This window comes from Canis lupus, chromosome 32, assembly GCF_003254725.2.
Source record: "Canis lupus dingo isolate Sandy chromosome 32, ASM325472v2, whole genome shotgun sequence".
In the NCBI taxonomy this organism is placed as follows: Eukaryota; Metazoa; Chordata; class Mammalia; order Carnivora; family Canidae; genus Canis; species Canis lupus.
This window is the reverse complement of record NC_064274.1, coordinates 34,185,121-34,298,313: the sequence shown is the minus strand read 5'-3', so window position 1 is coordinate 34,298,313 and position 113,193 is coordinate 34,185,121. Positions and strand designations below refer to the sequence as shown.

The following is a 113,193-nucleotide window of genomic DNA, read 5'->3' as shown; positions in this document are numbered from 1 at the left end:
AAGAATCTTAAGTGGGTTCCATGCCTACTTAAATGCACAGTCCAATTTGGGGCTCCATCTCATAATGCTGAAATCATGACTTGAGCCCTCATGAGCTGGATTCTTAACTGACTGAGCCATCCAGGTGCCCGCACAGATACCTAGTCTTGAACCAGGAGATCTCAGTGCTAATTAGCATATCAAGAGATAAAAATTTATTAAAAATTATACCCAAATATTCATCAAGGTCAGTGATGGGCAAAGCATGTAAAAGAATGAAATCTGAGCAGGAAGAAAAAGAAACCTTTTACAAGACACAAATATTGGTCCTGGTAAACTTAAAAACTTCGACATAACAAAGAAAGCACATAGTGAAGAGAGCTGGAATAAGTGTTTATCAATTGGAGAGAAAATTAGTTCTGGCAAATATCTCATTTCAAATGCTAAAGTGAGTTTATCTTGACTAAAACCAAAATATCCAAAATAAAACAATATACAACAAAAAGAAATTAGAGCTAAATTTATCAACACTCTGGAGGGGACACAACTGGCTTTATAAGTCTGAAAACAGGAAAGAACTCATAATGGAAATGATAGATTAGGAAAAATTAAGGCATTATGTACAAACATTAAAGACAAATAATACAGTAGGAGATATATTTGCCAAAAATGACTCAAACTTTATGGAAATTTTGAAGAAAAAGGTTAAAACACAGATAGGCAAGAAAATACATAAAAATATCTCTTTTTAGTGAAGAAATGAAAATAAAATCAAACACTTTTTACTTAGCAGACCAGAAAATAAAGAAAAATAATCCCTAATAATGATACATAGTATTCCAAAAAAGGTACTAGTAATGTTGTAAACCATTGAAAGTTTTTGGAAAGCATTTTAATAATGCCTATCAAAAGCTGTAAAATATTCCACCCCATTGATTAGTTTAATTTCAGCTCAAGGATCCTATCCTAATAAAATAGTGTAAATATGCCAAAAATAGCAAACACAAAGATGGTTCCAAAATTATTTTTCTTAGCAAGACTGGTAGACTATCTCACAAAACTACAACTGATAAATATAATCCTTAGTAGTGTGGGAAAAATGTATGCTCTATAAGGCAAGTGAAAAAAAGAAACAAAAATAATATACACACACCACCATGATTACACTGATAAAAAAAAAGCATTAATACTTTAATGAAGATAAGAAAGAATTCCTTAAAACAAGGACATTTACATTTGTAGAATTACATACTATTTTGTTTTATTCTATCTTTATTAGTTTGAACTTTGTTAACTAACTTTGTTAGTTCTATGTCTCTCAGCCTTTCTCAACTTCCATTTCTTGTAAAATTGTGTTGTGGCAATAGCATAACCCCAGCAAGGCTGGGTGTACATGAAGGCCTTGATTAGAGTTATCAAATCTGAATCCCATAGCTGAAGATGCCAGTTGCAGCCTTAATGTCTGTATTTTGGGGCAAGACAAAACAGAAGGGTGCAGGAATCACATATGACACCAAATCCGAGGAAAATTATATACTACAGAAGATACTCAAAGGCAAAGGTAAAGGGCTTGCTTTCCTCAACCTTGATATTCATGACAGTTGGCATTAACAATAGCTTCATACAATCCTATGAAATTCCTGATGGCCCAGCTATAGACACTTCTTTCCATTCACTGTAACATCAAGACAAACATCAATGAAAACAGCATTATTATAGAGTGGTTCTGAGTTTACTTTGTTTTTTTTGAAAAGTCATTACTTGTGACACACTTTACAATTAATCATACTCCTTGATGTCTTTTAATTCTCTTTAAATAAAAGCCCTCACTTTTAGTTCCTGCAAGAACACAAACTAAAATAGCTTGAAAATCTTTGAGAGGCATCTAGAAGTAGAGAATAAATATTCCTTCTTAATATGAATTCTAAATTTTTTTATGTTAGTTTTTTGTACTTATAAATTCCCATAGAATCTTATGTTCAAATTCTGTCAATATCAATTTTCTCAGCTAGACTGACTGTGTACCATGAAGATTTGAGTCCACTGTTCTCCATTGTAAATGCAATACACTTGGTACTTGGTGGGCACTCAGGATATATTTTTAAATGAATTAATAAAAATAATAACTGTCCTGAACATTTTGATCATGTATTTCAAATATTTCTTATTTATGATTAATGCAATGCAGCTTTCTAGCATACAGAAAATGTATATTTCCCTTGAGAAAGTAATTTACATTATTATGTACTCCTTTATTACTTTCTTGTTAGTTTACAGGGTTAAATCAACATGGCTTAGTGCAGACTAAACATTTAATTTAATCAATGCAGACACATTAATGTAGGTAAATGAGGCTATGAAAAATTGAGTTTGGATTTAAATGCCTGAAGTAATTAAATTAACTGGATAATTAACAAAATTCCAATTCCACTTGCAATATGTGGACACGGCCTTTGAAAATATAATTGGGATTTTTTCTCTACTCTGATAGAATTTTGTTCCAAAAAGTAAGTAATGCATATAGATAGTCACAAAAATCAAAGACAGTTGAGATTGAAGAAGCTTGGAATTTGTCAAATGTATTTCATTAGTTTGTCAATATTTTCATTCTAAAAATAAGGTTGAAGTTTAAAAATATTAAATAATTTAACCTGATTTTTGTTAGTAGATATACATCTGAATATAGGCTCTATTTCCAGCACAGTGTTTCTGCTATTGAAACATGCAGACTCAAGATCTGAGTTCATTTGTAAAAATATAGATAATTTTGTACCTCATAGTCTAGTAAAAATAAAAGACTTCATAGTTTGGCAAGTTACCTTGCTTGAATAACATATAAAATGGAATCTGGATCAACAAAATTTGCAGCCACTAATCATAAGTACATATATACTCCATAATCCCCAAAACATAATGGTAATAAACTACAAAGAATAATGGTAGATTACAGAACATAGAAAATATATACACTGGTTCTCTACTGGTTTCCATCTAAATTCTGTTAAAAGTTTCTATTACTGGGATTCACCTCATTAGAACAAGCAAATGTGGTCCTTCTGCCCATAATCAGAGCATGTTCACATAGGCTAAGTATAATTGCAGAAAGAAACATATTTATAATATAAGCTGGTGAACTAATTGGTTTTTTTAGACTATTGTTTTTAATTTTAATCTCTACACAAATTTCTCACAATAAAATTTTTAGTAAAAGCTGATTATCTTTTCTGCCTTCCACTTTGCTTTTAACAGTTTTAGAAAACTTTACTGTTTTTCCATTTTGTTCCAATCTTCAGTTTATATCAGCATCTCTCAAGATTATATACAAGTATCTTTAAAGCCTTGAAAAAAATGAATAAATAAATCTATTTCACCACTAGATGTCACCAAAGATTTGTTTATAGTATCGTTGACTCTGCATGTAGTCATCAGATCTGTCTGGCTTCTGTCAGAAAAATGATTTGCTCTATTTCTCACCCACTACTGATATGTATACGATGTATATTATATTGTATTATATGTATTTATTTAATAATAATGTGTATGTAGAATATCTATAATATAATAATATATGTGAATATAATTTCCCTCCAGTTTTCATTAGAAAATGAGCATAGGTTGGCCCTTTCACCCATGATATACATAACTGATGTGGGAAATTATAACTCTAATTCACAATTCAAACTGTTCATATCACTATGAGCATTATTATGACCAAGATCAAGAATTTGGCAATTTTGCAAAGTTTAATTGCCTTAAATAATTTGAATATATAGGGATCCCTGGGTGGCGCAGCGGTTGGCGCCTGCCTTTGACCCAGGGCGCGATCCTGGAGACCCGGGATCGAATCCCACGTCGGGCTCCCGGTGCATGGAGCCTGCTTCTCCCTCTGCCTATGTCTCTGCCTCTCTCTCTGTGACTATCAAGGATTTAAAAAAATAATAATAATAATAATAATTTGAATATATATATACTCTTCATTCATTGAATTAATCTCTAAAAGAAATAATAATGAAATTATTTGCTTAAGATTTTATGATAAAATTCCTTTAAAGAGCAAACTTCAAAGCCATATATATAATTTTATTTGATAATCCAATATAATCACCTCTTTTCTTTGTTTTGAGTACAATGGAGTTTACTGGATTGGTTGACTTTTAAACCTAAAGACATCAAGAAAGAAAAATTAATAATAAAATAATTTAAATAATTAACAAGTTATCATAAATATAGACTTTTTTCTTTATAATGTGTTATCAGAAATCACTTTGAGTTTTAAATATTTTTCCTGGATGTGCTTTGTAGCATATCTTTTTCCAAAACATAATGTGATAAAATTGATCCTATTTTAACTGAGTAATTTTTTTTTACCTTTCTTTAACCATTCACTAATTATAATTTGCTTTCTAGGACCTGGATGATGTTTTTTTTTGCAGATTTCACAGCTTAAAGAGAATCTTGATATTTTGGAGAATACATTGAATATAACCAGTATGGAACATTTAAGTTCATATTCATCACCAACTCAGCCCTCCCAAGAAAAAGAAAAGAAATTTTATACTCCAATACTGCCATATGTAATGTCTAGTCAAAGTTATGATGTTCCTGGTATGTTGATCATTGGTTCTACTGATAATTTTGCTTTAGTGTGATAGTCAGGAAAGGGTGGGCTTGGTATATGTTTAATTCATTACCTATCTTGCAGCACATTTCCTGGCACATTTTATGTACTCTATGTATTTGTTGCAAGAATGAATAAATACAAAAATGATACATGACAGTAATTGTGAGAAGAGAGATGGTGTATTTTTCCATACTAATCACTGCTTCTGTAAATAATCTAAATGCCAAATGTAATATTAATCAAAGTAACATATTGGCAAAACATTTTAACATGGGCAATATTTTATTTCTGTCAGTTACATTTGCAAGTAGGCAGTGATTATTACCAACAATTCATGAATGGAGAAAATGAGCAGCTTGAGATAAGTTAATTGATATAAGTATGTCACAAACCTTTCTTTGAACTTTAGTATGGATAGTCCACATGGCTTGCAACCAAGTAGTTCTTGGTATTCAAGTCCATGTTGACCAGGGCAGGATTTGGAGGAAATTGTTATGCTTTAAAGGTTTATTTATATCTAAGGAAAAGATATTTATGAGATAGAACATTACCAACAGAAATACATTTGGATTGCCTTTTGTTGTTCTCATCCTTTATTGGAAATATCACCTCTTAAGCCTTCATTTATTAAACAATATTTATTTAATGAGTATCATGTAACAGGGGACCCAACACCAAAGATCTCTGTTCTCAGGTTGCACTCTTATTGAGAGAAATAAACATAAACAAGGAAGAAAAAATAAATAAGGATTTAAATAAATAAGACAGGATTTTAGATAATGAAGAAATTAGGAAAGACTGATTAGATAATAAGCAACTGGAGAGGTCATGATCCTGGAGTCCTGGGATCGAGTCCCACATCGGGCTCCCTGCATGGAGCCTGCTTCTCTTTCTGTGTCTCCGTCTCTGTCTCTCTCTCGAATAAATAAATAAAATCTTAAAAAAGAAAAGAAAAGAAAAGAAAACTATAGCAATCAAGGTGTTTGAGTAACTGGGTGTGCCCCATTAGTACCATAGACAGCACCAGAAAGTCCTAGGAGAATCTAAAACTTCTGTGTTTGACATTTTAAATTATAAGTGCTGTTAAGTCTGAAAAGCAAAGATCCCACCTAAACAGTTGAGAACTCTACAAACAGGTAAGGGCTAATGGTATAAACTTGAGATGTCAACATCTGTGTAATAACCAAAGGCATAGTACTCCGTGGGATCATAGAGCGCCCAAGACTCCAGTTTTGGGAAGGCTGGTAGATTTCATGGTATGTACACAAGGAAATTCATACCTATTTCTATCTTATAAAAAAAAGTATGATGTAAATTCACCTGAACCTGAGGGAAAAAAAGAACTGTGGAGGAATAATAAAAGAAAATGTAAAAATAGAAAAATATATAAAGAAAGAGTAGAGGGAAGAGTGAGCAGTGATGTGAATCCATTTAAGATTGGGGCTATGCATATAATGCTGGGCTTGTCAGGACCATTGTGTTCTCCAGCAATATCCCCCTGTTCTGCAGCAAGTGTAGAGTAGATAGATAGTTGGATCATTCCAGGTGAATAAGCAGATAAGGTTGGGTTTTCGCAGGAGAATTTGATGAAGATCCATGCCTGGAAATTGGTGCAATGGTTAGTCCAATGCATAATACTCAGAAGTGTGTGTTCTGAGAATTTGTCTGTCTTCACTACCTGCCTCTGAGGTAGAGATTTCCACTTTGTATGTGTGATGCTTACAGAGAGAGCCATGACTCTCACAAAGTCCAGAGCCAGAGTGGTCTTACATTTAAAAAGTTTGGGATCCCAATTTTAACACATAAGATTTATATGGGTTCAATGAAATGAATCACAGCAAGTTGCCCTTTCCTACTCTCCAGAAAACTCCTGGATCTTCCATTTCTTTCAGCCTAAAGGGCTCTTTTGATTCAGGCCATCTGATATTTTATCCTTAGTCAAAATTTCTCGTAGAGTTCTTGAGAGGTTAGCTGTTGCTTGGGTTATTGAGCTATTTGGAATCATTCTTTTTATGTTTGTCATTGTCACCACATCTGCTTTAATAGAGGTAGTTGAAACTACATTTCAGGATATTAATTGTACTAGAAATCTCAACCTGGGCACTTTCTACATCACACCTCCAAAAAACCCCTTGCTGTCAAGTTTATCATTAGACAGTGGAATCTTTGTGCCAAAGACAATGTCTTATTCAACCTGGTATCTACATCACATAGTTCTGTGCCTAGCACAGAGTGGGTGCTCAATAGATGTGTTTTTGAATGAACAAAGAAGTGAATGATTCTGCTGAGGAGTCTGAGACACATGCACAGAACACTGAGTCAAGAAGGGAGAAAGAAATGAAACACTAACCTGTGGGAACAGGTAGGCTTTTTATTGTGTTTACAACTGAAAATTCAAAGAGCAGATTGAACGTTCTGCTCCAGATCACTATAATCCAGATGATTACAGAGTTAGAGTGGTGATTTAGACCTAAAGTTTGTTTGCCTAGATATGCTACATGAAGTGTGTAACTATTCATTTTCTCACATTTCTTTGACTAGGGTCACTGACTGTTTTGTTCTTTTTGAAAAAAGGTGTTCCAGAACCAACACAAGACCCTAAAGGTGTAGTAGATTCTGAAATACTGGATAGTTATTTCATTCATAAAGAATCTTACAGGTAAGTTTCATAATATGATGTACAGCTAGGTACCCATTCTTATCATCTGGAAAAGATGCAACAAGTAAGAAGTAATTTATCTCCCTATCACCAATCTTATTTTTAGAATATCTGTCCTATAAATATAAGGTGTTAGATTTTAATTATATGTTCATATGCTTTTTATTTTGCTAAACCATTCAATATATTTTTATATATTTAACTCTAAAATAACTCTGGGGCAAGGGATGACTTAAAAGTACAATTTCTTCATTTTATCCTGCAGATCCACTATATACAGTTTATTCTATAAAATGAAAAGAAGAATCATATAAACTTAAATGACTCATATTAAAGTTTTAGAGGCATAAAACTAAGCCACACTAATGCTGTGAGTGAAACTCATCCAGTTATAAAAAGTTTTGATGACTCCTCTATTACCTGGATATCTGTGAATAGCATGTTAATCGTACTTTGTGAAAAGGCAAAGCCTTCCAAAATGGGGGAAATGGTGTTTAAAGAATTTAAGAAAATGACCATATGCTCCCTGCCTTTTTGACACGGCTCTTAGTTGTTATTCTTTTGGGCTTTCCACTTGGTTAAAATAACATATTTGCACTTGCTTGTATTTTTTAAAATACCATCTTCATTGAGATATAATTTGATACCATACATTATAACACACAACTATGTATACAGTGTATAAAATCATGGTAACACATGGTATATTAAATTCATGTTTGCCAATAAACATGGAAAAGCAGTATGTTTATGCTTTAGTTTGTAACACCTATACCTTAATGAAGACAAGGAAGAAAGGGAACTGCTACACAGACACAAAGAGTTACAACTAAAGTGAACTTTAGAGGATCAAGAACAAGTGAACTTAAAGAAACAGAGCCTCTCCCATTGTTCCCCTAGGCTTGCCCCTGAAAGGAATTAATTCCTTACGTCCACTGCCTCTGTTGAGAACCTAGCCTGTGCCAGACACTGACTATACATCAATGAACAGGACAGACATGGTTGCCACACTGGAGCAATGGGAAAGCCTAGCAGAGAATAGAGAACAACAGATATGTACTCAGTGCTAGGAGAAAGCTAGAAAGAAGACCTATTTGAGACAGAGTGGTCAACAGATAAAATTAAATATGTTTGTCTCATCATTCATAAGTTTAGCTCTATTCCCACTTCCAAATTCTCATCCCAGGTATGGAAGCAGTAAGGCAAAAGAGAACTAAAATGTTTTTTCATTCGTTAAGCAAACATTTTATCAGGGCTTCCTAGGTGTCTCAGGTCTGTGCTAAGTGCTAGGAAAACAGACTTAAAAAGTAACCAATACAGTGTATTTAGTGGAGAAAATAATATGTGAACAGTTATGACCAGTGGCCACAAGTACAAAAAAAAAAAGAAGAGATATTGGGGGCAAGAGGCATAACTGTGACTGAGGAGTCTTCAGCTAAGAGGTACCATACGAGGTGAGATTTAAAAAGCAAAACGTTCTTCAAGAAAAGGGTGAGGACAGAACTAAGGGAAGATGAGGAAAAAGAAGTTACTGGGAATGGGGAAGGGCAATAGAAAAGACAAAAAGAAAAAATGAAAGAAAGAAAAAAGCAAGGAAGTAAGCATATATTTATTAAAGAACATAGCACATATGAGAAACTGCAAGTTGTTTGATGTGGCTGGTGAGACAGTGTAGTGAGTGGCAATAAATAAGTTTGGGGATGTTGCCATGCACTAAATATTGAAAGGCCTTATATGCCAGTCTAAGTTTTATCTTATTGTGAATAGGAAGCCATGTGAGGAACTTTTTTTTTTTTAACTTTTATTTTATTTTTTTTTTTATTTTTTTTTAAATTTATTTATGATAGTCATACAGAGAGAGAGAGAGAGAGGCAGAGACACAGGCAGAGGGAGAAGCAGGCTCCATGCACCGGGAGCCTGACGTGGGATTCGATCCCGGGTCTCCAGGATCGCGCCCTGGGCCAAAGGCAGGCGCTAAACCGCTGCGCCACCCAGGGATCCCCTAACTTTTATTTTAAATAGGAAAGCATTTCTAGTGCTACTGGCATTAAGGTATTTAAAAGGCATCAAAATCTGGTGCATAGCAGCTCTGGCTTATAGAGGCTTTTATTCCTTGAGGACAGCAGAGCAACCCCAGAGGGTCTTGCAAGAACCCCTCGTGAGACAGCTACCCCAAGGGCAGGAGGGTGGAAGCAAGTCCGGCCGGCTGTCTGGAACTTCATGTCAGGGGCCGCCACTCACAACCCCTCCAAAGGAAGCTGTAGGCTTCCAGCTACAGGCCCTGAAGCAAATCTCACTATTCAACTCTGACACAAAATTTAAAGAAAATATGAAAACACTCAGCTTCAGGAGGGACCAGTGATAAGAAGTAATATGATCAAATTTGCGTGTTTTGACAGATCATTCATTATGTTGAAGGAAAATAGTTTGTAGAGAAGGAAATCTGGAAGCAGGAAGAAAATTACAGAAGTATGTCAGTAAGTCAGGTAAAGTAGCCAGATAAACTAAGGCAATGGCAAAGAAGTAGAGACCTGAAGGATGCTAGGGAGGTAGAACTATCAAAGATGTTTGTTACTGGATGGAGGTGGTAAGTAAGGAAGAGGCCTAAAATGATAACAGGGTTTATGGCTTGTGTGATTGTATTAAAGTTAGTGTCATTAATTAGGAGAGGACATGACAATGAAGAAGAGCTTAGAGAAATGGAGACGAGAAACAACCAATATTACTGAGTGTGTTCTATGTGCCAGAAACTTTTCTTCTGCCACAACTTAATCTGTATTTGTGGCTAAAACCCAAATGGGTATCTCCAGCCAGATATTCTTTCCCGAGTTCTAAATCTGTGTATTTGAGTATCTCCTAGATATTTTTATTTGGATGTTTTGATAGTGTCACAAAAATTAAGAATTGCAAAGTGAAACCTAGATAATGAAATTAGATCTAAGAACAAAAGTACATGAATGTTCTCATTATTTTGTTAGATCATGATTTTTTTCACTGAAACTATAGAAAGGAAGAACAAGGTAGGTGTGGTGTGGAAACAAATAAATTAGATGTGGCAAAATGATGAAGGAACATTTACTTATGGGCATTATTTTTTTTTTCCAATAAAAGCAAGATCATCCATAGAAATCAATGGAGGTAAGTTGACAAATTAGAAGACCAGAGGGGAAAACAGTGAAGGTTTGAGATCCCACCTCACACCAGTGAGAATGGTGAAAATTAACAAGGCAGGAAACCACAAATGTTGGAGAGGATGTGGAGAAAGGGGAACCCTCTTACACTGTTGGTGGGAATGTGAACTGGTGCAGCCACTCTGGAAAACTGTGTGGAGGTTCCTCAAAGAGTTAAAAATAGACCTGCCCTAGACCCAGCAATTGCACTGCTGGGGATTTACCCCAAAGATGCAGATGCAATGAAACGCCGGGACACCTGCACCCCGATGTTTATAGCAGCAATGGCCATGATAGCCAAACTGTGGAAGGAGCCTCGGTGTCCATCGAAAGATGAATGGATAAAGAAGATGTGGTTCATGTATACAATGGAATATTCCTCAGCCATTAGAAACGACAAATACCCACCATTTGCTTCAACGTGGATGGAACTAGAGGGTATTATGCTGAGTGAAATGAGTCAATCGGAGAAGGACAAACATTATATGGTTTCATTCATACAGGGAATATAAAAAATAGTGAAAGGGAGCAGCCTAGGTGGCTCAGAGGTTTGGTGCCGCCTTCAGTACAGGGCCTAATCCTGGAGTCCTGGGATCGAGTCCAACATCAGGCTCCCTGCATGGAGCCTGCTTCTCCCTCTGCCTGTGTCTCTGCCTCTCTCTCTCTCTCCATGTCTCTCATGGATAAATAAATTTTTAAAAATCTAAAAAAAAAAAAAAAAAAAATAGTGAAAGAGAATAAAGGAGAAAGGAGAGAAAATGAGTGGGAAATATCAGTGAGGGAGACAGAACATGAGAGACTCCTAACTCTGGGAAATGAACAAGGGGTGGTGGAAAGGGAGGTGGGCAGGGGGTGGGGGTGACTGGTGACGGGCACTGAGGGGGGCACTTGACAAGATGAGCACTGGGTGTTATACGTTGGCAAATCGAACTCCAACAAAAAATATACAAAAATAAATTTAAAAATAAAAGTAATAAAAAGAGTGCGAAAGCCAAAGTGGAGCAAATGAAAAGATGAGTATCATGGACAGTCTCACTAATATGAAGATAGTGATCTTTTTAGTAGCATCGATCCATAGGGCTGTTTGATTTTTGTAGGATAACTTACCAATCCAGGCACAGGAATGAAGAATATAGGTGGTTGGGTTGATCCAGGGCTGGACTTTTGCTAGATGGATCCCACAGGAAAGTAGAAACAAGAATTTTGTGAGTGTTGATTATAGATTTTTAAGTTAGGGTTTAAAGGCCCAAACTTATTATCAAAGAAAATGTTTCAGAGGGAACATTTTAGATTGAGATGAAAAAATAAAAGTCATGGAATGAAATACAAATAAAATGTAGTGGAAAAGGTAACTGGAATGACAGGAGACTAGCCAGAGGGTGGGATGTTAGTAGAGTATTTCAGAGGTGGAGCCTGGATGATAAAAAACAAAAAACAAAAAAAACTATTTGCTTGGAGATGGTGACTGAAGAGGAAGAGAAGAAAAGGTCAATGGCTTTGACAACACGAAGGAAATATGACACTAATTTGTCAGATGGTCCACCCAATATTTGGAAGTACTTTAAAGGCCACTAATACAACTTCCTTAAACAGAAACTGAAGGTGTAATCTTCAATTAATCCTGTCCAAGTAGCTGTCATCCTAAACATAAAATCATGACCCATAATAGAACCTCTTCTAGGAATTATTTAATTCCTGTTCTCTACAGTGAGTGTAAAATAAGTCAGTGATATACCCTCAGTTTTTTATTTAATGACTTTTTTGTGTAGTTTGTATTTTTTACTTTTTTTTTTTCTTTTCAGAAAATAGTTGACAGGATTTGGAGAGATGGAACTTTAGATTCCTTCTCAGTCAAATCACTTGAGCGAAACTCCTAGGAGGAGCAATGAGGGCTGTAACTAAAGTTCTCTTAGAGTTGACATTTAAATTACTTTTCATTGAAGAGGCACAAAACCAATCTCAATTTTCCCACCCCAGCTACTGATGCCAGCTCTGTTATCTTAAACTCCCAGGTTTGGCAGGATATCAGACAGCTAAATCTTATTTTTTCTAACTCTCATCTGAATGTAGCCCTGGACCTAATATGAAAGCAAACATAATTCCAAATGTCAATATCTAGACTTTGGAGTTTTAAAACTGTTAGAAGATTACACCATTATCAGCCTCTAGTGGGTAGAAACTCGAGGCTGCTGACCACCCCCCCTTTTCCTCACTGTGTCTCCAAAAATGAATCAAAGGAAAAAAGTTTTACTTCCCTTCATCTGCAAGGAGGAGCCTTCATCTGCAAGGAGGCTTACTGCCAGCTCCAAGGATATAATGGGCCCATAGAGCTAGAAGAATCTAATTAAACCTGAGTGAAAGGAGTGAGAAGACAGCTGCAGGGGCTCCACAAACAAACCTGGACTTCTCTTAAAGCTGTTAAGACTCACTTCCTCACTGACTGGCAGAGAGAAGTCACTGAATCTGGGAAGAGAGCTAACTACTGACTTAATAGTTGGATGTCATTATTGCTTCGTTATCACACTTGGCTTCTTCAGGCATACTGAAGTTTGGTTTGCCTATTCTATTCCCTCCACACTTTTGGCAAGCTTAGAAGCCAGGTGATCTGATTTGGGGACCCTGGGTTGGTGTTTAAAATAATGTTTTTTGTGACATGGAGATGAACAAAAACAGGGTATAGCTGCTAAAGCTAAACTCAACCCAAAAACTGTAGGAAGAGCAAGCGTTAATTGGATAGTACGTACGGCTAGATTTAAAATCTCTAAAGGTTATATAACATTCAGTTATATTTCCTGTTACTCTTGTTACTATAGTAATTTCTCTTTTCTTGCCACAGACTACATTACACTGTAATCTTTATATTCCCATTTAACCCATGACCACCAAAATAATCATAATCCCTACTTTCTCACTATTATTTTGGGGCATTCTGTTGGTCAGTATTCCTAGGCATTTCATTTACCATGTTAAGTTAAAAAAAAAAAAAGGTGTATAAATTGTTGCTTTTGCTTAATTCTTTCATTATCAGAACATACTCTTTCATATTTTAAAATGAAAAAAAATCTTTCTTTTACTTCAAACCAGTTAAGAAGAAGGTAGCCATATTACAAGTATTTCACAGATTTCCAAGCATAAGTAAACTTAAAAGTGATATGCTTTGGTCTTTCTCTACAATTTAGCTTGACAGAAGGGCCTATGTCAAATGATGTGCAATGTAAGAAGCTTGATACTAATAGTTTTGAAAGCTGTGCCCTGTGATCAGGTGGTCAGCACTCAGGCACAAAAGCCCATATCCTGGGGAAAGTTATTGAACAGCTAAAGCAATGCACGTCGTGTCTCACAATGATAAAATGAAGATCCAAAGGGAAGACCAAGGTCAGTTAGAAATACTTTTCCTCAGTATGGTGGTCATGCGTCCTTCACCACACATGCCTGTCAGACCAAACTACCTGCCGTTTCCTGCTGTGCCACCATTTCCCATAACTCAATGTCTTTGATCACATGTTACACCTTTCAAAAATTACCTCTATCTACTTCTCTGCCTTCATTCTTTATAATTCAACTACTACAACCTAGGTGGAACATTCTGTCACTATTTTATATGCTTCAATGGCACACTGTCTATACCTACATTACGATGTATATTCCATTGCTCACTGAATCTGCTTACTAGCTGGCCTTGTCTCCTTGAAATCAGGGACTATGCCTTCTTCATCCTTGTATACCCAATATCACATACAGTGCCTGGCACTTTAGAAACACAGAAAACAATGTTTGATTGTGTTTTAACAAAGGCAGTATTTATAGCAGTGAGCTCGAGAAGATAATAAGAATTCTGACAAAGGCATGTTATTTAGTGGTGTTATAAATGAAGAAATAACATTTGATTATATGTAAACTAAAATAAATTTTATAGATGACATCCAACTTAACATGAGAGATGTCAGTACGTTCAGAGCAGATAGCAAAAAAGAGTAGGCATCTTTTGATGTAAAATTAAGAAACGTTAGACAAATGGGATGTAGGAAATGAATATAAGCAAGGTAAGTCAAGTACTTAGAATAAAAAGAAAATTACAATTAGATGGATGTTTTTAGTAACATTTTAGAAGAGAAATAAGATCCAATAGATGGTCAAAAACTGGATAAATGGAAAACATTCCATTAAAATGTTTAAATTAATAAATGAAGCAAATATAAAACAAAACACTGAGTTTAAAGTTAACTATAAAAACAACAAGAGAACACAGATAACAGAAGGATAATTATTAAAGTGAATAATCAGATAATTCAGAGTAGAATGAAGCAAGAGGATTAAACTGGTTGTTAAAAGAAAGGAAGGGAACGATTGTTTTGTTGAAGAGCTTTACAGTAAAAGCCAAAGGGGAGGGTAATGAGGACCTAGGTGTGTGTGAGAAACTGAAAAAAACCCAGAAACAAATACACATACACAAAAACACAATGAGGACACAGTGATGTTCTGAAGGGTGATAGGTATTTGGCTTGACATTCAAAATCTGAGTTGAAATAGGCAAAGCCTTTCATTTTCATAGATCTTCAAGTGTTTTTCTATGGTGTTGACAACGATGCAAATGGATATTTAACTTATAATGAAATGGAGAGTCTCCTAGGAGAAGAGACACCGGAACAAGAGCAACTGGAGCTATTTGATGCTGACAATAACACAATGTTCTCCTATCTTGAACTAATGAGAGCGTTTGGACTGATTGGTAAGGCCCTTCAGAGACGGAAATACCAGTGAAGGTCAGGGAACAGACAGCTTTGAATAATGTTCTGTATCATAGCCAAAAACTAGCAAGACACACACAGTTTACAATTTTTAGTTTACAACTTGGAATCTAAAAGCAAAGACTATTAGAAAAATCTCAAAGATATAAAAAAACATGGCATCCCAAGCTACACACAATGATAGAGTAACAGATCATTCAGTTACTGAATGAATGAAGAATGCATGTTTTCTGAAGGTTAAGGAAAAGCATAAAAATCTTTCTCTGTACTTGCTTAAAGGATTTTAGGATGGTGCTTGTATGACCAAAACTTTAGAGCCTAAGGAGTAGGAAGTGATGCTGTAGAAGAAACTACAAGGCTACCATTAATTTAATAGAATAAAAAAGCAATATAGATGGCATTAAACCATAGAGACTCTAAAATAGCATTTGTAAAATTGTACTATTTCCCTCATCTGTTTCTTTTCTAGTTAGTTTTCAATGAATCTATCATGGAAGAAATTTGAAGACATTTACCATAAATATCTAGTACTTTCCTAACCAGTGATGTGAGGAACAGTAGACTGAGATAGAGATGGCTATGAAGAAGAGATGCTTGGTAAACTAAGAACATTCTGACATAGAAAATAAGGGAATATTTTTTAGCTCTTAAATCTTTTGAAGACACACTAGAGCTGACATCTGAAACTGACAGATTAACAGAACACGCTTGGCCATGAAACTGAAATTCCATGTAATCAACTACTAATTGAATCTATTTACTTTTGCAATTATTGAATTGCAGTCATTTCCCTCTTATTTGAAAAGATGTATGATAGCCATCAGAGAGATGTTTTGCACCTTCCCATCTCTACGTGCACAAACATGAGCTAACTCTTTCTACTCCCCCCCACCCAGGGATCATACCTATGTTGACAGCCACACTGCTAGATTATCTACAACATAATAGGGCCCATATGTTTATAGATACCTGAGTATTGCCAAAGTCTCACATTTCCCAAACCCCATCGACTTCTCTGCGTTCTATATTCAAGACCTTTAAAGCTCTTTGGTTGCTTTTGCTCCCTCCTGCCTTCTCTCTGGGGGGATAAATAAATAAAATTTTAAAGAAGATGGATTGCCATTCCAAAATACAAATTGTATGGTTGGAAAGCCATCCATCCAATTCAGATAAGCCTCTCTGGAATATCACGGAGATACAGCACGTGAATAAAAATACATAGCGAAGAGCAGAGGAGGTATTCTGAGGCAGCTTTCTATCTGAAACGTCTACCTCCTCCCCAGGTGGTCCTTGTCTTGCTACCCACACCTTTCTTTACTGCTTCCTGGGAGGTGAACCTGCTACAACCCTAAGCTGAGATAGGTTCTTGAATGCCTGCCACCTATCAGTTCTGGGCCTTTCTTTGATTCTCCCAGGCAGCCGGCTGCACCTGCAGCATCTTCTGTTAATATCAGAGATTATGAGCAATACTACTAAACAAGTGAGAGTCAAGAGAATCAGAGATAAAATTCATCCTGGCGCAGATCCTTTTAGAAGCAGCAATAACATAAGAGGCAGGCTTCCCCTGGAGAAAGTAGGGTTTCTTTCCATACCAACCAGTTGTACAAGAATTTTGACTTATTAAGAGGAAATTAAAGGGTATGCACGGCTTGACAGTTTACAGATCACTGAACTATGCCCCAGAATCAGTTCATGGGGTCCCACAGCCAAAGGGCCGGGCACTCAGCCAAGCCTTCCTCCCCACACCTGGAAGGAAGCACTATCTATATATTCATTGCTTTTGATGGACCTTACATTCTAATGAAATATTAATTAATAAATGAAGATTTTTTTAATGCAGCTGGACATTTTCTCAACTTAGCCTTCTTTAATTTGTAATTCTTAAGCTTCCAATTGTGTTTCCATAGTTGGTTAAAAAGAACAAAAGCATCATTACATACATAGGCACAAACCATGCATCTCACACCTGGAAATGGTAAGGCAACTCAGAAAACACTGAACGGTGGAAAACCCAGGAGAGGAAACTAAAAGCTTGGCAGAGAGAAGGGGTGGGGGGGGGTGGGGGTGAGAACAAAATAGGGACAGTACATACTTTGAAATCTGGAACCAGAGGCTGACATACTCAAAGTTAATTGTTTTCACAAACGGTAAAATCAACACATCCATTCCCTTGGATCTGTGGAATGCCTGAATAAACTTCCTTGCTTTCATCTTCCTGAGACGCCCCCCCCCCCCATGAGAAACTGTCATGTGTTAGCTGAATTCATTGTAAGACAAAATGTTATTCATAACTAGAATCTAAGTCTCAAAATGTTTTTCTTCTAGAATAAATTCGAAGATGGAAGTTCCAGAAAGAAGACGTTCAGAGCAGTAGCTTGATTTTATAACGATTTCACCCTATTTTCACAATGTTTTATCAAGAAATGTTATGGGGGTACATCTAACCTAGTTGTTAAGACTTGCTAGTTCTTTTGAACTCTGTTCAGTTTCAAAGACGTTTTTGTTTCTTGAAATAGACTTTAAGTCATATACTGTCCTTCTTAAAAAATAAAGAAGGAATTTTTGGTTTAATTTTTTAGAAACTAATTTCTAAAGAATTGTTTAGTATAATTTATTTTTTTTTATTTTATTTATTTATTTTATTCATGAGAGACACAGAGAGGGAGAAGAGAGGCAGAGACACAGGCAGAGGGAGAAGCAGGCTCCACGCAGGGAGCCCGATGTGGAACTCGATCCCAGGACTCCAGGATCATGCTCTGGGCTAAAGGCAGGCGCTAAACTGCCGAGCCACCCAGGGATCGCCGTAAAGATTTGTTTAGTATAATTTAAATGCTAACTATACACATGTACACACCCGTACAAAGAGAGTTAGTATTAACATTATATATTAGTATATTTTTACTTTGACATACACATCATTAGTATTTGCTTTTTTTCCTATTGGCCAAGGCTCAACTAATTTTGTTCAAACTGGCATTTTTAATAACTCTAGAACTGCCTACTTACTCATAAGTTCAACTTATATCCAGAGGCCATGATGAATCAGGATCAGAAACAGAATTGACCATTTTCATGATATCATAGCCTTGGGCTGTTCTAGACACCTGGTCTCTAACTGCCAGTTCTTTTGATTTGTGAACAAAATGCACTCACTCAGAAATATCATACCACATATCAACACTAACATGAAATTTAACATTACATGCAATTTACCTAAGATATTTATACTCAAAATTTCCGATTTTCTGCTAAAAGTAAGTAATACCCATGTACTTCAGCCAAAATTTCATAAGGGTAACTAAAGTAAAATTAGCATGGATTTAAAATTTTTTTCCTTTCAAAAATATTAGTTGTTTGACATTTCAGTGCAGTGGTATAGTAAGTAAAAGAGTAATGAATAGCAAAATTATCTATTTGCATCTAAGATCTCGATGGCAAATTCTTTTTGGTTACACTCTTTACCTTATTTCTGACCTAAATGGAAAATTGATCTTAATAGTAGGACTAAGTATCCATGGCTCAGTAGAAATAATCTTTTAAAAGTGTGGATATTATATTGAAATCAAGCTAATTCTGTGTAATAAGGAATGAACACTTACTGCACAAAATAGGTTACTGAAAGAATAAAAACTAACTGACGATAGAAATCACATAACAATAAAATATTTTTAATCAGATAAAATTCAGTGAGAACTTCAGATTTTATTAGTTAATAAATGAAATGCTTTGTAATACCTAAGATAGTTAATGTTGGTGTTAGCCTTCTTTGAGTAGATTTACACTATTATAATTGTTTTATTTTAATAACATCATTTTACATGTAATTCTTATTTTTCAGTCAACTTGGATTACATATTGCTCTGTTGAAAAAAATCTGGTTTTATTACATGAACTAAGCATATTGTCAATACTCTTGCAGACTATATGAATTCTTCCTATTTACTGAAAAGTAAAGAATGTCAATTCTATAATATTGTGTGCCTTTTAGTTTCCATATTTTGAAAAACAAGAACATCCATGCTGTTCTTTCCCTAACCCCAACTAAACAACCTAAACACCCAAGTAATAGCCTGAAACATTATGCAGAATTTGTAGAAAAGTGACAATATGAAGATTTTAAATGCATGGATTCCTAAGGCACTTATAACTTAAGTTTGTTAGAAAATGTTTTTGCCATCTTCCAAAAATTTCACTAACAGTTTTGCATGAAACATAGGTTTTTCAACACTGGCTGAAAAATCTTACTCTTTCAGTAATATGCAGAATAGGAAGCTCCTTACTGTATGCATATTTTGAAGAATTTTCACTAATAGAATTCATATAATCATTAAACTTTGTCATGTAAAATTTAAAATTTTGCTATTTCAATTTTTTTTACTATACTAGTTACAAATAAGCATTCTCTAATATGATTTAGTATTTAGAAACCAGTTGAATTACTTAAAAGCAAAAATGAAAATGAATTAATTACACATTCAATAATAAAACATCACTGAATTATTCATTGAAATGGTTTTGTCATCTTTGGTTCTCTCATTTTTAAACCTTCTCTTTTCACAGTGGAGTCACTCAATTTTAGTAGCATTTTGGGCTTTGGTGAAGATTTGGGCTGTGAAGAGAGAAGACAGGACAACTGACAGGATAGTGTACCACTAGTGCTTAGGACAACATCAGGGTGAGTAGAAGACTCAGTAAAAGTTTGCTGAATGCATTAATAAAACATATTTTTTTTTCAAACAACAACGTTGGGGTGCCTGGGTGGCTCAGTCAGCTAAGTGTCTGCCTTTGGCTCAGGTCATGACCCCAGGGTCCTGGGACTGAACCCCATGTTGGGCTCTTTGCTCAGCAGGGAGCCTGCTTCTCCCTCTCCTTCTGCTTGCCTCCCCCCCCCCCCCACTTGTGCTCATTCTCTCTCTCTGTCAAATAAAACACCAAAACAAAACAAAACACAACTTTCAAAAACTGAAAGCATAATACTGTGACAGAGGTTAGTCTATTCAGTATATCCAGGATTAACAACTACAGATTTGAGTGTTCATTTCATGCTGGCCATGATGCTAAATGTTTTAAACAGACACAGGTGCACACACACACACACACACACACACACACACACACACAATGTGTTTAAAACATTCAGTACAGTGGCCGGTATACAGAGTGAGTGTGTGTATGTATTCATGATAAGCCCATGAAGTAATTATCATTATACAAATCAGAAATACAAATGTTTAAAGACTAGTAACTGTTGGGAGTTAGTCTTCAATCTCAGGACCCTCAGACACCCAAACTTGGATTCAATCAATATACAGTTCTCTGAAGAAAAAAAAAAAAAAAAAAAAAAGATGAGGATGTTCCTGATTAAGCACTTAATGCCAGAGGAGTTTGTGTGCTTCAGGCAAGGTGCTTATCATTTATAAATAGTAATCATTCAAAAAATATTCTCACAATAAAATGAGCTTCTTTTGTTTTAATTTCTGAGCATGTTTTATGCTCCATAACATCTAGTTACAGTGTCTAATATGCCTAATTATAGTGAAAAGCTGGAAGCAGGACACCAAGGCAGGTTATCAGAATCTATCATACCATTCAAGCACAGATATTCTTATCGTCTTGACTGAAGTAGGAAATGTGTGTGTGTGTGTGTGTGTGTGGTGGGGGGACCAGGATGCTATATCTTGACTCTCTAGTGTTTCATCACACTAGAGATGGTTCCTAGCAGGGAAGGAGGCAGGTAGGGGCAGATATCAGATCACAGATACGTTTTTTGAAGGACCATCCTCTGAGGATCCAGTGTGGTAGATCCTAGCCCAGTTGGAGAGGGGTGCTGTATATCACAACCTAGGGGTGGGGTGGTAAATATGTGGTTGGGTGACGTTCAGAGGTGATTCCTGGAGGATAGCACCCCCAAGCCTAAGTTGATAAACATCAGAGAATATCTTACCAGAAAATGATCAATGTAGTATTGCGAGTCTAGGAGATTGTCCTCAAATTGTAATATGAAGTTTCTGCATTCTCAAGACAGAATCTCTAGCTTTCAACTTCGATCGTAAACCATTGCTTTCACCCAAACATTAGCTCTCTCCAATCCTGGACATCCAAATTCTGTCCTTATGTCTATGTGGAGGAATATTAGAAGTCATGGCTCTAAAGGAAAAATGGATCAATATCTTAATTCTCCTTTGCATTTGATATGATGATGACCAGCTATGAAAATACATGCAGAGGCTCTTTTTAAAAAACAAAAGAGTAAATACCTTCTTGAAAACTTTACTTTATTAGAGAATCTAGCCCAAATGTGGAAAATTTAAAATCACTCTATTTACCAAAACTGGCTAACAATAAGCTTACTAGGAAAAAAAAAAACAACAACAACAACAACAACAATGATCAGTAAATACCTACACTTAACATTCTTAATTCTGGGTAATTTTAAGATCCATGTTGATGTACTTTTAAGGTAAATCTCTCTGTTTAATAATAATAAAAAAAGTTCCCATGTAACATTTGTTTTTACACTCATATACACATATAAAAGTTGGGAGACATGTCTTAGAAACATGCTTATAATGGATATACATAATATTGTGAAATAAAATCTGAATAAAAATTTTATTCCAACAACATTTCTCTAGTTTTAAATCATGTTTATTGTTTAAGTTTTTATCACAGTGGAGATTAATTTATGCTTAATCATCCAGTGAGTGCCTACTGTCAATTCATCCAATTCCAAAAAAGTAAAATCAACTCATTCATACACTCTAAGCCTGTTACCATCCCACCATTCATTGCCTCAGTCTTTTTTCCCTTTTAACGGCAACATAATGATAAGATTGTAAAAAGGTATAACTAATAGGCTTATATGTATAATACCATTTCTTCAAGTATTCAGAGAGCAGTACATTTGTCTGCATCGTACATTAGAAAACTATTTGTGACATTATTTCTAAGTAGAGGAGAGTGGCTCCTGGTGGGAGTGTAATGAAGTTGTATGTCATAGTGTACGACAAGGATTTACAGCATTCTAGAATTTTCACGACTCTTCCCATGTTAGTGAATGTCATTAGGTGAATGTATATTTCTACTCTCAGTTGTCAGACATGGGATCTCCAACTACGAATAAATAAAGCATACACTCAACATGTGTAGTGCAAATGCTAAGTAAACAGAATGACACAGAATAAACTCATAGTTGCCAACTAGCCAGGACGTCCTGATTTTATGATGTCTGGGATGTGCATCCCTATTCTCAAGCAAATATGGTCATTGTTCTGTGTCAGCCACAATGACTGGAAAATGCTACTGAGGTGGGGGGGGAGGGTATGAAGAAGTGAAGAGAGAACTAGAAACTCATTTTCACAAGCAACTGATACAATTTCTCTGTCACTTCTGTAAAACAACGTGAAGTCTGATCTGTTAACAAGATCTCAAACCTCTCAGAGAAGGTACCAATATGGAGAACTGTAATGTTCCATTTAATTAAATGTTGGCACCTACATAATATGGATTGTGTGGCCCAGACAACAAAAAGGATGAAGAAGACTTTTTTTTTAAGTTAAAACTTTGGAAATATAACACCTGAACATTCAAAAATTACATTATAAAAAAGCCATCAGTTACAAGAACATTCAAATAACGGCTCTGTTTAAAGATGCCACATAAGCAATAATCTTCAGTACTTTGAACAAAAGTCAGAGCTTTATATGCATTTAACATAATGTTATTCATTAAAACAAAAGAGAAAAAAAGTATAAAATTCTTCTAGAGGCAAATTATTGATGGGGGAAAACAAAAGTAAAATATGACAACTGATTTATACATTTACTTAACTGCAAGTATTTTTCCCCCCACAAGTTTCCACAGTCTATAAGAAAAGGAAAACAAAAACAAAAACAAAAAGCAAAACAAAACTAACACAAACAAAAAAAAAAAACAAAAAAGGTACAAAAAAGGTGCCATTTATCTTTTCCATTGCATTCAGTTTAAGGGAAAAGTGTTCTTTCATGGTAAAGTGTTCTGAGTTCATGTATGTTAAATTTTAGAAAAGAAACACTTGGAGCCTGTCTTTCTACTTCATTCTTGGATGCTGGACCTTCAACAAATACACCAAGCAGCCAGCTAAATATTCTCTTAATCAGGGAACAACACACACATACACACATACACACCAACAAACAAATCTTTTTAAGAGAAAAGAAAGCATTCCTCATCTGGGATACACACATATCAGGATTCAAAACTAAGGTCTGATGTGGTCACTTAATTGATTTAAATAATTAAGGCTTCTAAAAGGTTCAGTGCCAAAACTCTCTATCAGTATTCGAATAAAATACATTTTTGCATTTTAGGTTTGTGCTTTTTACAGCCGTCTTAATTCCATAAAATTTTGTTAGTAAGATCAGATAACGGAGTGTTAGAATTGTTTACCAACATTTTACTTTTAGTAGTTGTTAGGCTAAATTATAGCGATAAAAATTCAATGACTGAACAGATTTGTTACTATCTTGTGGACTATTGGCTCATTTCACCTTCTTTTCATGTTTAATATGGCCATTTCTTTTGTACTTGCCATTGAGAATTCCATTATGGTAATGTCCATTAACTGTGCTATGCTTATTTCTAGACCACAGGCTTTTGATTTTTCTGTAGATAAATTTTGTCACCCAGGACAGGAAGAAGTAGAACAAGGCAGCACCAAGCAAAAGCACAAAGGCAATATCCAGTAAAAAATACTGACAGAAAGAGATTTGATGGACAGCGGCACGTAGGTGATGGGCTCCATTGTGACGAAGAATGTAATCGATCCAATAGACAGTCCGATTGACAGGGTGACCAGGTTGATCCTTGTGGATTTCTGAAAGCTTCTGGGCCCTCTGACGGTAGCTATGGAATGGAGGCAGAACACAGAAAGATCATGTAGATACAAGGTTCAGTATTGTAACTTTCTCAAGCTAAAAGTGAGGAAAATAATAAAAGCAACTATTCTTTATTAAGTACCTAGTATGTGCCAAGCACTGTGCTAAGTGCTTTAAACACAGTATCTTACATTAAGACAATAAAATAAATCTTAAACAAGTGAGGAAATTGGAAATCAGAAACACTTAAGTAACCTGATTATGATTACAAAGTTGAAATTCAGATTCAAGTTTTTTCTGACTCTAAACCCCAGTTTTGATTTCTTTTTGCTATAATATACCTCTTACTCACACATACTCCTTCTGTCCATATGCTTTTAAATACTATTAATCAATGAATCTCAACCAGGAAAAGTAGTACGTACATTCATTGGATTCTAAAAGAAAGAGATGAAGAAAAATGCAGAATTTTGTTCCAACACCTTTTTAAGCAATGAGCTTTAACTATGCTCTGATTTAAAATAACATTAAGTGAAGGTGTGGGGCTATTATAAAACAGAGGAAAAGGAGCTGAGAAACACCACTGTGAAGCCATTCATTGATGACATTATATATAGTACATATATATGCATGTATGTGTGTATATGTACACATATACAGTGTATAACACACACACATGCACACACACATGTGTGTATACACACACACACACACACACACAGAAAATGACCTCTTAATGATTAACCTGAAATCAGATTACTTATGTATACTTGAAAATTACACAACTGGGATTTAATTGCAATGTGACCTATGACTATAGGGTAGCTTCTGATTAGACCCTGTTTACATCTCAAAGAACACTGACAGAAGGATTATATGTGGATAATCCAGCCTCTCGCTTTTTTCTGTAGAACAAATCCAATCGCAGTAGCTCTGCATGTACTTTAGGGCTGCATTTTACAAACCTTTCTAAAAACAACTGTAAGATATATATCATTTTTCATAAAGACATCATGTTTGGAAAAATATTTGACTTTAAAAGAAGAGCTATAGAACACAGACAGAGGGATCTCCATACTAAGACACTTCGGGTCATAGAACATATTACTTCCAGTGCAGGAGTTGTGACCAAGACACTGGAGCCTTTTAAGAGGCCAGAACATGAAGGCTGCCTTTGAGCCCATATGAGGCAGTAAATGAACCTCAGTGCACTTGGATATACCCTTTTATATGAAATCTGCATCATTTTCTATGAAAGGATTTTCTTATTGTCGGTTGTTTATTAAGACTATGGCAATGTTTCTCAATCCACTGTTAAGCCGTATCTCCCAGGTATAAAAAGAAAAAGCTTATAGTCCTAAAAATACTACTGTCATTTGAAATGCAAGATTAATTAAATGTCATGTAAAAATGGAGAAAACTGCTGCATTGTTTTAAAACTATACAAGCCAGCTCTCTAAACCCTTTGAGACTCAGTAGTTAACTGGATTAACTAGAGAAATAAAAAATTAAAAAAAAAAAATCAAAGATTCTGATTAGTAATTCTGAGTAAATAAACCTCTGTTTCGGTGGTACTTGTCCTAGGTTAACCCAGCACCGGTCAATACAAAGAGCATCAGCTTTGGAATCAGACAGTCTTGGTTCAAATTTCTACTCTAGTAGCTGGGCACCTATGGGCAAATTATAAGCTGAGTTTCAAGTGCCTCATCTTTATAATGTTAATAATGAAAACAGTGATATACATATATTATGAGTATTAAAGGAGACAATACCCTCATTGACACATTTTAGGGACCCAATGATTGTTCCCACAGTAATTTCTCCCTCACTTTGGCAAGTCCTGGTAGCATATCATTCAAGGTCATACAAGGCTGGCCATATGACTGCTATTCTTATTTTTCAAATTATGGAAGACATGCAGAAGGCATTAGACATAGGAATCTAAAGGATATTTCTATAACTGGTTTATTGACAACTTTTTGGTAATAATCGGTTATTGACAATATGCTGTGGTATATATACTTCATCTGCTTTCATATTAATTGAAAACCTACCTGGGATTATTGATAACTTTCACCAATGCTTCATATAGCTCTCCTTCAGTAACTGTCTTCCATTCTAGCAATATCCCCATGCCTTTTGCCTGGACCCGAGTCATAGTATCATAGTGGTCTCCAAAGAGTGGGATTCCCACTACAGGTACACCATGATACATAGTTTCAAAAATACTATTCAAACCACCATGGCTCAGGAAGGCTTTAATATTTGAATGCCCTAAAAAAGGATTAAAAAAAGAAAACATACATTTTAGATATAGGATTTTTAAAGGCTTAATTTCAGTGGTTCCTGCTCTACATCAATTAAAATGCTTGTCATATAAATAATGAACTGATTTGTATATATTAATTAAAAGCCATTTTTAAATGGCTAAAATTTCTGGCTTCAAGGAGGGTATTACAACTTTGCCTCAAACACAAATACCAATGTGTGGGAGTGAATGCCACGCCTCGAGTCGGATGGGCTTCTGAAGCCAGCAGGATGAATGTGGGGGTTGCACACAGAGAAGTAGATCTCAATACTGGAGTGATGAATAGCCTGGGCATCTGGCTGGCCTACATCGCCTTGGTAGGACTGCTGCATGTGGTTTTACTCAGCATCCCCTTCTTCAGCATTCCTATTTTCTGGACCCTGACCAACATCATCCATACCTTGGCTATGTATGTCTTCTTACATGCAGTGAAAGGGACACCCTTTGAGACACCTGACCAAGAAAAGACTCGGCTGCTGACACACTGGGAACAGATGGACTATGGGCTCCAAAATACCTCTTCCTGCAAATTTCCTCAGCATCTCTTCTATCGTACTCTACCTCCTGGCCAGGTTCCACACCAAGTATGATGCTGCTCACTTTCTCATCAACACAGCCTCATTGCTCAGCATACTGCTGGCTAAGTTACCCCAATTCCATGGGGTTCATCTCTTTGGCATCAACAAATACTGAGGGGTGGGGCTGGGGAGAACACTGGACCAAAGGACTGTAGCGTCCTTTCCTTCTCCGTATTGTCTTCTGTATCTTGAAAGGCTGAGAACTATATAACCTTTCCCAAATTCCCAAGAAGGGAATAGATTAGAAAACTGGGCTCCCTGGGCCCAGCCCTGCTGAGAGCAGATTTCCTTGAATCTGGAAAGGTGGGAAAGATAAGGACCAAATCACTCTCCCTCACAGCATGAAGTCATGTTTGAGCAGCTTATTTGGTTATTGAGCAGTTGTTGGTGATTAAGTTTTTCCAGATCTTCCACCCACATCACCTTCCAGCTCTGTTTTGCTGTGTATTTTCCTTATAATAAAGATAATAATAAAAAAAAATACGTGAATACCAACTGACTAGTCACATCTATTTAAGTGGTCATTAATAAATAGGAACCAAAAGTAAGAAAGGCCAAAATACCAGGGTGCAACCACATTCTACTAAAAATAGACATCCACTTCATGATACCCAAGCATTTATCTATATTAATAAATAAAACACACTTTGTAAAAAAAAATATGTTATGATGTGAGGCTGGATTCCTTAAGTCCATGAAGAGTTTATTTGCTTATCCAAGGAGGAATACTGTACAGCACAAAGTATTTACAACATTCAAGTCATGTTAGCTTCTGTGCTTCATAATTTTAGGGTCCAATTTTACTGTTTAGGTATATAAAGAAGTAGGGACTGACACTTATAAAAATTAGTTGTAAGCGATGGAACATCATTAACATCTAGTTGTCATGGGGATAAAAGAAGATAATTTATCAAAATTAATGAGGTATTTCAAAACCCAGATCTCCTTGTGAGCAGCCTATATTTCATAAAAGGCACTAAAAGCCTTGTACAAGAAATGTAGGACAAAGAAAACAGTGCATTTAGGAATTGTGTGCTATGGCCAGAAAGGAACTACAGCTTGCAGCAACAAATCTTTTAAATATACACACACCAGGTACAAAATGGACTTTGGGGGGTACCTGGGTGGCTCAGTGGTTGAGCGCTTGCTTTTGGCTCAGGGCGTGATCCTGGCATCCTGGGATCTGAGCCCCGCACCTTCTCCCTCTGCCTAGGTCTTTGCCTCTCTCTTTGTGTCTCTCATGAATAAATAGATTAAATATTCAACAAGTAAAACGGACTCCAGGTATTGAACCTTGGTCTCAATTGGGCACTGGGACCCTTCCACTCCATGTCTCATAGGGTCAGTAGCTCAGTGTCACCTTTGCCTACAAATAACTTCTCAACTCAGCCCACTTAATGGATCTGCCCTCCTAGTGCATTTCAAATTTTCTTTTTAGCAACAAAACCTTTTCCCTAAACAAAACCTTGCAGTGAAAAATAAGGCAGTGTTGGTGGGTGGAGCACAGGGGGGAGAATGCAAGGAAGGGAGGGGAAAGACAGTGGTCTGGTTCCTACTTCTCATCCTGGAGGAATCTTCTGATCATTGTTAAAAGCCAACAGAGGACCCACAAAGTCATGCCTGGTGATAAAAATGACACTAATCTCGGCAAAGGCAGAGAACTGAGATTCTGAGGAGCCCAGAAAAGGTAGGAATTTGAAAAAGGCCATTGGGTGTGGACCACTGAGAAGCTACATCTCGCTGTACAACCCATGAGTACAGTTCAGATTTTCCCAAATTGTGGTATCATTGTGGGGCTGAAAGGGCTGATGGCCAAGATTATCTTATTTAAATTTTCTGCTTCTTTCTACCTTCTATGGAATCTGAAGTCATAATAGTAAAGACATAAGAAAAAAATACAAGTATTAAGAAAGGTAAATTGCCCTGTTTCTTCTTCGATTTTGTCACTTATAGAACACTATATATAAAATGAAGTAGAGCAAAAGGAATTATGTATCTAAAGAAAATTCCTCACTGTTTTTTAGTTGCAAAATTCAACTTGCTGGTTTTTAGGATGGGTCATTTTGTAGCTTCTAAAAAATACTTTTCAAAATCCTATTTTTAAGAATATTATTTAAAGTCAGCTACATACCTCACTGTTTTTCAGTTACAAAATTCAATTTGCTGGTTTTTAGGATTGGACATTGTAGCTTCCAAAAGATACTTTTCAAAAACCTATTTTAAAAGAATACTGCTTAAAGACGCCTACATAATTTGTTAGATTTTAGTATTATTGAACAAATGATGGTCAATATTGCCAAAAATCAGTAACATTTTTATAATTTCCTTAATATCTTAAAGGATACTATGGCATCACGTTTTTCTAGAAATTTAATGAAATTACAGTTTTACTATCTCTGCTTATTGAACAGTTAAATTATTTATTTCAAATATCTTCGAACTAGCCAGGAATGCACATAATTGCTACTTTAGTTTTTAAAAGGATCAGAATCCCAATAAATAAATCAAGTGTTTATTTAATAGTGTTTCATAAAGGGGATCCCTGGTTAGCTCAGCGGTTGGGAGCCTGCCTTCAGCCCAGGGCATGATTCTGGAGTCCAGGGATCGAGTCCCACATCAGGTTCCCTGCATGGAGCCTGCTTCTCCCTCTGCGAGTTTCTCTCTCTCTCCCTCTCTCTCTCTCTCTCTCTGTTTCTCATGAATAAATAAATAAAATCTTAAAAAAATAGGTCCATAAATGTCTGGTGATTTTAGGGGAAATCTAAACAGATGAACCAAATAAAGATAAGATAAATTGTTTCCTTGGCCTTCTGCTTCTCTTTGGTTTCAAACAAATGAGTAACCTTTAATTTCTCTGAGTTCTGAGATATAATTGTAATAAAACTCAAATCTACATTTTCACTGTTTTATTACCTTTAGCTGATTAATCTAATCAGATATAACTTTATTCACTGCTAGTTTATATAGCTTATTAAGTATATTTTCCAGAAAATTAAAATTAGTGACTTGTTTAAGAACTTTAATTTATAGACCCAAATGATTATACCTGACGAATTATTTTCTAATAAATAAAGATTTGACTTTTTGGTTTGAAATCTAAGTAAGATGAGACACTGGATGACATAGTGACTCTATGATAAACTACCTGCATATTATACAAGATGCTCAAGTACAAAAGTCACATTTACACAATGAAGATCTAAAAGCCCAGGTAAGTACCCACATGTCACTGACTTACCAAGCAGGTCATTTTGTGGTAACCATTCTATGAGCTTAGTGTTGTTTCCTAGATTCTTTGGTTTGGTTCCGGAAAACCTAAAATGTACGTCAGACAATGAATCTTTCAAAAACCAAACTTTACTCCTGATATGGATTCTGTGGTTAAATGATTCGATTTAAAATAAATGTTAAATGATCTTTTGTTGATATCTTTAAGAAGGAAATCATGCTCTAATAACAACAAAATTTTAAATTTCTCTTTCACATTTTCACTGATTGAGAGGGAAAAAACACTTGGCTTCTATTGAAATTTATTTTTCTTCAGCTCTTCTCACCCACTTACAGATATGGGGGGTGGGGTGGAAAGCATCCAAATAAACCTGTGCTAGAAGTCACTCTCCAGAAGAACCCAGAAAGAGAAACACGAGAGAAGCAGAGAGGGCAATCACTGGGCAATGGACAGCTCTAGTCTTTGACACCTGGAGCCCAAGGGAAGGAGTGAGAATTCAAAGAAAGCAGAGAGCATTCTTCTCTCGCTTGGCGCCAGAGACGGTTCTGTGGGGTGAAGGGTATCATTAAGTTGTTTCTTGCCTTGATCTTTGAAAGATAAACCATGAACATGCTTAATGACTGAGGGAATGGCAAGAGTCTGAGCTGAGCAGACATAAACGGTCCAAAGTAGAGAAGGGTGCTTTCTGGGTTAAGCCTAATAGAGGAAATGCAATAGAACTGGCATCCAAAGGAAAAAGTGCTAAACAGTTGGGATAAAATATGTATCCATTTCATAACTCAGCCAGGAAAAGTGAGAGCTAATCCTTACACAGTTGTTATAAAGGAAAGACCCATGCGACTCAGACCCTATTTGTAACGAACGGCTTGAGATTTTGGGGCCGATGTTGTTCACTGCTGCATCCCTGGTGTCCAATGGCAGTGTCAGTACTAAATAAATACATGGTAGATGGTGTTTAGGTCTGATTTTTACATAGTGAGTTGGGAAGTCCAGAGACAGACACTTGTGGGCAGTGCTTCCCACAGGAAGCTGGGGTAATCTATTGATCTATTTAACTAGCATTAACTAGCAAGTTATTATGTTATTTTAAGGCCTGGTCTCTTGGATACAAAAAATAAAAAGCATTATAAAGGACAAAAGGTTCCATGAAATATTTTACCTGTTTATTCATTCATCTATCACTCTTACCTCATTCCAACAATGATTTGAAGGGATATAGGAGGTATATAGAAATGCATGTAACTACAACAATTTTTAAAATGACAATAACCAACAGAAATGTAAAAGATTATAAAACTGAGGATAACATAAAAATGCATCCAAGACAAGGATAAATCATTTTGCAACACAGTTTCTTTGTATGCTATAGGCTTGATAATTTCTTTATTTGTCCATCTCAGAGTCTTATAAATTAGTCCCTATATTACAAAACACTAAAAATCAAAATGAAAAGTCAGGGGGATCCTGCAAATCTTTCCAGGGAACCAGTGTGTTGTGCTTTACTGGGACTGGCAGGCCAAGCAAGGGGATACTGAAAATTAAAGAAGTAATGGACATCATTACCTTACCTCCAAATCACTTTTTGGGGCAATCTCCCCAAAGCTCCAGCCAGTTTGTTAGCAATGTCTTCGGACAAATACTTGACACCAGCTCCAAAAGATACCAAGACAAAGCCGTGTTCATTAGCACCATTTACCCACCTTTGGAGATCCTATAAATCAAAATGCAGCAGTTAATTCTATAAAAGATCAGTTCATAATCAGTTTCATCAACAACCCAGTTTTTTAAAAATTTTAGACAATTTTCTTAAACAATTAGGTAGTAGAGGATATAAAATTTTTCTTTAAATAACTGTTTTTGTTTAAAATATTTCATCTGATGACATGAACTAAAATGAGGAGGGCAGATAGCTATTTTGGTAAGACCAACAAATAACAACAACAACAAAAAAATCAGTAGCTAATGGCCTAAGATCTCAGTTAATGATATTTAAAACATGGGTATAAATTTATATGAGGATGCAAGTGAAATATGTGGATTGGACATGAACTACCCACCCCCACTCCCACTCCCACCCAGGAGGTTTTGTTTGTCTGTGTTTTTTTTTTGTTTGTTTGTTTGGGTTTTTTTCAGGAGTGGGCTGACTTCATCTTGGTCTAAGCTTGGCGATTTTCATCCTGAAGTCATACTCTGTTATATGGTAAGAGTATAAGTCATACTCTGTTATATGAGAAGGAGTTAGCTAATATTCCAAAGGTCCATAGGTCTAATGAGTTTTACTATTTCTCTAAATATTTTTCCAACTCACAGAGAACACAAATCATACATGCTCTATAGTGAGGCATCCAGGGGTTCTAGAGATCTCTGAGTGGTTGCTCTCTCTCAAGGTGTCGGAAAATGTTAAATTCTCAAACCTGTCCTTAGACAGTCAACAGATGCCGGGCCATAGCAGATGTGATGTTAAGTAGGGACAATTTTAGCATTGCAGGACTCATCTTGGAGGAAGACACATTCAGAAATTTTTACTGGTATGGTTGCTTTATACTGAAAATGAAAGCAGTAAGTTTTAAGGGATACTCTCCTTGCTTTGTTTTATTCTATAGGCACAAATTTGTTTGTATGGTAAGTTATCCCTTTAGTAAGTCTTTGTCAAAGACGCTGAGCTTCAGTTTCCCATATGAAAGCTAATAGAGCCACAGCACTTTGAGGAACACATAATTCCACTGGAAGGAAAACAAATGTGCTGTCCATTGACAACACCTTTGCCATAATATAGGCATGAAAACAGGGGACAGACCCACTCTATATTCATGATGTGCAGAGTGGGCTGTCACAGTTACATCTCACAGACCCTGCATATCTCTGATTCAGGATGAATGAGTTACTACAGCGTCTTCCATGCTCTTTGCATTTCTGGCATACCCTGATTTACTGCTGGGGCAGGAGCAAGGGTAACTGCACAGTAAGAAGTATCATCACAATGGCATCACTGCCTAGCTTAATACCAAGTATTTATATGGAACATTAGGCGCCCTATGTCTTTCTTTTCTTTGCTTTCTTCCCTTTTCTTTTATTGCTTAATGAGATCTGTATTAACACTCTATTATACTCATTCTAAGCAGGGAAGGTGGTACCACTTCTTATGCCTAAGATGAGTTAGCGACTAGGGTAACTCGATGACTGAGATGGTAATGGAAGGAGAAGGAGGTATACCATCCTAGCTCCTGAGCAGGTAAAACAGGCTATAATTATTAATAAAGCTTTCAATTTATATTCTGCTACATTTACCAAGAATATCACATGTACTGAAAATATAACAGTGTTATCTGTGGATTCAAAGTAAGAAACAAGAGCAAACTGATTTAAAATCTCCATTTTAGATACAGTCCTAAGCCGGATGTACTTAATACAAATAGGAATGTTACACAGTAGAATGATTCAAATACTACATTTTATCTCTATGGTTCATCTTCAAGTAACTTATCACCTACTATCCAGTTCTCTAAAGATTAAAATTTCAGGGTCAATGCCATTTTAAAAAAGCTTATATTCAGATATACTAAGCCTTACAGTAAGAATGTTATTTAAATTTTGTTTCCCAAGGACTTAAAAGGTCTTTGAGTTTCAAATGATTCTATGCAATAAATACTTCAGTTGTTTGTTCTTTGTCCTGCATAATAGAAAATAAAATAAAGTCCATTAACCTATTTTTCTAGATTTTTTTCCAACCATACTCCTCAACCATTTATATTTAAGTATATAGCCTTTATTGATATAAGAGGGGGTAGAGAAAATTTTGCTCATTATAGTTCCCTTCAAGAAAAGCACTCAATATTTTTAGAAGATAATATTCCAATTGGCCTCAAGGTCATTTCCAAACTGCTATTTTCCTGAGCTGGAGGAAGCAGGGACATGAAAAGTCAGGGAAGAAACAGTGAGCCTGACACTGGGCTCCTGGACATAACCTCCTCCCCTATGATCTTTCATTTTCAGCCTAAATTCGCAAAACATTTGGGGTGACTGATGTTTTATGGGAACACAGAAGGGGATGGGTTTTGGATTTGGCTGAAAAGGGTGATACTCAGGCAGCAGGAAAAGCTGCAGGCACTGGAGGTTAAAGGGAGCCCAAATTCGCTGAACTCATGGTGAAGACTTTGGAACTGGAACTTTATGAAAAGTATTCCTGGCTCTCTAAAGGACTGAGAGGCCCCAGATGGCATCTTGTTTCTAGATACATATGCAGTGCTTTCTGGAATTTATAAAGTGCAAATTGATTTAACAATTCTTAAATAATAATAATAACCTTCAAACAAATGTGTTTGACGTTAAAAAAAAAATTTCTGGAAATTTAACACTTTAAAGATGAAGGTGTTTGGACTGTCCTTGCCCCCCTGACAGAAACCAGGTAAAAATTTAGAGTTAAAAAAGAAAACCCACCTCATTTATAATATCAACAAAAATCAGACATATCTAAGAATAGAGTAAGCCTAACAAAATATATAAGATGTATATGAAGAAAACTTTACTGAAGAACAAAATAGAAAAACTGAGTAAGTGAAAAGATGTAACATCTGCTAGGAAGGAAACATCAGTGTTCTGATGATGCAATTTTTTTTTTTATAAAATTAAGTTCAATGCATTGCCAGCCTACATCTAAGAGGACTATGTAACTAGAGCAGTCTGAAATTCATCTGGAAAAGAAAATGTACAAGGAAGGCCAAGAAGATATTGAACAAGAACAGGTAAAGAAAGTTTTCCTTCCACATACCAGAATGCACTCTAGAACCTCGAGCCATCTCTATGAAATGTTCAGTTTTAGGAGAAGCGAGAGCATGAAGGCAGCAGGCAGAGCCAGACTGTCGCGTACACAGGAACTGAACATTTCCATCAGCGGGGAAAAGAGTCATCCACCACTGACCTAGAAAAAATGTGGTTAGATCCCTCCACTAATATGAATTACATGAGGAATTAAAAAGTCAAAATGAATTAAAATAGATGAAGTACTTGAAAAAACTCCTCAAAAAATACTTTTGTTGTTTCTGGGTGTGGAAAGCCTTCCTGGTCCAGTCACAAATCCCAGAAGTCAGAAAGAAAACACTGAGAGATCTGGCATAGAACAATAAAACTTCTAGAGTGTAAAAGACACTTTAAAAAAGCAAAATAACAATAATAAAAGTAATAACTAGACGCAGAAATAGTTTCAATATACAGAATAAAAGCTTGATATCCAAAACAAAATAATGAGAAAAAAATTTCCACATCAGGAAATACCCATTTCACAGATGGAAAGCAAATGGCATTCACATGGAAAGACGCTTAGTTAGTTTCACATGCTAGCCAGAGAAACAGATTCAAATTCTTTCATCTCTTATTCTCTGTGGTCTCACACAGTCCTCTGTTAGATTATGTCAATATATAGTTTAATCCATTTTAACTTAATTTAAAAAAGAATCAAATGCAGTATTTACCTGTAAGTATTATTTCTATAATAATTTATAATTTTCCATCAATTTTCTTGTTTTACTGTAAGGATAAACTGTTTTTTCCCAAATGGCCTCTGGGCCTATTGACTTAGCAAACTTTTCCCACATTAAGATTATCTTGGGATCCCTGGGTGGCGCAGTGGTTTAGCGCCTGCCTTTGGCCCGGGGCGCGATCCTGGAGACCCGGGATCGAATCCCACGTCGGGCTCCCGGTGCGTGAAGCCTGCTTCTCCCTCTGCCTATGTCTCTGCCTCTCTCTCTCTCTCTCTCTCTCTCTCTCTCTCTCTCTGTGACTATCATAAATAAAAATAAAAAATTAAAAACAAAACAAAAAGATTATCTTGTAAATGCCCATAGTTTCTTCTAGTAATTTTAGAGTTTCATTTCTCGAATTTCTAAGGCCTCATTATCCAGAATCTCTTTTTTGGAGGAAAGAATGAGACTGAGATCCATCTTTATTTTTAATCCAAAGGATAGCCAGTTCCGTCAACACTATTGAATATTTCCTTTTGTCTTCATTTATGTAAAATGCTGCCATCTCAGTGGATTTCTGAATTCTATTCTGTTCCATTGATCCATATACCCAGTTATTCCTGTGCCAGGGCCAAAGATTTTTATTTTCTGTTATATATAACACATTTTAATATTTGCCATGTTAGATTTCCCTCATTAATTTTCATTCTGGGGATTTTTATTAGTTATTCCTGTATTTAGCATCTGTTTTAAGGATTCTTCACCTGCCATTTACTAGAAGTACCATTTCTTAAGTATGTTTCGGGTATTTGCGCATATATGGACAGAATAAACACTTTGCTTCACATACCATAACAATTAAAATTGCATTCAGTCCTTTATACTCAACTGGCCAGCACATGGGCTGCACACTGCTCCACTAGATGGCACAGCAAGCACAGAGCATGGATGTGTGGTTGCTGCAGAGTGTTCCCCATGCTTCGGACCATCATGACAGATCCAAAGCCAGAGCCTATCTCTATGGTATTTCCTGCTCCCTGTCTGGGGAAGAACTGTGTCATTTTTCAAATGCAAAGGAAAGAAAAATCATCACAATAATAAATCAAATATTAAGCAGGAAATCAGCACTTATATATATATATATAAGCTTTTGAAAAGAGAACCTCACAATAAAAATAATCACTTTATCTTTTTGCAGGGTTAAGGTGTCTTAGTCTTTAACAGGAGAAAGCAAAATAAGGAAATATGGATAACATATTTATCATGGGGTTAATGTATTTGCTCTCTTTTATTTTTTTATAATCATGACCTGGATACACAAGGATTTGTTTTCCAAGACTGCCAGATTTCTTTTCACCACATGCCTCGACTTGGTCATGGGGAGAATAAGGCACTCTCCCCTATTCCTTCCATGGGGAGCTGTTTAGGATAAGTCAGGGTGAACCAGCCAGGCTCTGTGAGCTAGACTTGGGCCAGAACGGGAGCCAAGAGATACACAGAGTTAGATGGGGGGGGGGGGGGGGGGGTTGGGGAGCAAGTGCTCCCAAAGTGTAACATTTTTTTATTGATTTTACATAAGATTTTGACATAATAGATGTCCAAAAATTAAGGATGTGAATAAATATTAAAAGAAGGAGTAGAAAGCAAGATACCAAGTCATTTAGAGAAGACAATTTTTTATATACTTAGCCCCCTATTCCAAAACAAACAGAAACTTCCTATTAGTTGTGGCCCATGTGAAACATATCCTAACTCCAGAAATGCAAAGGCAGATTTTTAAAAGATAATCACTCAGAACCAATGAAAAAACAAACAAAAACACAGAAGAATTGGCTAGTGTAGGCCCACCTCTGTCTTCTCTAGGCTTCATTCTGAGGGCACCTGACTCTGGAGAGACCCCTGGGGAGATCTTTCACTGCTCTCTGAGACCTGGGGACAGATCGGGCTGCTGTGGTTAGTTAGTATCACATCTATCCTGATGGCAGCCTGTGTCCCAAACCTACTCTCTTCTCTCCCCACAAAATAGGAGCCTTGAGCAGGGGCCAGCACAGTTGAGAAAGCAGTAACACTGCATCCTTTGTCAGCCTCTTCCATTCTGAGACGAAGAATGCCTGGACTGTGAGAGAATCCTACACAGAGATGACGATGGGAGAAGAGGGACCTTTTTTCTTGTTTCCAACACCAACATCAATAGGCCTCTTTTCCAATTTTTAAAGTGCCTGACATAAAGAATGTTCCACTTTGGTCAGGTGGGCTGCAGAGAATCAAAATATTCATTCTGCAAAACCCAGTAGGTAAGATAATGATGAACATTTTGATATAAAATGTTTATAAAACATCGTGGGACATCAAACTTCACCTTTGGCTACAGCTAAGATAGTTAACCAGGACTTATTAAACAGCAACAAAAAGTACCATTGAAAATATAAATATGAAAGTTCCCATTCAAGATGAAATGCACCAACCATTATGAGCACTGATCTGATTGGCAAAGGATTTGGTTCAAACCTCAGTTCCACAATTTGCTGTGTGATCTCACTCAAGTCTCCTATTCTCTCTCAAGCCCAGATTTCTCATCTCTAAAAGTGCTGATAATATTCAGAAGGACATTGTGAAGATTAAATGAGATCAAATATGTAAAAGTGCAATGTTAAGCAAAAATTACCCTGTTATTCTTCCCTGGACAGGATGTCTGATAAGCAATAGACTGAATAGAGACTGAAATGATAGCCATGTTGAGAAGGGAAAAAGTCATTCTGCACCAAGATATTTTCTATCAATTATATGCTGTTCACCATGTTTGAGATTCTTCCGAATAAAGTTTGTTCAAACAAATGAGAAGTAGTACAAAAAGCTGTTTTACATGTGGTATCAAATCCAGTTGTCAGTTTTTCAGAATATTCAAGGGATTTCCAAGATTATCCAAAAGGCTTAAGCCACAACTAACATAAAGAAGAAATACAGTGATGAAAGTCAATGTGATGGTTCACTTTTTAAAAACCCCAGATGATCTTTTATTAACACATCGAACATTCAGGAAAATGAAATTAAGTACCTTAGAAGGGTGTATTCATTTCCACTAGGATTCTGTAGTATCTTCTCTCTTTCTCATAAGGCTTTTAATTTTTGCTATTACAGTTACAATGAAAAGTAGACAGGGGATCCCTGGGTGGCGCAGCAGTTTAGCGCCTGCCTTTGGTCCAGGGTGCGATCCTGGAGACCTGGGATCGAATCCCACGTTGGGCTCCCGGTGCATGGAGCCTGCTTCTCCCTCTGCCTGTGTCTCTGTCTCTCTCTCTCTGTGTGTGACTATCATAAATAAATAAAAATTAAAAAAAAAAAAGTAGGCAAATATGAAACCTTGATTTGACTTTGGAGACAGTTAAGTTTCAAAGTTCTTAAGACCTTCCAGAAATTGCACAGTCAGGATGTCCCAAGGTTACAATCATGGCAAGGAGCAATGGTAAATAGCCAGTGGAAATGGAAATCTTACCAGAAAAAAAAAAAAAATCAGTCCAAAAAAAGATATTTAAATCTTTCTTTGTTACAAAAGGAAGCTAAAATCCAGAGATTTGGGGAGAGTGAGAGAGATCTGAGTATGCTTATTTTCAGTAAAGAGTGAGAATGGAGGGGACGGATGAAGATGCAGAAAGAGGAGGCATACGTTTTCTTTGCACATCTTAGTGTGTAGCATACAGATGTGAGATCCCAGAAAATGCTTTCCTTCACAATCTGCTGTCAGCTAAATGTTTTAAGTTTTGCCAGGGAATAAAAAGGCCACAATTATCAAAGAGTGTCCCAATAAATTTGGTGGGTTTCAAAAAGTCCACTTATTAATTCAGCAAATACTACTGACCACCTGCTATTTATCATACCTGACATTTTTTTTTTTTAGGCACGTGAGACATATCATTAGAATAAATGAACAAAAATTCCTGTCTTCAGGAAGTTTACATTCTTAACAGCACGGCCATAACCTAACTTTCTACCCTCACCTCCCATCACATTTGGATACCTTATCTGCCCTTCATTCCTCCAGATACAGTCTGCCCTGTGGTGCCTGAGATTTCCTCCTTACATGACAGTGATTTACCAAAGCCCTGACAAAGGATACTAATTATCTGTTGATCTCCTCTGTGAGAGGTGCTTTCCTTTCCCAGGACGTTTATCACCTCACTTGTGTGTGAATTTATACACAAGACTTTCTTCTTGGTGCTCACTATGTATTTTAAGAAATCAAGAGACCTAATAGTAATCTACATCCTTAAAAAGATAAACACATCATTGCTTTATTTTTTTTTCAGTTAATTAGATAAACAAGATTGTCTTTTCTCTGAAATTTGAGCCAACAAAGAGAACATTGAGCATTTTAGAGAAATGTCTCATTTTTATTTTTTTTTAATGTCTCATTTTTAAATTCAGATTTAGCTACTAGATTATGTGGGCTTGCCTAGAGAAAATAAAGGTAGATGTGCCAGCCAGTCTAGCTGTCTTCCTTCCTTCCTTCCAGGAAAACCCCAAAACTTTGTGATAATCACACTATTACACTACAAAGACACAATGAACAAGGCAAAGTCCATGTCTAGGATGAAGGCAGATGAGTGAAATGGCTGTAATAAAGTAAAATTCATACAAGGAGAGATCATCATGGGGTGTTTAGAGGAGATGAGGAGGATCTAAGGGAGGACCAGATGAGGATCTAAACCAGGGCTGGGCTGGTGAGAAGAATATGAAATGAATGCACTGAGGGTTTATTAGAACCAAAGACTTAGTGAGGGCTTGGGAGAAGTTGGGGTTTAGATTTTCAAGTTTCTGGCTTGGAATCACTGCAGAATTTACCAAGGGAAGAAACATCTAGGAAAGCAGGTTTGAGGGAGTAAGAAGAGCTTATAGCTGAACATAATGAATTTGAGATTTCTCTGTCCACTTCTGTTCCAAGTGGAACTATCTAGAAAGCAGTGGGAAATATGAAATTTGGGAGGGAAACAATGTGCTACAGACATAGCTTTGTACCTCAACTACATCAAGGGGAAACACATGAGTGTTATGGACAATAGGACTGGTGGTCTCCTTACTTTATCTTTCTCTCAAAAAGAATATGATGAAGAAATAAATTAGTGCAATTCTCAAGGAAGGGTGAGAAAAAGAGACTCTGGGTCTAGAATACCTAGCAGTATAAATTAGGAACACTTCTGTTCACAGCGCTTTTTAAAAATTGATCCTCTAGTTCAGTAAGTTGGAATGTAAGAGTTGATGGTACATGCTTGCACTTCTGGTCCAAGCAACCCCATAGAACATCAAACTCATCCTAGAATCAATCTAGTTACTTTGGGGAGGATCCCAAACCAAATCACAACCTCAAAATGACCACTATGTTCACTCCAACTTAATCTGATCATGGCAGTCCCATGCTAGGACTCTCCAGCCCACCTTCACACTGAGCAGAAATGGCATTCAGCCCTGCTCAGGCAGAAAAGAAAAGAACTTCCTGACTAGCAAAATCAGCACCTTACCCAAAAGGAGAGAATAAAAAACAAAACAAACAAAAAAGGAAGTTTGAGGAAGGGAGATCATATCAATTTTGATATTTCTTAGAACTTGATTAATTCCCATATAAACTATAACTCCCTGTTCAATCACATAATATAGCTGAGAGCTATAAAGTATGCCATTGTTGTAAGTCTGAACTAAGACGCCTTAGATTAAAGGCAAGAGAAAAGTTAAATAGCATATAGCAAAAAGAAACTGAGAGGAATTATCTAGAAGCTGAGTATTCATTATTTACTTACATAAGAGAAGAATGAAGTCAAGTCCTTTTACTCCTTTTACAATCTCATTTTATTATACATCCTAACTACTTTCCCTCCAAAATATCAACAAACCTGTATTTCTCACCACACTGAGAAATAAAAATAAAGCTATTTTTTTTTTAAGATTTTATTTATTTATTCATGAGAGATACAGAGAGAGAGGCAGAGGGAGAAGCAGGCTCCATGCAGGGAGCCCGACATGGGACTAGATCCCAGGACTCCAGGATCATGCCCTTGGCCAAAGGTGGCGCTAAATCGCTGAGCCACCCGGGCTACCCAAAAATAAAGCCACTATTTTTTTTACTTTTAAACTTCCCTCCATCAATTTCAGCATCTGTTTAACACATTTTTTAACTGCAGATTTTTAAAAAATAGGTAACAGGGAATTGGTAAATAGTCTATTTGGTAAAAGTGCTCTAGGGAGCTATGAATTATTAATCATTTGTGAGCAATCATTTTATTTTAGTACAAGGCATGGAAGTTACATTGTGTGGTAGATTGGATTTTCCCAGCAATAAAGCAATGGCTGCTGTCCCGCATGTGCTTTCAGAACCTTGCTACTCCCCATCAAGTCAGGCTGTTTATATCCACCTCTAGAATATGGGCAGGCTCGTGATTGCTCTCCTCAATATAGTAGAAGTAATGCTATGTGACATTAAAAGCTAGGTCATCAGAAAGGATACAGATTCCACCTGCTTCTCTCTCTCTCTTGGAACGTGCACCCTTGATGCCTGATCACCATGCCATGAGCTACGAGCAAATCCAGGCCACATGGAGAAGCCACAAAAAAGAGTTCTAACAGCCCCAACTGAGGTCTCAGCTGACAGTCAGTATCAACAGCCCAACATCTGACTGAATGAGCCTAATGATGATTCCAGTTTCTACTTCAAGTCTTCCGGATGAGACTGCAGACGTGAAGCACAGACAAGTCATTCACTGCCTCAATCCTTCACCAACAGATTCTATGGGCATTAAAAAGTAGTTGTTTAAAAGTCACTAAGAGGGGCATCTGGGTGGCTCAGTCAGGTAAGCTTCTGCCTTCATCTGGGTCATGATCTCGGAGACCTAGCATGGAGTCCCACATCTGGCTCTCTGCTCAGCAGGGAGTTTGCTTCTCCCTCTCCCTCTGCGCGAAAGCACTCTCACTCTCTCTCTCTCTCTCTCTCTCTCTGTCTCAGATAAATTAATAAAATCTTAAAAAAAAGAAAGTCACTAATATTGTTTTTGCAGCTCAAGTAACTGAAACATCCCAAAGGATCTTTATTTGGTTACTTTCTCAAGAGTCACAGATGGATGTTAAAAACAAGGCTAAGAGATTCATATGAAGTCCTAGAATTTTTTTCACAGAAAAGGCTGAGAAAATAGGAAGTAACTATGGTCACTGAAAGCCTAGTTTTGTGGCTTTAAACTCATCTAAATTGCTATTTCTAAGAAAGTAAGATAACGAATAAACCTCAGGCCCAAAGAACCTAATTTTGAGCAATGGACCTATGGTCCACATCAATACTTCAAAGGGGAAAAAGTAATATTTACTTGGTATTTTTCCAAAATAATTCTTACAGCCCTATTCCCTTTTGAAGCATACTGATATTACCAAGGACTGCATGCACTGCCCGTAGTTAATCTGCAGGCATATTCGTTTCTTCAATAACTCAATAACAGTTAAACTTTTATTCGTCAATTTCTATGTGCCAAGAGCTAGGTGTCAGGACTACAAAATAGATAGGTATGGTTTCCCATCCAGAAGTTCAGAGTCCAGTTCTGGCTTCACTATCAGCAGCACATGGATACTAGCTTTGTCCTATTTCTTCCCTCTATGCTGCGGATATGGAGACCCTGGAAATAAATGATTTAAAAAACACATTTACATTAAATTTCTATAAATTATAGCTCAGTTTTCTCTTGATTTCAGAGTTGAATTCCCAATGGAATGTGTGACAATCAGCAATTAAAAGTTGTATGTAACTGGTTCCAAAACCAATTAGAAACACATTAATAGTTCAATTAAGTAAAATTCCAAAAATTCTTTGGCAAAACTAAAGAATCCCTTTATAAGTCAAAGAAAATCTCTGTTTCTGATATCAATACTGGTATATTTGGTGTTCCCAGATTATAAACCTATAAAGAATAATAAATGCAGAAATTGGTTAGAACCAGTCAAGTTCATATTATTTCCAGGGTAAATCACTTAATTAGATCCTTCCACGTCAATAGAGTGCACCTCTATTCTGAGTGCACCTCTATCATCAGAGTGCACCTGAGTCAGTTTCTCTCGAATGTCTAAAAAAAGTCTATGAAGCTAGACAACAACCAAATATGCAATAAGATCACATCCTATATAGATATTTCTACTAACTCTAATGTCTTTCCATGCTGAGCACGAATACTGTACATGGACAGGAAGAAGGCAGGAGAGGTTTACTTCTGCTGTTGCTTGAGGTGAGTGATGGTACAGACTGGAAAACTAGGCACTGATCTACCCTTTGCCCTTAACCTCTCTCCTCTTTCAGATAATTTATTTCCACAACTATTCAGGAAGTACATGCCTCCTATGAAACAAAGCCAATGACCCAGAAGGGGTATTGGGCAATGGTGCATTGATCCTGGCATGAGCAGTTGTGTCATCTCAGGGAAAGCACTTCTACCTGGGGCAGGAACATGCAGAGCCATGGTAACAGTGCCTGCTGGATGGTGTAATCTTTCATGTATTAACCTATATAAAGACAATTTACAAAACAAATCTCACCCATTGCTTGGATGGAGAACAGGAAGATCAGAAAAAAATAAAAATCCTAGCTGGTTCCATCAAAGGCTATATAAATGAAGGAGAAACATCATGTTTGGGGTTGTCCTGCCTCTCATTCTGTCTCTGGATATTGCTCCTACAGGAGCACTCCCATCAAATTATTCACATTCTCAAGTCAACTCTGTGGAACTAAAATTTGGATTCATTTGCTCTTCTAATTCATCAATATCATGACTTCTTCCATTAATATGATTAACCAGTACACTCCTAAAGAAGTGTGTAGTAGGGATCCCTGGGTGGCGCAGCGGTCTGGCGCCTGCCTTTGGCCCAGGGCGCGATCCTGGAGATCCGGGATCGAATCCCATGTCAGGCTCCCGGTGCATGGAGCCTGCTTCTCTCTCTGCCTGTGTCTCCGCGCCTCTCTCTCTCTCTGTGTGTGTGTGACTATCATAAATAAATAAAAATTAAAAAAAAAAAAAAAGAAGTGTGTAGTAGAAGACTGTTATTGAATGAGCAGCCCAAAATTTGCTTTTCCGCCATTCTCTTTTTATCCTCATTCCTGGGCTCTCTCATAAAAGTTTACTGCCCAATCCAAACCAGCATGTTAAAAAAGTCTCATTCAGATACTCTCTACTTAGTGCTCAAGTTCTTAATTCCATTTTTTAAACTTTATCCGTGAAAAAAATCTTCAAATTTTCATGGACAATCCAATGCCGATCTGTTTCTCACTTTCTACACGGAACCACACTAGATCATTCTCATAACCTGTACCATCACTGCCGACCTGGTGACTGTGTTCGTTCTGGTCCCCCTTGCATCATGTTACTTCCATCTATCCATATTGAACAAAACCTTCAAGGTCAGATCAAATGCCACCTTCTACACCAATTCTAGATATTGTCCACTTTAAGAAATTATTGTCTCTCCTTTGATAGTACTTTATATCTCTCTTATGGTATTGTTCTACTTGAACTTGTGATAAAATTATTTGTATACATATATCATTTCCTTTTTAGCATTTTTAGCATTTAGCAGACTATAATTCCTTGAATATCAAAGCACCCAAAATATTGCATTGACCATAATTCATGTATACCCACACATTCATTGAATACATATCTATCTGGTAGCTTACATTAAATTTTCATTATTGCTTTACTAAATCAAACCAATGTAAACACCCATCAACTTACAAGTGGATTTATTCCAAATTCCAATGGATTTATTCCAATATTTGTATGTCTTCTTTTTCTGAAATCTATGTGTGTTTTCACAAAATGTTATTGTTATACATGGTAATCAGGATATTTGAAGTTGTATTTTAGGACTTCAGTATATTATGGATCATTTATTAATTTAAAAGACATTTGGAAGATATCTTAAGAACCTAGCTGTGATGCATTTAATAACACTGTTCCAATGGGAACTTTGAGACAGCAAATTCGTGTTCTCCATTCCCATTCCTGGGCACCAGTGACTGCAGACTTACTCTACCTGTTCAAAAAAAAACAAAAAAAAAACAAAAAAAAAACCACCCCTCTGTATAGGTTTAACAGTAAGCACTTAAAAAGTTTATGAAACTGAAATATCTTTGTAGCAGAGAAGGCATGCCCCTATCAGAGCATGTAAGACTGAGAGCAATAAAACCAAATGAAACAATAGGAATGAGAGCAAAACTGACAAATATATGGAAAACCAACTAGTATTTGTCTTAAGTCTTAAAACTCTCTTAAATTTCACAAGAAATTAAAATGTGAGAATTTTTTATTGTAAAAAAGAAATATGGCTAAAGAAAAAGGTTTAAGTAATTCTTTAAGAAGATTCTTCAAATATTCTCAACTGAGGAAAAAGAGAAAGAATCTTTTTTAACTCAAATTGTTGACATATTTTCTTGATATATGTGATTTACTTTACTCTAGGACTCCAAAGGAAAATTAGTATGACAATCATTCACTAGAATGAAAAACAAGAAAACTATTAAAAAAAAAAAAAAGCGCTCCTTCCCCTTAACAAGTTATAAGGAAAATGTTTGCCAGCAAAGATCTCAAGTATCTCCTCTAGCTCCGAAAATCTAAGATTGGGCAAACTGAGAACAAAAATGGAGAAGGAACAAGGAGTAAAGCAAAGATAAGATTTTTTAGGATCAATAGAGTAAGGAGTTTTTAAAGAGATGAGTTACAAGTAGACAAATTTATATTAAAGACAGGAAATGGTAGAGCAAAAAAGAACTTTTGGGCAAAGGGAAGGGCTTGTTCAATGGAAAAAAAGCAGTAAGATGTTGCAGAATAGAAAGACAACTTATCCATTTACAGAAGAAAAATTGCTTTCTGTGGAAAAGAAAGAAATGAGCACGATCAGATAAAGAGTAGATGCCAGAGAGCTCAAAGATTTAAAAAAGAGAATAAAAGAATTCCTGAATTTATGAGATCACCCGGAATTCCTCTCACTTGGCAGCTGATTCCAACAAATTGAGTAACACTTCAAATAAATTAGAAACCAACAACCAAGCATCAAAAACGTCACCAAGAAATAAATTCTTTAATGGAACTAGAAACCATAGTCACAATATTGGACTAAGTATTTCATAAAAATGTAAGAATGCATGTATATCATTTCCAAGTACAAATAGACAACTTTAATGTATTTGTATGTAGTAGTAGTATATATACTGCTTCAAAGCATATGAACCTGGGCAGCCCCGGTGGCTCAGTGATTTAGCGCCTGCCTTCGGCCCTGGGCCTGATCCTGGAGTCCCGGGATCAAGTCCCGCGTCGGTCTCCCCTCATGGAGCCTGCTTCTCCCTCTGCCTGTGTCTCTGCCCCTTTCTCTGTGTCTTTCATGAATGAATAAATAAAATCTTTAAAAAAAAAAAAAAAGCATATGAACCTTTAAAACGTAGCTCATACAGAGGAACATGAATGTGGGAAAATTATCCAACAAGTGCTACCTGTAATATGCAATATTCTCCAGGAAGAGGATACATAGGTATGATTGTAAGAAGAAGGGCTCCAGGGCTGGCCAAATGCCAGTTATTTTGAAATAATAAAACTCCAAAGGTAACCAATGTGACTACAGGGCTGGAATCCCTGCAAAGAATTTAACGCCTGGAGGAGGGAACTAACTCAGTGATCCTAACAAACATCAGGTCCTCGGGGCAAATGCAGAATCTCCCTGTGAGCTCACTTAGGAAAAATCTCTGCATACCAATCCAATGTAGTTAAAAAACAAAACAAAAGACAAATAAAAAACAAGCAAAAAACACTGTGATCCAAAACACAGTTTTTTTTTTCAAAACATAGCTTGTGTATAACAGTTCACCTACCATTTAAATCAATCTTTACTAAATTTAAACAATCACATGTAAATCTGTATTTCTTAGTGGGGAAACACCCAAGTGTACCAGGAATGCACACCATAAAGCCATAAAATAAATATATTATCCTATAAATTTTTTAACCCATAAGTAACTTTTAAATCCTTTTTTATAATAAAACAAATAAAGGTCTATCACTGTAGGAGAGACCTGCTAATTGCCCAGCAATATCCATTTCCTCCACTTACTTAATAACAATTGTCAACTTACAGCTAACTAGGCGTACTACAGCCCAAGTAAAGACATTTCTCAGCCTTTGAATACGCTGAGCATGAATATGTAACTAGCCAATGTTCTGGACAAATGACTTGTAAGCAGAGTGGGCCTTCCAATGGCTGCAATGCAGCAGTCTATCTTGACCATGAGGATGAGAGCGGCTTTCCAGGATGGTAGACCAGAGGGCTGGATCCCTGCTGACGAGACACAATTGCCATACTACCCTGGACTGCCCACCTTAGTGCTTCCTTTATGTGATGCAGAAATAACTGCCATTGTGGATAGCTACTTAGTTGTTTTCTGTTAGTCATATTAAAATGTAATCCTAAGTGATGAAATCATGAAGAATGCAAAATAGAAGACTTCAAATAAATGTCCATTACTTATGGTTGATTGGACCTTGCTTTCCCAGTGTCACACAGGTGACGACATGCATTATTGCATGGCCTGCAGGTTTGAGAAGTACTGTAATGCAAATTATTAATATAATACTAATGTCGGGGTCATCTGTGTTGCTCTGAAACTAGAATACTCTACTATATTACCAATCCAGTACTCAGGGGACCAGGCATTGTACCTGAAAATCCAGCATCATTCCAGCATAATAAAGTTTGAAGAAGAGCTAAAATTCATGTTGTCCTAACAATTTATATTTTTACATCTGAAGAAACTGAAGCAAGTCACTAACTGACAAGAGGTAATGCAAAAATTATTTTAAGTTCCTAAGAAGGATAATGTTATGCAATTCGAGGGTATTAAGCCAAGGATTTCGTTCATAAAGAGTGTTTTTGTTTTTGTTTTTTTTTACTTGCTCAGTGAAAAGATACTATGTTGTATTATACCCTCAAAGACCACATTTCACCCTCCTCTTTGCAGTTTATTGGACAGAAAACAAGGACATGCACAAAGAAATTTTAACCAATTTTGCAACTGCTAAATATTTTGTGTTTTCTACTTTATCATTTAATTATTTTATTTCCTTTAATTTTTTTTTTTGCTATAATGCATGGGTATTAATCCACCTGAAGCACTGCTAATGGAGTTTTTAAAATGTACAAAAACTGCTTCTTCCTCATAAATATATTCTAATTTAATTATGATTCATGAGAAAATTGGATGAAAAGTACATATAACTCAAATCCTGTTCCTGTGTCATAGGGCAAAATTTAAAAAAGTAATGCTTTTCCCCCAACCTGTTACAGACAGTCTCCTAACCCTAACCCTAAGTATCAGTCATTTAGCATTCTGGATTGAACTAAAAAAAATAATAATAATAAGTTAAAAATAGACTATCTGTGTAACTAAGGTGACAAACAAATAATACTACTCAGCAGGTTGATGACACAACCCTCCCTTTCCCCATCACAGGCAAGAAGTGTATACTCTCCATTTCTCATACACTGTGGAGTTTTAGTAAAACACACAAATGGGGGCAGCGTGGCTGGCTCAGCAGTTTAGCGCTGCCTTCCGTCCAGGGTGTGACCCTGGGGACCCAGAATCAAGTCCCGCGTCAGGCTCCCTGCGTGGAGTCTGCTTCTCCTTCTGCCTGTGTCTCTGCCTCTCTCTCTGTCTCTCATGAATAAATAAATAAAATCTTAAAACACACACACACACACACACACACACAAATGGTACCACATACTGACCTGCTCAGAATCGGTTCAATATGCTGAGTCTTACACAATGAAGATAAATAAAGGAAATCAAAATAAGGAATCTTTCATTATAAACTCCAGGTACTAAAGAGGCAAACGTCTTTAGAAGAAAGGCTAAATTCATTAAATTTAAAGTCTTCAGGGCAGAAAATCGCCCCAATTGGCAAATAAAAGACACTGAATTGACATACAGTAACTATAAACAAGAACACTGTATTATGCAGAGGCCGGTACATCTGCTTATGTTCACAACGTGTCTTCCACAGTTCTGTTTAATTAACAAGCCTGAATATAAAATGGAATGATGCCTGGGAAGCACTCATGCCTCTTCATGGTTAGTCCACACCAAAGATATCCACTGATTTAATTTTTAAGGATCCTTGAATGTTTACTCCCATTCAAGAAATTCTACAATGACTTTCCTAACAATTTCTGACCAATTTCTAGACTTGTTCATTTATTTGCTAATTAAATTTTCTTCTTTGTAAATATAGTTTGAATTCCTCCCACAAAGTTTCCTTATTTTCAATCTTGAAGATGGTCAGTATGCCTCTACCTCTGTGCATAGTATGTAGTGAGTTGATTTATACATGTTTAATTATAGTTAGAAACTGAACATGACTTTAATGAGTCAGTAGCCGGGTTAGGAATATTAATACATAAAGATCTCAATGAATAAGTAGCAATGTGATGATTCCCTGCAAAGCAGTACATTATAATGATAATATACGAGACAAGCACACCACTGTCAGCTATATAAAGACCATGCAGAGAAGTACAGTCACCACTACATATTAAGCACCCAGTATTGTGTCTTGCAGGTACTCAGCACTAAATAAACTTTACTTGAACAAAAGAAAGGAGATAAAAGCTTTTAAAAAATGAAGATAGGACATTTTAGGCAGGTAAAGAATTAAAAATGTATAGACCACAATTATAAGTTGCATGAACTCATTCATTCCATGCATATTTACAGAAGGCCTACAATATTACAACTCCAGGCATACATAAGAGATGAAATAAGGTGTCTGCCACAATTCAGTGTGATGTGCTAAAATCAATTTTGGAATTCAAAAAAAGGGTCTAGAAAGGCTTTCAAATGGAACAATGTTAAAAATGGGGAGCAGAAAAAAATTGAGGACCAGATCAGTTGTGAGTAAATTGTGAGAAATAACATTAGAAAGACACAAGCAAGCAGGTAGATCGGACTACAAGTCTCAGGTTTTGAATTTGATCATTTATGTAAGAGAACCAGAGAATATGTCGTGAGAGAAGTAACTTCACAGTGCTATAATACTTGAAGACTAACCCATAGTTTTTTTGGGCTAGATTAGAGTCAGGGAAAAAAAGACCATTGAGACTGACAGGTGAAGCCTGGAACAGGTTAGCAGGCTCTGTCATTGTTCACATGTGAAGTCATTATAATTTGCAAAAAATGGGAGTGGAAATAAAACAGAAAGGGACAGACATCATTTCCAGTGAAGAACCACCAGTATTTGCTGAAGCCAGAGAGAGAGAAACAATGAAGGAGTTTACAAAAAAATGTATTTCATTTTTGATGTACCATGGGTTCAAGAGTTTTCAGTACGATATTAAAGAAGAATGCCTAAGTTCGCCAAAGAGATTCCCTTTCTATAACTCTGCTATGTATGATGCCTGAAGTCGGGAGTTTCCATCTGAGAAACTAATGTAAAGATGATAAATGCATTCATGCATCCAACAGAGATCCACTGGGTACCTACTCTGCATATGCCAAATAATGAGCTCAGCACTATTAAGAAAAAAAATAATAAAGCTTGAGTGATTTATTTTTTGGTTTGTGAAACAGTAACTGACTCTAAAATATTACCCTGAAGAAGCTATTTAAAGTATTATTAACTCACTCAGGAAAATACAGTAACAGTTTTTCTAAGCCCCACAAGCAACTCATCAGCACCAAATGGAATGCCACAAAACACATGAACTACTTCTCCTTGATACCCTATGACTCAGCACTACATTTTTTCCCAAGGATTTCCCTGTCTAACTGCCCCACATAAAATTCAAGTATTTTACTTAGGTGCTTTATCATTGATCAATATCATGTAACTAATAAATTTTAAATTTACATTGACAGTCTTTCTTTCCATCCTCCTGAACACAAGAGCCACATTTGAGGTCAATGCCATCTTCTCACATCCAGACATTGTTTTTATAACTTAATATAAATAAAATAATCAGACAGAATGTGACCATGCATCTTAAATACTGGGCCCTGCCCTTCCACAGTTTTTACCCTGGATCTTAAGCCAAAATTATACAAACTAAAACACTATTAAAATAACAAGAACCAAAAAGGTTGTTTTGTTTTTCTTTCAAAACCCACAAGGGTGATTTCCCATCTTGGAGAAAGAGAATCCTTTAAAGGGACAGCTGTTTCTAGTTTTGTTCTGATATCGACTATGGGATATCAAAGTATGATATCGACTAGGGATCACATATCTCAGAGGCCTATAGATAATTATTCACAAAAGAAAAACATCATATTCTGCATTTTAAAAAATTCTCTAAATGCAAGAGGAGAATCTCTTTAAACAGGTAATTCCACCCGATTGATTTTTCTGTGACTTATCCTTTCATGGGCCTTTATAACAACCTAAGTTACTTTATTTTTTTTTAACCTAAGTTACTTTAAAATAAACACATTTTTCTCATAAACCAACCTAAAGTCAAATAGCAAACTTATATCCCATAGCTTACAAACTAAAATAGCTATGAAAGAGAAAGGTGAAATAAATAAAATGAAGTTTTATTTACTGAATTGTTGAGAGCTAGCTTATACAGCTGCCTTTGCTGGGTGATTTATTATACAGCTGCTCATTCAAGTGAAAATACAGCAGTGGAATTCGGGAAAGAAAATAGTCCTAGCCTAACAAGTTGGTAAAAAGAATAGCTAAAGCATCTCATGCTGTGAAGAACATATCAATAAAATTCTAACTAAAAAAATTGTGTTCATCCTGCTATAAATTAATAGCTGATTACTAAGCATCTAGAATATACTGGTCATGGCATTAAATAACGTGTTTTCCTCACTCTACTGTCCTATTTAGACAACAAAACAGAACTAGAAGGTAGGAAGTTTTCCCGTATTTAGATAAGAAAACTGCAGACTTAAAGCCCTAATATTTCAAAAATATAAGTGGCTGAAACAAACAAACAGACTCCACCAAGATTAATATAAGTTGAAAACCCTCAATATCTTCCTGGTAGTCATTGCTGCATCTGATGAAACAATTTTATTAAACATGTGAGGGCCATGTTAACAACTTGAGCAAAAGGAGACAATTACTCAGCGCGTAGAGAACACTAACTCCCATAGCTACTACATTACAAAGCATAATGAGCCCATTTCCTCTTCTTATTGATGTTTATTTATTTTTCCTTAATAGGAATTTCCATATACCTAAAACCTATGAACTGTCCTCTCACTATAACATTTCAGATTCACTTTTTAAATTATCAGTTATGTTACAATATCTTTCAGTACACAGATGAATGTCAAATATAATGATCACAAATTTTTGTTTTTCTGTAAAATTGCAAATGAAGATAAAAAGACTGACTCAGGCAATGGAGAAATGTAGACCCTATAATTCGTTCAAGTTTAACTGTATCTGTTTTATGTTCAAATGATCTAATACAATCCCAGGCATGTGACACTGGTTTAATATGCAAAAATACATTATTATAATCTGTCACATCAAGTAACTAAAATAGAGAAATCACATGATCATATAATAGATGCAGAAAAAACATCTGACAAAATCTAATCCACGTTCATGACAAAACCTCTTAGTAAACTAGGAATAGAAAGATATTTCCTCAACTTGATAAACAAATACCTTCCTTACTAAACTAGGAATAAAAAGGTATTTCTTCAACTTAATAATCTACACAAAACCTCCAGCTAATATCATACATAACTGTGAGAGACTAGAAGCCTTCCAATTTAAATCAGGTACAAGACAAGAATGTCCCCTCTCACTATTCTTTTTCAACACCATACCACAAGTCCTAACTAATGTAATAAGGAAAAAAAAAAAAAAAAAGAAAGAAAGAAAGAAGAAAAGAAAAGAAGAGAAGAGAAGAGAAGAGAAAAGAAAAGAAAAGAAAAGAAAAGAAAAGAAAAGAAAAGAAAAGAAAAAAGAGAAGAAAATTTTAAAATACACAGAAAATTTAGAAATACTGTCTTTGGTCATACACGACATAATAATCTCTGCTGGAAAAAAAAAAATAATCTCTGCTGAAAATCCAAAATAATCAACAATTTTAACTCCCAGAACTAATAAGTGATTATATCAAGGTTTTAGGATAGAAGGGTAATACATAAAAGTCCATCACTTTCCTGTTTATCACCAATGAATAAGTGGAATTGATAATAAAAACACAGTACCATTTAAATTGGTATCCCCAAAAATGAAGTGCTTAGGTATAAACCAAACAAAATATGAGCAAGATCTATACAAGGACAACTACACAACTCTGGACGAATGAAATGAAAGAAATACTAAATAAATAAATAGATATTCCATGATCATTGGCAAGAAGAATCAAGATTGTCATGATATCAGTTCTTCCCAACATTATAGATTTAATGCAATCCCAGCAAGTTATCTTGTGGATATCAACAAATGATTTCAAAGTTTATATGGAGAGTCAAAAGAATCAGAATAGCCAAAATAATATTGAAAAAGAACAGAGTTGAGGATGCTATCTCACTTTAAATAAAACTTACTATAGAACTATAGTAATCAAGATAGTGTGGTACTAACAAATGAACAGACAAATAGGTCAGTGGAACAGAAAAGAGAGCCCCAAAATTGACCCATATACAGTCAATTAACTCTTTGTGTTGCAAAGGCAACACAATGGAGCAAAGATGGTTTTTTGAATAAATGGACCAGCTGGACAGCCACATGCAAAAAAGTGAATCTAGACACAGATGTACACCATTCATTCACAAAAATTAACTCAAAATGCATCACAGACCTAATAAAACACAAAACTATTAAACTCCTAGAAGATAGTATAGGCGAAAACCTAGAAGACCTTGGGTATGGTGATGACTTTTTAAATACAATGCCACAAGCCATGAAAGAAAGAATGGATAAATCGAACTTAATTAAAATTAAAACTTCTATTCTGTGAAGGATAATTTCAAGAGAATGAAAAGACAAGCCATAGTGTAAGGAGAAAATATTTGCCAAAGACACATCTGATAAAGGACTGTTATCCAAAATATACAAACCCTTAAAACTCAATTAATAAGAAAACAAATATCCTGATTTAAAAATGGATCAAAGACCTGACCCAACACCTCACCATGGAAGATACATACATGACAGATAAGCTAATGAAAAAATGTTCCACATCATGTCATCAGGGAAACATTTATGAAAACAACAAGGAGGTATTACTATACACCTATCAGAATGGCCAAAATCCAAGTAACACCAAATATTGGCAAGGATGTGGAGCAACAGGAATTCTTATTCAATGCTGGTGGGAGAACAAAATGGTACAGACATTCTGAAAGACAAAAAATCTCATGGTTTCTTATAAAACTAAATATATCCTTACCATATAATCCACAATCATACTCCTTAGTATTTATCCAAGAGAATGAAAACTTCTGTCCACACAAAAACCTTTATATGGATGTTTACAGAGGTTTTATCAGAATTGCTAAACTTGGAGGTAACCAAGATGTCTTTCAGTAAGTAAGTGAATATATAAACTGTGCCACCTACAGACAATGAAATATTTTTCAGCACTAAAATGAAATAAGCTGCTGAGTTATGAAAAGACACAGAGGAACCTCAAATGCATAATACTAACTCAAAGGCATCAATCTAAAAAAGCTGCATACAATATGATTCCAACTATGTGGCATTCTGGAGAAGTCAAAACTATATACAAACAGATCAACAATTCCAAGAGGTTGGGTGAGGAGAGATGAGTAAACGCAGCACAGAGAATTTTTAGGGCAGTGAGACTACTCGACATGATACTATAATGATGAATACATATCATTATACAGTTGTCCAAACCCAGAGATGGGCAACATAAGTAATGAACTCTGCTGTAAATTATGGGCTTTGTGTAATTATAATGTATCTGTGTAGGTTTATCAATTGTAACAAACATACTACTTTGGTGGAGGATGTTGACTGTGGAAGAGGCTATGCACACATAAACCTACATAATAATTTTTTCCTCTACCCCTCTCTCTCATTTTTCTATCAACTTACTTCAATGGTTAATTGAAGTAAATAATTTTGTGAATCAGTAAATACTGTCAATATATTTGGGTCTTTGCTCACTGTAACCCCACTCATAAAAATGTCTATGAACTAACCTCTGCCTAGCAACCATCAAAATTTGTGGACACTAAACACTCTTTTCTTTTTAATTAACACGGTATTATGAAAAATCTATGGACCTAATATTTTAGGAATGACTAAAAATAACTTTCTCACCACTTGTATGAATTAGAACCTATGATTATGTCATTTGAGACAGTCACCAAGCCCAAAATTTAACATAACACAATTCTTTAAAAAAAAAAAAAAAAAAAAGATTTTATTTATTTATTCATGAGAGACAGAGAGAGAAGCAGAGACATGGGCAGAGGGAGAAGCAGGCTCCTCACAGGGAATCCAATGCAGGCCTTGATCCTAGAACCCCGGGATCACACCCTGAGTCAAAGACAGATGCTCAACCGCTGAGTCACCCAGGAGTCCCTAACATAACCCAATTCAAGTATTACTTTGTGGAAATAAAAACAAAGTGAGATTGAGCAAAGAGGGACAGATCTCTGAGATGGTTGGAGGGAAAGGAAGTAATAAATTAATAGTGACACTGTATTTTAAGATAACATTATTATCTATGAAGATAGAGATTCTAACAACAGTAGGCCTTGTGTGGTTCTTTGTCAGCAATTGATTATCGGTGGACAAAGATTCATTACAAATTATTAGTTCAAACTTCACCCTCAGCCTTTTGAGAGGCTATTAATTTTAGGTATTACATTTAGATTTTGCCTGGAATGTTTTTGAACATAGCAACGTGAAAAGTATAGCAGAATTTCTCCACATAAATTACTCTAAGATTGACAATAATAATTTGTCACAAAAACCAAGGTTTCACTTTTAAGGTGAGACTATCCTTTCATGATATTTTCTAGGATAAGTCTTTGAATCGAATAAAATCCAGTAACGCAGGAGCACCTGGCTGGCTCAATTGGTCGAGTATTAGACTCTTGGTCTCCAGGTTGTGAGCTTGAGCCCCATGTTGGGGTTAGAGATTATTTTTTAAAAAATCTAGTAATACATGACCCATACATTTGTTTTACTTTAACATGATTTTTAAAAATATTCTATTTATTTTGGATGGCAGCTAGTATCAACTGGAGGAAACAACTATAACTTTATTCTTATTTTAAAAAGATTTTACTATCTATATGAGAGAGAGCTCAAGAACATGCCAGGAGGAGGGCCCAGGGAGAAGCAGGCTCTCCGCCGAGCACAGAGCCAGATGCAGGGCTCAATCCCAGGACCCTGAGATTACAACCTATGTCAAAGGCAGACGCTTAACTGACTGAACCACCCAGATGCCCCTATAACTTTATTCTTGAATAATATTACACAAGTGGGAACTTGAGGAATATTTCTCTTCTAAGAAAAATTCTTAGGAACTTTTCTAATAACTCTACATGAAAATGATCAATCTATGAGATCATAATAGTGAAAGAGAAAATGCCACCCAGATGCCCCTATAACTTTATTCTTGAATAATATTACACAAGTGGGAACTTGAGGAATATTTCTCTTCTAAGAAAAATTCTTAGGAACTTTTCTAATAACTACATGAAAATGATCAATCTATGAGATCATAATAGTGAAAGAGAAAATGCACAAAAGGTCACACAAAAGTAAAGTCAACAATTTGTGTTTTATGTATCCAATAAAGCAACCATTATCTCCATTCCAGTCCAGTGCTTACCTATGTCTACTTTTCCTCTCACCAACCGTTTCTGGGAGACAACACTAGGCAACCAAGGGAAACTAAGTCTACGTGTGCCATGCACTTACAATTTACCTCGTATATTTTTACAATGAAATTATTTTTCTTATTTCATGGATAAAGAAGTTGAGGTTCTGAGAAATTAAGTAACTTGCCCAATAACCTATAACTAGACATGAGGCAATCACAATTAAAATGCAGGTTTGCCTTGTGTGGAAGTCTGAGCTCACTTCAGTGCCAGGAGGCCTCCTCAGATCAGTTCCAACAAAGATGGCTTCCAAAAGTAAAAGTGAAGGAACAATAAACAAGGAATAGGTTTATTGAAAAGAAATGGGAAAGATTATAGGGCACAGATTCTTCACTCCAAATTACCTACAGACCAGCAAGGCTGCCTTTCCTGGCACCTCTTTCTGAGCACGAAATCTCACTCTGAGACTCTTGGCCTCAACTGTGTGTCTAGGCATAATGGGAATATGAAAGTCCATGGGTTTTTTGTTTGTTTTGTTTTCTTAAAGATTTTATTTATTTATTAATGAGAGACAAACACACAGAGAAGCAGAGACATAGGCAGGAGAAGCAGGCTCCCTGCAGGAAGCCTGACATGGAACTCAATCCCAGAATCCTGGAATCACCACCTGAGCCAAAGGCAGACACTCAACCCCTGAGCCACACAGGTGCCCCAAAAGTCCTTGTTAAAGAAAAGAGCCAGGGACATCAGAATGCCCACAACATCAGTGTTCAGGATGGCCAGCTCTTCCAGTTCCTTGAATGGAGGGCATGTGTTAATAGACTACTTGGCCATGACATTTAGAACACCTAACCCTCGTAAATACCTGGTGACAGAACTGATGAATGGATGAAATGAGTGATGAGAGTCTGATAAAGAAGGTGGCAGAGAGATTGCTATCTTTCATTTCCACTGTAATTGGCACTAGAATCCCAGCAGGCTATAAAATTTAACAGATTGCATATAAGATCCTTCGGAGTTTTAGGGACTCAGATGTTTTATTCTGCAATCCCAGCACCTGCTCATAGTAGGCACTCAACAGATACTGCTCAATAAGTGAGTGACTGAATCAATCAATCAAAGATATAGGTATGAAGAGGACTGGGCATTTTACAGGGATGAAGAAATGTTCTCGGATGAGATCTCAATCAGATTTGAAAAGTTCGAGACCTAGAAATCTTCAGTGAGTGTTGGAGAAGCTAGAAAAACCCTCTGCTATTTAAGAGACCCCTAAGAATGACAGCTGAACCAGAATATGGATGTGCTGGTGACAGACAACCTATAAAATCTGGTGAAATTGCAAAATGAAAAAGAGAATTCATTACTCAAACAAGCAGCTTGTGGGAAGGAATACTTTCCAATAAGTAGAGAACATTTAGATGAACCAAAAATCAGAATGATCTAAAATGTTAGCTTCGGTGGTAGCAGAATGAGGTTCTTGCTCCCTGTCAAAAGACAGGAGTTTTATTTTTTTTTCAATATTTTATTTATTTATTCATGAGAGATACACAGAAGGAGGCAGAGATATAGGTAGAGGGAGAAGCAGGCTCCCTGTGGGGAGCCCGATGTGGGACTTGATCCCAGGACCCCAGGATCATGCCCTGAGCCGGAGGCAGATGCTCAACCACTGAGCCACCCAGGTGCCCCAAGAGATGAGTTTTAAAATCGGAGAATGCATGCTGCCTCATACATGGTGACCATCCATAAATTACGGAAATGACAACAAAAGAAAGGAAAAAAGTGGTGGGTGGGAGGGGGGCAGAGACAGGTGACTGTCAAAATTTAGTCTGGGGTTTTTTACTCTTCCTTTCAAGGAGCTTTAGTTCTGGGTGTCCTAAAGGGTTTTGCTGTAAGGCCGTGGTCATACCCAAGAAGCATTTCCACAGCACAGATCCAGAAAAACTACAGTGGACCCTCAGGGGAAAAGCTCTTAGTGGATCCTGTTCTATTTTCCCCAGGTTCTAATGCCAAACTTTTCAGGCACCTGTCATTTCACAGTACTTCTAAATGTCATTTAATGTGATTAGAAGCTTAAGATCTGTCTTTCACACCAGTTTTAAGTTCCTTAGGACAGAAGATTGTTTTGTTAAATCCTGTGTTTCCAGGAGCTAATGCAGTCTCTGGATTTAGGAAAGTGCTCAATGTATATTTGTTAAATAAATGAATAAATGACCTAAAAATTTCTAAGTCTTATTTTATGGTCAGATCATAATAATAAAAGAATTTTCGATGTTTTTTAAGTGAATAAAGCAAACACCACATATCATTCTAAATCGAATTGTTTGTATGCTATTGGAAAATTTGTTATAAGAAATCTGCTGGTTTTGAAACATACAATATTAATCTGACAGAAGGGATTTATGAGGTTACATACTTTGGCCTGTAATTCTAAAAGTTAGTTTAGCCCAAACTCTTCATTTTGCAAATGAATAAACTGGGCCATTCCGAATGAAGTATTTCTGGATCCCTTAACCTAAGTACATTTAGATGAACCAAAATAAAACATCTGGTGCCTGTTGTGCACGTCATCATTCTGGGTCCTTTGGTTTACATGATATTTAAGGTCTATTGCTGGTGAGAGTACTTATAAAAGTCACTATGCATTTCTGTCCTTGATTACACAAAGAATACCTAACACATGAACTCAATTCTACTTTGTGTCCCTGTAACAGAGAAACATCTTAGGGTCTATGACAGACACTAAGTGGTTCCAGAGGGCAAGGCTATATTATTCCTATGGTTATTCTGGAAGGGTCTTCTTTTTCTTTCAAGTTATTAAATTGTCACTTTTCACTGTTTTCAGCATGCCTATCTCAAAAATTTATTTGCTGTTTTAATCTTCAATGGGCTTAAGGATAAAATAACCAAGCTTTTTCACAGGTACATAATTAGAGTGAATTAACTCAGGGTGGAGAAGACCTAAAGGTTACCTACTGTGAGTCAAATATACCAACATTAGTTCCTGGACATTTTGGCATTTATTTTGGCTTCTCAAATGTCTTTTTGACTTGCTTTTTTAGCTCTTGGTTGTCATCCAATAGATGAGACTGCCAGAAAAAGCCTGTTTGTAATTGGAGTTAGCAGAAGAAACGGCACCCAAACTCAGATCTCTATTAAACATTCTCTTAAAAATGCAGCTCATCTTAGGTAATGATACAATCTTTTAAAATTCATAATGTAGAGTCCTCACATAATGCTTCAATAACCCTTTACTTTTATGTAATACTCTAATTTATAGATATTGACAAATATTAAACTGATCTTCAGTCAACATTTTTAATGTAGACAAAAATCTTCTTCTCCTTTTGCAAATAAGAAAACTGCATCTGATGAATTCTTGTGGATCAGCCTCATGATGAGAGGGGCTAAGCTAGCTATGACAAAGCGATGGAAGGGGCAGACATGGGACTCACTATCCAGTCTCTTGTAACCCAGGACACTTGTGCTGCTGCAGCAACACAGGTTTGATCAGGTGAGTAAGTGGAGTAGAGGTAGTCTACAAAGGTTACTAACAACAATACTTACTAAGTGTGTGCGTTTGTTGAATTTCAGATGATCATTACCTCAGTATTTCCCAAAATGCATATTTTTCAATGAGGAAACATTTTCAATAAAATCCGTGCCATTTAAACATTCAAAACGTATTTAAATTTTCTGCACACCTTAGCTTCTCAATGTAGTATTATTACTTGTCTGGCCTATTTAATTCCGAAACAGAAAAGGCAAAGTCCAGTCTATAAGAACGTTAAGCATGCATCATATGAGTACCACGTCAGGCCTGGTGACATTCCTGTTACCCCTGAACTCACAATGACTATGAGATTAAGAGTGGGAAAAGTTAAAATGCTGCATTTTGTCCTCCCTAGAAAAAGTCTGAACCCTTAAAAGTATCACCACCCATAAAGTGAGCAATAAGAACTGATATGAAGGATACCCAGAGTGTGCTCCTCATCCTCTGGACCCATTTGCCTCTGCCTTTTACTAACCAGACTAATTACACTACTGGTATTGACTCTTCTGACTTATGTCTTACTGTCACTAGACCTCAGATTTCAGTATAAAATATTCACTACTCCTAGAAAGGTAATACGTTAAATTGCTATCAGCCATTAACACAGCACTAAACAAATTTCTTAGACCTGATCTTTGCTACAGCTCATGGCATCTGATATTTAGAAACAAAGTGGTTTTAGTACAAGAAAAGGAGATGAGGATTTTGAAACATAAGGCAGTGGGAGCCACAGTAAGGTTCACTGGCTTGCTACAGAGGGGTTCCTGTCACCAGGGTTCAGAGTAGGGGTAAAACAAAGCAGAGGGGAAGAGAGGTGTAGAAAGTTTCTGTGTGTTGGAGGGTGGGGGGCAGTCAGACTACTGGGAGCCGCTGTGGAAAGGGAAGAGAATGAGGAAAGTGAAGAAAAGAAAGAGAAATCGAAAGGCCGCATGTAAACTTGACAGTTTTTACTAAGGCTGGTCATATTTTAGAGAGATCATGGATTTTGATGAAAGGATATTGCTAAATTATTCCTAGCAGGTTAAAACATTTTGTTCAAGATTGGCTGCTTTACATACTCGACACAAATGCTTATTAATGAAACCAGTAATGTGCAAAGATTATTTATTTATGGTTTTCAAACAAAAATGGTATTGTATCAACTCCACTGGGTACGCTTTGTCCAGTTTGATGTTCTAATTAGCAATTCTTAGCATGATTAAATGCTAAATACACAGCTGTGTGAGGCTTCAGCTGGTAGTAACCAGTAGTGCCTAATACTGACTTTTTAAAAGAGAAAAACAAAAGTACTCAAATACTAGACACAAAACTTTTGAGGCCCTATTCAGCAGGAAGAAGGAAAGTGATCAATATAAACAGCAATTATACATAATATGTTAATAAAGCTAATAGCTATGTAGTATTTGTCAACTCTGTTGAAAAACTCTTTGGACTAAAAGAAAATAGGCCTAGCCTGAGTCACTCACTGGTCGAGCTCACATTATAGCATATTACATATGGAGCTCCATTACATGATCTTAATTTAAAAAGAATTTTAACTTTATTACTAAACAAGTCTAGAGAGATAAACTAAACTATCTACATTCAAACATTATTACAGAAAACCCACATACTTTTTGAAAAAAATGAACTCCTCTGCATTCACTAGCAAAAAGTTGTGCATCGAGTACATAAATAACTTCACTATCTCATTTTCTTCCTGATACCACCTAATTCTTCTCAATAGCTAAAAATGATGGAGATTTTTCTATCTTCATAAGAGAAAAGTGACCCAAATTACATTGTCAATATAAGTTTTCACCCTTAAATGGTAAAGATCATATAAATAGATCTCATTTGAAGTTTTATTTATGAAGCAAATTACCTAAAGCTTAAGTGAAATTACTGCTTAAGTTAAAAAAAAAAATTGATAACAACAACAAATGCATTGTTCGGTAGGCACAGTAATAAAAAACAAACAGGGATCCCTGGGTAGCTCAGCAGTTCGGTGCCTGCCTTCGGCTCAGGGCGTGATCCTGGGGACCTGGGATCGAATCCCACATCAGGCTTCCTGCATGGAGCCTGCTTTTCCTCTGTCTGTGTCTCTGCCTCTCTCTCTGTGTGTCTCTCATGAATAAATAAATAAAATCTTAAAAAAAAAAATCTTAAAAACAAAACAGGTTAGTATTAAACGCCTCAGATGATTGTATTGTATTGTATTATGTATTTGTAACTAAGCCAAGTTTTTATGCCTCTAAGCTTTGGCAGCACAAGGGGCGAATTCCCTCCTTTTTTTACTTTTATATAATATTCAGCTAAGTATGAACTTTACCAAAATGAAACCCAATTTGCAAAGGCTTTAAGCATTTTTCCTACAATTTCGATTTTTGCCTTTCAGAAGAAACACATTTTACAAAATCTATTCACAGATTATCTATCATAAAAAGCTGAAAGAATTTGTTAAGTGAGAAGAAACGGAATTGTGTATGACTTCATGTGTCTTAAAATTCTCTTTAAGATTACAGTTCAAGAAAAAAATTGTTCAATAAAAGTGGTAATTCAACTATATTCCCTGAAAAAATGCATTTTCTGTATTGTGAAAAATAAAACTTATGGTTTGAATTTTTAATTATAAATTTTGTAAGTCAAAAATGACTTAATACTATTTCAAATTATTGCTTATGACTTACTAAAAAAAATAAAAGTTTCACTACATATGAATTGTAAAAATCCTTTTTTTTTTAAGATTTTATTAATTTATTCATGAGAGACCCAGAGATAGAGAGAGGCAGAGACAGGCAGAGGGAGAAGCAGGCTCCATGCAGAGAGCCCGAAGCGGGACTCAATCCCAGGACTCTAGGATCACGCCCTGGGCCAAAGGCAGGTGCTAAACCACTGAGCCACCCAGGGCTCCCCTAAAAACCCTTTTTTATAGCTATCTTCATCCATCCTCCCTGAGCTTCCATGTCTATGAACTATTACTTAAACCACACCTGCACAAAAAGGGCTGCTTGACTTTGGTTCTGTCAACATAACTGCACCAGAAATCAAAATGATTTAAGAATATAAGCTGTATTTATTTTTTTAAAAAAAGATTTTATTTATTTATTCATGAGAGACACAGAGAGAGAGGCAGAGACACAGGCAGAGGGAGAAGCAGGCTCCCCTCAGGGAGCCCAACATAGGACTTGATCCCAGGACCCTGGGATCATGACCTGAGCCAAAAGCAAATGCTCAACCACTGAGCCACCCAGGCACCCCTATGTATTTTAATGTATGGTGCTCAAAATGTTCTATATCACACCATCACTAAAGTGGTAGAAACTAAAAAACGAATCTAATCCCCACCCACTGACGTGATCACAATTTAATAATAAAGTCCTGGGGCCCAGAAATACAAAGTGATCTTCTCAAGAACCTCACTGGAGACCCTGAATATAAAATATATACTCTCTCGGTTCCTAGTGAGAACTCTTTCAATTTTACCAATGGACTGACACAGCAGGTAGAAGAGGATGTTAAAGGAGAGTCTAAATTTAGTGTTTTGTTACTATTTATCTACTCAGCAAACAACTAAAATCGTCCAGTGACATAGGACCACCTGTCTAGGTCCCTAGCTAATAAATGGAAAACCTAATTTAGCAGTACTGATAACTGGTAGACTCTCCCTTTTTGAAACACTAATTTCTTAGCTTCTAAAGTACTACTTTTTCCTGGATATTCTTCACTTCTTAGATCATGACTTCCCAGAGTTCTTGAAGACAAGTCTATAGGATAAAAACAATTTTATTTTATTTTATTTATTTATGATAGGCACACAGTGAGAGAGAGAGGCAGAGACATAGGCAGAGGGAGAAGCAGGCTCCATGCACCAGGAGCCCGATGTGGGATTCAATCCCGGGTCTCCAGGATCGCGCCCTGGGCCAAAGGCAGGCGCCAAACCACTGTGCCACCCAGGGATCCCCGATAAAAACAATTTTATCTTATTTTTGGAAAATAAATTGGGCAAATACATAGGCTTTTACAATTAGAAATTACATTAATTCAAAAGATATACATTAAGGCCTATACATGCAGAGTGTGGTGGCACTAGGTACGTTAATGGGTAGGATATAAAAGATGAGCCTGGGTGGCTCATTTGGTTAAGCATCCGACTCTTGATTTCCACTCAGGTAGGTCAAGATCTCAGAGTAGTGTATTTGAACCCCACAATGATCTCCGTGTCAGGGTCTGAGCTCAGCAGGGTGTCTGCCTGAGATTCTCTCTCTCTCCTATTCCTTCTTATACACACTCTCTTTCTCTAAAAAAAAAACAAAAAAAACAAAACAAAACAAAACAAAAACAAAAACAAAAAGAGCTGAGATTGCTGCTTTCAAAGAGTTTTGCTTCCTCCATTACTCCTTCTGAAAGGTTTTCAGTTTTTTAGAACCTAGTGTTCTTCTTAAAGATCTATGCAAACTAAATATTTTCAACTATTAAAAGAACTTTCTCTGGCTCTAATTAAGTACTCTAAGCATTCAAATGACATTTATTAAATAGTTGCTGTAGTCAAAGAAGTATAAAATAAGGTCAGCTTACTTTGATAAGTTTATTTTTACTATATCATATATTTAGGGGAAACAAGCAGAAGAAAATCAAGGGGGAACAAATAATATCCTCAATATGGCATAAAGTTTCCCCTCTTGCATCAGAAAACCATAATTGTCTTGAAAAGCTACCCTGTCAAAAAGCTACCATATGAAATAATCTAATTATATGTAAATGCCATTTTAATAGGGACTCTTCTTTGAAGTAAACCTTTTTAGGAAAAAAGACATGCTTCTCTGTGCCCCATTTTCTTTCTCTCTCATACCCCATAGCACTTTTATCTCTTATAGCACTTTCTGTAATGCATGCTCTGTTCACAGACTAATTATATTCATATTGATAGAATCAGAATTCTTGAATCCTCTACTAAAAGTGGTCTCTGTAATAGCAATAAATGCTGATTTACAAAAATATAACTTGACAGAGGTCCAAAAGAAAATGGTGGAGGTATATGTAACCCATTCTGGCCCATTCTGTGCCAGCTTGGCAGCACAATTGCTTCTGACTATACAAGAGTCGCTTGGGCTGTCATTGCTTTGTGTCCAAGGTTTAAAAAATACACCTTCTTTCACAAATACTCAGGGTTCTGGTCTGCAGAGCTCTGCATTTTTATTTTGGCGCCCAGTTCCTATGGCTGAATATAGGCATTGGAGGGAGAGCAGGCATTGCTAGCACCCTGAAGCCCTCTCCCCTGTGCTTTGTGAAATGATTTTCTATTGGCTCTATGCAGGGAGGAGTTTTCTGTACCACTGTGATTTCAGATGGAATTAGAGCACATTCTGGATTAAGAAGTGCCTGAAAAACTGTTCCATTACTTCAATGCCTATTGCTCTTTGGCTGTTCACCCTGATTTTCCTTGCTACAAAAATACCCACTACAAAGCAACTCTCTGCCTCAGGTCAACTCTGGGCATATCAGACAGGCACCAGTATTTTGCTTGAGTGCATGTTCAGGATTTGCAAATTTATGAGAGGTGCCTTCAAAGTAAAACGATAAAGTGGTTTTCAGAGCATAAAAATATTTCTTGAGTACGCAAGCTGACACAAAGACTGGACACTAAAAATATAAATCTCTTCTCATATTTTGTATTTATAGTACATCAACAATGGGTAGTGAACATTTATAGAATGCTATAAAGAGTATATGGCATTCTGCTTGGTACTAAATTTTGGATATAAGATTGTAGGTAAGATTTTGGCAATATAACTTCTTAGAATTTTAGAAAACATGAATTTACATAATATGACTTTAAAATCATAGCCTGCTCGGGGTGCCTGGGTGGCTCAGTCTGTTGAGCTTCCAACCCTTGATCTCAGCTCAGGTCTTGATCTCAGGGTCGAGAGTTCAAGCCTCGCATTAGGCTCTACAATGGGTGTGGAGTCTACTTTAAAAAAATAAATAAATAAAATCATTGCCTGTTTTGATCAAATACTGTATACTAACGTGAGATAGACTATTTTTAGAATGTTGTAAAAAATAGGGGATACAAATGAAAATAGGGAAAAGAGTTGAGGGTATTAGTTCTGAAAACCTTACCTATTATTAACATGGCTAACTACACACAGATGTTCTGTTTAGGACTGTATCTTAAAGTAATGGCAGATAATTGAACAGCATCATCTTAATTTCACAATGCAGAGATGTAAGATAATAAGCTCTCCAAATATACAACGGAATCCAGGGCTTTTCTAGTTATTGAAATATACACACATACACACAATTTATAATGAAAATAATTGTCTAGAAAAGAGAAAACCTATAAGGATCAGAAAAAAGTTGATTCTCATGCAAAATATGTTATATACTATAATTAAAATTTATAGATCACACAGCTAGTCTACAAAGTTTTGGTTGGTCCTCAGACCAGCAGCATCAGCATCACCTGGGAACTTGTCACAAATTAGTATGCCCATCCCAGACCTACGAACTTGCCCTACCACCCATGTTTTAGCAAGAATGTCACGGCATTGTGATCTAAACAATACTGAGGAGAGTAATTATAATTGGGACTAGATACAGAGATAAAGGAAGAAGTCAGGATAAAGATTGGATTGGTTGCTGAGTCTGCATTCTGGATCTTGGAAGAAAACCTTAAGCTTATTTTATTTTATTTTTTTAGGTTTCTAGGTTATCTAACCTAACAATGTAGTTTACAGGGTCTGAATGCAGAGGAGAATGTGAGGACAGTCTCCAGCTAGAAGGCAGGAAGTCATTTATTTGCCCTAAACTCCTTTAGGAATGGAAAGCACAGAAGTAGAAAAACAGACAGGGGTAGAGCCAGCAGAACGGGTGAAGAGTCTCAGCTCCTCCATATAAAGGCCTGAAAAAACACAGACTGTATCACTGAGCCTAAAGAGGTCAGCATTCCCAAGTACTAAGAAGTTTCTCCCTTAATTTTCTTACCCTTGAGAAATAATAACTGTCTGCTTCTGCTAATCTCTTACAACTCAGATGGGCTAATGCCCACATACCTCATTTGTCATTTTCTTTCTATTTACGTGGGGAAAAGGATGAGAAAGAGGATGAAGGAAAGAGAAATAAACAGCCCCAAGATAGGGATGCGTGGGTGGCTCAGTGGTTGAAGGTCTGCCTTTGGCTCAAATTGTGATCCTGGGGTCCTGGGATGGAGTCCCCCATAGGGCTCCCAGCAGGGAGCCTGCTTCTCCCTCAGCCTATGTCTCTGCCTCTGTGCCTCTCATGAATAAATAAATACATCTTAAAAAAAAAAAAAAAAAAAAAAAAAAACTCCAAGTAGAAGAACCAAATGCCAATCCCTAAAATAAGTAGAGGGAAGCCATAGTGACTTCTTCCACATACCTTCTTCACCCCTAAAACCATTCTATTTGCCATGTAGAAAAAAGCAAAATAGTGATTCAGTAATTAGAGCTCATATTAAATACCAAGAGTTACTAAAACAATTTAAAAAGCAATAGCTACCACCAGCAGCTATTGCCATGGCTCTCATATCAATCTCTCTGAGGTAAGCATTGCCATCCTCACTCTAATGAGGCCGACTCCCTCATCCAAGAGTCCTATTAAGGCCAAGATTAAAAGTCAACACCATTTGGCTGAAAAAGTCCATGTTTTTCCACTTTGCTACTTCTGCCACAAGCTCCTGGAAAGTTGGTATAAAAAAATTCCATAAACAAAACTATGAATTAGGTAGTTTGTCCCCAGTGACACTGAATCTTCAGAAGCTCCAGCTCACTCCATCCTCTCATCAAAATCTGCACTCAGGAGTAAGTCTGGCAAACTCAACTGACAGTAGAGATTTTAATTTCAAAAACAGAACTGTTTGGTTTAGAATGAGAGCTTTTGCAATGAATATTATACCAAAAAAAAAAAAAAAAACTGGTACCAACAGCAATTTAATTAAGATTGTATTTTGCAAAGATGATCAGTTAAATACATTTCCCTTGACATAGCCACTGTTTGAATTAATATCTAAATGAACAATTCTGTAGGGAATCCAAAAGCTTAAACAGTTACTAGCAGAGGAAGGAAGGTGTTTAAAAATCGTATCAGACTCTGTAACGTCAATTATATTTGGGTCTCCTATCATATCAGGGAATCTTTGTAAACCCATGATGCTTACAGAAGCAACTGATAAGCTATTTAAAACTACAGGGCTGCTCAGAAAATTATCACATCAGTGAGGTAAACAGTAAGTTATTGATGGTTCAAACAATGCCTGATACACTTCCTGGACAGATTCATTTAGCAAGGTAATCTGGTTTCTCACTACAAAATAAAAACAAAATATATGATCGACCTATAAAGCTTTTGCAAGAAATATCTGCAACAACATTTTACATTAATGAGTTCCCATAGTGAATCTATCATTTCTGCCCAGCTACCAGGTTGTAGTAAATATTTAAAGCTCAGGATTAGTAATTGGAATGAAATCTTTTCCAAGCATTAGAGTTGTCAATTTTCTGATCCCCACATAGCTACCAATAGCACAGTAGTATTATATAGATGAAGACAGTTTACAAAATTCCTTGTAAGTGATGGTATTCAGAATAAGGAACCTGCTATGAAGGATATATATCTTGATTAAAAGACATTTATCTAAAAGTGGACAAATTAATCAATATGGTACGAAGGCTATAATCCAATCTCTACCTGTATATTTCATAATATAATGTATATGTTACATAGTATTAAAATGGCCTTAATTTTCCACATCTGCTGTAATCCTGGAGCAAGTCTGTGAACCCCAGAGACTCTAATCCCATTTCTCAGCCTAGATACTTTAATCCCATTTCTCAGCCTAGATACTTTATTCACTATTGGGGAAGTCCGCTTTCTATCTCCATATGTAATAGTAAGTAATGGCTTTCAGGCAAATCAATGAAAACTGAATATGGAAAGCCATTATCTTGCTTCTCAGTTTTATGCTTCTCATAACCTGATCTGCTCACAAGTGGTTAATCTAAAGAATCTGTTGCCCAGTGTCTCATTTTCCCTAAAACCTTTCTCTAGGAGGAAGTTCTGGCAAATAACAAAATGACAGTATTTTCTGATCCCGCCCTTGGTCTCATGCTCTTTCTTACCTCTGTTTATCTCTTATCTGTATCTCTCCTGGGGATTGTTTTCGTAAATTAAAAACGTCTCTACCGCTGGTGAAATGAAGATGCCCTTTATACTCCAAGCCTGGCAATAAAGTACCTTTGAGGTATACCAAATGAGTACCTCATCACCTCAAAACATCTTGCAAGACACCAATAGGTAGAATGATTTATACCACTGACTAATAGGTTATACCACTAATCCTGGTCGTATGCATATTTGGAGCACAGTAGAGACCATTTAGTTCACCAACTGAGTAACACATGATGATCTTTTGTCAATACCAATAACATTATATAGCAATTCTAATTCATTAAAATAACTTAGCCTGGAATGTTTGGTTGCTTAGCGGCTGGGATGGTAGGTGGGCATAAATTTGAAATAAGCAGATAATGGCTAGAATATTCACATTGTTGTAATTGCTGAAACCAATTTTTTTTTGCAACTATTTCTATTTGATGCAGTTCATTTAATCTTAAACATTCATTGAATGCCTACCATTTTCCAGATACTCAGGGTACAAAGATGAGTAAGTAGGGGATCCACCCTTTGAGGCATCCACATTCTAGTTAGGGAGAGAGCCATGTGAAAAACCAATAGTTAAAGTACAATCTATTAAGTACAAAAACAGTTCGGGGCTGTAGAAACAGAAAAGTGGGAGAGATCGGCTGCCTGACATGGTCTGGCCATTTCAGTTAATGAAAAATCACTTAAAAATTACCACCTGAAATACGTTCATTTTAAAAATAGACTCCCTAAGTAAATGTACTAATCTTTAGGAATCATTATTATTCCCCTCTACTAAAACTGCTAAAAGCTACAATCACTCTCTCTTAGATACTATTTCATTCACATATAATAGTTAAAGGACCTAGTCAAATAGGGATCTATCTGTGTATAGATCTCCTTCCTGGCTGAGGCAAATGTTCTTTTCTAAAGAAATGTGTATTCATGTTCTCTACCCCCCTGCAATGATAGAGTAGATGTGATCCAACCCAGACCTCCTCCTCTTCACTGACACATTTTAAGGACTCATACTCTAGGCAGTCAGGTAGCAAATAGCATATGATAAAGTAGGCACATTGCTAATAGGCATTTTAAAATGACTGTATTATCAAGGCACACAACTGCTTCACTTTATGCCAATACAATACTTTGTAATCAAAGCATTTGGATTCTAATTACTATTATTAAATTTCTAAAGCATAAGAAAGAGTATGTATGATTTAAAATTTAACTTTTGGGCAGCCCAGGTGGCTCAGCGGTTTAGCGCCGCCTTCAGCCCAAGGCCTGATCCTGGAGACCCCAGATCGAGTCCCACGTCGGGCTCCCTGCATGGAGCCTGCTTCTCCCTCTGCCTGTGTCTCTCCCCCTCTCTCTCTCTGTGTGTGTCTCTCATTAATAAATAAATAAAATCTTTAAATAAATAAATAAATAAAATTTGACTCTCATATTGTCCTTGTAATCTTTAAGATATCAAATAAAGAACTGAGAAATATTTGTCTCTGCACAGATTAATACACTCTAATGTATATAATGTATACACTATAAATGTGAAAATGAGTAATATGAGTAACAAGAGACTAGACTTCTTGACAAAATATCCAATCACAGCAAAATAATTGACACTTCACTTGGCTGTGCCTCAAACTAGCTTAATGGCCTTGGAGGAGACATCCAAAAACCCTGAATCTCCTATGTGACAAATGAATGGACTATTTTCTCTATTTTGAGAGGGAAAAAGTAAACTACATTAATGGAATTGAACTAGATGCTCTCTAGAGTTTCTCTGGGCTCAAATGTTATGAAAGCTTCTAACCATTCCCTTGGTTCTAACCTTCCAATCCATTCTCAGTGTAAGATACCAAGGCAGTTAACAATTAAGCTGTTATTAGTGAATCATGTGTTCTAAATGGTCACTTGCTAGGGTCTATTATTTTAGTGTCACAACCATGACCTGTAAATAATAAAGGCATTTGAGAAACTTATTAACTCTTAGAACCCTGAGGTACAGGTTATCGTATCAGACAAATCTACTAGAGAAATCCCAGTAGGAACACATGTGTTCCTAAGCATATAAAACCTCAACAGAGTAAGAAATATCTGAAAGGGTAAGACACCTCATCCTTCAAAATACTCCCTAGCGAAAAACTTTGCAAATGGCATACTGAAATGAAAACAGCCCTTCACACTTATGACCTAAGATACTTTCCAATGATAATAACAGACGCATCTAGGTCTACATATATAACACATGCATATGCTATATTTTTATGTGTCGGTGTGTGTGTGACCTGAGTGGGAAAGCCAAAGTAGTCACTGTAAACAAAAAGCTCAAAGTGGGGATCCCTACGTGGCTCAGTGGTTTAGAGCCTGCCTTTGGCCCAGGGCATGATCCTGGAATCCTGGGATCAAGTCCCATGTTGGGCTCCCTGCATGGAGCCTGCTTCTCCCTCTGCCTGTGTCTCTGCCTCTCTCTCTCTGTGTCTCTTGTGAATAAATAAATAAAATCGTAAAAAAAAAAAAAAAAAAAGCCCAAAGAGGAAAAAAAGAACAGAGAGGCTCACAGAGTCAGTCAAGCTTGGATCAAACTAGAAATTATGCAAGTTGGAGAACATTTTAAGTAATAACCTTATATAAGTCTCCAAAACCACTCCAAAGATGGTTTAAAAGTAAAATAAAATAGTGAAACTAACGGGCAAAAGGACCCATGGAAGAAAAGATAAGCCTGGGTTATAGGGAAAAAAGAAATATTCTCATGTGCTATGTATCTTAATGAAGGCTAAAGGATAGAAAAATAAAACCCATAAAATATTATTCTGGGGCACCTGGGTGGCTCAGTGGTTTAAGCATCTGCCTTTGGCTCAGATCGTGATCCTGGGATCCTGGGATCCTGGGATCGAGTCCTGCATCGTGCTCCCTGCAGGGAGCCTACTTCTCCCTCTGTCTATGTCTCTGCCTCTCTCTGTGTGTTTTTCATGAATAAATAAATAAAATCTTTAAAAAATATAGAATTCTGTACTTGTGCTATATAGTTCAAGTTGCTGCAATTCAAGACAAATGTACAGGGACTAAAGATTCTTTAGAACAATCCTTTTCATCATCCATCCCTCCTTCAATCATGTGACCAAAAGAGGGATACAGCCCCCAAACAGAAACCAGAAAGTGCAGTCCTCTCTGGTCAGGAAAAAATGAAGACCTGGAGGTAACCCTCATCTGTGTAACATTATGAATGACTCAGAGAAGACAGACTAAGAAGCTACTTCTAAATCTGATTTTAGCTCCCTTCAAGGGTAGTTAATACATCACGTGGTGACCCTGGCAGAGAATATTTAAAGATTTGAAATGGGCTTGGTTAAATTCATGAATGGCTGAGGAAAGTTGAAATTAATTCCTATCCTCTACAGTTGATGTCAGAGAGAACAGCTGTGCCCTCAAAGGCCTCCACTGGCAGCATCGGTTTGAACTACTAGGTGGTACAGGCCTGAAATCTGGCAAGCTCTATTTTTTTCATGTTACATGAAATATATCAAAGTATTACTTATTAAATGCACTTCTAAAGGATTAGAATAAGGGATGCCTGTGTGGCTCAGTGGTTGGGCATCTGCCTTTGGCTCAGGGTGTGATCCTGGGGTCCCAGGATTGAGTCCCACATCAGGCTCCCGGCACGGAGTCTGCTTCTCCCTCTGCCTGTGTCTCTGCCTCTCTCTGTGTCTCTCATGAATAAATAAAGTCTTTAGAAAAAAAATAAAGGATTAGAAAAAGTCTACAGGCTGTATATTGCCATCACATTATTTCTCCACCAGAAAATTCTGCCCAGTGACTGTCCTTATCCAATGCCTGTATGAAAAAATACAGATTTGCTCTTCGTCAGGCTCTAAAAATGTTTTGATATGTAGTGACCAGAGATTTAGTAGAGTTGTTTTAAGTGGCTATTTTCAGATTTTCAAGAGTAGAAATAGTTTCAGTAACGAGCAAAATTATAGAACAAACTTGTTGCTTCCTGGTAAATGCCATCAGATGTTGAGATTAAATCCAGAGAGCCAGCCTGAGGTAAGAAACCCCAACGACAAGAGATCCGCAGGTATGACCCCTACGAGTTTGACATAATAATACAAAACAAACTGGGATGGAGAAGAGACAAAAGGGATTCGCTGACAGCTCAACCAGAAAAAAAGGACTTACCTTTGACTTAGATAGAAGACAGGGTTTTGTTAAAGTACAATCAATTCCATCTTTGAAATGAAATCGCAATGGGGCAGGATTGCTTTAAAACAGTTATTTACTAAAAATTAGTCAGCTCCTTAGTTTGATAGAAATTACTACTTTATTTTCATTGTTGGACATAAGCTGTTTAGTGGTTATGATTGCTGCAAGAAGACCCTCTATTCCCATGGTTTCTGTTTATTTGACTTCAGTGAACCTAATCTAGATGTGGAAACCGGTCATTGTGCTATCTGGGAGAGAAAAGAGCAAATTCTGTGGTTAATTAAAAGAAAAACCACTTATGCTCATTAGAGCTACATAACTACATTCTCCTCACATACTACAGTTATTAATCAAAAGTCTATTTCCCAGCCAGTCTATTGGCCATGTGGCAAAATGGCCTCTCAGCATTGGAGAGAGGCTCCATCAAAGGAACATGCTCCAGGGAAATGGTGCATCCTCAAGGGAAGGGACCTTAGTCGGCTCTACTGTCTTAACTACTTTTTCGAGTAGCATTTGCTAGCCAATGATAACCAATCCTATCTCTTCCAAAAATCAAAACTGACAAATTGACCTTTATATTTAGAAAAGATTACCAAGGAGTTCAGCAAACCTTACTTCTGGTAGTGGGCCGGCTGGTTTGGTTAGGATTCCTCCTACATACACAACATTAGGCAGAGTGGGTCTTGGAAACTCCAGCGCTACATCTGTACACAGCATCCACAGACTGGACCCATGGACCAAGTCGTACATGGACTTCTCTGGCAGCAGGTTGTACTTCTGCATTATCCTTTCATATTTGGGAAGAACCAGAAAGCTGACCCCTAATCTGGAAATGAGGTAAACGCCGGTATTTTTCATCCTCTGCAGCAAGTTCATGTGGTCTGTGAGGAGTGAGTTAAACTCTGGGACGTAAGCTAATGGGGCAGGAGCACCCACTTCCGCAGGATACCAAAGGCCAGTTGAAAATACAGCATATTTAACTCCTAAAAGATGAGCTATCACAAATCCACACATGTCATTAGGGTCCACCAGCAGCAGGTCAAACTTTTCCTTCTTCAGACCCTGAATCAGGGCACGGTTGCCAACCATCATATCACAGTTCTTGGTATAGTGATCTAGTATGTCAAACAGTTCGATTGCTGTTAATCTCCCAGAGAAAATATTCCGCATTTTGGACTGCAGGAAAGCATCGGAGGTGGTACTGTTAAAAATTCCTGGGTATCGCTGGAGGCTGTAATGATTAGATGGCGCGATGTCTCTGCCTTCGGAGAGAAGAAACACTGTACGGTGGCCTCTCTCATGCAAGGCTGAGGCTAGTGTCTTGAAAATGTACATATGGCTCTCAAACATAATTGGCGGCACGATGATGATTTTGGCGGCCTTCGCTATCCCAACAGCACTCCACAGGAGCATGAAATACGGAGTGTAAGACTTCATAGCTGAAATGACAACCGGAAAACCACTTAAAACAAAGTACAATCCTTACCCTGCAAAACAACCACAGAATTTTTTTCGTAGTATCTCTCGTGATCCACTACTCTGTCTAAGTATCACTGTTTAAAAGTATCCTGAGGGATCCCTGGGTGGCGCAGCGGTTTGGCGCCTGCCTTTGGCCCAGGGCGCGATCCTGGAGACCCGGGATCGAATCCCACGTCGGGCTCCCGGTGCATGGAGCCTGCTTCTCCCTCTGCCTGTGTCTCTGCCTCTCTCTCTCTGTGACTATCATAAATAAATAAAAATTAAAAAATAATAATAATAAAAAAATAAAAGTATCCTGATACTGGTTTAATTACATCTCTATTTTTGAAAGACAATTTTTTTAAGGTATAGAGCTGACCACAAAGCTGACAGAAACTGAAATATACTTAAAACGTATCCATTTCAGAGCACATGACTGCATCATTAATAGAGAACTAGATTTCTTTTTTTTTTTTTTTTTTTTTAATTTTTTTATTTATTTATGATAGTCACAGAGAGAGAGAGAGAGAGAGAGAGAGAGAGAGGCAGAGACATAGGCCGAGGGAGAAGCAGGCTCCATGCACCGGGAGCCTGATGTGGGATTCGATCCCGGGTCTCCAGGATCGCGCCCTGGGCCAAAGGCAGGCGCCAAACCGCTGCGCCACCCAGGGATCCCTAGATTTCTTTTAGAGAACTAGATTTATGAAAATCTGAAATAAAACTTTTCTAAGATTGAATGTCTGCAGATCTTTCTTCTTTGAATAATCGCTGTAAGGTATCTATGGAACATCTGTTTATCTTTTAATTAAACATCAATGCTAATTTCAGGAAGAAGAGCCAAGATTTTTTATTTCTGGGTGCCATCAGCATGTATGTCTCTTTTTAAATCATTTGATCACAGCAGTTACATTCCCAGTTATCACCAAAGCATATCAAAGAAAGATTATGTTTTAAAAAATAATCCTTTTAAGTTAACAGTTCTATAGAAAAGACATTTTTCTACAGGAAAAATTACTTTATTGTGCATTTCCCCTTTACCTAAATACCCTGATGTGTCCTGGCAGTCTCTATTTATGCAATCTCTATCAATTCACCAATTCATCTCAGGGCACTGAAAGAAACTTTTAATAGAAAAATCCAAGAGAATTAACGGGATCTTTGTAAATGCTTATGGAAGAACTGATGATGAACGAATATATCCCAGACCACACTTCCTTGTGTTGTATCTGTAACTCAGGTGCAAATAGCAAATTAGAGGATGGCTGTACACATGACACCTATCACTTCTCCTACCTTTCATGGTAGTAGATTATGTACAATAGTTAGAGTTGTCCTCTGTTATTTTTTAGAATTAAGTGTCCTACCTCTGGGGGCTACATAGTGTGCAAACTCCTCCTACCCTACCCAGTATAATTTTTACTTAGACTCTAAGTTAGCCTCCAAATAGAAAAAAGATCTAAACAGTAGTTAACCATGCAAGCTGGATCTTTTTACCTGGAGGAACAACTTAAAATAGATTTATATGCACATTACCAAATCAATATCTATTTTTACTCATTATCATATATTAACCAGCCTACTCTCACAAACTCCCACCAACTAAATGCAGTTTTAGCAACTATACCTTCTCAACATTCAAACACCTAAGTAACCTAAGAAAAACAAAAAAGAAAGTCAATAGCAGGCAAATGATGGATTCTTCCAATATCAAGATTAAACTATGAAAAATCTATCTCCAGGTGCCTTTTCCCTCTCCAATGAAATTTTCAAGCTATTTCTAGATGTTGACCCTATACCATTAAGAGTAAACAGAAGTAATGCACATTATAAGCACATAAAAGCCTGTGTTAAATGTTGCTTGAATTAAATAAGGGCTTTAAAAAAATAAATTTGGAGAAAACATTATTTCTATAACAATGAAGTAAGTTTATTTTATAGTTAAATGGTCAATGAATAGACAATCTTTTGTAAAAAATTTTTTTAAGATTTATTTATTTATTTAAGAGAGAGAGAGAGAGAGAACGCACCAGAGAACACACATAGCGGGAACAGCAGAGGGAGAGGGACAGCAGGCTCCCCACTGAGCAGGAAGCTTGACATGGGGCTTGATCCCCCGGACCCTGGGATCATGACCCAAGCAGTTGGCAGACACTTAACCTACCAAGCCACCCAGGCATCCCTAAATAGCCAATCTTGGAGGAAACTTCCCTGGCCTTATTCTACTGTACTGTCTCTCTGTGGTGCAGCCTCCAAATCCAAGGAATTATTAATTAAATTAGGGATTAATTAATTTATTAAATTAATTAATTAATTAAATTAGGGATTCTCAGTAGAGATGTTCCTAATTCTAGGGATGAAATTTATGCAAACACAGTTATTGCAGCAGCTAGGGTCCACTGCTGTTATTAATACTACCTGTCACTATTTGCTTGTCCAAGAAGACATTAACAGCTGAGGGACCAATCATAGGAACTGCTCTGTCCATTGTCTTTTGCATTTAGCTGAGCAGCAAACACACAGTTTATTCAGTAGCAGTTAAAACCACTGCTTTATCTACCATAAAGAAGATACAAAATAAAAAATAATAGTAGGGAAACCAACCCTTTCACTGAGCTTCTTATTCTATTCTTGCTTTTTGATTTTAATATTTTATTTCAGTAATTACTATAAAGTAAAAAGAAATCACAGAAAAAAATCTTTAAATGCACAACTGCCTGTGTTCAAGAACAGTATTGTTCAATAGAGCTTTCTGTGAATACGAAAATGTTCTATATCCCTCCTATCCAATACTGGGCAGCTGAAGTGTAGTTACTGTGATTGGGAAACTGAATTTTAAATTTTAACATGTGGCTAAATTAATTTAGTACTAGTGGCTACAGTACTAATATAAAGTTAGAAAAGTGCATATATTCTGTCTATATAGATTCTGAAAGTATGCAAAAATACAAATATTTGTGACAAAATATCTTATAAAAACAATGTCTATTAGGTCTTCATGAAAAAATACTGATTACCAACAAAGAAGCATCATTTGTGCAAGTGTGTCATTCTGCTGTTCAAATACAAGACTAAGTATGAAGGACTATAACAGTACTTTAATCTCATAAACATCACTGCAGTGGATAACAGAATGACTAATACAACTACCAACAAATAGTAAGATTCTTAAAAACAAACAAACAAAACAAAACAAAATAGTAAGATTCTTGCTAGTCCAGACTTATCAGAGTGTGTCTACTGATAAGCTGAAGTTAATTAATATTAAAAATTTCTGCTCTAAAGATAATGTCAAGAGAATGAGAAGACAAGCCACAGACTGGGAGAAAACATTTGTAAAAGACACATCTGATAAAGGACTGTTGTCCAAAATACACAAAGAACTCTTAAAATTCAACAATAAGAAAGTAACCAACATAATTTTAAATAGGGCTGAAGACCTTAATAGGTAACTCATAAAGAAAACATACGGATGGCAAAGGAGCATATAGGAAGATGCTCCACATCATAAGTCATCAGGGAAATGCAAAATTAAAACCATGAGATACCACTACACACCTGTCAGAATGGCCAAGATCCAAAACACTGATAATGCCAAATGCTGGAGAGAATACAGAGCAACAGGGATCCCTGGGTGGCGCAGTGGTTTGGCGCCTGCCTTTGGCCCAGGGGGCGATCCTGGAGTCCCCGGATCGGGATCAAGTCCCGCATCGGGCTCCCGGCATGGAGCCTGCTTCTCCCTCTGCCTGTATCTCTACGTCTATCATAAATAAATAAATCTTTAAAAAAAAACATAAACAATAAAGTACATAAAGTACTTTTGAAATTAACTAAAAAGGATATTTGTTTGCTATACTAAGTTCAACAAGCCTTTCCCTAAAGACATACACATAGAAATAATACTAGTTGTATAAAAATACTTTATTATTTTGATGAAAGATGGTATTTGAAAAAAGTCAATCCTCCCCATAAGTAGACTGAACAAATTCCTCACAAAATCCCACTAGATAGTTCATTTTGTTTTGTTTGGAATTTACCAAATTATACCCATGTTCACTTGTTAGAAGATACAAGAGAGAATACGCTTTTAAAAAAATTAACAGTAAAGCCTCAGGACAGCAAGGGTAAATGTTAAAACATATTTTTAAAAATAATTAAAACACTATGAATTTAGCCTAAGAATTCTACTTCAAATAGGTAGAATTACAAGAAGGTAGGTAGATAGCCTTGAATAAATACGAATTTATTCGTATAAGAATTCATATAAATAAGAATTCCTTGAATAAATACGAACATCACATGAGATGAAGAAAGCAAAACAAGTAGATTAGGAAGGAATAACTTCCTATCGAAATGGAGTGTTAAAAAATTGGCTTTATACTTGAGAAACAGAATCACTGAATTTTTTATCTCAGACTTTCCCCAAAGTAAATCAGATAGAATAGCATTAATTTTTTTAATACAGCCAATAAAAGTGTTGAGCTTTAAATGATCTCTGGAAAGAGAAGGAAACAAGGTGAGCAGAAAGAAAAGAAATTCTTATTGCAGATTCTTATTAGATTTGACTACATAATCATAGAATATTTTTGGAATGTTTGAAACATCTGGAGCAGAGGTTTCCAGTCCAAGATGACTGACTGAGCACAAATGTTTTCACTCCTTTCTTCCTAAAGCTTCTTTAGAAATGATAGGAAAGTACATAAAAGGGCATATCTAATATCTCTGAGAATTGGTATAAGGAAATGAGGTGTGGGCAGGGCTACAGTCATCAGTGTAATAGATTTTTGACAAATTTCTAGAAAACAAATGCTAAGAATAGCTTACTGAGGAATAAAAGTGAACGGAGGAAGTCATGCCCAGAACACAAGAGAATCCTGTAGCAGAGGTGAAAACAGCTTCCAGAATGGCGGAGAGCTTAAGTGGACAAGCCTGGGAGCTATAGTGGGTGGAGCAAGAAATCACAAGGGAGAGCTCTGGAAAGAGGAGTTGGAGCAGTTTTCCCCATCTATTACATCTTCCCTTCACTTCCGTGGAGGTAAAGCAGAGGCAGTTGCATTTACTCCCCAAAGTAAAAATGCACATCAGTTCTCTAGATAGAGAGATAAGCTGCCTAAAGAGTGATTAGAACAGATAACTCAAGGTAACACCCTCCTAAAGCTGGCATCCGGGAGGTGGCTTTGCGCTCCTTCTCTATGCACCTTAGAGAAAGCGCTGGCCACGGAACACACCACACCACATTCATACACAGTTTGAACCTAACCTCCCAGTTAGAGGCAAGGAGCTAAAATCTGCCAAATAACTGAACAAAGCAAACTAGATTTTTCTTTTATAAAATTTGCAGGAACATCATTTTGAATGATAACACAGTTTTAGGCCGGTGATGAAAATGTAAACTGGTGCAACTGTTTTGGAAAACAACTGGCACATCATTTTACATTTATGTAATGACTCTACATCAGAAATACCAGCATGCAGGCTGCCCGGGTGGCTCAGCAGTTTAGCGCCGCCTTCAGCCCAGGGTGTGATCCTGGAGACCTGGGATCGAGTCCCATGTCAGGCTCCCTGCATGGAGCCTGCTTCTCCCTCTGCCTGTGTCTCTGCCTCTTTCTCTCTCTTCCTGTGCTTCTCATGAATAAATAAAATTTAAAGAAAAGAAATACCCGCATGCATACATAGATGTTTCTGTATTTACTTTTAACAGCAAATAGCCAGAAACCAATAGGAATCCAGCAATTGAGGATTAATCACATCATAGTACATTTTACAATGGAGTATTATAGAAAATTATATGTATATCACATACATGTATACACAAAATGATTATATTCACTCACAAAGTAAATAAATTGTTATCAGTAGTCAATTTGGATTTTCAAATTGAGGGATTTTGTTTCTCACTTTTATATTTCCAGGTTTTTGAAGTTTTCTATCAAAAATATGTAATATTTATAACACATTCATTCCATTTCCATGCCCCTGGAGCTTTACTCCCACTCTCCTCGATCAAATCTCTTGAAGTATTAGTGTCTATACTAAAATATATTTAATTTAATTAATTAAAGATATATAAATATATTAAATATCAGTAAGTGAACCCTACTTACTCCCCAGATAATTAAAGCCTGGCATTGCCTCCACCACCACTCTGCCCAAACACTCATTGTTAAGGGCACTAAATACCTCATAATATTCACACAAATGCCCTTTCCTCTGAACATTTATCTAATTGGACTTCTTTAAATAAAAAAATTAAAAAAATAAATAAATAAATTAAAAAAAAGCCAAATCCTATCATAAATAAATAAAAAAATTAAAAAAAAAATAAAAATAAAAAAAGCCAAATCCTATCATAAATAAATAAAAAAATAAAAAAAAAATAAAAATAAAAAAAAAGCCAAATCCTATCATAAATAAATAAAAAAATTTAAAAAAAAAATAAAAATAAAAAAAGCCAAATCCTATCATAAATAAATAAAAAAATTAAAAAAAAAATAAAAATAAAAAAAAGCCAAATCCTATCATAAATAAATAAAAAAATTAAAAAAAATAAAAATAAAAAAAAGCCAAATCCTATCATAAATAAATAAAAAAATTAAAAAAAAAATAAAAATAAAAAAAATAATTGGACTTCTTTCTGACACTATACACTAATAATCCCTTTTCTCCTCCAATTCTTTCTTAGTTCTGAGATGCTACTGCTACTTGACTGTATTCCACTGTCACAGTATTGAAGAAAATACAGAATCCAAAGACTCTAAACAAATTTCATTTTACATATCAGCCCATCCTTTCTTCTTTATATTAAAAATCATTTCTATGTTTGCATTCACGACAAGAAACAATGCCAGTTTTAGTAAGAGTGCACACCTCTCACCATAGGGAAGCCATTAACATTTAAGTGCAAATTAATTCAGCAAGGATATGAGAGTAGCACTTTACTTGAAAGCTGTGTATCCAAAACACTCATTTGTAAAAGTGATCCATCTAAGGCCAAGTCCTTAGAACACCAGGAAAAAAAAAAAAAAAATTAATTAGCTCTATCATTCTTGCTCCTAAACCTCAATGGTTCACTTCCACTGAAATTCAACAACAAAACACCCCAATATACTACTAAGATTTTTTTAAAGATTTATTTATTTAGTTTAGAGAGAAAAAAAGAGAGAGCCAGGGGAAGGGGCAGAAGGAGAGGGAGTCTTCAGTAGACTCCATGCTCAGCGCGTAGATGACACGGAGATCACCACCTGAGCCAAAACCAAGAGTAGGAAGCTTAACCTACTGCGCCACCCAAGTGCCCTTATACTACTGGGATTTTTTTTTTTAAGATAAAAAAATAAATTTCATGAATCCCTCATTTTTCCCATTTTCTCAAGCAGGAGTCATAATATCAGTCTAACAGCTACCTTAGGAGACCTCTATCAACCCTACTTTAAAATGCTATTTTCACCTATTTAGTAAAAAAAAAAAAAAAAAAAAAAGAGAATCATCAGTGGCTACCATATGAAAGATCATTTCTGTGGTTTTTGTTATTTGAGGCTAAATCATGAATAATGCTGAACTGAAAAGTATACATGAGGATGAACTATACAGGAAAAAAAAAATGGTAAGCACATAAACTATAGGAAAGAATTTAAGCTTTTGTAGCCTGCCAGCCCAGCAGCTCAACAATTCAGGAAAAAGAGGGGGAAAAGAAAGAGAGGCAAACCAAGAAACAGGCTCTTAACTCTAGAGAACAAACTGAGGATTACCATAGGGGAGGAGTGGTAGAGGGGTGAAACAGGTGATGGGAATGAAGAAAGGTGATGAGCACCAGGTGCTGTATGGAAGTATGGAATCACACTATATTGTACACCTGAAACTAATATTACACTGTACGTTAACTAACTGGTATTTGAATAAAAACTTGAAAGAAAACCTATCATTTTAAACAAGAATTAATCAAAGTGTTTTTGCATTAAAGGAAAAACAAAATAAAAGCTAAAGGGAAATTTGGGACACCTGGGTGGCTCAGTGGTTGAGCGTCTCCCTCCAGCTCAGGGCATGGTCCCAGAGTCCTGGGATTGAGTCCCACATCAGGCTCCAGGAGCCTACTCCTCCCTCTGCCTATGTCTCTGTCTCTCTCATTAAATAAATAAATAAATGAAATCTTTACAAAAAAAGGCTAAAGGGAAATTTAAAATCATGTCTATTATGTGAATTGAGCTATTTAGAAAAATGAACTGGATGATTTAGTCCCCAAAGCAGATTATGTAGTCTGGCAAGCTGAATAGCTAAATTTCTCAGTACTTTTAAGTTTCCCCAGTATTTCGTATTATGAAGACTGCAATAAGATGAAAAAATATATCAATCATAACTACCACCAGAGGTCAACCTTGGTACTACATGAAATATTGTTAGAATAATTTCATCTCTCTTCAAAGCACCTTTTATAAGTAAGCCTAGGAAAATACCATCCAGTAAAATTAAAAATAAAAAAAATCAAATCAAATCTATCAAAGTAAAGACTAATTATGAATCATTACCAGTGCTTTTAAATAAATACCAACAGCATTTTTCACAGAACTAGAACAAATAATCCTAAAATGTGTATGGAACTGATGAGAGAGCAGAAGTCTATCTGAGGACAAAGCATAAACTGATACCCCACACCCCCAGCCCAGGTAGGATACGTGTGACATTCCTCAGGCTCTCATGGCTGCCCTTTTTTTTTTTTTTTTTTTAATCAATAACCTAGCTTCCAGAAGGAAATGTAGATACAATTAAATGTCCTTATAACCTGCAGCCCAAAAAAAAAAAAAAATAACCTGCAGCCCATAGACAAGATACTTGAAATAGGCGGAGCATAATGTTCCTCCAGGAAGTTCCCAACAGTCTTAATGTTAATGCTTTGCCAGAGGAAAAACAGCATTAACTTGACAATGGCCTCCAATATCTTGCAGATCCTCCTCAGCATAAGAAAATCCTTTCCTTACCTCGAACTCCCAGATATATATAATCAGCCACCCCTCACAAGCCCAGGGCAGCAGCTCTTCCTGCTCACAGGTCCTGTCCCCAGGCTTTAGTAAAACCACCATTTTGCACCAAAGACATCTTAAGAATTCTTTCCTGGTCGTTGGCTCCAGACCTCACCGTACCAAACCCCGCCTATACTGCCTATATTCCAAAACTACATCAGAGCCCCAAAACACCTGAATAGCCAGAGCAATCTTGAGAAAGAAGAACAAAGCTGAAGGTATTACAATCCTGATTTCAAGATATACTACAAAGCTATAATAATCAAAACAGTAAGGTACTGGCACAAAACCATACATATAGATCAATAGAACAGGACAGAGAGACTGGAAAAAACCCACACCTACATGGTCAATTAAACTGCGACAAAGGACACAAGCACACAAAAAGGGGAAAAGAGTTTTTTTGATAAATGCTGCTGGAAAAACAGCAGATACATGCAAAAGAATGAAACTGGACTACTTTCTTACACAAAAATAAAACTGAAAATAAAATGAATTAAAGACATAAATTTGAGACCTGAGGCTATAAAAAACTCTGAGAAGAAAATATGAATAGTAATCCTTTGGAAATCATCCTTAACATTTTTCTACATAGGTCTCCTCAGGCAAGGGAAACAAAAACAAAAAATATACTGGAACTACACAAAAATGAAAAGCTTTTACACAGCAAAGGAAACCATCAACAAAACAAAGAGGCAACCTAGTGACTGGGAGAAGACATTTGCAAATGATATATGTGATAAGGGGCTAATATCCAAAATATATAAAGAACCTACACAACTCAACACAAAAACAAACAAAAAAATCTGATAAAAAATTAGGCAGAGGACCTGAAAGAGATATTTTTCCACAGAAGACATGAGAATGATCAACAAACTCACAAAAAGATGCTCAACATCACTAATCATCAAGGAAATGAAAATTAAAACCACAGTGGAATATCGCCTCACACCAGTCAGAATGGCTAGTATCAAAAAGACAAGAGATAACAAGTGTAGGTGAGGATGTAGAGAAAAGGGAACCTTATGCATCGTTGATGGAAATGTAAATTAGTGCAGCTACTATGGAAAAAATTATGGAGGTTCCTCAAAACATTAAAAATAGAAATATCATATGATCCAATAATTCCACTACTAGGTATTTATCCAAAGAAAATGAAAACATAAATTTGAAAATTTATATGTTTACTGTAGCATTATTTACAAAAGCCAAGATAAGGAAGTCACCAAAGTACCCACTGATAGATGAATAAAGAAGATGTAGTGTATATGCACAATATATTACTCAGCCACAAAAAAGAAATGAGAACTTGCCATTGGCAACAACACGGATGGACTGAAAGGGTATTATGCTAAGTGAAACAAGTCAGAGAAAGACAAGTATGGTATAAATTTCACTTATATGAGGAATCTAAAAAACAAAACAAATGAACAAACCCAAAACAGATTTAAATATAGAGGACTGGTGGTGGCCAAAGGAAAATTGGGAGGGGTGTGTGTGAAATAGGTAAAAGGGTTTAAGAAGTACAAACTTCCAGTTCTAAAATAATTAAGTCATGGAATTGAAATGTAGAACATAGGAAATATAGTCAGTAATATTGTAATAACATCAGATGGTGACAAATAGTGACTACAGTTACTGTGGTGAGCACTGAGGAAGGTACAGAATTGTCCAATCACTATTTGCCACCTAAAACTAATATAACACTGAATGTGTATTTTACTTTAATTTAAAAGAGAAAATAAAATCTAATTTCTGTACCCACTAGCACAATTTAAGCTCCAAAAGGATAGAGATTTTAGTAAAAGCAGGTAACTATTTTATTCTCATTGCTAACCATGTAGTAAGTACTTAATAAATATTTACTGAATGAACTGACTGCAATTACGATTTTGAACCAGGATATGCAGTTGGACCACAGGCACTGTCACCTACAGTCCCATCTTTTCCTTTAATCTTAAATGAATGAAATGCAATTTTATCAATTGCCTTACTTCTCAACAAAATCATAATCAAAAGCTTTTGCCTGAGGCATTGTAATCTGAATTACAGAGAAAATTTCTAGGGTAATGTGTATTGCAGTTGGAGGAAGAAAGCAGCAAAATACATATTCCGTCTCAGCTTTTCCTTAAATCTAGGGATCTTTTTTCATCTTATTTATTAACTTCTTACACATTCAATGTGTAAATGACCAAGAAAACGACCATGATATTTATTTATTTATTCATGAGAGAGAGAGAGAGAGAGGCAGAGGGAGAAGCAGGCTCCATGCCCGGAGCCTGATGTTGGACTCGATCCCAGGACTCCAAGATCACGCCCTGGGCGGAAGGCAGGTGCTAAACCACTGAGCCACCCGGGAATCCCCATGACTGTGATATTAAATAACAAAAGAATGTGACGAGAAGCTGGAATTTATTGGATGTCATAATAGGCATATGAGAGACAGCTGGAGCATAATTTTCCTCCTCTTTGCTTTAGCTCGGCTCATTGCCAGAAAGACCAAAGTCATTTCATAGCCTGTCTAGGAGCTAGTTTTAGTGATAAAAAGTAAGTTCTGGTGAAAGTACATGGGCTAAAAGCGGAAGTGATACGTGCAATCTCTAATTTATTCCTTTAGAGGTTTCACTTTTCACTTTCCTGGTAGCTGGGAGAAAAACATGGTAATGATTAACATCCTGGACCATGCAGGCTGAAGTATACAGCAGGAAAGGTCCAACAAAAAAGATTACGTGAGTGACGCTGTGGAAGGAGACTATCAGCCCTGCCTTGCTCATGCCCATTATGACCATTCTCTGGGAAGCCACTAAACTACTTTTTTCTAAAGTCATTGTTTTTTGAGCCTCTGTTTCCAGCACTGGGGTGACCAGCCATCCTGCTTTGCCCAGAACTGAGGGGATTTTCAGGATGTGGAACTGCCAGTGTCATTATCTGGGCAAACCAGAACAAGCTGGTCGCCCTCTAGCTCGGGTCTTCCATCCATTTTTTTTTTTTTTAAGATTTTATTTATTTATTTGAGAGAGAGAGAGAGAGAGAGAGAGAGAGAGAGCAAGAGCATGAGTAGGGGGAGAAGGAGAAGCGGACTCCCTGCTGAGCTGGGAACGCGACCTGGCCCTCGATGCCAGGCCCCTGGGATCATGACCTGAGTTGAAGGGAGACACTTAACAGACTGAGCCACCCAGGTGCCCCTTGGGTCTTCCATCCTAACATAACACTATTAACAGCAGATCTTAAAAAGAGCTGTACTTTGTACTATGTACCTTCCCTACCTCATAGGTTTTATGAGCATGATCTCATTCTACACTGAGACCACACCAAGGGAGAAGAGTTGTTCTCATCTCACAGACAAGAAGAATAAGATTGAGGAAGATAAGAACTTTAGCAAGATCTAGCATCTTGTATACTGCCAAAGTTCAGGTCCTCAACCGTATAACCCACTTTCATATCCCACCATGTGAAGAAGAAAACGAAGCTGAAAAAACATTTTAACTGTGGACAAACTATGGGGAAACTGCTTTATTGCTAGAGACCTAGCTGTCCAACAGCCCCAGGCTTAAGCATTTACTTCCATATGCAGGCAGTATCTTGTGCTGAATTTCATTAGGACTTCCTTCTTGCAAGTAAACTACTAAAAGGAAGCAGCTCCCTAAAATCACACAGTGAAATGGGAACACCCTGACTGAGGGTGGGAGGCTGGGGAGAAATCATTTAGAAAATTAAGGCCATCTATTGTTGGTTAATACTGCTATTAATCTGGCTGTAGTCAGGCATTTTTAATTAATTAGGAGTGCAATAGGGCTAAAAACCTTACATAGGCATTAGAACCACTCAGGTTGGCTGCTGGCAGTTAATAAAGATAGAGAACTCAGATTTTCAAAGTCTACTACTTCCTCAAATTAATAGCTTTGATTCATTAGGGAAAATCAGATACTTATGTATTTGTATGGAAGCGCACACATAACCACAGAAATACAACTGGAATATGCTAAATGCAAAGGGAGAAATTGCATTCCATTTCACAAATTAAAAATAACAAATTAACCCAAGGCTACTTGTCAAAAGCTTTTATTCAAAATTTCTAACACACTTTCACGTTTTTAAAAATAGTTTTTGTGTCTAATAACAAAATCAAAAGGCACAATAGAAGATATTCTATTATTAATACCACATTCTTTCACTGACATGTCATCTTAAAGAAAATGAGACTAAGATAAATTTCTAAAAGTACCATACAGGCAGATCTTTCTTTATTCACACAAAATAATGAAAGAAATAGATCAGTAGCAAGCCCATTTAAAAATTTTAATTCTGGGGCAGCCTGGGGTGGCTCAGTGGTTTAGCGCTGCCTTCAGCCCAGGGTGTGATCCTGGAGGCCCGGAATCGAGACCCATGTCAGGCTCTGGGCATGCAGCCTGCTTCTCCCTCTGCCTGTGTCTGTGTCTCTCATGAATAAATAAAATATTTTTAAAATAAAAAAATTAAATAAAATCTTAAGATAAAAAATAAATAAAAATAAAAATTTTAATTCTGCACCTGGGATTTTAATGAGGGCCAAGGGGCACACGAAAAACCTCCTTGTGAAGGAGAGGTTATAAAGAACATTTCTGGTGTCCTTTATTGTTCCCGTGGCATTCCAAGTTAGCTGCGCTTCACCACTTTTCTACACTACCAGTATCTTTTCAGACATCTAGTACAGATGGTGAACCTGTCATGAGAAACCCAATGCTATACCCTTATCAGTGATAGTTGGCCCGGGCCCTCCTGGGGCACTTTTCCAGAAATCATCAGGTGGGAAGGTAAGATTAAAAACAAGCAAAAGGGTAGCCCAGGTGGCTCAGCAGTTTAGTGCCGCCTTCAGCCCCGGGCGTGATCCTGGAGACCCAGGATGGAGTCCCACCCATATCGGGCTCCCTGTGTGGATGGAGCCTGCTTCTCCCTCTGTCTCTGCCTCTCTCTCTGTGTGAGAACAAATAAATAAATCTTTTAAAAAAAATAAAATAAAAACCAGCAAAAGAGGGGAAAGGAAAATAGGATAATATGGATACCAAGGTACTGCCACTCAGTACCTTGTATATAATATATATCAAATTAATGCTTGATAATAGTGATTAAATATAACTATATTAAACACAGATTTAATTATCTAATAAAATAGTTATCAAACGTTCGTGTCCAAAACAATCACCTGTGGTGTTACTAAAAATGCAGATTCCAGGGTTTCTTCATCACATTGGCTGTTAGGAAGTCTGGGGGAAAAAAAATCCAAAAATCTGCATTTCTAATATGTATCTGGAGATTTTGATGCAATTCAACCACCAGATTGAAAGACAAGGATCTAATACTCAATCCTTACGTGCACTGAAAAATCCAAATTATTTGAAGGGCATGTAGATCTGAAATATAAAGACTAGAGTTAAAGCTCAGTTTTCCTGGGTACTTAGAAAGCATAATACCCAGCTCAAGATCTTAAGGAACTCAGAATAAAGCAATACCAAAGTATATGTTTTTAATGTCCTGTTACAAGGTACCTATGATATCTCGAGAACACATGAATACAATTTTAGTAATTTATAAGGCCATGACTGTACCTTTCAATTTTCAGTTAAATATTACATATTCAACTTTCTCATTATCACTTAATGCCACAAATTATAACATAATTTGAAATATCAGTGTATTAGTAAAGTATTAATCAATGTCACTCTAGGTAGATAATCTAAATAAATGTCAATGTCTATTTAAAATTTTGTTTTTTGGATATATGCCAGACTTTGGTAACCTAATACTATCTTTTCAGGCAGCTCCAATTTCAAGTTGTTTACACTATGAAAATAATATTTTAATTGATCCTATAATGAAGTATCTGTAATGCAAAAAAAAAAAAAATACATATGGCATGCATCTATGGATTCCCCTATCAGTAGCCTTTGTAATTTAGGGACAAGTCTTTTAACTTCTCTGTGCCTAATTTCGTTCACCTGCTAGGTAAGGCTATGATGTTAGATGGTCTTGGTGATCCCTTACAATTAACTTCTCTGTGCCTAATTTCGTTCACCTGCTAGGTAAGGCTATGATGTTAGATGGTCTTGGTGATCCCTTACAATTAAAAAACTTACTGAAACAATGGTTTAAAAATAGGCTTAATGAGACTGATTTCATTCATAAAAGTAGTTAAGATAGATGCTAAGAAAAAAATGGAGAAAAAGGAAACTCACCACAATTTTAAGCTTTATGTTATCAAGAATCTTTAATGTGAAGCAAATTTCATAGGAATGCTGTTAAAATGAGAATTCTGATTCAGTTTGTCTAGCATGCAGCCTTAGATTATTTACTTCTAAGCTTTCTGGTGATATGGGATGATGCAGGCAGATGGACTGCACTTTGGGTAAGAAAGAATTCAAGGTGGGGCACCTGGGTGGCTCAGTGGTTGAGCACCTGCCTTTGGCTGAGGTTGTGATCTCGGGGTCCCAGGATCCAATCTCACATCAGGCTCCCCACAGGGAGCCTGCTTCTCCCTCTGTCTATGTCTCTGCTTTTCTCTGTGTCTCTCATGAATAAATAAAATATTTAAAAAAAAAAAAAAGGATTCAGGGTAAAGCCAAGAAGTAGAATTAATAATAATAAAACCTGATTAACAGTGCTCAAGTGGTCAACAATACAGTAACTACTGGAAAACAAATTATTTTTTAAATGCACATACACAAAAGACGATTTGCTTAAAATAATCAAAGGACCTAATTTATCTATATAATTTTTTAAGGGACAGTAATGTGGTTAAGTGAGCCAGTTTTTGAACATATGGCTATGTTCCAGTGGCTCTCAACTCTAACCATACTTTATAATCGCCTGGGATGCCTATAGGATCTAGAGAAGCGGGATCCCTGGGTGGCGCAGCGGTTTGGCGCCTGCCTTTAGCCCAGGGCACGATCCTGGAGACCCGGGATCGAATCCCATGTCGGGCTCCCGGTGCATGGAGCCTGCTTCTCCCTCTGCCTGTGTCTCTGCCTCCCTCCCTCCCTCTCTCTCTCTGTGACTATCATTAAAAAAAAAAGGATCTAGAGAAGCCTGAAAACCTATCAGCTCTTAGCTTATCAATAAAATCAGAATTTCTGGAGATAAGACTTTGGTTTTACTTTTTTTTTTTTTTTTTTTTTGCTTTTTTAATGCCTGTCAAGTAATTACAATATTGAGAACCTCTGGGCTGCCCTTACACACAGTCATAGCAAAACATGCCAAAGTAAACAACTAATCCAACCCATTTTGGTTGTTGTTTTTAATAAACTGAGGAGCAGAATGTGTATGTAGCAAAGTATTAACAGAAAAGCATTTTGAAATCGATACCTAGTTTTTCTTTATCCCGAAAATGTTTTCATCACATGGAAAAACTGAATTGATTATATTTACTATCAGAGATCACTGGTTCTCCACCTTAGGCCTGCATCAAAACCACCTGGAGAACCTATTAAGACAGACTATTGGCTTCATCCTCACAGTTTCAGATTCTAGAGGTATGGGATGGTCCCCAAAATTTGCATTTCTAACAAATTCCCAGGTGATGCTGGTACTGCTAGTTCAGGCACCATTTCAAGAATCACAGAGATAAAAGTTTGCAATTTTAAAAAATGCAATTAAAAAAATGCAATTGTCTTTTTTAATAAAGAAAATAGTGGCTAATATTAAGACACTTTTGATTTTTATCCCATACCCAGTTTTAAAATATATATGATATACAAATCATACAGGAATAAGTGTGGGTTTCTTTTCTCTTCATCTCTTCAAAACCAGCCTGGTACAGTTATCTCCATGCAACTGCATCATGTGATCAACATTCAGCAAAACAATAAGGAAATTCTTTGTTTTTATTCTGATCTCATCTTTAAACAAACGAAAAAAGTTTCATAAATGAGACTGCATGACACTTTAAGTTCTTATAAGTACAGGCTTTCTTAAAAAGAAAACTAATGTTTGGCAATGTTTTAAAATGTTTCATTAGGACTTTTTAGAATTGTCTTTTATTGGGATTTTAACTTGTGGAATACCACAGTGAATGGGAAGGAGACCCAGATCAACACAACAGGACAAATTCACATATGGAGAAACAGTTTTTGTTTTGTTTTGTTTTACTATAATTTTTTTAAAGTATCTACATCCAAAGTGAGGCTCGAAATCACAACCCTGAGGATCAAGAGTCACGTGGTTCTATTGACTGAGCCAAAAAGGCACCCCAGGAAACACCTTTTTAAGACATCATTACATGATAGTCTTAAGGCTGCAGAAATGTATTAGGATCACAAAATATCATAGGTTGTTTCTCTTCCTTATTAATAAAATCCTTTTTGTTAATATCACTGGTTTAAGTGGATTTTTAACATTTTCTACATTAACATTATTAACACTCACAAAATAAATTGCCAAGTGATATCTTAAACACATTTTAGAACCAAAAACATTTGCACAACTATAACCAAAAACAAACTTCTGGATATTTCTGTTTAATTCCTTGGAAGTCCACATGAACAAACAACAAACAAACCAATGCTGTCTTCTAAAATACCTGCATAATCACCTCATAATCATAAGAGAAGGTTACTATGGGCTATTAGAGAAAAGAACAAAGTTATATCATTCCCCAGAAGAGAAAGATTTGGGTAGGTTCTGTAGAAAGACAGAATGCATTTCTCTGATGTTTCCTCACTAACAGGTGAAAATGTAATTTTGTGCCTTCTTAACATCTAGAATCACACGTGGTATTCAGCATAATGAAGCAAGTCCAGAGAAATCTTTCATATAGCATCACCATTGTTATTAGTCTTGGAAACAATACAAATTTACTTGAATACTGGTACTTAATACACTTGTTATGAAATGATACCAAATATTTTTAAAATATGTATTTTCATTTAAAACATGTCAAAGTATGAGGTGCCTGGGTGGCTCTGTCAGTTAAGCGTCTGCCTTTGGCTCAGGTCATGATCCTAGGGTCCTGGAATGGAGTCCCATGTTGGGCACTCTGCTGGGCAGGAAGTCCGCTTCTCCCTCTTTCTCTGCCTCTTCCCCTAGCTTGTGCTCTCTCTCTCTCAAATAAACAAATAAAATCTTTAAAAAAAACAAAGTCCCAATTTAAAGACTAAAGATAACTGAGTCCAAATCTTCTCATTTGTAAAGAAAGGGACAAGTTCTCGAGGGGAGGGGAGGGAGGCAGTTGCCTAGCATCACCTGGATAAGTTTGTAGTTACTCACTGACAGAGTGGGACCTAGCACTCAGGTTTCCTGGGTCCTAATTCACTATCTCTTATCTGTACCATATAAAGACCCTCCAAAGTGGCCACTGCCATATGTCAGGCAATAGATTAACTTTTTCCTAAATTCTGAGACACCCAAATCAAAAGCAGTTTCTGAAAAGCTTTAATAATGACCTTCTTTAAACCTTTTTACAAAAAACTTTTAAATTTTATGCTAGGTTTTTAAAAATCACCATGTATTCTGGCTCTAAGGCAGAAGAGTTCTATCATATAATAGGCTGCTTGAAAAAAAAAAATAGGCTGCTTGTTGAATGAATGTCTGAATTAATTCGCCTATGTTACAGATACTCACTATACAGACCTCCAGGAATCAACATGTCTAGTTCAAAACATCTCATGTCTTTTTGGGCAGAGAAGTATGAGGAGGAATAGGAATGCATTTAAGGAGTATCAAAATTGCAAGCTAAAGTATCTTTACTGTCAAAATAACGATGAAAAAGCATAAAGCAGTTGGGGTTCTTATTCAGGCTGGACTACTACTATACAAGGTGATTTGAATAAAATACCAGCTCCTGTGTAAGTGATGGGCACACCCCTATGACCCCACACACACCTTTACCCACATCCTCCCCTCCCCAATCACTAGGGTCCCTCTTCTGATTTCCCCACCAAAGGCAGGAACATTACCTCCAGAAGGGCAGGCAGGAGTAGGAAGAAAGAGAGTGGGACAGCAAAAGGAAGGAGCAGGACAGCCAGGGGACCTTGTTTCTGTAGATTCTGCGTAGTTGTGAAATCTGGACAAGAACGATATCCCAAAGCATATGCTACATAAATTCTAACTGACCAAAATACCATAGTTACCTCCCAAATGGGCTCAATAATTAAAAAAAAAAAAAAAAATTAAGAAGAGGCAAACAGCAGACTCTGGCATCACTTCTTATGAATAGTTTAACCAAACCTGTTTATTTTCTTTTCAGTTTGGTTGAAGAAATTCCTTAAAATGTGCTCATTCCTATTCCCACTCCTACTGCCCTGCCCAGAAGGAGACAGAAGAAGAGACATTTAGAACCAGAGCATTTTGCCAATTACCAAAGGAGGAAATAAGCACAGAAGAGGAAAAATAAAATTAATTAATTAATTAATTAATTAAAAAAAAGCACAGAAGAGGGAAAAAAAGAACTCTGCCTGGACTGGTGCTTTAAATTAATTGGTATGAAATGTCTTATCTGGGGGTGGGGAGGAAGGGAGCAATTCAAATGTCTCCTAAGTCAGATCTTCCTAATATGTGTAATCATTTCTTTCTCCAACTACTGTTTCATGACATCAGGTGTGCTTATATTCAGATATAAACACAGAATACAAAACTAAATACATGTAATTATCTCTGTCATTATTTCCTTTTATTAGCCTTGCCTAAAGTTAGCTGTGCATGTACTTCCATCCATTAGTAGCCCCAGGTAAATTCAAAAAGACAAACCTACTAAATGACAATAAATATTATAATAAAGAGTACAAAGGACTCACAATGTAGAGATAACAGATAATAACATCTAACTTTGGTGTGACTAAGTGATACAGCAGTCTACATAGCACATTTCACTTAAAAGCAAAATAAGGGAACATTTCAAGGTTGAATTATACAAATTTGGAAAGAACAAAGATAAAACATCAACATACATATAGAAAATTGGAGAATGCGTCTCCCTTACTGCCCTAGTCACTAAAGGTACCACTCAATTTTGTTTTAAAATCCTATCTGTGATCAATGTGTTTGTCTGAGACATTATGAGGCAACTATGGGCAAAGGCCCACCTTCTAAGGGCTCATATCTTCTCAGAGAGAGAATTAACCTAATTCAGTATTAAAGGATCATCAATATAAGTAGAAAAGAAAGTCAAAGAAAATCAAAAGGGACTGGGAAGCAGTAGTCTGAGATGGAACTTAAGTGTCAATATGGTGAAAGATGAAAATTTGCAAGTCCAGAGAGAAAAAAGGCAGGACAAATCAGGTGGGGGAATATCCTGAAACAAATACCTCTAGGAATAAATGGAATGGGGACCTATTGGAGGGTGATCAGAATGCAACTGGACAGTAAGGCCCCAAAAGCCTTAATTTCCCACGTGAAAATTAATGGCACAGTTGAATGGCACTCTTGGAAGCCAAATGGGCCCCAGTAAGGGATGGAGAGAAGAGGAACAAAGGAGCAGGGTGTGGTGAGAAGGAGGCACTGATGTGGTCAGCAAGTGACAGGGACTGAATCAGGCAGCAGAAGCTAAGTGTAAAGTATCAATGTGTGAAAGGTCTTCATGAAGAAGACAGTGAGTGATGGAGTTAGGGACCAGCTGGATATAAGGGGAAAAAAGGAGGCTAGATCCCAAAATGACACCCAAGTCTATGCCCAAAGACAGGCAAATGAGGGGGTCAGACCTGAGTCTGGAAGCTGAGCTGAAACTCTACAGAGGAAGTACCTAAGAAGTCAGAGCTAGACTTGCAAACTGTGAATCCTCTATTTAAAAATAAAAATGCAGTGTATGAGTGCGAATAGCCAACCATTCCAGGGGCTCAAGGGGAAGAAAATCTCAGGTAATGGGTAAAGAGTCTCTCGTGAGGCCTAAGGAAAGAGTTATTTAAAGGATGAATGGATAAAGAAGATGTGGTCTATGTATACAATGGAATATTCCTCAGCCATTAGTAACGACAAATACCCACCATTTGCTTCAACGTGGATGGAAATGGAGGGTATTATGCTGAGTGAAGTAAGTCAAACGGAGAAGGACAAACATTATATGTTCTCATTCATTTGGGGAATATAAATAATAGTGAAAGGGAATATAAGGGAAGGAAGAAATGTGTGGGAAATATCAGAAAGGGAGACAGAACATGAAGACTCCTAACTCTGGGAAACGAACTAGGGGTGGTGGAGGGGGGGGGGGGGGTGAATGGGTGACGGGCACTGAGGGGGGCACTTGATGGGATGAGCACTGGGTGTTATTCTGTAAGTTGGCAAATTGAACACCAATAAAAAATAAATTTATTAAAAAATAAATTAATTAAATAAAGGTCATTTCAGGTGCACCTGGGTGGCTCAGTTGGTTAAGCGTCTGCCTTCAGCTCAGGTCATGGTCTCAGGGTCCTGGGATGGACCCCCTTACTAGGCTCCCTGCTCAATGGGGAGTCTCCTTCTCACTCTTCCCTTTCCCCCGCTCCTGTGCGTACTCTCTCTCTCTCTCTCTCTCTCAAATAACTAAATAAAATAAAAAAAATAAAAATAAAAATAAAAATAAAGGTCATTTCCATGGCATCCAGGTTTCAGCAGGTGGTGAGCTATAGTTCCAGGGCACCGCTCTAGGAAAGAAGCCTGTGTTCCAACACCAAATCCTCACAGACTATCCTAGTGATCTCCAGAAGTTACTTAAGAGCTCTGCATTCCCAGGTCATGGTTTATAAAACATGACTACCTCCTGGACAACCCTCAGGGTGGAATGAGGATAAATCTATTAGGGTATACGAGTAAGAAATTTGATTACAAATAAGCTGTATGAATAGAACATTTCACTACTGTTCAAGGGAACTATGTACTTCAAACACAAAGTTAGTGTTAAGAGATGTTAACTACAACATTTTCCCATGAATATTCCCAGTAAGCCTCAGCTCTGACCCTGTAAAGTGTTCCCTAGATTGGATATTGAAGACCACAGGTGTTTGCTTGTTTTAATTAAACTCATTCTCAGACCAAAGCTTACACAAAGCCTAGAACGGACACTGACAACACTTGACTTCTTCCTCTTTTTTTGTTTTCCCCTCCACTATTGTTTCTCCTTTCCCTCTGTTCACCTAGTTCTAATTCCCTATTTCTTATTTCCTTCTTTCAGTTCCCTTTACTCTCACTCTAGCTCCTTGATGATACGTTCTCACAAATGCCCCCAAAGGATTTTCAAAACCCTGGAGAAAGAGTCAGTGATTAGCATTAATATTCCTTAAAATAGTTCCACCCTTGACCTTATCCACAAATTTCACTGCTTTCCTTACCATTTAAATAGACGGGCAAACCTGCTTGACCAGTTTCCCTCTAAGCCCTGCTCTTTCTGATTGGCTGGTGTGTACAAAGGAACAACAGGTACAGCCCAACAAATGCAAAAGCTATGTAAAGCACAGGGCCTTTCTTCCTGAGAACCTACTGGGAAGGGCCTGCAGGCCCTGCACTATCCAATACTATCCAATCTTAAAGCAACTCTCTCAAAGCAGGAAGGCAACATACCAAAGTATTCATTCATTCCACTGCTAATTAAAACAAACAGGAACACACAAAAACCACAACAGAAATCTTTCTGTTGATGTCTTCTCTTAGGAACAAGGGATGTTATGATGAGGGATCACATTAAGCCTTTATCTTAAATCCAGAAGTTTAAAAAAGTCTGGTGGATGGAACTCCATTCAAAATGTGGTGCAGAGAGCAGCCTGGGTGGCTCAGCGGTTTAGCGCCGCCTTCAGTCCAGGGTGTGATCCTGGAGACCCGGGATCGAGTCCTGCGCGTCCGGCTCCCTGCATGGAGCCTGCTTCTCCCTCTGCCTGTGTCTCTGCCTCTCTCTCTCTTTCTCTCTCTCTCTCTCTGTCTCTCATGAATAAATAAATAAAATCTTTAAAAAAACAAACAAAAAACAAAATGTGGTACAGAGGTGTGTCCAAGTTTGGTGGTGGTGTGCTAGTGGTGTGTATCGGCTTAAATAGATTAGAGAAATTTGAATTTGCAAAGCAGATTAATGGAAAAAGGTTTCTTCTTATGGAAAGATTTACTTTGATATTGCTGTAAATAGCAGTGCATCTCTTGATACACTGATATGCTTAGTGCCCACATTTGTCCATATTTTTTACTGTAAAATGTATGAAACATACAGAAAAGTCCTATAAAGATTAACAAATATCTGTATATCCATCACCTTTATTTTAAATTCTATAAATATGACTCGGTTTATAAAAACTGAATTTTTATACAACTATTCAAATACAGCATATTCATACACTAGATTCTACTTTCTTTAAAAAATATATTTAAAAATATATATATATTTTTTTATTTCATGGGGACATATTATTAAACTAAAATGTCTCACTTGGAGGAAAATCAGCACCACAGTTATTACTTATTAAAGCCAGTTATAGCCAATGTAACAGCTAAAAAATTATGACTTGATTTCTTGAAAATATATCAAGTATTAATTTTTTAAAAACAGAATTGAAAAATACAAAATCATTCTACACGTATTATATATCAATAATATTCCAATATCAAGCAAATATCTACCGAATTGGTTATAATGTAAATTTTTTAGTGAACTGGGATACCTACAGAAGTATTTCTATTCTTGGAGCACCTGGGTGGCTCAGTGGTTGAGCATCCGCCTTTGGCTCAGAGCGTGATCCTGTGATCCCAGGGTCCTGGGTTTGAGTCCCACATCATGTTCCCCATGGGGAACCTGCTTCTTCCTCTGCCTATGTCTCTGCCTCTCTCTGTGTCTTGTGAATAAATAAATAAAATATTTTTTTTTAAATTCTAAAAACTAAGTATACGCCAAGTGCCAAATGACAAGTGGTGAATAATGGTAATAAGCATGTACTGAAACATACCAATTTGAACTAAAAAAGAAAAATCTATAGTATTTATAACAAGTTAATCACCAATATGCCTTACAATCAATTAGTAAATAATATGCATTATGTTCGATTGTTGATTGGTTCCCAAACCAGTTCATACATGCAAACATTTTCTCAAAATGCTCACTAATTACAGGGTGAAAAATGTATATACATAGTAAAACAGAAATCTAATTTTAGATGTTTATCTCCAATATAAAGCATTATCTCATCCAAATAGAGAAAATCCAAGGGAAAAAAAAAGTAGGCATTTTTAAATATTACTATGGTACACCTAATTTTTTAAAAAACAAATAATAAATCAGTCTTTCTCCTATTATACAAGTTAGTAATTGCTTCCCATAGTGTTGACTTTTAAGACCATATAAGATATGAAAGTACCTTCTGATCATCAAATATTAATATCATTTGTCTTCTTGTTTTTGTTCAGACTCTTCTAAAATGAATAATCTATCCCTTATTAGATTATCTAAAAAACTAGAACTCACTTATAATACCAAAAATAATTTAACAAGACATTTAAAATGTCTACGATTTGACTACCAGATGCTTTTTTTTTTTTTTTAAGATTTTATTTATTTATCCATGAGAGACACAGAGAGAGAGGCAAAGACACAGGCAGAGGGAGAAGCAGGCTCCATGCAGGGAGCCCGACTTGGGATTCGATCTCAGGTCTCCAGGATCACGCCCTGCGCTGAAGGCGGCGCCAAACCGCTGAGCCACCTGGGCTGCCCGGGGCTACCCCTACCAGATGCTTTTAAAAAAACAACCTGTATACTACAGAACCCTCCAGGCTGGTAGAAGCGTGGCTTGTCCTGAGGATCCCAACAACTCCCCGCCCCCCCCCCCCAGCTCTTGCAATTCCCACCCTCTCCTCAAGGAAGGCTTTCTGATGCTCTCTGCTCCCTTCAAAACTTCCAATTGCCCCTAATTCTACCGGCTTCCTCCCCAAAGGCTGTAAATCTGATCAAGTTTTCCTCTTAAATATATCTTTAATCACCCTCCTTGAACCCTGAGAGCACGTACTGCTGAAAGCAATAGTCTCTACAGACCAAGTAATCACCAAATCCAAGTTCCGCTTTTCATAAAAAACAGCCAGCATTTAATGAACGCAAATCAATAACCTCTTAGGTAGGGAGCTTGCCAGACTTTAATCTCATCTGATCTTCACCGTAGCCACATGGTGTAGGCACTTTGACTCTCTTTTTGTAAATGAGAACTATAGTCTAAGTTCAAGGCACAGAGTTAGGGGCAGAACCAGGACTGTCCAATACCTTTCATTTTAGTACTTAATTTTACTTCTTGAACTTCTTTCCTCCTTCAACTACTAAAAAAGCTGTTCTCCCCCAATTTTCCTCCTGCTTTTCACTCTGTACTTCTCATTCCTTACTGCTCCCCTATTTCTCACCTAACGTTTACATTTTAAGATTCCCCAGGCTTTTATCTCCCTCTTACTCTTTGTACCTATCCTGGAAGGCATATCGATTTCCTTTTTTTTTTTTTTTTTTCAACCACCCATGTACTGAAAACTGCTAAATCAGTGCATCCATCCATCCATCTAACCGTCCATTTGTCCACCTACCTATTTAACCATCCGTTTATCTACCTTATTTATCCAGCCAAGACCTCTCTACTCGGAACTTCTGTGCAATGATCCACTGGGCCAGCCTCTTCGGTTGGATTTTCTGTAAGTACTTCACATTCTTTTCCAAAACGGAACTCTATCACCCTTGCTCCTCCAACCTGCCTCTCCTTTAAAGTTCCTATCCCATCCTCATGTCACCTACCATGTAATCACTCACCAGAGATTCTCCTACCTTATCATCCATGTGATCAAACCCTTTTCTTCACCTCACTGCTACCACACTACAGTATAAGGTCCTCAACAAGATCACTCCAATACCTTCCAAACCACCAATCCTATCTCATATTCCTCAGATCCATCCTTGTTGATGGCTGTGAGAGTTAACTTTTCATCATATCACTCTTTTGTTTGGAACAAACTTGGGCAGAAAATGGTCCATATTCTTTATGATGGCAAACAGCCCCCCATGACCTTGCCTGTGCCTATAACACTGACTTTTATGTCACCTTCTCTACAAAGCGTCTCTAGTCTTCTGCTCACTTCCAAATGCCTGTTCAGGGCACTCTGCATATCTTTATCACAGCACTCATAGACTTTACGGCATTATATTGCACTTATTGAAACTAATTTGTTTTCAATCTATCTAACCTCTTAAAGCCAGAGCCCTTCCAGGGTTTTCTGTGTCTGTATATCCCCAGAGCACAACAATACAATATGCTCTTAATAAATATTTGAAAAAAAAATAAATAAATAAATATTTGTTGAATAAAAGAATGAATGCTTGTAAAATGGTTTGGGTTAGAAAGATGTTGATTACTACTATTTTCTAAGGTTAAATTAAACTAATTTATTCAAACTAATTTGATTACGTAGCTCCTTCATACGTAGGTAAGCAAAATAATATTGAAATGACTGACTTAGCTTCAACTATGGTTATCAAGATTATCAAGTCATACTTCTTATTCCTGGCTTCCAGAATAAGAAAACTTAATAACATTACATATGGCTAGCTAGTTTCAATGGCAGAAAGTGGTACAGAAAATATCACTGTATACATATTCCTAAACAAAAGCAATCTGGCCTACTGTAACAGTACTGTTTTTAAGGGCTACTTCGATTTCTCAGAAAAGCAAAGATTTTTCAGTAGACTGGACCGTCTGAAATTAAGAGACCCTTCTAAAGATCTTATACACAAAATATTCTGTAAAACAATATTGTATTAAAACCATTTATGTACAGAGGCCATCCTACTAGGAACCTCAGCCATATAGCTTACAATCCAGCCCAGAAATAAAGCATGAGAACAGCAAGTACCTGTCACAAAGTCCACAGGGTTTATATTCGGTCAATAGCCCACATCATTTCACAGAAAAAAAAAAAGACAACAGATAATACAGCAGCAGGACACGCTCACAGCCTGACAGCAGTAGAAAGTGATAGCTGATAACAGAAAGAGAACCCAGAAAAACCATAAAAGGAAGAATAGTACTTCTGTCTCCAATCTAGTATTTCGACAGGGCAAACTGAGACCATTTACTATAAACAAAAACAGTTCTATACACCTCAACGATTAGCACCATTCAATTCTTTATGAATTCATGCTCATGAAGACAAGCCAACAAAAAAAATTAGCTTAAATCCAGGGGAGCAAGTAGGAGTGTAAGATTTAGAAATTATTTGCTTTTATAGCTGCATTTTTAAGTTTCAGTAATTGATGATGTGAGGACACAGCCATGGAGAAGATGCACTTATGCAAATAAGCAACGGCCCAGATGGCATCAATATCCATAAACAGAGCATTATTATATATTATAAAAACAATCAAAAGTTCATACTCTCTTGATATATCTGAAAATCTAGTGTAAATTAAGTAGCATCAATTCAATATTTTTTTTTTTAAGATTTGATTTATTTATTCATGAGAGACATGGAGAGAGAAAGTGAGGCAGAGGGAGAAGCAGGCTCCATGCAGGGAGCTGATGCAGGACTCCATCCAGGTACTCCCAGGACTTTGGGATCACACCCCCAGCCAAAGGCAGACAGACAGACACTCAATGCTCAAAGCCACCCAGGCGTCCCAGCATCAACTCAATATTATTTGACAAATAAATATATAACTTTGAAAAGGAATCTGAAAATTGGGCATGTGGTTATTTTTCTTCCTTTATCATCAATATTTAAGTGGTAATAAAGCTGACAAGGTATTATGAAATGTTTTAAGTAACTTAAATCAAATGTCAAACTCTTTATACATGAAAAAATAAATTTTATAAGAAATAAATTTTGTTGTAAATATCTTTATTTAATCCACTGGTTTAATTTCCTAATGAGTGCACCAAGTTGTTTTGTTGTTGTTGTTGTTGTTGGGTTTTGTTTTGTTTTTTTTTTGCACCAAGTATTACTACAAGAAGCATAAAGCTCTGAAAATTATATATTTAAAGAGTTCGGATCTCTACATTTGCATTCCTCAGAAAAAGTCAGAAGTATTGTTTCTACTCAGTTATGCCCAGCTACAAAAACACTATTAAGCTTTCACCAAATGTCCAAGCATTATACTTCACTGTAGTTTTTAAACAATCCTATGGCACTAAATCACACAACACTCACTGGATGTCACCTTTATCTTGTGGGTGGCAGGCAAATCAAACAATACTAGAGTATTTCCCTCTGGAATGATCTAGAATTGTTGCTGAATAGTTAGGTTCCTAAAGCCAAACCTCAAACTAACTACCAGAAGATAGTTTTTACATTAGAAAACTAAATCCACTGTTTCCTCTTTGGGATTGGGGGGAAAAATGCTGATTTATGATTTAACTTAGTTAACAAATTCTGGATTCCCTTATCATATAACACTGACTCTTCAATTAATTTAAAAACCTCCAGAGAATAAAGTGTGATTAATCCTGATAGGATTAGAATACCAATTAAACAGGACCTTCTATCCTTTCCTCAAATGGCAATCTTTTTTTTTTTTTTTTTTTTTTTTTTTACCCTCTAAGGATATATAAGCACGGCAATTCTGAGTGGAGACCTTTTTTCGAACACGAAATTACAGAAAAAGAAACCCCAGCACTCTTGGCAAATAGCCAACCAGCCACACCTTCGGGCTATTAATCTTGAAAAACTCCATACACAAGGGGACAGCCTTAAAGGGACTGTTTTTAAAGTCGTGTTTCTGTTTGTTTGTGTGATCTTTTCTGGGTGCAACCCACCTGAGATAAAAGGCTCTGTCTTAGGAACACTGACTGACTCAGAGTACAGGTGACTTGGGGTCACCTGGGAACCCCGCCCACCGCCCGTCCTCTCCCTAAGGGCGTCTGTTCAACACGCTCCAGCCTCCCAAGGAGTTAGCCTCTGGGGCTCGGAGAAGTCCTCCCGCCCCGCCCCCCACCTCGCCCTCCCCAGGGCCCCGAGATGCTTGAAGGTGACGGGAACCGGCGGTACAGGTGCGGGGGCGGCTCTTTCCCCAAGGAAGCGCTTGCCGAGGGGCGCCTCCACCGCGCTCAACTCCCTCCACCTAGAGCTCAACCGCGCAGTTTACCGGGACGCAGGCGCGCGCCCCCCGCCGCCTCCGCCCGTCCCCCGCAGCCCCGCTCCTGCAGCCCGGGGACGGCGCCCTGCTCCCCGCAGGCTGCTCTGAGGCCAGGGCACGCCGCAGGGCTCCCGCCACCGCGTGGGGAGCGGCGCGCGACCCTGCCGCCCCCGCGCATCCCGGGGAGGGGCCGCACCGGCAGGCGGGCTGCGGCAGAGGCTCAAAGGTCCCGACCGAGGGAGCGGCGAGCGTGCAGGGGCGGGGGCGCGCAGCCCCGACACTCCCCACCCCCACACGCTCGGCTCGGCTGCCCTTCGGGGAGCGGGCGCAGGGGGAGACTGTCCCGGGAGGCCCGAAACTTCCTGGCCCCCCAGGCCGGCCCGCAGCGGGCTCCCGCCCGGGGGCTCCCGGACGCCCATCCCTCCAGGGTCAAGTGCCAGGTCCTCGGCCGGACCCGCGCCAGGGTATCCCCTCCCGTCTCGAGTTCGGCGCGCACCTGCCCAAGAAGACCCTCCAACGGGCGCCATATGGAAGAGCAGAGAGCAGCACCGGAGCGACCCCGGGCAGCGGGGAAAGCTCCCCGGCACAGCCCCTCAACCTCTCTCCCCGCTCCCCACCCCCACGCCCCACTCCCTACCTCGCTCAGCCCAGCCCCCTGGGCCCTTTCCACCCCAGCCCCCCAGCCCCCCAGCCCCCCAGCCCCCCAGCCCCGGGATCGCAGCCACGCGCCCAGCGCTCACCTCCGGGAGCAAACAACGCCCATCTCCTCCCCCCCGCCCGCCCCCGTCCTCCCGCGGGAACCGCGCGGTCCCTCGACTCACCTCGGCTCTCGGCTGCTGCGCGTGAGTTTGAATGTGTCTCCGCCGCGTAATCGTATCCGGGGACAGAAGGGACCCGTGTTTGTGCGCTGGATCGGGTGTCGCCGCCTTCGGTGGCTCGGGGGCGTGATGGACGCTGTGGAGTTAGTGCGTTAGCTTGGGACGGACTCACGGGGCTCGCGATTGATGGCAAAGCTTTAACGGTGCCCTCCCTCGGGCCCGCAGCGCGCCTGCTCCTCCGCTGCTCCCCGCGGGGGGCGCCCCCCCCCAGCCGCGCCGCGCCCCGCCCCGCCCCGCGCTCGGCTAGAAGAGCTGGAGCGCGCCCCTCTCCTCCCGCGTCCGGCTCGGCGGGGCACCAGCGGGCGCCGCGCGCTCAGCCTCGCACTCAGCCTCGCATCACATGCCAGGGTCTGCGGACGCCTGCTGCCGCCGCCCCGGCCGGGACATGGGTGCGGACGCGCCTTCGTGCGACGCGCTCGCGGGCTGGGCGGGCGGCAGGTCCTGGCACCGGGATGCTCGCCCCGCGCGGCGGCGGGCGGCGGGCGGCGGGCGGGCTGGGACGCTGGGGAGCCCGGGGCCCGCGCGCGCTCGAGCTGGGAACCCTGGGACTGGCTGGTGGCCCCGCCCCCGCTCCCCCGCTCCCCCTGCTCGGCGAGCCCTGTGCCCTTTCTGCCACCCTGCTCTGGTCCCCGTGCCCGCCTTTTTTTTTTTTTTTTTTTTTTCCTTCTCACCACGCTGTTGCAGTGCGAATCAACGTGGCGTTAGCGCGCCTTCGCTCACCTTCCCCGCTCCTAGTCTGCGGCGCTCCTCTAGAGCCGCTAAAAAGTTGGACTTGGGCAAAGGGAGGCAGAGGAGACCCGCGGAGGAATGAGGAGGGAGGGTCAGGGTCAGGTGATGAAGCACCTGCCTCCTGAATCCGAAAGCTCAAAAAAAAAAAAAAAAAAAAAAAAAAACGAGTTTGGAGATCCCGGAAAAAGTAATTTGGGTTGCTGGGCTCAGGAACGTCCCTCCTCGCAGGCTTCTGCGGAAAGGGCCGTCTGTGCTTGGCGCGGCGGAGTCCGTGGCGCCCTCATCCTTGCGAGTCCGTTTGCGCCGCGGATCCTTGCGGGCTCGGCGTTCGGGCGGGGAAGCGGCGTGGCGCAGCCGGGCCTGCTGGGGCAGCCTTCTTGGGGCGCCTCAGACCCCGGAGGCCCAGCGCCTTTACGCGTCTGGGGGTAGATCGTGAGCTCCCTGGGAACCAGGAAACCCGAATAGCGTTGTTCGATTTTTCTCTAAGCCCCATTGGCCTTGTACTCCATAAGTACCTACACGACGGGAGCGGGATGGTTTACGTCACGACTTTCAGAGAAGCAAAAATGATGTGGGGCGTACATTCTAGAAGCTAAAATGCCTCCACCGCTCACAAACATACGTTTAAATAGTGGGGGGGGCGGGGGGGGGAAAAAAAAGCCAAGTCAGGCCATTCTTTCCTTGCCCCGAACCGATTTTCAGAAATAGGTTGGGACACTCTGCGCTTAGATAAGAAGCCAGAAATTATGTTTTATTGTGTGTGTTGTTACTTAGTGATAAATGGGAAAAATACACTAATATACACCATTGTCCTCATGGTGTTAATGCTCCTGTATTTAGTAAATCCAGGATCTAAAGTCCATGTGCTATAAAGAATGTTCATTGATGGAAAGACTTACAAATGCTGGATTCAAAAGAATGCGCTTGCCTTCTTTGCAGATTAGAAATTTCATGAGAAGTATGTTCTCAGTCTGTACCTGTCATAAGATTATCATTGCATATATTTACTTTTTATTTACCTTGCATTAGAAAAAAAAGAAACTAAGCATTAAACAACCGATAATGATCTGACGTAAGAGAACTTAAGCATTACTTTAAAGACTTATCTCTCAAGAGTGGAGCTTCAAGGGGTTGTTCAAGCAATTGCAAGCCATTGTTTTTTTGTTTTGTTTTGTGGGTTTTTTTTTTGAATTTTATTTATTTATTCATGCGAGACACTGAGAGAGAGAGAGAGAGAGAGAGGCAGAGACACAGGCAGAGGGAGAAGCAGGCTCCATGCAGGGAGTCCGACCTGGGACTCTATTCGGGGTCTCCAGGATCACGACCCGGGCTGAAGGCGGTGCTAAACCGCTGAGCCACCCGGGCTGCCCCATTGTTTTAATAATACATGTGTAAGCTCTTGGTTAAAAAAAAAAAAAAATCATTAGAAATTTAACAGAAACTTTTATTTTATGAAAAGCCTTTCTAAAATATGTGTCACATTCCTTTGCTTAATAAAACATGAAAACTGACATGAGATTTTTGTCAGACTTTTGGAAAGAAAATGCATTACTCTATTGTGTGTAGATATGTCCCTGTGTATTGTTTGCATGGTCTCTCTGGTGCCTTCCATGGTCTTTATCTAATGATTATTGAATTTCTCACCCGTCTGCACTCAAAGGACAGTGCATAACTTAAAATAGGTTAAGTCAGCCATTGTATAAATAGTTAAATTGCATTTTTGGAGCTTGTAGTTATAAAAGAAATTGGTAAGATTCTCTTTTTTAAAAAAATCTACCAGCACTTAGCACTTAATATTATTGGTGGAATGACTCGATAAAGTAAATAATGAAAGCATTTGCATATTTTCCATATTTAAGTCATCCTTCCAAGCCTCCATTCAGATTATCTTTTGTGTATAAAATGCTGAATTGGACAGCATCAAATTGGACAGCATATCTGTAATAAGGAACTTCTAGCCAATGTGAAATATGTAGTAAATTCCTCATTATTTCTTATAGAGCATGTGTATCAGTATATTCAATGGTTTTTTTTTTTTTAAATGCTTGTTAATGAATTTTCTGCCAGTTGGGCCTATCTGATTTTTTTTTTTTTTTTAAATAAACAATAACCTATGAGAGATACTAGCTTAGCCTGGTGATTATTAACCCTGAACTCTGGAACCAGATTTTCCTAGAATTGAATTTCAATTAATTATAATTGGCACAGTTTTGTATTAGTTGATCTTGTAATGTAGACCATATATAGTACAGCAGAATGAATTAAGATTTAATCACGGGAAGAGATATGAGTGGCTATATATTCCAACAGCCCTTCACTAACATTCCCAAATATTCTAATATATTGCAACATCACTAACTTCACAAATAAGGCCTTTGAGTTTGCTAAGACTCCTTGAAATATGATTGTGTATTTTGGAGCTGGGTAGTATATAAAGGCTTGTTAGGTCTCATTTGATGCTACCTTCCATGATAATAATAATGATTATTATGACTGATACTTGAGTTTTCAAAGTGTATTCCAGGCACAGTGCTAAATAGATAACAACAGTGATCTCATTTAATCCTCAGAAACTCCAGGGATGCCTGGGTGGCTCAGCAGTTGGTCTCTGCCTTCAGCCCAGGGCATGATCCTGGAAACCGGGGGTCGAGTCCCACATTGGGCTCCCTGTATGGAGCCTGCTTCTCTCTCTGCCTATGTCTCTGCCCCTCTCTCTCTCTCTGTGTCTCATGAATAAATACATTAAAAAATCTCTTTAAAAAATTCCTCAAGAAATCTGGAGGTGGGTACGATTATTTTCCTTTCCGAGGGTAAAGTAGCAGAGAATTAGAGACTAAAACTTATTCAAGATCACAACTGGAAAGTAGCAAAAGTCTGTTTGAGTCAAAGAGGATGCCCTGAACTACTAGGACTATTCAGAACAGATCTCATAGTGCAGTATAAATCTTGGTCAGAGAAAAAGTTGAAGTACATAAATGCAACCTAGCCATTAGGAGAACCCTCAAAATTCAAGAAGCACATAACAAATCCTCCTTGCTGTGCCTTGCTGTGTCTCCTCTTTTACTTCAGAACGACTGCTCAATAAGCAAGTCATAATACAAAGACGCTTCATGAAAAGAGGGGCATAATCGTCTATGTATCCGATTTTAAATCTTTGCCATGAATTTAATTCCTGTTTCCTGTGGACTCTGATTTGCTTTTTTTATAAGAACACTAAATCTGAGAGCAAACAGAATGATGATCATGCACAAAGTCTGTAAGATAAAAACAGGCACACCATCTTCAGCTTTTCCTTTTTGTTCCTTCCTTTTTCCTTTTTCTTCATCTTTTATTACCTTCCAAACATCGTGCTTTTAGTTTCAATTATAATTGAAAACATAAACTAGATTTTTGTGCCATACTCTATATTTTATATGTGCAAATTATTTCATTTTTTCATAATTTTTAATATGTGCAAAGTAATTTTTTTCATTTTTCTCATAATTCTATTTTATTACATATTATAGACAATGTTAGAAACTGTTAATTTAGATCAAATTGTAACAGAGAAAAAGGATCAGAGGAACAAAGAGGGATTTCTGAAACTGTGGAAAGGATGGAGATGGCTAGATCACCTGACAAGTTCCAGATTCTCATCAAAGGATTTTTTGTAATTGTCTAAAAGAATATCTCATATAAAAGGCAAGCCAGAAAAGCTTATACTTTTAATAATTTTGATTATGTGGCAGTAGATATCATTAGCTTATTCTATATATCTTGGTAAAGCAATATTTATTTTCATGCTCAGAAAATGTCCTCAAACTTTTTGCTCTCAGTGCACCTGGGTGGCTCAGTGGTTGACTGTCTGCCTCTGGCTCAGGTTGTGATCCTGGGGTCCTGGGATGAAATCCCACATGACACTCCCTATAGAGAGCCTACTTCTCCCTCTGTCTGTGTCTCTGCCTCTCTCTGTGTGCCTCTCATGAACGAATAAATAAAATCTTAAAAAAAGAAAAAAAAAACATTTTTTGCTCTCTACTTTAGCACCCTATATGTTAAATCTTTTTTTTTTTTTTTTTTTTTTTTTTATTTATTTGTGATAGTCACAGAGAGAGAGAGAGAATGAGGCAGAGACACAGGCAGAGGGAGAAGCAGGCTCCATGCACCGGGAGCCCGACGTGGGATTCGATCCCGGGTCTCCAGGATCGCGCCCTGGGCCAAAGGCAGGCACCAAACCGCTGCGCCACCCAGGGATCCCTATGTTAAATCTTCTAAAATAATTTCCAAAACTTCATGATGTTCAGAGGTAGTTGTAGAAAACTTATGGAAATAGCAAATCTTATGGCCTTTGGCCTTTCGGAACTGGAAAGTTTGCCATACTGGATTCTTATACTGCCCTATATTGAGTCTCAGTGATAGCAGCCAAGATTTTAAAGGAGAGGAAGATGGTCCTACGTGCTATCAAACATAAGGCTGTGTCCATGACCACTTCCTTTGCCACCCATTTTGCAGGTGTTACTTATTGTGGCCTTTCTATATTTAGCCTGTAATATTTTTATAATATATTGCAATTACAGCACCATAATTATTTTGACCTAAATACATTGCAAGCTCCAGGTAATACCAACCATTTTAATATAACAGCACTAGGTGAATGTGGTCATGTTCACCATATCTGCTTTATACTTTTATAGGTGCTAATCTTCATATCTTTTTCTTATCACTCTTCTATTGCACTTCTCAGGTCCATTGAACATAATTCTAAAAGATGAAAACTTTCTGACCTATATTATTACATCACCCTGGTACCATGGTCCATGTGCTTCCCAAAGTAAACATGAATTATCTTGCGTAGTCGCCTTGCATTTATTGGGAAGGTTAAAGAAGATATCCAGAATCCATGATTTTTATTTTTTTTTTTTTAGAATTATACCCTCCGCCATTTAACATAAAGAACTAATTGTACTGTTTTTAAAAAAGAAATAAGGGACTTGCCTTGGCAGATTGGTATAAGCAATTATGTGTGACTCATTTCATGTGGTTATCTTGGGACTGTAGTGCTTCAAAAGTCACTTTCTCAGTTATATTTACCAATTCCCTCTTCCTTCATACCATCAATAATCTTCTACCAGACCTTCCTAAAACTATTTGGTTAAATTCATCCCTACCATTAAAACATACCTAGAGCTTCAGATATCTGTTTTAACCCTAATTGAGTAGAAATTTTTACAAGATATGGATAGAATAAAATGGTTTTCTAAGTTTATGCTTTTACATGACCTCTGTTTCAAACAAGATGACTGATAAAATACAGAAGGAAAAAACACACCAATTAGACATAGAGGAATTAAGAAACAAGGCAAATATCCTCCTGAACTAGAAATAGAACTGAAATGCAAAGCAGGGAGCCAAGCTGGGGCCAAGGGTTGTGACTTCTGGTACCGGACACAGATAATGGTCTTGGGACTAAAGGTCAATGAAGCAGACAGACCCCAGGGTAACCTCCGAATCATGTTAAATGTGGCTAACAGTATAGGTACAGAACTGTAGTTAGTTGTGCATTTGTGATTTTATCACTCTTGTTTGTTTGTTGATTCTCACCTCCTGGCATCATGCTTCCTATAATTCCTGCCCTTTAAACTTTGTCTCACTTCTAGCCAAAGAATATGGCAAAAATAAAGAGATTTTTTTTTTTTTGTTAAGGCTCCATATCTGGTGATGAGTTAATCAAAAGCGAGATTATCCTGGGTAGGTATGACTTTAAAGGTATCAGATGAAAGCCCTTAACACAGAAACTGCCCCCTCCCCCCACCCAAGGGGAAAGACTCTCCTTGCAGGCTTGACAAAATAAGCAGCCATGTTGGGGAAGTCTTCATGGCAAACAACCATGGGCAGTTTCAAACCAAAAGCCCTCAAAAAGTTGAGGTCCTCAGTCATATAGCCGCAGAGAAATGAATTCTTCCAACAACTGAATGAGTTTTAGAGTATATTCTTGCCCAGTCAGAAGGCAGCCTAGCCAACACCTTGATTGTAGCCTTGAGAAACCTCTGGCCTCAGAACCTAACCAACTCATGCTCAGATTCCTTACCCACAAAACACTGAGATAATAAATGTGTTGTTTTAACCTACTGAGTTGTGGTAATGTGTTATACAGCAATAGGTAACTAATTCAGTACTCTGTACAGGAAGAGGATAAAGCCAGGTTCACTTCTTGAAACCAGGGGCTGGGCCGAAACTCCCACGCGTGTGAACAGAATCTGAATAAAAAGATTGGAAACCTGACTATCTAGAAAAAAGTAGCTATACAGATATTTGAAAACTCATAACTAGGAATTAAATCAAGTTGCCAGCTAACCCTTTCATATCCCCAATATCTGCCAGTAGCCCTTTCATATCCCCAATATCTACCTACCCACTGCAGGAGCTTTAAAATGCTGTTATTAGACTTCGTTCTGGATTGGTAGCGCAGGAGTGCCAGGTGAAGGCAGTTATAGACACTGAACCTGATTAGGCAGGAGAGGCAGACCAACAGAAAAAAATCTCTCCAGGTAAAATAAAGTGTATACTAAAATGCAAAGACACATGAAGGACCCTAATGTTAGGAAAAGGAAACAAAAACCATAAGCCTGAATTCTTTGTAAATAAAATTAATCTTATGGAATTATTTGACAAAGGCTTTAAAATAACACTTAATGAAGGAATAAATCTATTAAAAGTCAAAATAAAAAAATTCCTTTGAATTAGTAAAGCAAAAACCTATCTCAAGAAAAGTTTAAACATGAAGAAAATGGAAGTCTTAAA

The 113,193-nt window shown here is 37.4% G+C and overlaps 1 protein-coding gene and 1 pseudogene across 5 annotated transcripts; one reads left to right on the top strand and one right to left on the bottom strand.

The window, feature by feature from the left end:
- Nucleotides 1-1,285: 1,285 nt before the first annotated feature.
- Nucleotides 1,286-105,878, bottom strand: UGT8 (UDP glycosyltransferase 8). 5 transcript variants are annotated; one of them, XR_004811361.2, is made up of 10 exons: nucleotides 105,628-105,878; nucleotides 74,948-75,771; nucleotides 31,716-31,858; nucleotides 30,157-30,233; nucleotides 26,087-26,306; nucleotides 23,915-24,060; nucleotides 21,122-21,294; nucleotides 11,537-11,596; nucleotides 4,085-4,139; nucleotides 1,286-1,654 (listed from the first exon to the last, which is right to left on the bottom strand). XR_004811361.2 is itself a non-coding variant. In XM_025465992.3 (6 exons), exons 2-6 carry the CDS (start codon nucleotides 75,767-75,769, stop codon nucleotides 23,697-23,699), a joined length of 1,626 nt encoding a protein of 541 aa, XP_025321777.1. In that variant the 5' UTR covers nucleotides 75,770-75,771; nucleotides 105,628-105,876; the 3' UTR covers nucleotides 21,432-23,696. The 5 variants fall into 5 exon arrangements, 1 of the variants encoding a protein (XP_025321777.1); XR_007407861.1 differs by lacking the exon at nucleotides 11,537-11,596 and having other exon boundaries at nucleotides 1,287-1,654; XR_003143797.3 differs by lacking the exon at nucleotides 11,537-11,596 and having other exon boundaries at nucleotides 1,287-1,654; nucleotides 21,122-21,324; nucleotides 105,628-105,877.
- Nucleotides 26,571-27,033, top strand: LOC118353105 (ORM1-like protein 2; annotated as a pseudogene).
- Nucleotides 105,879-113,193: the final 7,315 nt, after the last annotated feature.

Bases quoted from the DNA above. Each gene is read 5' to 3' on its own strand.
- UGT8 (XM_025465992.3), bottom strand. From the start codon at position 75,769: ATGAAGTCTTACACTCCGTATTTCATGCTCCTGTGGAGTGCTGTTGGG. The intron at 31,859-74,947 runs GTAAGGTTTGCT...TTTGATTTATAG, and splicing joins CAGCCGGCCCACTACCAGAA to GATCTCCAAAGGTGGGTAAA. The intron at 30,234-31,715 runs GTAAGGTAATGA...CGTACATTTTAG, and splicing joins CCCCAAAAAGTGATTTGGAG to GTTTTCCGGAACCAAACCAA.